The following is a 144,179-nucleotide window of genomic DNA, read 5'->3' as shown; positions in this document are numbered from 1 at the left end:
AAATGTTCAACACTAATACTATAGCCTATCACATATAGAGCTAGTGTTATACTCTAGCCATCGGATTAAAATGCTTTTTATTGAACAATACGGAATATACGGGTACTTCTGATGGGCTGTACATAATTGTAACATCCATGGCCATGGGGAAAGCACTTTATATTTGAAATCTGAACGATTATGTAGATGTACGGACCAAAAAGGGAGAAAGTGCAAACACTATTTTGAAAAAAGTCCAAGGCTAGTGCTACCCATAATAAAGATCTCACCAAGAACACAGTTTACTCAAAATGTGTCAACCTCACATTCCGGAGGCAGACATCTCACCTATATCTAATGGGTAAAGCAGTGGAAAAGTGACACCCTTGCTGATGCGACACCCATTGCTGATTCAGGCCATCTGAAGATGATTAATGGCATATGATGTCACACAGATGGGGTTCCTCGTTTCTAATAGTGGTCAGGTGTTCTTTACAGTACATTTTGCACATGCAGAATGATGCCATCAACGTAATCCTTATGTCTAGGAATTTCTCCCTTTGTCATTCTGAAAAGGTTATTACCGTACTTTTTTAAGGTAAAGTGAACAATTACGATTGTGTGTCTCAAGTGCAAATTGTTTACTGCCTGGATCACTCGATCACATTTCAAAATTAGTACAAGATTTCAGCATATGTTGTGTTGTGTTGTGTTGTGTCATGTTAAGCCTCAGTTACTTAGTTGCGTGTCAGTGTTACACGTCGAAAATAGATGATCTATAAATATCAAGCTCTGAGCTTGCAGATCTGCTATTTTCGGTGAACGACACCGACGCGCAACTAACTATAAATGAGCCTTTATGTGTTGTGTTGTGTTGTGTCATGTGTGATTTTGAAAAAGTTTCTCATGATGTTCTTTAATCAGCAGAGGAGCTGTTAGCTAAGCCGAGATGTTTAAGTTTCGCAGAGCTAAGGATGAGGAGCCCACTGCTCCAGGGCAGGGTAAGTTAGGAATATTCAAACGCTATTACAAACAAGTATGAATAACATTTTTTATATGTTATCAGCTGGTCAGAAAAGTCTGGAAATTATATTATTTCTTTCATACATAACAGTGAAAATCAGAAAAAAGTCAAGGATTCCTGGTGTTATGATTACCCAATATGTGGAAGAAGTACCTGAAGGAATGACCACCCCAGATTTCACCCGTAAACCCATCGCCCTGACTATTCAAGAAGGTAAGGTTCTGACACCTCAGCAGTGAACACATGACAATTAAGAACACGTGAATATTGAATTGTGTTATTAAATAAGTGTTGTTTTTGTATTTGATTTTCGTTAGGAAAACTGGCTGTTTTCAAAGCAATAGTCACTGGAAATCCAACACCAACTGTGACTTGGGTGAGAAATGACGGAACTCTTGATGATCCAGAGAGGTACATACATTCAAGTGATCCGAAATCTGGTGAATACGAGCTCCAGGTGAGACCATTACATATGCATAAATGAAAAACAGAATTTTCAAAAAATCGGTACGGCAATACATAGAGCAGAATGATCATTAATCGTTTGTTGGCCCTCTAAAATAATATTATCTATTAATTAACATAGATGCCAGATGTATCCGGGGATCAAGCAGACACCTACAAGTGCTTCGCCAGAAACGAGTATGGAAAAGCTGTTGTCACTGCCGCTCTCAATGTCATTGAAGGTATTCTGCTTTAATCCACTGCATAATAATGGTTTTAGAACAGCTGATTACCATGCACTACTAGGCCATACTTCATAATGAGCATGTTTTGTCTCATTTTAGTTGGCTTCAAAAAGAGCAAGGCCATGCAGCAAGGAAGAGCAGGTATGGCATTTTTATTTCGCTGACAAAACTATTTGAATCACTCACTGAAAATACATTTCTGACAACATCTGTTTCATGTAAACAGATAAAAAGGGGAACCCCGAGGACTTCCTGAAGGCTTTAAAAAATAAGTAAGATACTTTTTTGTATGTCTTGATACACAATATTATTAATTTAATAAAAGCATCCATTAACATACCAAAGTTAAAGTTACTCATGAATGAAGTATTATTATTGTATTTTTTTTAAGGGTTGACATGGACCAGAAAGATGAAGTGGAAAAGAAAGTAATTGATGAAACGTTTTGGGAAATCCTGTTGAGTTCAGACAAAAAAGATTATGAGCGAATCTGTGCCGAGTATGGGGTAAAAGATTTCCGTAGGATACTGAAAAAGCTAAGTGAAAAGAAACAAGAAAAAGAGGAAGAAAAAGTCAAGGTATGCATCAACCTAACCGTGTGTAACATCACAATGCTCTAAAAACTATTTGAGAAATGTTACGATTTATGCTGAGTTCAAATGTCTGATCAATTTCAGGTTGTGGAAAGATTAAGCAACCTAAAGCCCATTGAATTGAAAGCAGCACAGATTGAACTTGAAAACGCCGTGAAAGACCCTACCTGCAAAGTCTTCATGTACAAGGTGGGGATGGAAAATGAAAAAAAAAAACTAAAACTAAACACTAACACAATAAATGTATTGCACACTAACACACACACACACACACACACACACACACACACACACACACACACACACACACACACACACACACACACACACACACACACACACACACACACACACACACACACACTTGCATGCATCATATATTTATATGAAAACTTTTTAATTTATGAACAGAACGGCGTGATGGTTCCTCTTGATTTGGATGATCAAGAGGTGAAGCATGGCCTGAAGCAAGTAATCGATACTAGTAAATTGTACCAAATTGAGGTGGATGGAGTTAAGATCTTCTCAACCGAATTTAAAGGTAAGATAATGTACCAATTAATGTGTTTTCTTTGTTGCTTTGGTGGATTAAACTGTCAAATGTTAGTGCTTTATTCAAGACCACCTAAAATGAGACCACGTCAAGGCCAAGACAGAGAAGATTTTTAATCCCAATCAATCCCATTACCAAATGATTCAGATTTTCAAAATAATGTTTTCTTTATTTTTTTTAATGATTTTTTAAGTAAATTACAAATACATTATTATATAATAATATTATTATAATATTATTATATTATAACAGAAGGCAATCCTTTTATCTGTAACACTGCAATGATATTTTCTCTGACTTTGGAAAAGCTCAGAATTGGGTATAATAAGAACACTTGACTACTGCTACTGATCACAAAATGAGGACTAGTAGTACTAGTAGTAAGATATAATATCAATGTTTTCAAAAGAATGTGTAAATAAATTATACCACCAGTATGTAGGAAAAAAAAAAAAAGCAGTACATTTACACAAAGAATACTCAAATAACTAACTATTCAAGTAATTAAGTAATTTATTCAATAATAAGTCTACGAATGAACCAAAACTAAAATACACTGATATTTGCAATAAGTCTCTTAAAGATGCTGTAGCCAGACCAAGTAAAATTGCAGGCGAGACCTAGATGAGATCCGAGAGACCATGCAAATGTGGTCTTGAGACTCAATCACATGCAGTGATTAACAGAGATGTGATTCTCTTCATGCAGTTCCCAATATAGAGTTCCTGGTCAAGATTCAAGAGGTGACGGCGTCGGAGAGAGAGGATGCTGTCTTCCAATGCGTACTCTCCCACCCCATGTCAAAGATTAAATGGACAGGAAAGAGCACTCCACTGGAGCAAGGGGAGAAATATGACATCAGTTGCACAGATGACATGCTGATACATACCTTGGTAATCCAGGACTGCGCTCAGTTGGACAAAGGAATCTACACAGCTGTGGCAGGACTAAATTCCTGCAGTAACTGGCTTATAGTAGAAGGTATGTTGATAAAGAAATCAGAACTACATACTAGGACAGCAAGCATGCAAATATGTAAATGTAAATATATTGTTGCTGTCGGGCAGAAACCTTGTATCGCCATATTTCAACTTTTTACATATTTTCACAAATTGATGCCCTACTTACGCAAACAAGTTTTGCACAAAAGTAGTGACATTTGCAGAACCACATGCTCGCGAAGCGTCGTGATGCGACACGTTGTGTGCTTGTAGATCGGATTTTTTTTCCCTTTTTTAAATAGTAATTTAAAAGAAATTAACGGTTTCCAAGGTTTCCACCCAACAACGACTATATACACATTGTACTGTAAGTTGCTCATTTTAACCACTTTCAACGTGCCCAATAATGGGCATGTCGCTATGGGCAAATAATTTCAAAAATATTAATGTTTTATTCCAAAGTGTTCCAAATACAAAAGTAAAGTAAAAACATTGCTTATCTATAAGCTCACAAGGTACCTGTAAATGAGCAAGTTTGTCATACGACAAAGTATATAGGCCTAATTTATCACTTTTACATTAATATACTGTAGCAATTCCATGAAATAAAATGTTTTGTCACTGTATGCTAATAAAGTTGTGGGATTACTGCCTGTCTTTCTGAGTATAGCTGATAATGATCCAAACATGCGCGGGAAGAAGAAAGAACGCAAAACAACCCGGGCCGGTGGCGGTAACGAAGACCTGCTCAAGATTGCGCAGGAGCAGAATGCTAAGATTCAAGTGGAGAGAGATGCAATGGCTGCAAAGGCCAAGGCAGACGCCGAGGCCAAGGCCCTCGCCGACGCGGAGGCCAGAGCGAAGGCTGAGGCGGACGCCGCTGCAGCCAGAGCGGCGGCTGCCGAAGCAGCAGCGGCTGCTGCAGCAGCTAAAGCTGCAGCCAAAGGAGAAGCAGCCCCAGAGGCCCCAGCAGCAAAGAAAAAAACGAAAAAAGCAAAAGCGAAGCCTAAGGTGGCGAAACCTACGACAGAAGGGGAAGAAGGGGTAGAGGCGCCACCTGAGGTGCCAGAAGGTGAAGGTGAAGCTGAAGAGGAGAATGAAGCAGAGGAAGAGAATGCTGAGGAATCTGACGAAGAGGTTCCAGCTGAAGAGAGGAAAAAGAGAGTGAGAACAGGTCCACTGGTTCCAGATACAGTCATTGGTGAGATATGACGAAGCACATAGAATTCTGTTGCTGCCCAACATTGTGGTGCGGCAATGCAGGTCAGATATTCCTATTCACTAACTAACAACAATGCTCCTTAACCTTCAGACCCAGGTGTCCACATCAGCAGTGGCCTATCTGACATCAGCGCTGTCATTGGTAAGGATGCAGAACTTGAATGCAGGCTGAGCAGTGAGGACTGTGAAGGAATCTGGTCCAAAGATGGGGAAGACGTAAGAAATGGGCCACACAATTGATATAAGTGTTACCTGAATCAAGTTAATGATCTGCAAACATCAATTATGACATTTAAATAAATGTGAGTATTTGGGGTGTGTGTGTGTGTGTGTGTGTGTGTGTGTGTGTGTGTGTGTGTGTGTGTGTGTGTGTGTGTGTGTGTGTGTGTGTGTGTGTGTGTGTGTGTGTGTGTGTGTGTGTGCTTTTGTGTGCGTGTGTGTGTGAGCGCGCGCGCGCTTTTGTGTGTGTGTGTGTGTGTGTGTGTGTGTGTGTGTGTGTGTGTGTGTGTGTGTGTGTGTGTGTGTGTGTGTGTGTGTGTGTGTGTGTGTGTGTGTGTGTGTGTGCATATCTCAGATAACGGCAACAGATGACATCTGTATTATCAAAGAGGGGGCCTTTCACAAACTGCTCATCAAAAACCTCAAAGAAGCAGATTCTGGAAAGTACAGATTTGAAGCTGATGGGCGTAAAACAGAGGCCATGCTGAATGTTGAAGGTACTGCAGTCAAGGCTGAGCTGGGGTCACTATATCAAATCGTTAGATGGTAACCGGAACCTCGACCCAATTCATTCATTAAAATAAACATGCTCTGAAAATGCATGCGGACCACCCATCTGACCACTTAACACGGTAGCCTATCAGCTGCCGTGTTAAGTGGTCAGATGGGTGGGCCACTTTTAATATAATAATAATAATAATAATAAACTTTATTTGTATAGCACCTTTCATGACATGAAATGCAGCTCAAAGTGCTTTACAGAGCAAGAATACAATTACAGTTAGAACAAATTTAACAATAAAGCAAACAAAAATAAAATAAAATAAAATAAAAGCAAAGGCATAAAACAACATTAAAATAGGCAATACAGTGAGGAATTAAAAATCAACCAAAGAATCAGCTAAAAGCAAGAGTGAAGAAATAGGTCTTGAGCTGTGCTTTAAAGCTATCGACAGAGGCTGCCTGTCTTAAGTGTAATGGGAGTTTATTCCACACTGTCGGTCCGTAAAAGCAGAATGCTGCTTCACCGTATTTTTTATATGTCATTGTAGGCACCTCGAGCAGGTCAGCACTTGAAGACCTGAGGGCCCGGTTTGGAACATATCTCTCTAGGCAGTCAGAGAGGTAGGAAGGTGCCAGACCATTTAGAGCTTTATAAACTATAAAAATAATTTTAAAATCACTCCTAAAAACAACCGGGAGCCAGTGTAGTGAAGCTAGAACTGGAGTGATATGTTCTCTCATCCTAGTTTTTGTTAAAATTCTGGCTGCCGCATTTTTAACAAGTTGTAATCTGTCAGTTGTTTTCTTTGGCAGGCCAGAGTAGAGTGCGTTGCAGTAATCAAGCCGAGAGAAAACAAAAGCGTGGATCAACGTTTTTGCATCGTCTAACGACAGATAGTCTCTAATTCGCGCAATATTTCTAAGATGAAATATGAAGCACTTTCAAGATTTTCAAGTGGGCCCTGATCCAGAAAAGGTTGGGAACGACTGATTGAGGTGAAATTATGCGTTTCTCTTCCAGATCCACCCAGAATCAACCCTGATGACCTGGCAGAATTTTCAAAGCCTGTCATTATCAAACTTAACCAAAGTGCCACCTTCAAGCTGGACTTTGTGGGCCGGGAGCCACTGAAGATCCAGTGGTATAATGAGGGCGAGGAGCAGCTGGAAGACACCCATGTTAAGATTGAGAAGTCAGCTACACACAGCCGACTTCTGCTCACCAAGTGTCCACGCAAAGCCTCAGGAGAAATCAAAATAAAGATTAAAAATGAATGTGGGACTGTCGAGGCCATCACTCAGCTAGTTGTATTGGGTAAGTGAAATTGCTCGTGCAAAACATGGCCTGGGTTATGTGTTTTACACCAAAGCTGCAATATAGTCCCGACTGTTAACTTTACTCTGAAAATGTAGAAACTGACCATTACGGGTACATTTTGACACTTTCAGAGATAAATAATGTGTACTCTTGTATCTACGTCGTGTACTCTTGTATCTACGTCGTATACTAAAATGCTGGTTGCTTTCTGTTTGATAACAGACAAACCAACACAACCACAAGGCCCTGTAGAGATCATGGAAGCCTCTTCAAACTGTGTCGAGTTCACATGGAGGCCTCCCAGAGATGCTGGCGGTTTAGTGATCACCGACTACATTCTGGAGCGCCAGCAGATTGGCCGAAACAGCAAGAAGAAGCTGGGAAAGATCGGTCCAGAGGCTCATTACAAGGACACTGATGTGGATCATGGCAGAAAGTACTGCTACCATATCAGAGCTGAAACTGAGCAAGGCATCAGTGAAATGATGGAGACCGATGACCTACAAGCTGGCACAAAAGGTGAGCCCCCCTCTCAAGCACTTGAGGAAGATTTCATTATAACCAATTTTTTAAAATTACATTTCATAATTATGCTCGTCTCAAAATATATGAAAATTGTTTCTAATGGTTTATACAGAATCAACTAAGCAATGAGTCTGGTGCAGAACTGCAAAGCATGGGCATTAAAAAGGATTTTGTCTTTTTTTTTTTCATCTTTTAGCATACCCTGGGGCTCCGTCACCACCAAAAGTTGTTGATGCATTCAAAGACTGCATCAACCTTGCTTGGTCTGCTCCCTCCAACACTGGCGGAACCGACATCCTGGGATACAACTTAGAGAAACGCAAGAACGGCAGCAATGTGTGGGGCTTAGTACACCCACCCGATGAGCCCATTAAAGGTGTGACTATTCATTTGCAGCAAACTAAATATATGAAGAATATATACGTGTGTGTGTGTGTGTGTGTGTGTGTGTGTGTGTGTGTGTGTGTGTGTGTGTGTGTGTTTATAATGTAATGTATGTTTGTATATCTATATCTATATATCTATATATCTATAAATCTATATATCTATATATATATCTACGCATATACACTCACACTCATATAACAACCACACAGCGGTTGTCATAACAATATCCTTTTGTAATGCCAACAGCGAGGAAATGTGGTGTGAAGGATGTCGTTGAAGGGCTAGAGTATGAGTTCCGCGTTGCAGCTATCAACATCTCTGGTGCTGGAGAGTTCAGCACACCCTCAGAATTTGTATTTGCAAGAGATCCGAAAAGTAAGTTCCAAGTCAAACACCATTACTGTAGATTAGGGCTTGGCAAAATAGACAAAATCTAATATTTTGTCCAAATACCTCGATAGCTATATTGTGATGATAATATTTTATTGTGATGATACGCGTTGTGAGCTTGCAGATCGGCTATTTTCTTCTTCTATCTCCAGAGATTTTCTAAAAGATTTGTGTAAAATAGGACTAAAGTGATTAAAACCAGGAAAAGACAACACTTATGCCAATTGAAAAACACAACATTACAGTATCCAAAATCCCGGACAATATCAACTCTCATGTCATGATATCGATAAAATATTGATACAGTATATTGCCCAGCCCTGCTGTACATTGAAGATTTCCTCTTACTGGATATTAAGGTCAATGCAGAATTAGTGTTATATTATATTTTGACACTTTGTTTAACCCCCTAGAGCCTCCTGGTAAAGTTATCGACCTGAAGGTGACAGACTCCACCTACACCGCCTTGTCACTGGGATGGACTAAACCCACTGAAGAAGAAGGGGTCCAGGATGAAGCCAAGGGCTACTTTGTGGAGCTAAGACCAGCAGAGGACCCCGAGTGGAGCAGTTGCAACTCTTCTCCCATCATCGTGACCTCTTATACCATTATGGGCCTGAAGTCTATGGCCATGTACTGGGTACGCGTGATTGCCACCAATGAGGGTGGAAATAGTGAACCGCAAGAACTGGACAACTATATTATTGCAATGCCTCCTCCAGGTGAGTCAAGACAAATACAACGGTAAATGTAATGTATGTTTTTACCTATGACCTAATTTTCATCGTTATTGTTTGCTAAAATATTCTCCAACTTGTTACAGTGAGACCCAACTTCACTGACCGGAAAATGAAGAGCTTCATGGTTGTGAGAGCTGGGAACTCAGTACGAGTCAACATCAACTTTGAGGTTGAGCGTAACAATCCTTCATAAAGTTATATATCTAATATATGTATGTAATGCCTATTCATGTTACAGTATTCATGTCCAATCTAAAAAGCCAAAATTCACACCTCTCTGAATCCCAGCATAGGCAATGTGTGCAGATATGCGCATCTAATGCAAATTTGTGAATCTACTACACTGTATCTAATGATGCAAATAATACTTTATATAGGCTATGTACGTATATTTATTCATGAGGTCATTAGCGGCACACATGCTAGTTAGTCATGGACAAAAAGCAAACCCATATCTGACTCCTATATACTATCTTTGATGGCAGGCCTCTCCAGTACCAAGAATTACATGGCTGAAGGAGGGCATGCCTGTGTCAAAGCATGTGACAGTCAGCAATTCGGACGTAGCATCACAGCTCCTCATCCCGTCAGCGGAGCGCTCAGACACGGGGATCTACACAATCATCGTTAAAAACATTGTTGGCCAGGAGACCTTCAGCACTGAGATAAGAGTCACAGGTAAAGCAGTCCGACTCACCGGATCTTTACCACTGGGTTGAAAATCCAGCAAACCAACAGCACAGACACAACGCAAACCTATGTCTTCCACTCTCTGTACGTCTCATTTCGAACCACCCACAATAATAACAGCCATAGGCGATTTTTGCCTCTGCCAGCAGGGGGGGGGCAAAGGAAACATATGAACATGTTTTTATATATGCAACATATATGTTTATCATATATGTGACATATTCAAAATTGGCCACCTGCATATATGTCTCTACATATATGTACATACAGTATATATCCATATATGTGGCATATATGGGTGAAAAAAAAAAAAAAAAAAGACTAATATATGTGGACATATATAAGCTATATATGAGACATATTTCCTATACATCCACATATATGTACATATATGAACCTGAATATGGCATATATGCAGCATATATTCTGCAAATACTTGCCATATATTGTCAAAAAATAAAACGAATAAAAAACGAATAAAAACAAAACAAAAAATATATATATTTTTTTTTTTTCCTATCGGCCGGCCACCAGGGGGGGGGGGGGGGGGAATTGCCCCTCTTGCCCCCCCTATAGAATCGCCACTGATAACAGCATACCAGCTAAAAGGTCAGCTAAAGCTAGCAAGCTACAGTACAGACATCATGTAAAAAGAAATGTGTGCACAGGAAATTTGGCACTGATTAGCTCATGACACAGACACTCCTACAGAGCTATCCTGTAAAAAAAATATATGTGGGAAGGGTGATCAGTGTAAAATATGAAGATTTTCATTGTACAATGCAGGAGTAAAACTTTATCAAAGTAAACCTTGTACGGTGCAAGAGTCAGCATGTGGATTCTCCTGTTCTCAGTATGAACCTCCATAATTGAAATGTGCTGAAATTAAATATGCCTAAGAATGGAAGTCTCTTACCTGGGGATGGGGATGTGGGTGGGAGAGGGTGAGCAAGCTGATTGTATCTGTACATGGGTGTATTGTGTATTTGTATTGTATGTAATGTTTTACGTATGTGCATAGGACCCCCTCTAAAATGAGATGCTGCATCTCAAGGGGCTATCCTCTCAATAAATTCTGACCAAAAATCTGACCTGTCCATAGATGATCCCAAGCCGCCGGGCCCAGTGGAGCTGGAGGAGAACGTCCCAGGAACAGTGACGGTCTCTTGGACGCCCTCTCCAGACGAGAAGCGGGATGACAGGCTGAACTACACCGTCTCCAGGCGCGACTCCGTCAAACGCACTTGGCAAAATATGGCAGAGTGCCTCTTCAACAACAAGTTCACTGCCGTCAATATCATGCCGGGGAGAGAGTATTACTTCCGTGTGTATGCCAAAAATGACATGGGGGTTTCCGATCCATCAGAGTCAGCTGTTTGGGAAGTGGAACAGAAGAAAGGCATGTTCAAATAGTGTTTTATGTGTGCGTGCGTGCGTGCGTGCATGAGAGAGAGTGTATTTTGTGTTTTGCTGATAGATGTACAAAAACAAGAATAGATGTGAATCATCATCTATCCATCAAATGTTCTTTAACTTTATCTCCTTTTTTTCAATCCCCACAGAAAAATTCTCCCTAACCCTACCCTCCACCAAGGACTGCAACTTTGAGGCACCTCCATCATTCTCCGTCCCACTGAAAATGCACAGCAGTCCCGAGACCTACGAGTGCTACATGAGTTGTGCCGTGACAGGAAACCCCAGGCCCTATGTCACCTGGTACCGAAATAACATCAGTCTCAATACCAACACCAACTACTACATCACAAACACCTGTGGAGTGTGCTCCATGTCGATACTGAGAGTTGGGTCCAAAGACAACGGGGAATACTCTGTCACTGCAGAAAGCGCTCTGGGTAGAGTGGAGTGCTCAACTAAACTCACTGTGAAAGGTAAACATTAGTGTTTTATTATAAATGGTGAATTGTGTTGTGTGCAGTGGTGGACATTAACTTAGTACATTTACTTGAATACTGTACTTAAAAAGGTAGGGTAAGTGAACATTTCTGGTAAAAACAGAAGGTGTTTTGTTAACAGGTTAAAGCAGTTCACGTGCCAATTTCAGATAATCAGGAGAGAGTATCCATTTATCAGCTTAAATGTGATAGTGTTCCAGTTCCAATTGTGTCTGTTCATTTCTTTGTGTCATTACTTCCAATTTCACGTATTTATCCTGTATCCTGTATGAGTTCCCTATCCTGATTGGATTAAATTGGTATCCCGACCAGAAAATGCATTTCCTGTTTACTAAAGAGTTGGAGAGACAGGGAGACCCCTGTTACTGAACAAACACTCTATACTGGAGCAATGATTACTATCAGAATATAGAGCTATTTAACACTTATTTTAATGAAAAAAATATCACTTACCCTATCTTTAAGTAAATTGTTGGAGTATCTGTACTTTACTTGAGTATTTGTATTTTTGGATAGTTCACTCCACTACATTACAAGACAAAAAGCGTACTTTTGACACTGCAATAATATTTCTAGGAAGGGTAAAAGTACATTATGAATTAACCACAAAGAAATACCTATTTCAAATATAGTGAATAGTTGATCTACAACGCAACGCATTGCAGTGGGATGTGTTGTGATCTTGTAGATCTGCTATTTTCACATTTGTTAAAAAAAAATATTATAATTTTGTATACATTTTAATTTACAGTAGCAATGCATTGATATCAAAAAGAAAAAATGGATACTATAATAGCATCTTTAAAAGTATCTTAATTTTACTGCTTTGGCTACTTCCTAAAATATTTTCCATCTCTCCATTTCTCTTTCTCTTTCAGACTAAGGTGTTGCAATGGTACCCCTAAAGGACATAAAATGGAATGGAATAAATTGAATGTACATGATTTGCCTAGTTGAAAGATGTAGTGTTGTTTCTGCTTATTTTGTCATAATAGTACATGTTTTTATGAGAATTTACAGATGTATTTAGCGCACGCACGCATGGCTCTGGCATATTACAATGTCCCTAATAATGAACTCCATATTGCATAGGATATTTCTATTGGATTACTGGAAAGTAAGGGCCATTTGGGATTCAAGCTCAGTAATAATAACTTTCCCAGACATGCACAAGTTATTGAATTAGTTATTGAGGTATTTATTGAACTTTTGTTTGGGGAGTGATTAGTTATTCTGAATGGATTTGGAAGTTCACTAAAAATTGGAACAGAATGTTCTTAATATATTATGCTTATTTTTGCTTGTATGTCACTGTGTGTTTTATTAATCTCCAAATCGCATCAATGTAAATAAATTCGGTATACCAAGAACATACTATTAAATTGGACATTATCTTGACCAATTGTACTCTGTGTATGACCATAAAGTTGATGAATACAACAGAAGTATAACCACAATCATCACGCCTATTTGTGCTAGATAAACTAGGAATAAATAGCATTAGCCCAGTAACAATGTCCCAACATCAGTAGCTCAAGTAATTGATGATTACAGTTTGAAGATATACATAAAAATCGTAGGTATACAGTATGGAGGGCTGGGCATGCAATTTGGGATAATTTAAAGATGCAATCCATGCATTTGCCTATGTGTTGTTCTGTTTTATTTTATTTTTATTTTCGTTTCTGTTAGGTGTCCGGTCTTTTTTGTCGTTTTGTTTGTGCTTCTGTGTAAAATGTAAAATGTCTAATAATTTTGTTTAAAAGCAATAAACATACTGTAAAAAAAGAAAAAGAAAAGAAAAGATGCAATCCATGTGTTTTGTCATAACCAGGATTTGAACCTGGGTCTCCCGTATGTGAAACCAAACATCTACCACTCAGCCAAGAGGCATTGCCCACTTGGCCAGGGGATATTGGCCAGTTATTGCGCATATATGAGCTTCAGTCAGTACTACATGTCATGATGTCAACCAGTAGTTGTCCTACCCAACACCAGGGTCTAAGCCCAGTCCACACCTACCCAACTATAGTTGCAACTTGCAACCAGTTGCACGAAATTGCAGCGGTCTGGACTGACCAGTTGCAGACCGGTGCCATTTGGAAATAATGGTTGCAAGTAGTTGCAGCTAGTTGCGTTGTGAATCATTGGTGTGGACTGGGCTTACATAATTTCTTTATTAGAGTATGGAGACCACCTCCAACCACTGCAGATGTGCTAGTTATTCTGTATTAACATACTCTGTCTACCATATAGATTGGTTAAATGACATTTTATTCATTAAAATAACTTTCGGATTGCAGCTTTTAATATCTAATATGAATACACCAATATGAAAAATGTGATGGCTGTACAGAAAACATTCTTATTCTTGAGTGTGTGTGTGTGTGTGTGTGTGTGTGTGTGTGTGTGTGTGTGTGTGTGTGTGTGTGTGTGTGTGTGTGTGTCCACGCATGCGTAAAACATGGAGCTACAGTACACTCTTGAATTCTAGAATGAAAAAATAACATTGAGACAAAAAAAAGTTTCATTCATAGATACTGAGCATACCTTTTTGGCAATATGAGAATGCTTGTCATGCCAATAAAGCATATTTGAATTGAATTGAATACTGTGATAAGCCTTGGAAGTGGTCATCACACAGCTCCAGGGCAGTTTCAAGCACCCGATACACCCTGGATAGGCTCCAGTATGTCCAAAATTCAGCTGCCAGAGTTCTCACCCCCAAGCCTTGGTATGGCAGCATACCACCCCCACCTGTGAACAACTACACTGGCTTCCTGTTAAGTTCTGCATCTATTACAAACTTCTCCTTCAAACAGGCGACCCTTGGGGGACAGAGCCTTCAGTGTGGCAGCCCCCACCCTGTGGAACTCTCTCCCAAGTTTGAAGTCGGTATGACCAACCGACTTCAAACTCGGTGCACGTGTCGAGTTGGTGGGTTAGGTGCTTGTCCAGAGCCACAGATCCGACCGCTATCCCCATACGCATAACAAATATATAGGCAAAAAAGGGCCTCCGACAGACGGGTACAACAGGTACTCTGATCACGGGTACAAGCAGGGCCGGATCTACCATATGGTCACTTTGGGCACGTGCCCAGGGGCACCTGAGCATGAAAGGGCCCTCCGTGTTTAAAGGGGAACTTCGCCGATTTCGCTCCTCATTGCGTCAAATGACGTTTTCCGCGGGTTCTCACCTATGTCCGCACTACATGGTGTCTCAGTGAGACCAACCCCACACACACCCCAAGGGGTGTCTCCCAAAGAGTGGGATCAGCCTTCTTTCTCCCTGCTCAGTTGTACAATGGCGTCGGTAAACACTCCGTGAGAGGAATACTAACACAACAGATATTTATTTGAACCATAAAACACAGAAGAGCAGCTCCACCGCAGAGGAATTCAACAGGCTGTATGCTGAAATCATGCTGGACACAGCTTGGATTAATGACTTTATAGAGTAAGTAATGATTGCTGTAAACGTTATGCCAACTTGACATAATAATCCAACGTGTAATTGTACTTGATTGCTTTAATGTTGGAGATTAATAAAGTTAGGGTAGTACTAGCATTGTTGTTTACATTGTCGTTCCATAGCTAGCCAAATGCAAAGCTAAACCACTTGTGTGACAAGCCAAATCTATGCTTTGTCTCTTGTCAGATTTCAAATATAAAGTGCTTATGCCATGGCCACGGATGTTACAATTTGAATCGGCTGGGTGCAAGTACCCGTATCTTCCGTATTGTTTAAATAAAAGCATTTTAATCCGATCGGTGGCCATTTTCTCATAAACCTCCCAACCGATCGCATAAGGGTCGCATAATAAATGGCCACTGATCGGATTAAAATGCTTTTTTATTAAACAATACGGAAGATACTGTTACTTAGACCCACCCGATTCAAATTGTAACATCCGTGGTCATGGGATAAGCACTTTTTATTTGAAATCCGAACGTTTATGTAGATGTACGGATTGTACATGTAGAAAGTGCAAACACCAGGTTGAAGTTCCCCCATGACAGTCATGTTTCAGGGCTACGTCACTGGGTCCCGAAAATAGCAGATCTACAAGCTCACAACGCGTCAGACTCGACACTTTGTGAGCTTGTAGGTCTGCTATTTGCGGCTTGCATGCAATATTAGTATAGATTAGGCTTCATGTGGGATGATATCTATTTAATCTACAAGTGTAATCTAATGTGTTCTTTTCAACAGGACAGAATGTTGTTTCGCCTGCCTGCGGAAATGGAGTAACGTTCGGCTGATGAAGACCCCTGGGACTCGCCTTATGAGATACAACCATATTCTTTTTCTAAATAAAACGATTACATTTACACCCTGCTTGCTCTACTCATTGATCACGGTACATTCTACATTGTATAAGCATTCATAATGACAAAATGTGAACCCCAATTCTATAAGGGTTGTTTATGTTGATACTGTTTCATGATATAGGAGATGGTCTTTCATTTGGCAGAATGGTACATAATTACATGACTGTAAGCATTACAGATATAATAGTGAAAAAGTCTTGTTCATTCTGTTAGTAGCCTATTTACTTCTTTACTTCTACATGTAATCATTATTTTTCTGGGGACCCCAGCACATTGGATTCAACTTTACTGGTCTTCGATACAATAGGCTATAGTAAAACCTAATATTACCCATATACACCAATTGAAAGCATGAAACGGTCTCAGTTGAAAAACAAAAACAAAAAACGATTAGGCTGTGTATGACAAGAGTATTTGAACATTAGCATGTCATTCTAAAGTAATGCCCATGTTTTCTATAAGTTTAGTCCAAAGAATATAACTGGAAATGACAGTGAAACATATGCTCTCAGAAATAAGGAGTCACACATGACATGAGTATGAAACGTTTTGTTTTATTATTATATTGTTGACTATGCTGCATATTCTCCATGGATGTCCCGACTCCCAAGTAGAAGATGGACGTCACGTCACCAGCACCGGACTGTCTACATGGTGGGATGGAATGTAGAAAAAAAATTGATGCGCGCGCGCGCGCGCACACACAGACACACACGTTTAGTGTTACTATGCTAATTTATACATGATATATTTAGTTTACTATAAGATACAATCAAATCAATACAGAACACAATACAACAGCAGCCAAGACTAGTTTCACCTTGCTGGCGCAACAAAGACACGGTGATGATGGGACTGACATCCTGGTATAGCAAACTTGCAATGGGTAGGCTACTGGTCCAACTGTACTGGTTCAACAGAGGCAGATTTCACGTGGTCCAAGAAAGAACATGGCTTCGATGTCGTGTTTTGTGATCCAAAGGTAGACAAAAAAGTCGGAAAAGTTGGAACGAAACATTCATCATTCAGTGTTGCCAGATCTTGTGAGAGAAATAAGCAACCAGGTATATGAAAACAAGCCCAAAAGAAAATACCTGTGCCAAGAGCACTTTAAACCTAGACATGGGCTATTTGAAAATTGCCGATCTACAAGCTCACAACGCGTAACGATATGACGCAGTGTCAGCTTGTAGATCTGCTATTTTCCCAAAAATCTTGAGGGGAAAAAAGTGCAAAATGTGGAATATTTTTTAAACATTTTAACAACACATTTTTGGTAGGGTCTCCCTGGCAAATATGTTGCCGCGCAGTGCACAGATGAGGGTCCGTGGAAAAGTACATGAACATGTTTGAGAACCACTGGTTTAAACAACAATCAAAACATTTGGAAACAAGCCCAAATATCAACTACATTTTAGAAACCAGCCGCTTATAATAAGCAGACATGGCAACACTGGCCAATGTGCCGTATGTGTTTGTTGATGTTGTTGTAGTGAGAACTGGGAGGGGAAAGTTACAATGTAGACCACGCCCCCACGCAGCCTCCTCCCCTCAAGGAAGGGCAGTGCCCCAAAGCATTGTGGTCATTGTAGTAATGCAGCCAAACCCCAGTCATCCAGTCAAAGTCAAGACTTCTATATTTTTCTGGCCATAGGGTGCAAATTTGAAATTTTGCTACTGTTATCTACTATATTATAATAGATCATTAATATATATATGATAAACATTGAGTGACTGCAAGTTCTTCCAGGGGTGTAATGCTCCTTTAAAAAAATAAACATTTAAAAAAAGCTCCGCGAAAATATCACCCATTCTCTTGATCATGATATGATTATCCAATCGGAAATAAAGTCATCATGAAATGGCTTTATTGCTAACGTTTTTGCTAAGTTTAGCTCAGAAACAAGGGTGTGTTTTGATGTAACCAATCACAGTGTCAACCGATGGTCTCGTTCACACACTGCACTGATCAGAGCGCAGCTGAGGGACAGAGAGGGGAGCAAATAATGCTGCGGCACTTTTATATACGGCATTGCTTGTTTCTCACCTCCAATGGAGCTTCAGTGCCCAGGGGTGTTAATCCAGCCCTTGGTACAAGGGGTATTGTATAACCGGGTGTGGCATGCATTCCCAATTTGCATCGTTCCAGACTTGCAACGTTCCCGAGTAGATCAGTGCCCACTGCCCAATGGTCTAGTATATAAAAGTCTATTTCTTGAGTCCATAGGGCTGTTTATAGTCTGCCGATTTAGTGTTGTTGCAACCGGTGATGATCAAGTTTGATCAACATTTAGCTTTGGTCAGCTATTTTCATTCTGGTGCCATTGTGATGGTCAATGTGACCACCACTGAGCGCTCATTGTCTCCGAAAGGCCAAAAGACATGGCCGAGACTATGTTTTGCTGTCCGTCCGTCCGTCCGTCCGTCCGTCCGTCCGTCCGTCCGTCCGTCCGTCCGTGAACAGCTAATCTTCGGCACTGTTGGCACACAAACTCCTTGGATGCCAATTCAGAACCTCTGCCCCAAAGTTTTCACATGGGCCTGTTATAGCGCCACCAGGAGGCCGCTTTTTGACAGTACTCGTACAGATTGTATCCAAACATCACGCAAATCGATACACAGTATCTCTATAGTCATTAAACGAAACTGGTCTTTCAGATTTTTGTCTCCGCCAGGCCGAAAGGCATGGCGAGAGAGTATGTTTTCCACCCCGTCCGTCCGTCCGTCCTTGTGTCCGTGTGTCCGTCCGTCTGTGACCAGCTAATCTCTGGCACCGTTGTCTTGATCGCAGCGAAACTGTGCACACACACTCCCTGGATGCCAATTCAGAACCTTTGCCCCAAATTTTTCTCATGGGCCTTTTATAGCGCCACCAGGAGGCCGATTTGTGCAAAACAATTTTTTTCACAGTACTCCTACAGATTTTGTCCAAAAGTCACGCAAATCGGTACACAGTATCTCTATAGCCATTAAACGAAACAGGTCTTTCAAATTTCTCATATTCCATCCTGATTGGCTAAAAATGTCTCCCAAAGTTTGCAGGAGTGCTCCGTTTTGAACAAAATGCCTCAAATCATGAACACAGCATGCAATTTCCGTGAAATTTTGCACGCACAAAGAACTACCATTTGAATTTTGTCAAATCAGCCTCATGGTGGCGCTATAACAGGCCGATTCGTGTTTTTACCTATAACTGCACCGATCTGTGTAAAACTTTGTATGCACACTCCCTAGAGGTCAAGGAAAAACCTTTGCCCTGCATTTTTCACATCTGCCTTTTATAGCGCCACCAGGAGGCCGACTTATGTAAAACACATTATTTTATACTTCTCCTTCCAATTTTATCCAAATTTCACGCAAATCGGTACACATGATCTCTATAGTCATGTGATCACGACGGATGTGTTTGATTTTTCATATTCCATATATACTGTCCAATTGCGCTCAAACTTTGCACGCACATTCACACTATGTTGAGGAACAAATACCACCCTTTTAACATTGGCCTGTTATAGCGACACCAACAGGTCTAATTTAACAAAACAAATGTTTTTAACAAAATGCCTCAAATCATGAATGCAGTCAGTGTCCGATTGTCGTGCAAGGCCTAAGAAGAAATGGCACCCTTTTCACGTTGGCTTATTATAGCGCCACCAGGAGGCCACAATAGCCTACCTGACCTGGCGGAGACCTGTGCTCCGAGGAGCACTTTTTCTAGTTTATATTCCATCCTGATTGGCCAAGAATTGCAGGAGTGCTCCGTTTTGAACTAAATACCTCAAATCATGAACACAGCATGCAATTTACGCGAAATTATGCACTCACAGTCTCACTAGGCAGAGGAAGAAATGCCATAAGATTTTTTTTTAATCAGCCTCATGGTGGCGCTATAACAGGCCGATTCGTGTTTTTACCCCAACTCCACCTATCTGTGTAAAACTTTGTATGTGCACTCCCTAGAGGCCAAGGAAAAACCTGTGCCCTGCATTTTTCACATCTGCCTTTTATAGCGCCACCAGGAGGCCGACTTATGTAAAACTTTTTTGGATTTGACTCCTTCAGATTGTATCCAAATTTCACGCAAATCGGTACACATGATCTCTATAGTCATGTGATCAAGACGAAGCTGTTTCATGTTTCATATTCCATCCTGATTGGCTAAGATTGATATCTAAAGTTTGCAGGAGTGGCCCGTTTTGAACTAAATGCCGCAAATCATGAACACAGCGTCTGATTGTGGTGAAACTTTGCACGCACATTCGCACTACGTTGAGGAACAAATGCCACCCTTTCAACATTGCCCTATTATAGCGCCATCAGGGGGCCGTTTTTTTAAATATATTTTTTGTATTACTCCTACAAACGTTGTCCAAACATCACGCAAATCTGTATATATTATCTCTATAGTCAAGTGATCAAGACGGATCCATCAGATCTGTCCGATTTTTCACATTGCAGCCTGATTGGTGCATTCCGAACATTGCTGGCCCACACTAACTTACCTGACCTGGCGGAGACATGTGCTCCGAGGAGCACTTTTTCTAGTTTACTTTGAACTTCAACATCATTGTTGCTCTTCTTCTTCTTCTTTTGTTTATCATCATCATCAGATGTCCAACTCAGTGTCGTGCAGCCATGCCCTCGTCTCTGATTGCACTTGGAAGAGGCCCTCCTCCGAAGGTGGTCAATACTATATAAAGGCGACAGGTGGTGATTATGTTGTCGGCAGTCTGCTCAAGCTCCCCACACTCACATATGCTGCATTGTCTGCCAGGCCCCACTTCTTCATAGGTGATTTGAAGCACCCGACCCCAGTACGTAGGTGGTTCAGCAGGGCAGGGGAGTAAAGTAACTAAGTACATTTACAAGTACTGTACTTGAGTACAATTTTTAGGTACTTTTACTTCTACTCCACTACATCGCAAAGGCAAATATTGTACTTTTCACTCCACTACAATTATTTGAAAACTTTAGTCACTTTGTAGATTTTATTTATTACAAAACATACATTAACCACTTCAGCCCTATATACATATACATCTACAAGCTCACAATGCGTCGTGAAGCGACGCATTGTGAGCTTGTAGATCTGCTATTTTTATACATTTGAAAACTTGTGAAATGGGACATTCTGCATAATGAGTACTTTTACTTTTGGTACTTTAAGTACATTTTGATACCAATACTTTTGTACTTTTACTCAAGTACATTTTTATTACCAGACTTGTACTTGTAACAGGGTATTTCTACGTAGCAGTATTGATACTTTTACTCAAGTAAAAACTGTGAGTACTTTTTCCACCACTGCAGCGGGGTCCATTGCCAGCATGGCAGATCTTCTTCAACGCCCTAACCCGGGTCCCGGATATAATTGTGGACGTGTGCGGGTCCAGCACAAATCACTCCTGCTTCCATGAAGTCGCCAGCCATGTGTTTGTAGACAGGTCCTCAGGGATAGAACGAAGCATCTCTCGTGCCACCTCATTGTAGAGGTGGCGTGGCGAGACCTCCTCGGGTCTGCTTGGAGGCACTGCTTTAGTTATAGTGTCATGCAGGACATGTTTCTGTGCTTTCCTTCCTAGGGGTGAGGGTAGCAGCCTCTCGTCGGAGGCCAGCGGGGGCAATTTCCGCTAGGACTGGCAGGTAGGACACGGGGGTGGGCTTCAGGCAGCTGGCTCTGTTGTCATGGCAACACTAGAACACCGTTATCTACTGCTATCAAACTAGCTTTCGTCTCTGTAACTACATACAGTAATTGTCTTTTTACTATTTGATAATTGTGTATAGTATATCATTAGCTTTGTTGTTATGATTTGCACTGTTATCTGGAGGCTGGTCTTATTATTTATGTTAATTATTTGTAATGGCGTAATTTATTTTACTCATTGCTTATTTGGAGGGGAAGGCATATTTTGTATTTATAATTTTCACGTTTGTCTTGATTTTGATTTCTTAACAACTCTACTTTATCCCCCGGGGGCACGGTGGTGGTGCAGTCGGTAGCGCTGTCACCTCACAGCTAGAAGGTCCTGGGTTCGATTCCCGCCGGGGACGCTGTGGGCGTGTTCCCTCCTCCGCTTCATCAGTGCCCATACCCTAGGTGAGGTTGGTGAAAGGGCCTCTCTGTGTGGAGTTTGCATGTTCTCCCCATGTCTGCTAGGGTAGGTACCCTCACAAAAACATGCAGTAATCCTGGAAAATACAAAGTTTCCTTGAGGTAGGGGGGCACCAAACAATATTTTGCATAGGGTCTCCCAAAAAGCTAGAAGCCCTGCCCAGCTATAAGCACAGATCATGGTCCTATGTTTAGTCTCTGTATGTACTGTCCCATTTGGTTCCACCCTCATCAGAAATGACTGTTGTCCATGCCCAGACCATACCGTAGTCATAAACTCTGCTTTTGCTTTGCCAACTGTCACAACACTTCACATTTCTCTTTTACAGCCAGCAAGTGGTTGTGTTCTTTCAGGAGGATATTGTGAGTTAATATGGAAAGCCACAAATTATAAGAATTTGTGTGCGTGACAGGGTGGAACCGTGTGAACATTTGTTCGTCTGTAAAGATCCCGTAAATACTAACATTACTAGTAGCCACATATGTGATTATTGCCACATGCCTTTAAATAGGCCATTAACTTAACTTGTTGGGACATTTACAAGCATACATATACTTTCTCTGCCACGTGCCTGTCTTGTAACCCCTGGTAATAGTGCAAAAAATAAATAAATACAAATTATATTGCTGCTGCCTTGTTTAGAATGTGCCAACAAATAGAGGTGCAATAATCACCACTGTATCACTGTTCCTGTAAGATATGTGGGTTGTGCATAATGTCCAATGTCAAGTCACACTGCATTGTTTGGCATGAAAGAAATTCAACGCTCATGCCTTTGCTGACCCTTGTAATAAATTCCTTTAAGAACATCAAGCCTCTCATATCAGCTTCCCATACCTGAGTACAGTCATAGTTCCTGTCAAGCTTCATCTTTTATTACATAGCCTGAAATATCTCCAGCACACAATCAGCCGTGCTAAAACTGAGCATAGCTAAGAGTACAATAATGTTTCTCATGGTTTTACATTTCACTGGACCAACACCTAGAGCGGGAGCTTTGAACAACTGTAAAATGTCCTAGTTTCAGAAGTAGCCTACAACAGTGAACATATTTAGAAATGTATATTACCGTACAAGATTCTGGCTAATTTGACATGCAAATATCAATATTAGTCCCAATTTCCTAAATTAATTATCATGTTATGTGAACATGTTGCACATTCTATAAAGATTTGATTCAATCAGTTAACCCATTAAGACCTGAAGCCGATTTTAAACAGTTTTCTGAAAACGTATGTTGCTACAATATATCAGTGGTGCTAAAAGGACCCCCACAATTATATGTATTTGGCCGCCGACCCCATCTAAAATGACAGATGCTTTCTCGGTTTTATGGGTTAAGTCACAGAAGATTGATAACCTTGGAGGCAAAGGGTATTTGTGACAAAATAGAATCTATACAGAAGCAAATGAGGTATTCACTTTCACAAATTAGATTTCAAGTGGGATTTGAGAGGAAGTGACTTGGTACAGTAGACATATTGATGAAAGCGCCATGAATCACAGTGGTACAGTATAGTGAGGAGGAAGATTTTGTGAAGATCTGTTGCTTTCTGCCTTGGCTTTTGTAGGTTGTTTGTATAATGACACATTTGCTACAAAGCTATTATACAAACTACAGACGAAAAATAAAAGAAACAGCATATATTTCTGATGATCCAGGCAACAAGGTATTGTTCTGCTACTGTATACTACTGATTGATGGCACTCCCACTATTTGGAATACAATACCTGGAGCTGAATTGTGTAAAAATGTACAGAGAGAATGGCTCATAATGCATGTTTTGATGTTTTGATGTGTAATGAGGTAACCGAGTGATTAACATCCACAGTGTGGCAACTGTCATCAGTGGTCCACTGCAACTGTCAATATGTCACTTTTATAAGACTAGAATTACTACTGATGTAAACCATCAACCTATTTGTGGACCACAATTAAACAATTATGTTGGCCCTGTGTTGAGCTAAAAACCTTTTGACGAGCAGTTAAAAAATCGTTCCTTGTTTTCCATTGGTGTCAAATTCCCTAGAAATGTGGTCCTGAAACTGCAGCCTCCGGCACTGCATGACAGCATACCTAGTCACATGGGACATTATAAATACCAGAATGCTGTACATTGCCATGTGGTGGTTTAAGCACAAATGAAACGCCAATGAGTTTGCAACCTTGACCTTCAGAATGTGGTAATGCGTGCCAATTTGCACATCACAGTTCAACTCATCAGTTGTCAACAGGAACTTGGACCATCAAGTCTCAGTGCAGATGATGATCCAAGGACATATTCTTGCACAAAGGTTATTAAAATCCTATTTCATGCAAAAATTGCATCATGCCCAGTCTGAATACACCTTAACGTGGTATGTACTGGTGTTCTGCCGTTACAGTGTATGAATGGTTGAATGTTGGTGAAATGTGTGCATTTGAGTGGTTCAAAACACTAGAAAGAGCACTCTAGATGCAGTCCATTTATCGCTCAACCTTGGGCTGACTATTTCTAAAACTTTCAAATGATATACGTGTACAGTACATCATACAGTATTTGTTAATTCAGTAAACTAATTCTAATTACAATCCAACATTGGTCACAGATTGGGTGTCTGTCTGTGAGACATACCCCTAATGTCATACCCCCAATAAACCATATTACTTATTTTTAGCCGATGGCTCGATAGGAGGCATTAGTGCATCCAAACTGGAGTGTTTTTGTTGTTCTGTTTATATAAGATACACAAACATACTTTGTTCTGTTTATATAAGATACACAAACATACTTTTCCGTCAACACGGAATACTACAAGGTGACTAATTCTTCATACTGAGTGGGTGGTATTTAGCACGGTCAGAAGTGGTTGCCTTTCCCATTCCAAACATACCAACAAAATCAAGAGAGACAAAGTTTGTGCTATGGATTTATAACCATTGAAAAGTATTGCTTAATATTAATTTACTGGGTGTGTATATGTTCAGTATTAAAATACGGTATTTACCAGTTTTACTTTTCCCGTAAATTAATTATAATGGATAGAAAATAATGTGATATTATCCTGCATGAAATAGAGTCCAGAGGGAAGCACACACATCCCAACAAAAACTTTTCAGGTGCTGAACAACAATACGTACACTGGAGGAAAGGAAGGGAAGTTCGCACACTGTAGCTCTCAGTAGAACATTTATTACGTTTAAACAACATTTCGACCACTGTGGGTCTTCATCAGATATCCTGCATGGCCATCAGTGGATAAAGGTCCAGGGCATGATCACATCCGAGATACTACTTCAAGAGGATTTGTATATCAAAGACTGCATTACTGTATGTCTGAACTCAAGCAAATGACAAAGACATCAAAAAGCATGCTCTGACTTTGGTTGAGAGCTGTTGGCATAATATGCAAGTCATCCATCTGGGAAGCTTTATCATACCTTGACCCTCTCTCCTCCCCTCGCTGGGGGCTGGTGTTTGAGCCATAGACAAATGGCAATTTGCTCGCCTGCCAGGCACCATGTCTGCGAACGAGCAAGCTTGTTGGAGAATTAGTGGCATTCCTGGCAGGATTTATTAGCTCGTAGTGCAAGGACGCAGCACTCGAATATCAGAAGTGGGCAGCAGGACCACTAGAGAGGATTTGAGTGCTGAGGTAAGTGGATGGTTCATGTCATCTGTAGCACCAGACTTACTTGAAGGTGTTAACTACGGTATGTAGAGTTGGCTCTATTTCCTAAATTACATTCAGTGATATGTTCTATTCTAAAGTAAACACTGCATTAATGCAATTAATTATGGAATGTGTTATTCTATAAAATATTGAGTTGTCTTGTTTTTGAAAGCTTGGTGAGGTGACACCTTACCTTATCTGTAATTATTCAAAATGTTTCACTTCAAACTTAGTCAAATTATTCTTAGGTTTGCAGGCCTACAGCTAATTTCAAATTTATCCTTGTGTAATCTATTCAAATTGAGGTGTTATAAGGCTGGCAGAGGCACGGCTCAAATTCCTGCCATAATTAATGTTAATCCCTCAAAATATAACTGATGTACCAGGATATTCAATGGAAACAGGGACTCAAGGGTTTTTCTCACTTCATATCAAAAACTAGGAATAGTTAAATGTAGATGAGGCCAACACAATGTACTGACTTGTTTATATGTCCGATGCAGGATGCATATATCCTACTGTACAGCAGTATACACATAATGACAAATACAGTACTGGTCAGGTAAAAAGTGTTAAGATGTAAAGTACATTGTAGCTATTGGTAATTGTTTTCAAATGATACTTTATATAAGTTCCTTTTGATGCTATTTTCTTATAGCCCTGTTCAAGATGTTAAATATTTACCAAAACACTGTCCACCCTGATCCTCCTTCCTATAAAGAGGAACACACTGTAAAACATGGGATGTTGTTAAAGCCTAATCCTAATCCTAAAAGTGAGCTCAAAGATTATCCAAATTTAGCAGGCCTGTCGCTCTCACGGATACAGTAGCACTATACCCTCAGTTCCTCGGATTTTTGAACTGTTTGCCCTCAGTGTCTTTTAATCATCTTTATGATGGGCTCAGTCACTGAGAACCAAACTGCCCCGTGCTAGATTTCAGCACTGGTAACATAAGCTGGTGGCAGCAATACATGAGCGTGCAGGGCGAGCCAAATGGTCCCATAAAAACCAGGCCTCACCTTAACGATTACTGTTCACAGAATGCCTCGTCCGTAGCCAAGTGTCTTCTTTTAATATGCCTCCAACCAAAATAGGTGCCGCTCCAAAAGCATGTTAAGAGGCCATACAGCTATGCACACAGTGGAGGTGACGTGACAGTAGCCTACTTTACTTGCCTGGAAGGGGATTTGTTGATCATGTCTTTTGTCCATATTTTATTTATTTCATGGATAATAGATTTTAAATTTGTAACTCGAGCTCAAAACCAATTTACACACACACACACACACACACACACACAGACATATATATATATATATACATATATATAGATCTATATATATAGTTGATGACGTAATTGAGCTGATTTTATACATAGTTGATGACGTATTTGAGCTGATTTTAGTAGGTCTTGCTCATCAGGCCAACTGGCATGACACCTAAGATGGTGATCACATTTTTATGTGGCATTTGACCTATCACGACTATCCAGCATTCTCACTTACCGTACCAGCAGCAGCCCTTATTGGACACCCTACAACATTACACATCTAAACTACAGTATGTGACGTTGGGTTCGTGAATTTACTGCAGATGTCCATCATATTAAAACAAAATAATTTCTTATTTGTTAATTTTTTTGAAAGCCAGACACATTTTTATCCAGATATGTTTTCCACTTGCTGGTGACTAAAACCAAATAGCTTTCTTTCTTTTAAAACCCCTAAAATTGTGATGTCTGGCACATGTATCCATCAGTGGCTCCATCCGTAAGTAACAGAACAAGCCAAGCGCAGACACACACGTTTCCCAGTACAACTCGCTATAATTAGGGCAGTCCCCTTGGAGATTGGCACTCTTCTGAGGGCACCATCTTAGTTTCTAACTGCTATTCTTGCATAAGATAAATAAACATGATGGCACCAGCTTCAACACTGGAATTCTTCTCATCATGCTTGATAGCCGATAGCGTAATGTTGAAATTACGGACATGTTTTCTCATACCTTTTACCAACTAAGATTTAGTGGAGACCTCAGTACAGAGAAAACACAAACACGGCATGTCAACGAGAAATTCCTTTAGAAGACATATTGCCGGCAATCTAGAGACTGAAACTCAATGATGGAACAGACTGTCAGAGCAAACGTACGGCCCCAAGGAAAAAGCATGGGGATCGAGTTTCAGAAAGCCATCAGGTGCCACCTACCGTGACCGATAATGTCGTCACCTTTTTGTCATCTTCATTACTTAACCTGTGACTCATTTACAAAATGACGTCTATCCATCACTTTAACTAGAAAACGGGTAGTATGTGAATCTAGATTTATAGTGATTGCCTATTATATGCTTTATAAACAAATGCAAAAGCTTATGTAAATTAATTGAATTCCCATGCAGCGCTGAATATATTACAATTAAAAGTCTATTTTTGTTAAATGACATCAATCATTCTTACTTTAGCAAGACAGATAGGTAATGAAAAACGTTTTTGTGACATATGAATAAAGATCTCTGCTAATATTAAAACAGTATGAAACGTGTTTGAAATAAACACAGCATGCCTCCAGCAATATATTTTTTTAAATGTAATAACATACTGTTTAAACTGTAAACACATTATTTTTCTGTTTGTTTATTTTTGGTATTTTATGCTTTATTTCAGATAGTGTATGTAGACTGTAGAGACAGGAAGAGAGAGAGAGAGGAGAGACATGTGAGACAAGACAGGGGTCTGATTCAAGCCCAGGCCCTCGTGCTCACTAATAGCATGCTCTGTCACTGTGCACTAGTCACCCTGCACGCAAAGTTCTAGGTAGTCACTTGACACACTGTACATTCACAGATTAGTGTTTCATTTCAATACTTCACGTGGACCTTAAAAAAGAAAAAAGTTTTAAGGTACACCACGGTCAATGACAGGTCATGCGTTTAAAAAATGTATTTAAAAAAAAAAACTATGCCATTCACATGTTAGACTAAATTGATTAAAAGTCATACTGTGTAATATTAATTCTGTTTTGGCGACCCTCCTTGTAGCTCAGTTGTCATTACACAGTGTTTGACAATATGGAACTACCACTGAAAAACTAATGCTGCAGGGTCCTAGCGCCCGAGGATATTTTGGAATGCAACGTTGTCAGAAATAGTCTTTCTTAACGCTAAAATACATACATACTGTAAATGTATGGCACATTCCCGGTGCTGGGGCAGACACATACAGTACAATAAAAAATAATGTCTAATAGTGTTTAGAGAAGTTGTCAACCACATTATGTGGAAGGTTACTGTGAAAAATATACCAGTGAAAGATTATATAAAAAATAATTAAATTAAAAGCAAAAGAAGACTTAATCAGCAGTGAGCATAAAACCAGTACTAAAGTGAAACCCTTGTGCTTTTTTCCCCATGTATTACAGACAAACAAATTGCTGAGTGCATTCAGTAATCAACGAACGCAAGATGATTAAAAGATCAAAGGACACAGACGGGATGGCCACTGGCCAAGGTAAGTGAGATTCTCCTTCCACTACTGGCACTCCGAGAGTGGTGAAGAGCAGTATCATGCCAAAATCGTGATGGGTTTTCTGCTGCATTGATTAACATGCTATTGTCTGCATTGGGTTAGATCAGTTCCCATTCCACTAGTTTAAAATCAATCGCTGTACAATTCGCTTAGCCTTATATTGCCCTGATTTCATGTAATTTCATTACATTTTGAATATAATAGTTGTTTGTCTTACTCCACACTCATACACATCATACAACCATAAAGTAAAAGTGAAACTTAACAATAGTACTCATGTCCACTAGTGAAGTGATACTTACTTTACATTATGTTTATTTTACACTACACACTGTTCTAGGTGAAACACTAAATACTATATTTTACACACTGTTTGTCTCAAAATCATAATGGAAATCCATTGAAGAAATAGGGATGAGGGAAGAGTTGGGCTAAAAGGGGGTTGGACATCTACAGAGAAAACATTGGGCTGTAGCAACATAGGGCTGAGGAACAATAGGGTTAAAATAGAACCAGGAGGGGATTGTGCTTGTGCTGACTCACAGTAGTCAAGGAGAGTAAAAAGACGAAGTGCACAATGTAGATTAAATGCATTAATCCACATACATACAACTGTGTGGAACAAACACTTATTTGGAAGGTACTCAAAAAGCATCCAAAAGCATTCACCTCAACAGGGACCTGGGACATTAGTCTAATGCTTTACCAACAACTATCAGTGTTGTCTTTTAGGACCGTTTTCTTAATGCATTATATTCAATCCTTATTATATTTTTTATCTTAATATGCCTTTGGCACATCCAACGTAAGTTCTAGACCAGATGCGTTGAGTGGGAATAAGATTGTCGGATGACGAACATAATAGGTTTTTGCTTTTTTTTCAAACACTGGCATAATTTAGTGATGTTTCTATTGCATTTTGCAAGTTGAAGTTTAGCCTCTGTCAAAATGTGAATTCCATGCGTTCTTATTCAGGCTAAGTCTTCCAATGGGGATTCTGTTCATTAGTTATCCTACAAAAGAGCTGGATGGTAAATGTTAGTCACTAAATCTTGAGCCTCTGAGATTTAGCAGCATTGCCTGCAACTGTTTAATTGAGCTCAAACATGGTTATTACATTGTTTGCAACCCGCTGACATGACATGCCCTATATGTGCTCCTCAAAATGTGCTTTATCAGGTCCTGATGCAGAAATTTCTGACGGTAATGAAGGTAGGCTTACAGCAGGCAACCATAACTAGAAAACCCCCCAACTGGGTTTGTTCCTGCTCCTTCAAGGCATGAAGAACTGATATCAGTTCAACTGAATCAGTTGACTCATCAACTGATTGTTGATGAGTTGATGTACATAAGAGCGTACAGTTTTGGGTGTGTGATATGCAGGAATATTCCTACATATACTGTATGTACAGTGTTGGCATGAATATACACATACAAGGAAAACCTTTATGGGAATAACTATGTTGTTAAATGATGGCATTGAAAGGTTTGTATTTTCTAATATATCATGAACATGATATAAATAATACCCATATGTATCCATGGGTTTTATGTACAGGTCTGAAATACAATGAATAACATTAAAGGGACTACACCATGAATTTTAACTTTTTCTTATTTTTTGTGTGTTTTTGGTCTCCCCTACCTCTCTTCTATCCCCCAAAATACCCCAGTTTGAACACTCAGGCTTTCACAGCAAATCTGGGGTTTTCTGTAAATTGGTCTAACATTTTTTTTTTCTTATTTTTTTTTTTTACTTTTTCCACACAGAACCAGGAGATAACATGCATACAAACTGGCTCGATAGCGCCCCATGACAAACAGGACAATGTGGTATTGCAGGTGAAAGTGCTTTATAAGCCCGAGAGAAGTTAGTTGGAATGAGTATATCTGAGGCTTGATTTAGGCTCAAACCTTTTGAAAAACGTTTCAGGGACATAAACAATATGATATTAAATATTATTATTATTCTTTAAATTCATGGTGTAGGCCCTTTAAACATTCTAATATACCTTGTATTAGAATGTGTTTCAGCATGGTTGATGTGGGTGAAAGTTCCATGACAAATCAACAGAATATATTGAAGTGTGGGATGCTGTCAATTTTCTTCATATTTTTTTAACCGTCAAAGAGTAACATTTTAACTTCTTCTTTTCACAGTGGAGATCAAAAAGAAATCTAGAGTCCCTGGGGTTATGATCGTACAGTCTGTTGAGACGATACCGGAGGGAAAGAACCATCCTGACTTCACCCGCAAGCCAATTGCTCTGACCATCCAAGAGGGTACGCCTGAGGAAAATGAATCACTGTATAAATTAATGATTTTAAATGCTCTCATATGACAAGGTTTTCATACTGTGCATTATCCAAGATCCAGAGTCATAATGGGCAACTGGGGTTCAAATGGGGGAAAAGCGAAAGGGAACTCGGGCCTGTCATTAAATCTCTGGGCTCCAGCAATTTAAACCAAGCAGAATTATGTATAAGCCAATTGACTCAATTTTAAATTGAGAACAGGGATTAGGTGACTAAAACCCCATCCTGTTAATCTCATGGGGATTCCTCTGCAAATATGGTGTGCAAGAGTAAATGCAATTTCAAAAAGTTATATGGTAGGTATAAAGCTATCCTCAGCCAGTTAGACTACAATGTATACATATATGATTTTCAATGTGGTGAAGGCCAGCCTCAAGTAACTTCCCATCTGGGACGCGATTCATGCCAAGTGAAGTGACTCAGTTTTATTTGTTATTTTATACAGGCAAATTTGCATTCTTTAAAGCCATTGTTAATGGTGATCCAACACCCTCTGTAACATGGACCAGAAATAATGGAGATGTGTCTGACACAACAAGATACGTGGCCAAATATGACGACGTAAATAATGAGCATCTATTTGAGGTAAGTGATAAAGTACGGCATGTCACACATCAGTAAGATGCTATGGTTTCCCAACAGAGGTCCAAAAATGGGAGACGGAAGAACGCTTTAGAGGGAGAAAGAAAGCGAGACTAAGAGAAGAAACAGATAAGCAAATAAATCAAGTTTGTCAATGACAGCCATTTGATTGGGCCAGTATTGCTCAGTTCTCTAGCTATCCCGCTGGACCACTCCTATCCTGTGCATTCGTTCTGCCCCTTTCTCTCCGTCTGAACTATATGCTAAATGTAGATTTGGACAGCTCACTCAAGAGATCCGAGCTTTGTGAAAGGGGTCAGAACCTGCCCGTTCCCATTATCTACAACATAAATTCACTACTCAAGCATGAAAGTACAATAAAAAAGCATAGTTTAGTAAGGCCATCTACCAAGCAAGCAATGAACAGTGATTTTTCCTGTTATATTCTGGTCTGCTCTATCATTTGCAGTCCCGTAAGTTCTACAGAGTAAGGGGCTGATCACACCAGACACTGGTTAAGCCTCTGTGGGCATCTGTTTGTAATTGTTATCCATTTGAATGGAGCATTTTGTTTGCTGCTTTTGTGTTGCTTGTTATTATGCACTCCATGCGGTAGGGTGCCTCCAGTTGAGAAAAAATCTACTCGAAGCATAAGATGCTTTTTGTTGAATTGAGAGGCCGCCCTTCTGTCCCGAACAGAGAAGAAGAACAACAATGGCATTGAACATGGTGAAAAAGTTGGCTGTGGACGTTGCTTCGTACACTGTATGATTTTGTTGCTTTCAAAAAGTAGCTAAGAAAACGGCAGTGAACCGGTGAACAGGCAAAGAGATTACCCTAGAGACAATCCTATGGGCGTGACAGGTGTGTATCTGGTTGAAGGCACTGCCCACGGTGCTCTGCCAAAAAGCGCTGAAATGCAAAATGCGGCGCTGGGAAAGGAACATTACAGCATGTCTTCACCATAAAAATGCATGCCAGAAAGGCACTGGCCGTTCAAAAATTCTTCTGTGGACATGGCCCCATATTGTTTACATAATTACGTTGTCACACTATGAGAAAGACTGACAAGATAACTTCATACTGCTCAATTTATATATCTGTAATGTCCGCATTCACTTGTTTAATTTGCCCTTTGAGTGTTTTCTCCTTTTTTTCTCCAGATGCAAAATGTTAAACCAGATCAAGCAGACACCTACAAATGCATTGCCACAAATGAATATGGGAGAGCAACTGTAACAGTTGTGCTGAATGTAATTCAAGGTAGAGCTGTTTCCTTGCTAGATGTCCGCAATCCACACACTGTTGTATGCTCCCATTGTAAATGTATCCAATTAGCAACAAGTTGATGTTTTGAGCGTCTTATCTATTTCTCAGACAAATGTTTACTTGCTAGGCCAATAACAATGTTATGTTATTGTGATTGACTGAAATTTCTTAGTGTAAATGCACCATAATGAAACATTCCAAAAGTGGATCCAATTTAAATTATTTTAAATCATATGCAATTCATGTGAAATCAGAAATGCTACAATTCTACACCCAGCTTGCCTGGGTTACAATTATTCTAATAATCATCACTTAGAACTCTCTCTTGTATATCATTGTGTAATCATAGTGTAGGTTACACTGTAAAACACGTCCTCTTTTTTCTCCTTTTAGTTGGTTTCAAAAAGGAAGTAAACAAGGAACCGCAAGAAGACTTTAAGAGGGTACTGAATAGGAAAAGGTGCTGCTATAATGTATTTATATTTTACTTTTAGACATTAATTTGATCAATTTTATGCTATTGTGCAAGGATATGCAATTGATGACATGTTATTCTGACTTACAGTAAGGTCCGGCCCAAATTTGAGAAAAAAGACAAAGACGACTTAGACCCAAAGTTCTGGGAGATCTTGCTCAGTGCCGACAAGAAGGACTATGAGAGGATCTGCCAGGAGTATGGAATCACTGACTTCCGCGGGATGCTCAAGAAACTTAATGAGATGAAGAGGGAAAGGGAAGAAGAGCAAGCAGAGGTTTGTCATTTATACAGTAAGAGAAAAACATAGCATTCTGGATATTCAATGTTGACAAATTTATATTTCAGTAATCGTAAAAGTCCTTACACACCGTTGTTTTCATGTGATTAATTCATTTCAAAACTGGTGTTTATGTCATGAGTAGTACATCCATCCACACACGGAAACTGGTTATTTTGTTTATTTTATGCAGTATTTTACCATGAATAAAATAATCAACCAGTATGAATCAACTATATTTATAGTTTGATGCGATCATACAAAATATTCGTCAACATACTTTTGTATCATGTATTTGTAATGCCCACAGTGTGTAAAGAGCTTAATAGTAATCATGTATCTTTAAAAAAAAGGAAAAAACTGGACTATTTAAAACAGTACTTTCCTCCCTTTTATTGAATATCTTTCAGTTTGTCAAAAGCATTTCTAACCTGAAACCTATCGATGTCAACGCAGACGGCTCAGCATCCTTTGAAGTTGACTTGGAGCTCATTAACCCAAACAGTACCATATTTGTGTACAAGGTAAATCTGTCAATTATGAATGCTTTTGGAACATGCAACTCATTTAACTTTTAAATAAAAAGTCTTGCTGTTGGAATAATAATCTCTCAATGCAGTCTAAAGATGATTTTGCCTGTGACAACATGAATTTTACACCCCCTCCCTGTCTTCCTTTCATTTGAATGGTGCATTGCCTTGCAACTTTATTTTCCAAGAGAATTTTAATTTTCCGCTTTCAAAGTAAATGGCATTGCGTGTAACTCCCCCACAGGATGGTGCGATGGTAGCATGCAGCAGAGAGGAGGCAGAAAAAGCGAAGCACATCCTCAATCAAGTAGGCAATAAGTACGTTTTCAGCATGAAGGACCTCCTACCAGATGATGCAGGGTTGTACCAGCTGGATGTTGACGATGTCAATGTATTTTCAACAGATTTCAAAAGTAGGTTCTGCACTTCACTCAGGCTGTGTGAATCGCCTTAAAGCCTGAGTTGTACTTAGTTAGTTGCACAGGTGTCATGCACTGGAAATAGCCAAACTACAAGCTCATGATGCTTCACAGCATGACACGTTGTGAGCTTTTAGATCTGCTCTTTTCGGTGTGTGGCGCATGTGCCCAACCAAGTAAAAATCAGGCTTAACATTGTCATTTTGTTGGCCTAATATGAAGTCTGTTGCTTTTAACACACTTTGATATTGATAGTTCAAATTCTGAGTCTAAATAACCAAGTCTGATTAAAAATATTATTTTCAGTTCCTGTGGTGGATTTCTTGGTCAAACTTCAGGAAGTGACGGCAACGGAGAGAGAAGATGCGGTCTTCGAATGTGTTCTTTCAAATCCCTTCTCCAAGATTAAGTGGTTTGGCAAGAATTTACCACTGGAACAAGACGACAAATATGATATTGAGGTTTCAGAAGACAAGCTCATTCACAGGCTGGTGATCAAAGACTGCATGATAGTGGACAAAGGCATTTTTTCAGCCTGTGCAGGCATAAAATCTTGCAATGCATGGCTCATTGTTGAAGGTAAGTTACACAACATTCAGCAGAAACTGTATAGTGTTTGATCATGACATAACATAATTGATAATGGCACATAATGGGGTAAGAACAACTGATAATAGGATGATAACGATGACAGAAATGTTCTTATTGTATTACGATATGGCTTAGTTAAGGCAAATGTATACTTTATCACATGACCCGTGGCATTCACTTGACAAAAGCGGTGTATTTTCAAATGAAAAAGGTGTTAAAAAGTGTTCTCAGATGAAAATACGACAAAGGAGTTGTGGGTATCAACTAAGCTGTGGTGTGTTCCTCAATACATGAACATCTTTCTGCATTATCCAGCTGACAAAAGTGCACAAAAGGGCAAAAAGACAGCAAGAAAAACGACACGGGCAGGCGGATCTGGAGCGGACGTGCAAAAGATTGCTCAAGAGCAACAGGCAAAACTAGAGAAGGGGAGAGAGGAGAGGAAAGAGCAGATTCAAGCTGCGAAAGAAGCTGCTGCAGAAGCTCCTGCACCAACTCCTGGAGATCCTGCTCCTGCCACCCCACCTCCTCCACCTACTGCTACTCCAACTCCAACTGCTGCTACTGAAGCTCCAGCTACAGAAGCTCCAGCTGAGGCACCAAAAGATGGTAAGTAAGAACACCAGACTCATTAAGTAACGTGTTATATGCCCAAACACGTGTGGAGCATAATGCTATACTTTGCAATAATAATAATAAATTAAGGATTTAATTAATTCAATGTATTCAATTAAATGATTATTGCTCTCAGGATTTCTTTGTGTCAAAGACCAGACTATATACGGTCCAACATACCGGCCAAGACTTTATCGCAAATAAAGCTGCCAGCAAGTTTTACCATTCTCTATGGTTCCAATCTAGTCGGTATGATAAAAATCCTTGTTTATGGCAGCTTCATTGATTAATTTTGATGATTGATAGGTAAAAGTGGAGCATCAGCAGTGAGTATAAAGGGTTCGGATCCACAGGTTGTGGATGTGGTTAGCAGTGGTAAGAAACTTCCACCAATGTTTTAACCACTGCATGGATATAATTCTGAATATGAAAGCCATTTGAGATACAATGGCTTCGGAAGTCAGTGTGTTAGTCGTAACTCTGTTCACGCAGCAGAATTATAGGCCTTAAAATGTTATGTTGTTTATTAACTTGTACAGTAAATAATAATAATAGTAAAGTATAAATGATTCATTTGCTATTATAGTTATATGTATTTGTCACATAATATTTCTGGGGAAGGGAGGAGGTCCCTAATTTTCAATCTAGTTGGTATGATAAAAATCCTTGTTTATGGCAGCTCCATTGATTAATTTTGATGATTGATAGGTAAAAGTGGAGCATCAGCAGTGAGTATAAAGGGTTCGGATCCACAGGTTGTGGATGTGGTTAGCAGTGGTAAGAAACTTCCACCAATGTTTTAACCACTGCATGGATATAATTCTGAATATGAAAGCCATTTGAGATACAATGGCTTCGGAAGTCAGTGTGTTAGTCGTAACTCTGTTCACGCAGCAGAATTATAGGCCTTAAAATGTTATGTTGTTTATTAACTTGTACAGTAAATAATAATAATAGTAAAGTATAAATGATTCATTTGCTATTATAGTTATATGTATTTGTCACATAATATTTCTGGGGAAGGGAGGAGGTCCCTAATTTTCAATCTAGTTGGTATGATAAAAATCCTTGTTTATGGCAGCTCCATTGATTAATTTTGATGATTGATAGGTAAAAGTGGAGCATCAGCAGTGAGTATAAAGGGTTCGGATCCACAGGTTGTGGATGTGGTTAGCAGTGGTAAGAAACTTCCACCAATGTTTTAACCACTGCATGGATATAATTCTGAATATGAAAGCCATTTGAGATACAATGGCTTCGGAAGTCAGTGTGTTAGTCGTAACTCTGTTCACGCAGCAGAATTATAGGCCTTAAAATGTTAATATGTTAAGAACATATTAACAACATTAATATGTTGCTGTTAACCCATTTAGACCTGAGGTCGATTCTAAAAAACGTCTTCTAAATCCTGACTTAAGTTTTCTGAAAAAAATCTAATATTAATTTAAAAAATCCTAAAAATGCATGTTGCTATATACTGTACATAGCAACGACAACCCCAAAAGGGGTTCCTGGAATTAACGGTAAAGTAACGAATAGGGGTTCCACGCCTAAATGGGTTAAACTGCTTACTCCGTACTGCTTAAACATAATGCTTTTCTGTAATAAGGCACAGAAAAGCATTGATGAAACTTTTCACAACTTCTTATAACTGCTTACTGTAGGTAGTTATAAGTATATAGGATAGGCTACTTAGAAGCGATATACATAGCCACTAACTGCTAACTGATCACTGACAGGTAATTGTGATAGGCCTAAACAAGCAAAAGCAGATGGACTTTCAGGATGTGGTAAGACGGATCACAATAATTTCTAACATGCTTGAGGGGATCCTCATACATAGACCTTTGGCATAAGGGGATACATTTTAATGCTGTTCCTGGTGTCACAGGGCTTGTCCAATCGGGTACAGAGGCAGAACATGGTAAGCCATGGAATGGGATGAATGTAATAATAACATGAATTATTATGGAATAATCCAGGAAACAATTAATACAGCAGTCTAATAATTTGTTCATGAAATATCAATGGCTAGGCACGAGACTGTAACTTTTTTAACAAGACTTCAATTTAAACCCTTTCACCAAAATCCTTATAGAAACTGACGCCCTTTACTTCTGTGATTGAGAAGGAGGGGGCGAAATAAAATGATTAATTAAATAATTAATTCCCAGAGTGAAGGTGAGTTCTAATTTCAAATTAACTATCTAATGTCAATACTGTACACTGAAGAACCACAATCCCCAAGTATGTATGCTGACATTTGGAATGGCTTTCTGTGTTACTAATCAGGATGAGAATTTCAGGCCCAATTCGAGCTCAACATAGTGCTAGAATGCATAGTGAAACGCATAAGCAATACATAACAAATTACTATAAATCATTAATATTGTTGAACTATCAATATTGTTGTCTACTAAGTCTACTAAGGCAGTGGTTCTCAACCTTTTCAGGCCGTGACCCCCCAAAATAATCATATTTGAACTGGGGACCCCCCACCCTGACAGGCTCTTGGCTGAGAACCACTGTGGCTGAGAACCACTGTGCTAAGGAGCAGCCCCTAGCCTATAGCGGCTGTGCTTCTCCTTACACCTACCTGGAAATGTTGGCCGAAAGGTGGCGCTAGAAGTAAGGCCATGGGTCACAACAATCAGTATAGGGTTCATCCTGCAAGATGCCTTAAATTATGAGATATCTTGTGTGCAAGTGAAATAGCTAATGGCGGTAGCCCATTAGGTCCACACATTCAACAGAGGTTGAATTCCACCGCAATCTAGCCAATAGTTTTCAAGACATCTTGTTTTGAGAGTAAAATGTGTGCAAGTGAAAAAAACTTGCCTACTGGTTGTGCTAGAGGAAAAACCACTGGTTTGCCAAAATCAATAGGTATCATTGGATCATGAAGGTGCAAATTTCAAGGCATTCCAGGCCAGATATCTTACTTGTAAATTATAAGAATAACCATCTTATAATTCTATAATTCTATAATTCTAACTTATTTGAGCCTTAAAGTGATGCTCATGAAAATCAAAAACAGAGTGTAATTGTTTATTTCTTTCCTGTCACATAGAGCCTGTAATTACAAGTGGACTATCTGATGTCTATGCCGTTCGTGGTCAGCCTGCTGAACTTGTCGTTACGATGAATAGTGATGCTAAGGGGACCTGGTTCAAGGATGGGGAAGAGGTATGGTTTAATTCATCTCCATACTATCTTTTTGCATTTAATGTATCTACAGTGCCTAAAGTTCTTCTGATATCCCTAACTTACAATATGCAAAGTCTAAATAAGCCTAAATAGATTATTCGATCACCAAACTTAAAACACTAGAAAACTGTCGACCTCTGGATCCACATGGAAATGGCATAACTCAAATGTGGATCTCAGACTTCATGTGACCAGCCTGTAACATCAGTCAGTCAGTTTTATGACGTATCTATGACATATGACTCAAAATCTGGACAAGGTTTCAGCTCAATTACAGCCCCATTAACTTCCATTAGAAAAAGTAAGCTGAATATTTCAAAAAGTATTAAAAACAATTGTCAAAGAAAATTGATTAGGGTACCTCTGTGGCCTACTGGCATACAATATTTAGTTTTACAATAGCAGTTTGTGAGCTTAGCTCTGGACAGACAGACATACTTAGAGACAGACAAACTGGCGCGCGCGCACACACACACACACACACACACACACACACACACACACACACACACACACACACACACACACACACAGCTAGCCTCTAAAGTCATGCCCTAAAAAGTTAAAGAATAACAATAGTAAGACCTGCAATAGTGAAAGAACTTGCTTACAGGTGTGTAATAAGTATTTCAATGCTCCTAGTGAAGGTCCTGCATAACAGAGAATCACCAGGTAAAGCGAAGGCACAACTAGGTATTTGTTACATTTGGTTCATTTAGACTATGGGTTATCTCTTGAATTTGTACTTCCATGTACTGTTATGTACTGCCATGTACTGTTCACATGTCTTACTAAATAAAGTACATCAATCAATCAAAAAACTCTTTGTCTTACCAGTTAACTTCCAAACGTGGTGCCAGCATTACCCAGGATGGAACTTCACACAAGCTGACAATCAAAAGCTGTGATGATGATCACTCAGGACTGCATCGTTTTGTGTCAGGAGAACAAAGTACTGAAGGAAAGGTCATTGTTGGAGGTATGACATTAAATTAACAACATTAACTAGAAAAGTGTTCTCCGGCCTCACAGGTCTCTGCCAGGCCAGGTTGCCTACCCAGGGCCCGCAAACTTTGGTCATAGTCACTTGGAATGGGATCTGCGTTTTGGTCAAAATCTGTAGGAGTAGTAGCAAAATGTATGTTTTGAAGAAAACGCATTATGGCACAACATTTTATCTGGCACAAATAGGACCTTGGGTCATGATCCAAGGAATCCAGGGGGGGGGATGCTGATGGTAAAACCTAGGAGTTATAGGCAAAAGCGTGAGGTGGGCTGTTGTAGTGCCACCATGAGGAGATTTGAAAAAAATTGGTGAGATTTGGAGAAAATCTGTAGGAGTAGTAGCAAAAACTGTGTTTCGCAAAGAAAACGCAACATGGCGGAAAACTTACACTAAATAGGAGGAAATAGGAGTGGCTTATTTGGGGAGTTCCGTAATGATCCAAGGAATCCAAGGGAAACATAATTTTTATTGTATGACCTACGGCCTACGGCCAAAACTTTAATCGGCCTGTTATAGTGCCACCATGAGGCCGGCATTTCTTCCTTGGCCTAGTCGGAATGTGCGTGCAAAGTTTCACGGCAATCCGATGCTGCGTTAATGATTTGAGACATTTTGTTCAAAACGGGCCACTCCTGCACACTTTAGAAGCCAATTTTAGCCAATCAGGATGGAATATGAAAAATCTGACAGATCAGTCTTGATCACATGACTATAGAGGTAATGTGTACCGATTTGCGTGATGTTTGGACAAAATCTTTATCAATAAATGTGTTTAGCAAAAATCTGGCTCCTGGTGGCGCAATAACAGGGCAATATGATACATTTAGTAGAGGTTTTTACTTGGACTCCAAGTAGTGTGCGTGCACAGTTTCATGCCAATCAGTCCAACGGTGCCAGAAATTAGCTGCTCATAGCCCTAGAATGTCTGTGATCTTACATACGTTTCATGTATTCCAAATACACAGCCATAGATCGGTCCTATCCACGCCCAGTTAGCAGACTGATCTCCACGGCATAAAAGTGCTCCGCGTAGCATGTGCACTCACCCAATAATTAATTCCTAAGACTCTAGTCCTCTAGTTTCATATCCATTTGAAAGTTCTGGCAGAAAACGTGTGTTTAGTAAAACATCTCCACTTTTCCACGAGATTCACACGGACAACAATCTCTGTCAGCCACAGGGTCGGACCTGAAATGACTGCTGGACTGAACATATGAAAACTCCCTTTGGGGACAGTCAATGTTTGGGAAGCACAATCGTATGGGGCACACAATTGACAGGTGCGTTGCGATTGGTGTCGGGTAATTAATCACACCACCTGCCAATTGTGTGCCCATACATGTGTGCTTCCCAAAGGAAGTTTTGATATGTTCAGTCACTGCATTCATTACGGGCCCCTCGCCCGGAGAGAATGTCGTCTGTGTAAAGCTCGAGCAAAAGTGCAGATATTTTACTAAACACACATTTTCTGCCAGAACTTTGAAATGGATATGAAACTAGAGGAAAATATCTGACTCCAAGTCTTAGGAATTCATTATTGGGTGACACACGCTGCGCAGAGCACTTTTATGCCACAGAGATCAGTCTGCTAACCGGGCGCGGATAGGACAGATCTATGGCTGTGTATTTGGAATAGATGAAATGTATGTAAGATCACAGACATTCTAGGGGTAGGCTGCTCACAGACGGACGGACGGACGGACACACACATGGGTGAAAACAGTCTCGGCCACAACTTTGGCCTGGCGGAGACAACAATAATAGGCTGTTTTGTGCATTTCTCTTTCATCTATCCAATATCCCAGCAGAAAAATCACATAAGAATTGTTCGCAAATGCATTCATCTGATCAAGCACTTTTTTTGGTTCACAGACGTACCTGAATTTGACCCCGATGATCTTCACAAGTTCTCGAAGCCGGTGATAGTTAGAGTGGGACAGACTGCCACTTTCAAGATGCCATTTCCTACTCAGGAGTCCTTGGACGTCAACTGGTTTAAGGATGGCTCTCAGTTGAAGGATGGAGGAGGAGTCAAGATGATAAAGGAATCCAACCACAGCCGGCTGCTGTTTAGAGACTGTCTGCGTACGGACTCAGGGGAGGTCAAGATCCAACTCAAAAACCCATTTGGGACCGTGGAAGCCACCTCTCAGCTTATTGTCATTGGTATGAATATATAGGCAGATTAAAAACAAGATTTGTGGTGATAAAAGTGCAAGAGCAATTATTGCGTTTTATCCACTTAAACCCTATACTATACTTCACTGAACGGGGTCACCCAGGGATCAATACTTGGTCCCCCTTCTATTTTCCCCTCTACACAAAAAAGAAATAGCCCATCTACAAGCTCCCAACATGGTGCAGCATGACGTACTGTGAGCTGTTATTTTTGCTGAATGTTCACCAATTATGACCAGAATATGGATGCTAGGGTTCATGTGGTTAATATTAGATGTACTGTAATCATTCCTTAAAAAAGAATAAACAAACAAATGCCTTTTAATGCCATGTTTCCCCAAACAGACAGGCCAGGTCCACCAGACGGTCCAGTGGAGCTGCTTGAAACTTCGTCTTCCATGATTGAGATTAAGTGGAACCCCCCTAAAGACGACGGAGGCTCCGCTGTCACCAACTATATCATAGAACGACAACAAACAACCCAAAGTCAGTGGACGAAGCTTGGAGATGTCACAGCTGACGAAACCAACTACAGAGACAGAAATGTGACCCATGGCAAAATGTACAACTACCGGATCTATGCTGAGAACCCAGAGGGTCTCAGTGACTCCCTAGAAACAGAAGAAGCATTTATGGCTGGTGTGCTGGGTAAGGCAAGAATTCTGATCATGCATTCCTCAGTGGGTCTAATGCTAATTTGTTCAATGATGTTTGTAATGAATGAAAACTGCCTCAGGATAGGTTTCTGGTGGGCGTCAAATCATTTATCACCTACAGTAAATGATTTAGCCAGCGTAGAGGGACACATGTTCACATCTGGCTGCAATACCGTTGTAAAATGCTGTTCCATCCCCTATACAGAAGACCCACAGTTTACAACACTATCCACACATTTGCTCCAACCCCACCAGGAACTTTCTGGAAAATCCTGAATGACTAAATCAGTGCTATAGTCGTATATATGGGTAAAACATAGACAATAATCTTAACTTCACAATAACTTACAGTATACTGTAGTCACTGAATTTCACACAAACACCTATCTTGTTCATTTCATTTCTCATAATTCCTTAGTACTGTCTGGCCCACCCGGAGCCCCGAACGTGGTCAGTGCCTCGAAGACCTGCGTCAACTTAACCTGGACACGTCCAGAGGACGACAGAGGAGAACCAATCATCGGTTACCAGTTGGAGAAGCGCAAGAAAGACACAACCCAGTGGATTGCCCTTAACCCCCTGAATGAGCCTATTGAAGGTCTGTCGGAGGGGATATGACATATTTTTATTTGATTACAGGAGGATGGGGGTGGTGGCAGAAAACAAATTTCCTCTGTATTTGGTGAAATGGGATGTCAAAACGCATCAGTGTTATGAATTAAAAAAATGTCCTTGTCATACATGTTATCTTCAGTTGAAAGCTATGCAGCTAAAGAAGTCACAGAGGGAGCAGAGTATGAATTCAGAGTTGCGGCCATCAATAAGTCTGGTGCTGGAGATCTAAGCCCTCCTTCCAAGATGGTGTGTGTAAAGAATCCTAACAGTAAGTAATCAACAGGCCTGAGAGTGTCCTTACAGTTTATGGTTAGAATTCATGATGATTCATGTTCTCTAACAGATTTGTGTGTGTGTGTGTGTGTGTGTGTGTGTGTGTGTGTGTGTGTGTGTGTGTGTGTGTGTGTGTGTGTGTGTGTGTGTGTGTGTGTGTGTGTGTCCAGTGAGACCTCGTTTTAAAGATCCAGAGGATTTCATGGTTGTCAGAGCAGGGACTACTGTGCGCGTCAAAATAAACTATGAGGTATGTATAGATGCGTTCTCCCAGTTCTCCCTCAATCCCACATTTTTAAATGACCCAATATTTTATCCATACATCACCATGATAGTAAGTTGAGCAGTTGTTGCTATTCTTAAGATCATTTTCTAAAGCATTTGTAAACATTCTTTGAAGTTCTAACAGATTATAGATTACATTTACTATTGCCATATACAGTATGTCATGGTCTATTCACAGTTTTGACCATATTGTATTATACATAAACATAGAGGATTACATTAATGCCTTTATTTTTAGATTCATGTCAATGTTGACTAAACATGAATGAATTGAACATGAATTTAGTTCATAAATCAATCTTTTCTCCAGAGACTATTTTTGGATAGACTTTTCAAATCAATACACACTTTAAAAATGCATTAAAACTCAATGATACGGTATTTGACAAAAACTAACACACATTGGATTACCTATTTCAAGCAAGTTTCAAGTCTTTGACTTCCATACTGTACTGAAAAGAATCATATCCAATGGCTTCCTCAAAAAACTAACAAATATTATTCTTGGAAAATGGTCAGCACAGCAGTAATGTCAAGTATAGTGCAAGTCATGGCCAATGCCCTAAACCGACCCCAGCCATGGTCCTTTCAACTGTTTGAGGAGACCGATGCGACATTTCAAGTTAGTTGTAAAAGTAAACTGCATATTGCAGTCGTCTCCGCAAAAAGAATATCGATCATGAATTAGGCCTACAGCTGACAAACTGCAGTCTGTCAGTCTGTGAATTTATTTTGCATTAAAGTAAAAATGTTCAAGAAATGCCAACATCAGTAATGAAATTGATGTGATGGGAGCCTCATGTTTTATTTAATTGTATTATATTGCCATCTTCAGGCGGAGCCTCCACCAGAGATCACTTGGTTAAAGGACGACGAGCCTGTATCCCCCTGGATAAATGTTATCAACACAGAGGGAATGTCACAGCTTGCGATCCCCTCATCAAAGCGCTCCGACTCAGGCATATTCACTATAAAAGCCAAAAACTCATCGGGCGAAGCCTCATTTGACATTGAGGTCAGAGTCACAGGTAAGAAAAAGACACAAACAGTCAATCAACTCAAATCTTAATAAAGGCCTACACTAAATAAAACTAATTTGGGGTCAATAGTCAATTTATGGATTTTCCCCTCAATAATAACTAAAATTTCCACTTGTCACTAGACGAACCCAAGAGCCCAGGTCCAGTAGCGCTAGAGCAAACTGTCCAGGGCAAAGTAGTGATATCCTGGGCCCCGTCTCCAGATCAAGAGTTGGATGATCGCCTGTACTATGTGGTGGCTGAACACAACTCAACCACAAGGAAGTGGAATAACATAGGAGACCGCCTCTATACCAACACATTCACAGCCATCAACATTGAAGATGGGAGAGAGTACCATTTCCGCGTCTTTGCCAAGAACGACATGGGCCTTTCAGATCCGTCCAATTCACCAACATGGGGTGCGAACAGCAACCGAGGTGAGTCATTTACCTGGGTCAAATAAGTGTGAAGAATCAAACCAAACCGTTACTCTAGTTTTTGGTGTTGCATAACTAAATAACTTTGCACCTATTCAATTAAAGGTAGGGTTAATATATTTTTTTATAAAACAAAACGTTCTCTTTTGTTAAAAGGTTAAAGCATTATGATAGTACTCATTGTTATAGAGTATGTTCAGTAACAGGGGTCTCCCTGTCTCTCCGCCTCTGTAATAAACAGACAATACATTTTCAGGGGGGTTGCAAATTTCAACCAATCAGGAGAGAGTACCCATTTATCGGCCTACATGTTATACTGTTCCAGTTCTAATTTTATCTGCTCATTTATTTGTGTCACCACTTCCAATTTCACTTGTTTGATCTGTATCCTGTACAAGTTCAGAATATAGCGCCATTTAACACCTCTTCTGCCTCATCTTTGATTTTTCCCTTATATAGTTCCACTGTCATTTCTTGGAGGTGGCAGCACAACGGCAGTCACCTTCGAGAGATCCCCTTCCATCCTAGTCCCATTGAAAGTTCACACACCACCAAAAGGCTACCAGCTGTACATGACATGTGCCGTCCGAGGGACCCCCCTCCCCAATGTGAAGTGGTACTTGAATGATGTCTGCATTAACTCGGACAAAAACTACTACATCACCAATGCATATGGCATTTGCTCCATCTCCATAATCAGAGTCAGACAGGAGGACAGTGGCGAATACAAAGTCGTCGCAGTCAACTCCCTTGGCCACGCAGAGTGCTCCACTAAACTTAAAGTCACAGGTAAGGTTTTAATCAAAACCTGGCGATCAATTGTGTCTTTTTTCTTTCCTTTTTAATTAAACATATAATGCTAACGTCATCTTTCTTTTGACTTCCCTACAGATTGAAAACAGCATGAAGAATTGCTTCAGGCCCACAATATCTCTCTCTCCTGTTGGGTTTATTTAGGAGACAGATGAATGTTTTAATTTAACGCATTAGTGACATAGAATGTTTGTAATTAATACAGTACTATATCAAACCATCCAAATAGCCACAATGATCTCACATCTTTGCTAAATTGTTCTATAAAAATGTACTATATTTTCTTCATGATGAGAAAAATCATGCCTGAGGAAGGTCATCAGCAGTGGTGGAAAGTAACTAAGTAAATGTACTCAAGTACTGTTCTTAAGTAAAATGTTTAGGTATTTTTTTGGGCGGTGAAACCGCCCCTATAAGTGAGGTTTGGAAATTTGTACAATTATCTTGGGCAGTGAAACCGCCCCTATAAGTGAGGTTTGGAAATTTGTACAATTATCCTGCGCTGTGATTGGCCAATCACAATCTATTCAGGACTGTGATTGGCCAGTGTCACATGACACATGTGCATAGCCCTATATAAGAAACCATAACTTTAAAAAAAACATAAATTTGTTTTTTTAAAGTTATGGTTTCGTCCATCATAAAGAGTGTTTCAATAAATGTATTTATCTGTTGTACATGATTGGTTGACTCCATTCAGTATTGTGATTAGCTAGCAAGACACCGCCCACTTCACACAGGGTGTGATTTTTACTTTACTGGAGTATTTCCCATTTTCAATACTTTTATTTCTACTCCACTACATCTCAGAGGAAAATATTGTACTTTTACTACAATTATCTGAGAACCTTAGTTACCAGTTACTTTGTAGATTTCGATTATTTAAAAAAAACATACATTGATCACTTCAGATATATACTTTGGCTATTTGAAAATAGTCGATCTACAAGCTCGCGACGCGTTGTGAGCTTGTAGATTGGCTATTTTCAAAGGATTTTATACATATAACTTGTGAAATGGAACATTGTGCATTAATGAGTACTTATACTTTTAGTACTCGAGTATATTTTGATGATTTTGTTCTTTTACTCAAGCAAATCAAAGTATTTCTACATTGTGGTATTGCTACTTTTACTTAAGTACACAATGTGAGTATTTTTCCACCACTGGTCCTCAGTGACCGAAACGTTGCTTCTCTCTCAATAAATGTGATCCTGTACCGTGCAGTTTGGCAGTGTGCCGGTGTATTCTTTTATTATTAATACTATCTTATCTTCACAAATGTTATTAAAAGCACATTTATAAAACCATCCATACTTTTGGTCTATTGCCTTTTTTCAGCTGCTTTTGATAGTTTCACTCTGCATTAATATTCTTACAAAGATCATTACTGACAACAGAAGAATGAACTCAGTGGCCACGGGCCATATCCAACACCAGAACTGGCATTTGAAATATTTATACCATTATTGTTCATGCAAATCAGCAATATTTCAAACTGCAGTATGAATAGCACTTGACAACTGTATATGGTTCCAGCAACTCAGGAATCCAAGAGCTTGCAGCATCAGGCACACACATTCGACACCTGAGTCGTGTAAGTGTACATTTTAATTGCACAGCCAAGAATATCCACTTAAGCCCACCGATAAATTGGCTGTGACGATCACACACTGCAAATATAGAATTAGTTCTCATTACATCTGACCATGAAAGGAGGATCTGACAGTGTTAGATTTGCCAAGACAACATTTTCAACTTTTTGAAGGAACCGGTTATATTTGAAGGATATAACAAAATGCTCAAAGTGGTGCAATCATACAACATTTGTCCTGGAAATAAAATCTAGTGAGCCGCGCGTCTTACTTGTGTTGTCCACACTATGATCAAAATAAAATAGAGTTTTCTGTTGAATATTAAGTACGATAAGCAGTACTACCTCCTGATGAGCCCACCTGCAATATTTCCATGATCGGCACAGATTGCCAAATGATGTTATCAGCAAAAAGTGAGAAATCACAGTATTGTTTTTAAAAGACTATTTTGTGCCAGTGTTTCTGTACAGTATGTGTTGAGTTTTTTGTAGAAGAACACTTACCCGGTTTCCTCTGTCAGGTCAGAGGGTGCTGTTTTTGTTTGTCCTCCTATCGTGTCTTTTTCGGTTTTCTTATTGTTGGGTCACAACCTTATCGTTTATGAGGCCAGCGCTATTCAAACCGTCTGGGTATGTTACGCCTGACTAACCTCCGTCAGTGTGAAACTAAACCCCTCGAGAAGCAGAAAGCGCCACTATCCAGACAACCCCCTTTTTATAATGCCAAGAGTATTGAACCAGTGGCGACTCACTGAACGCATCATTTGCTCTCTTTGGAGAACCGTCTTGTCAGAATTTCCATGAACACCATATAAGCTTAAATGGGGCAGCCATATTGTACATCACATGCCAAAAAGAGATTACTAACCGCGGATTATTTTACCAAATAAAACGTCTCATGTTGATACAGTATTTACAGACCAATACATAAAATAGTGGAGTCATCGTATTACAGGAGGCCCAGTGAATCATGAAAAGCATGGACAATGTGGATCCATAAATCACCAGGACTATTTTTTGTGGCTTCTGATATAGTATGAATAGAAGAACAATATTGATATCACTATGTGATTATATTGGTTCATTATGTTTGTCAGTGATTGCCAAAACCCCTTCACTGGATGCAGGCCATATGGAGGTGTATTGGATGGCATACAGTATGTATTGCCAATGCCAACTGTGTGAAGTGATCTGTTTCATGGGATTAGGGTAAGATGAACCACCCTTTACCATCGCCACAAATACGCGTTTTTACCAAGCGGATTCTCCCCATGTAAGGGATTCAGCGGTTCTTATGTTTTATTAGCTAACAAAAAGGGGTGTCACCTTGGATGGGTCAGATAGTGTTAAGAGCAAAGGCTAAAGTGGAAGAGCTTAACACAGAGGACATACAACTAATAGGTGAGTAGTTTTCTTTTTTTTTCATGTCAATACATATTTCAGTGCAGCTGCTGAAAGCTTTTTTTTTTACTTGATGGAGAATATCTGGTGACATATTAAACACCGTGAAATTGGTCAGGTTGTAAAATATTGTACATGCTCTGCAAGTAAACGCTAAAGGTTTACAGACATAATGAAACGGTTCCAGTGTTTAAAGACAATGTGTGAGTGTTGGACAAAACGAGATCGGCATATGTGTCATTTTGGAACAATTTGACTAAAGATATATTTATTTTGAACGCTCAACGGTCATGAAAAATAATGGCAAACTAACACATTTGATTTGTGTGGATACATGACCTAAGCCTAATTTATACAGAAAATGACTCGATTTTCAAACAACGCCACGCTTTGCATTTTCTGCTTGAAAGTGAACGACACACTAAGTATTAATTAGCCTTTAGGATGTGTGACTGGTCAGAACATATTCTATTTTTAATTAGTTTTGCACAGAGAATTGCAACTTTCATCGATAGCTCCAGGGCATATGTGCATTTATTAACAAAACAATTACATGATGAAAACGTATGGCCACTGGAAACACAAATCGAAAATAGCCATCTAACAATATAATTTAAGGTCTTATACATAATTGTAAGCATCCAAGTTTTTATTTAAGTTTTGTAAACTACAGTATACTGCTTATTTTTTACTTGAATGTGGTTATGCTCAGACATTTATAAAGGAAATTCCACAATTCCGCGAACAAGTCATAAAAAACAAACCACGTCAGTTATCCCACCCTAACAGGTGCAAAAAACATCTTTGCTCCTGGTCAATCTGCCTCTTTGCATCCAAGCCAACTCTCTGTCTCCCATTCTCTCACCTTGTCTCACCCATTCTCTCACCTTGTCTCACCCTGTTTCCCTCTCACACTGTATGCACTAATAAATCACATCAGCTGATTATGTACAGCCTTTCATACGATCATTCAGTCATGTTAAACCCATTAAGACCGGAATGCATCAGTGTCATTTTTAGATTTATTTGGCTATAAAAAAAATTGCAGATATACAAGCTCATAGCGCGGCACCGAGTGCCGCGCTATGAGCTTGTAGATCTGCTATTTTTGGAAAAATCGTGAAAATTTGTGCAAATCTTTGAATGTATATACGGTATATATTTTTAAAGCGAACATTTGTAACTCAAATCTTTGCTTCTGGGGGGTCCCTGGAACAAAATATTTTGAGATGGGGGGGGGGGGGTCCTTCATATCATTTTGGGGGTCCTTGACATGAAAAGGTTTGAGAACCACTGATTATAGCAACGTACGTTTTTTTTTTAAACTGTTAGGATTTAGAAGACATTTGTAGAATCCCCCAGATGTTAAGATTTGAGTTACAAATGTTCGCTTAAAAAACATATATATCAAAGATTTGCACAAATCAACAAGATTTTTCAAAACATAGCAGATCTACAAGCTACGAGCTTGAATATCTGCTATTTTTGAAAAGCCAAAGAGATCTAAAAAGACAGTTGCGTTCCTGGCTTTAATGGGTTAAAAGATCAATTCATTGCTGCTGCTATGATGGCAAGTCAATGTTGTATAAGAACTACCACACAATACTAATCCTAGTTTTACAATTATGAAACTGTCCTGTTTCTTCTTTGGGTGCAAGAAGTCATTGCTATGTGACTGTTGCCATAGAGATGATCATCATCATATGTGACCTGCCAAACCTACACAGTGTTGATAAATGGTCTAAACGGCTAAATAAGATGGTTTTTAAAAAGAGAAAAAAAAATAAACTAGATTGTAATAGTTATGAATGTTTAATTTTCGCTCAGATGTTGGTGGATGCTTAATGAGACACTCAACTTTGACATTAAATCATAATATGCATTTTTACTATTTCAAGGCAAATGTCCTGACTTTTCTATGGCTTTGGTTCTCTGACAACATTCTTCACCACTTGAACACTAGTGTTCCTATTCTGTGGCGATCATTCGGCAACAATAGCAGATCTACAAGCTCACACGTTGCATTGCGTCATGAGCTCGTAGATCGGCTGTTTTTTGCTGAAGAAATGTGGTGTAGTGGGAGGTACTAGTTGACCTATAGGTCTCATAGTCTTAGCACACAAACGTCACAGAAAAGCAGAAACACAAGTGTGCAGAGGCTGTTTTCCTTTGTTTGTATTTATAAAAATGATATACAGTAACCTCTGGGTTACAGAGAGCCTGCATGGATGATTTCCTGCGCTTCTGTATTTTTGACCTTCAGAATCTCAATCAATGGTATCCTTCTGCTGAGACAACTCAGATTCCTGTAGAAGATGAATATTGTATGAGTTTAAATAAACTCACTTGCAGTGGTGGAAAGTAACTAAGTACATTTACTTAAGTACTGTACTTAAGTAGAATTTTGAGGTATTTGTACTGTACTTGAGTATTTCTAATTTCCAATACTTTTACTTCTACGCCACTACATCTCAGAGGCAAATATTGTACTTTTACTCCACTACAATTATTTGAAAACTTTAGTTACTAGTTACTTTTCAGATAGAAATTATGATTATTAGGAAACATACATTAACCACTTTAGCCCTATATTATACCTAGGCTATTTGAAAATAGCCGATCTACAAGCTCACAACGCGACGCGTTGTGGGGTTGTAGATCTGCTATTTTCTAATATTTTAGTACTTTTACTTTTGGTACTTTAAGTACATTTTGATGCCAATACTTTTGTACTTTTACTCAAGTAAATTTTTAATTCTGGACTTTTACTTGTAACAGAGTATTTCTATATTGCAGTATTGGTACTTTTACTCAAGTAAAGAATTTTAGTACTTTTTCCACCACTGCTCACTTGTGATTGAAGGTTGCTTTTACTATCACGGCTATTATATCCTTTTTTCCCCATGTTTGATACTGTAACAGCACGGCATTGAATAAGTATTCAATCATGTTTCCTTAACCACTTAAACCCTATACCTCGTTGACCGGGGTCCCCCAGGGGCCTATACTTGGTCCCCTCCTTTTTTCCCTCTACACCAAATCTCTTCGATGAAAACCGCAGATCTACAAGCTCACAACGTGCTGTGGGCTTGTAGATCTGCCATTTTCGCAGAATGTTTGCCTATTTTCGGGATGCCAGACGGTGGTTAAACTGATGGCACAGCCAGCTGACTCCATGGGTAGTTAAGGTGGAATTTCACATTCCACATTTATGGTCTGTCAGCATGCCTTTAAGTGTCCTTAAAGCCAAGCCAAGGCACAGACCCACAGATGGAAATAGCTTGATATCAGACTCGTCATGTGATCAGGCCATCAGATAATGAGGTCTTTGTGAAGATCAGACAAAACTGGAGACAAAAACAAACTGCAATATTTTATCTATTTTGAATAGATGTACATGTTTTGTTTTTTGTTTTTGTTTTCTTCCCAGGTAGGAAATAAACATCTCCTGTTTTCCTACATGTACTGTGAAACCTACTATACTGTATGACATTATCTGAAGGACAGCCTATACAGTATACTGTGGCATGAGCTGAAATTGACTGAAAGTTACACATCATAAACTTGCTTTGTCATACTTCATGTACCGGTAGATTACCATGTAAGATGTCAGTGAACACAGACAGACAGACAGACACACACACACAATTATTATTATTATATTTATATACAAAAGGTCTGCCTGAGGCATTTTCTTAGAGCACAAAGGTACTAAACAACATGTAATAATACTCAGAGTCCTCACTTCAAGCAGCATTACAATATTCCAGCACTAAACTGCAAAGCTATCTGAATCATTTTTACTCTCTGTGACACCTTACACTTTCCGTTTCAGTCACCAGGCATTAAAGAACACTGATTTGAACAACAATAAAAGACGCTGCAATGAATCCATCTGGAACCACGGGCCCAGATGGGCAAGGTAAGCATCAACCCTTGAACATTTATCTTTTGCTGTAACCCTAAAATGTAAATTAGAATTGAAAGACATACCAAAGAAAGACCTTAACACTTCTTTGTTTAGACTAAAGTACTTCACCTGGTTGAAGCACATCTTTGTTTGCTTTGTTTGTGTGTGTGTTTGTTTCTGAAGAATGAGTGCACATTTATTTTAGTACCTTTGAGAAAGCAACCTTTTCTCTCCACACAATCTACTGTGTTAATCATCTATTCTCGTTCAAGTAGGCTTGGGGTGATGCTTTCTGCAAGCAATATCAGCTTTCAACCACCAACACACCCTTCCTTCAATAGTTGTCCCGTGCTTTGCCAATGTTCTAGTTAGGGATGTGAACGACTCAGTATTTTGCGTGACGACGTGTCGTTGGCATTTATCGATGTGCCGACTTTATTTATTGTGTTTATGAACACAGAACACTTGATAATCCGTAGGCTACAGCAGCCTATGACTAACGAGGCCTACGTTTGACATATTAGGAAGAATTATGTCAGACTCAGCTCTCCTTCCTGATGCCAAATAATAATATAACAACACAACACGTTCAACAATTGTAGCTAATAGCTATATGGCCTGGATATAAACATTTATAATATCTAAGGAACGTTCCGGTTACCTCAGCGAATACAAGAATGCTCGCCCCAAAACACGGTCGCCCCGGATCAAATTCGGTGACCTGGGAACGGTCGCCACTAGGTACTCCTGAACGTAAACCCAGTCAAAAAATGGGGCGATCGTTCCGGTTACCTCAGCATACGTTCTTTCTCGTCGCGCTGTCATTGTTTGGTGACAGGACACGGTGTATTCTGGAAAAGCCATCAGCTCACGGAAGCCTTTCCCCTTGATAACGCTAATAGGTATCTTCGGCTATCATCTTGGCTGTCAAATCAGTGATCTTTTCTGCCCGCCGGTCATCACAATGAGGTTTCACGGTGAAGTTTGCCATTCTGCTTTGCTTGGGTGAAGGCTATGGGTGTCTCGCTTTAATCTGATTTGACATCACTGATGTTGATGATACGCATACTTCGTGCTGCATAATTTGCACTGCACTGTTTTATCGAAACAGGGACAAAATCGCCCCACGCCGCACTCCAATGTGAAGCTGCCATTTTCAAGCGGGCTTTCAAGCATGCACAGGCAGAAAGTAAACAAAACTAGCCAGCGTGCAAAATCGCACTTTGTGCAATCACACAAAAGTGTGATTGCACAATCACTCACACAAAAGTGTGATTGCACAGTCAATCACACTTCAATATGAACATAATCATTGGACTTTGAAAGTCCCACTTCTTTGTTTAGACTAAAGCACTGGTTGAGGCACACAATGTTTCGCTTTTTGTTTGTTAGTTTCTGAAGAATCTGAGTACACATTCATCTTAGTACCTTTGAGAAAGCAACCTTTTCTCTTCACACAGTCTACTACTGTGTGAATCATCTATTCTCATTCAAGTAGGCTTGGGAGGTCTAGACAGTTCTCAGGGGCTTGGGAGGATGCTTTCTGCAAGCAATATCAGCTTTCAACCACCAACATAGATACCCTCCCTTCAAATTAGCAGTATGCTGAAGTGAGCAGCTGACTGACGTCTTAATTTCCTTAACCACTTAACCCCATACGTTGTTGAGCGAGTCCCTCAGGGATCTATACTAGTGTATTTTCTGTTTTCGCTCTACATTTAACCCTGTAAGACCCGGATATATTTCTACTTGCAAAAAAAAAAAAAAAACCTTTCAGATGGTCTTATAGGAGTACTTAGGAGAGGAAAATATAATGTTTTTTTATTTTTTATGTTTTGGTAAGTTTTTATGCAAATGTTTCCATATGGAAACGTTGGGTCCATCAGGTAGCAAAATTTCCTATAGGCCATTTTTAAGGATAACATGGCAAATGTATAATTACTTCACTAAAACAACTTAAGGATTCATTTATATGGTTTATTATTTGGCCTCAGATCAATTATTAATAATATTTGGCCTCAGAACAGTATACATTATGAATAATAACACCAATAAGCCATATTTTTTAAATCAATTTTATTAAAAGAACAACAAAATAAAAATCTGTACAATATATGTAGTAAAGAAACCTAATAACCTAAACCATTGTCAGTGATCACACAATACTGTCTGGCCAACTCACTGATTTCACATCACATCAGCTACAGCCGTGTTTCGTGTGTCTGCTTCCCAGTACATCCGGCATCCATTCATTGGAGAAAGGCCCATTCTCAGATACATCCCCAACATTTGCTCAATTTCTTTTGGACTTGTGTTGACTGATGTTCCTTTTGTTTGAAGGCTGTAAATGTTTGTGTTCGTTGTGAGAGAGTCAATCATGTCTTTGGACACAAACTGGCGGAAGTACTGCAGTGGTGTTTGGAGAGAACTCATATCTTCAGAGGTCAGAGGTGGGCCAGAAAAGTCTGTATTAGGGCTGATGAAGTCCTTTTTCAGCCACTGATATCTTGAATCACGGCGCTGAGCGGGTTTGGTCAGTTGGGGCGGCTGAATGTCTGCTGGGCGGTCAGTGGGTTCACTGGGTGGTTCACTGGGTGGTTGGTTTTCTTTGGACCCCATGCCACAGTCCTCTTCATCTGACTCTTCATCAGTCTCATTGATGTCTATGTCAACATCACTCTCTCCGTTCATCACGATATCCAGAACATCCCTTGCTGAGAAGCGAGGCCCTTTCTGTTGTTGTGGCATTCTGAAATGAAATAAAGACCATTAGTACATTTAGTAGTGCTTACAAACAACATTTCACAAGTCATACAATACTGTCTGGCAAACCTATTGTGTGATGATGATTGCCGCTAAGTGGGCATCATTCCATTGCCCCTAAGTACCCACCACACCTTGAATGAATAATGAACAACCCCCACAACCCCCAACAAGTACCAAAGTGGTCCCACTGTCCTTGTAGTATCGAAAGCAAATTAAACATACTGAGAAATAACAAGGGAATATATTGGTTAAACTATGGTTGAATATGTATTGTTTAGGGGGAGAGAGAAAGTTTGGGTGGACATTTTCTGAGGCTTACTGCTCAAAGCAAACAATTCAGTTTTTGTGAACAAAGGAACCAGCTTGTATGGTTCTGACTGTTAAAACAGTCATATATATATGTTTATATATATATATATATATATATATATATATATATATATATATATATATATATAGTAATGCAAAGTGGGGGAAATACACATATAACTGTTTAAATCTATTGTGAAAACTATATATAAGGCTGAACAGTAGCAGGTGAACATTAGGCCTGCCCTTGTATTTTTTGCAACCAAGAGGGCCCAACGATTCCAAAAAGACACAAGTATGAATCATGCTTTAATTTCTAATTTGGGACATATATTTCACAATAATAACATATGTACATGTTCTAGACATTGTAATGTTCAACAAAAAAAATATTACAGGCATATTACTTACGTTTTTGTGAGGAATATCTTCCAGAGAAAAAAGAGATCTGTTCCAACAGAGATTTTTCAAGTTGTGATGATTCCTGGCTCTGTGGGGGGTATTTATATGCAAATATCCTGGCCAATGGCATTGTAAGACTAAACAATAGGACCCAATGAGCATTTAGAGGTGAAAAAATAACAGAAAAAAAAAAGATTTAAACATCTTTCTTTATAAAATATAATTGTTTCCAAAAGGGATCACTGGGTCTTAGAGGGTTAAAGGTAGGGTAAGTGATATTTTTGGGTTAAAACAAAAAGTATTTTGTTAAAAGGTTAAAGCACTATATTCTGATAGTAATCATTGCTATAGAGTGTTTGTTCAGTAACAGGAGTCTCCCCGTCTCTCCAGCTCTTTAATAAACAGAAAATACATTTTCTGGTAGGTGTCAAAATCTCAGCCAATCAGGAGAAAGTACCAATTTTTAAGCTTCATTTTTATAGTGTTCCAGTTCCAATTTTGCCTGCTCATTTCTTAGTGTCATCACTTCCAATTTCACTTGTTTAATCTATATCCTGATTGAGTTCTCTATCCTGATTGGATAAAATTGGAAAAGAAACTGAAACTGAAACGAAAATGCATTTTCTGTTTAATAAAGAGCTGGAGAGACAAGGAGACTCCTTTTACTGAACAAACACTCTATAGCAATGAGTACTATCAGAATATAGAGCTATTTAACACTTATTTTAACCAAAGAAAATCACTTACCCTACCTTTAATATCTTCACAGAACAAGTACAGTACAAGCTTAAAACACGTCAACCCAGAATACGGATGCTGGGGTTTAAGTGGTTAATTTCGCATAAATAAAGTACCTACCGGGCTTGGATTAATTACTTTTGTGAATCAATTTCAATACATTCAATGTTATGACAACACTGCTGGCAGATGATCAAACATGAAAACCCTTTGAGAATTGATACATGATAAATATTCACCACAGCCCATATAAAACATGCCTGGGAGCAATAACGCAGGACATAATTGATCTTTACTTTTCAAAGACAAAGATTGATGTACACATACTTGGGCTTATAGTCTATTCATCCCCTGGTTATGAAGATGAAGTTTCTCAAAAAATAATTATTAAATAACATAAATAATTACTTACTGTATGTCAAACCCTACAGTACCTGGGCAACCCCAAAGGATCATTCATGAAACCTTAAAAATCCATTAGGGCATATTCAGTTCCCCAGGAACTGCTAAACAAATCCACAACTTATTTCCTAATTTTCCATAATAGTCTGTAGAGTATGGGTAGTTTTTTTTCAGTTTATTTTAATAGTTTGTTATGGTAAGGCTCTGCAGGAGTTTAGCCATCTATAAGAGGGTTGGGCTGTCTGTCTGTCTGTCTGTCTGTCTGTCTGTGTCCGGAGCTAATCTCGCTAACCGATAATCACTGCATTTCCCGAGAGGGAGGATACATAAGTATCGTTTTAAAACAAAAATAGTGATGAAATGTAAGGGTATGCCGTCTTCACTAATCTCTAGAGTGACCGCATCCCAGAATGAACTGCATTTTATTTACATGCTCATATCAGTCCTGACTTTTAGGAGAATGATAGATAAGCACTTGTTTTGACCATTATTGACCTAAATCTCATTAGACAGTTTTTGAGCTCTTAAGTGGGCGTCCCCACAATGATTCACTTGTTCTTGCGTTGGGTTACAGAATATACTGTATATGTTTGCTTCTAATTAAATCAATGAACAATATAATATTATTACTACAATATTTCAGCAGAACATTTTACCCAGAGAGAAGTAAGCCTAACTGAAAATATTGAAGAAAAAGAATTAACCCGCAACAACGTTTCGAGCCAAGGCACTTCATCGGGTCAAAAAAGGTTTTGACCCAATGAAGAGCCTTGGCTCGAAACGTTGCCAATCAATTACATTGGAGCAGATGAGTGTGCAGGTTTATTCTTTTTCTTCATGTTACTTTCCAACCCAGCACCTCGAGCAAGTGATGTGTGTATTCTATTCGTTTTTGTCTTACTGAAAATATTGACATGGACAAAGTTAAGCCTGCCGATGAAATTAAATGAAACAGAAGGGAAGAGGCGCAATACTCTCTCAACTATATAAACCTTCTTTAAAAATATTTTTTTTATATGAAATATAGAAAGATGATGGAGGCTTGGTGCAGTATGCCGTTATAAAAAACAGCAAATTTATGCTAAACACATACTGTTTTGCTACTGTTTTTACATGTATCTGTGTTATTTTCCTATAACAAAAATAGTCAAGCTTTTTTTTTAAGTAGACCAATATGCTTTTAGTAACTTGCCCCTATTGGCTGTAAGGGCAAGCTCAGTGTCATGAAAACTGTTTACTCTTCAAGATTACAATATGGAAACGGCTCATGTACAGTATTATGAGAAAAAAAAAATGGAATAAATAAACAAATTGGCTTAGGTTGATAACATGCATCGATGTGACGTACTAACAGAAACCTGGCAGACAGGACTTGGGGAACGCTTTCAGCAAGCGAGACAAAACACTTGCAGAGGGTATATGATAACAGTACATGCTTTGTCTTGGGGGAGCAGAAATGGATAACTAGAATGCAATTATTCTTTTTGCACCGTACAGGTGTGAACAGTTTGCATACACATTTGTACATGGATATGCTGCACATCCGTGTCACATTTGTGCATCATCACAATAGAGTGAAACAGCTTTGTTTCGCTGCACAATGTCAGGGGCCATGACATTGACAAAAGCATGAAATAAAAGCAGAATATGGTGACTGGCACTGACTGCTATGCATTTCATACCGTAAAGCTGGCCCTAAAGTTTTGGCCGCCCCAAGCAAATAACTGTCTAAGGTGGCACCCCTGTGTAAACAATGTAAAAAGAGATGTACACATTCAAACAGAGCCTACCAGGACTGGAGCAGTGTTTCCACAGTACATCAGCAGATGGTGTCATTGTGCCCCCTGCCTCAGCTGTTCCACTGTGAATAGAGGATGGAATTAAATAGATTGCAATTTGTTTGACTTTTAAGTTACAGTCTAAAATAGCAAATTATGGAATTGCAAATTCCATATCCTACTACACACCATGCAGCCAAGTACTTTTTAGTATTCAGTAGTCTGTTTAGGATATTCTATACGCCCTCTTCCCTATTAGTTTCTTTGTTTGTTTGTTTTTCCTGCCCCAGAGGCAAACACGTTGTCACCTTGTAACATTACCCATCTGCAGAATAAACAGTCTAGTCCACTCTGTGGTGGTGGACTGGTGATATGAAGGAGTCGGGAAAGACAGTCTGTCACAGACTTAGCCATGGATCACAAATAATATATGATGACAGTCATCAGGGGCCAGGGCTACCACAGACTCAACACACAGTCACTCAGCGTTGAGGGCTGCGGTTTTCGGTGTCAATAGCAATAGCCTTATGCAGACAGACAGTGCGATAAAAGCCTACAAACAGTCATTTGGCCTTCGTGGTTCGCACAAGGTAAATCGTATACTTACTGAATGGTTTCATCTGGTTTCACAATCGTCCGCGGGGCCCCAAACAGCCGTTTATTGATTGGGCAAACAATTCCGTTGATATCAAGGGCTAGGAAAGACACTGCGTGTTGTCATTTCCTAACTCTTGCAATCTCCACCGATTTAACTATTGTTATGATTGTGATGAAAAGCTGTCACGTGCCACAAGTTGTGCTCACCTAAACTCACTTCATTATAGAAGGGACACAACGACCTCTTGTGGAGGTTTTGCTGAAATACAACCTAAACATGGGAGGAAGAAACTCAAAATATGATTTTGTTTCGTTCGTAATTAATAGGATATGTGCACAGCAGCCATATTGGAAAGAAATTGGGCCTCTTCCTTACTTCCTGACCATTATGGTCGAACAGAATCAGGGTACTGATATTGTGCATGCGGGCTGTGGCTCATTGTAAACACTGTGCTACATCAGTGAGGTTAGTCTGATGATTATCAGACTGAAGCAGGCAGTTTACTCACTGAGTGGGCGGGGTCTATGGTCTGGAGCCAGGCTACCAGGGTCAGTCTAAGTCCAGTGGTTCCCAAACTTTTTAGCTCAAGACTCAAAAGAGAAATTAGACGGTTTGCCCGGTACCCAAACTAGTGAAAATAGCAGATCTACAAGCTCACAACGCGTCGCTTTGCACTGTAGATATGCTGTTTCCACTACTTCTTAAACGTTTTTTTTTATTTTATTTATGAAATACTTTTGAAATATTAATTTAATTGATGAAAAGTTTGTAAAACTTTAAAACTTTTTTAAATTATATTGAAATATATTTTTTTTAAGACACAAAAATGAGGATATTTACTCGCAACCCATAAGAATGGGTCCGCGACCCAAAGATGGGTCCCGACCCACTGTTTGGGAAACAGTGGTCGAGCCCAGGGGTTCTCAACCTGTGGGTCGGGACCCCCAGGGCCTCGCGTTACGAGCTTGTAGATCTGCTATTTTCACAATAGTTATCTGTAATGCCTCAACTCCTACAATTCCAAGTGCTTGTCAGGGTGGGAGGTCCCCAGTTCAAATATGATTATTTTGGGGGTCGCGGCCTGAAAAGGTTGAGAAGGTTGTGCCACAGACAGTGAATTATTTTACTTTCCAGTTCCACCGGGATAGGATTTCACTCCCTGAACAGGTTCAGAGCCTGAACCAGCATGACTGCATGACAGTGGTGTAAAGTAACAAAATTGTACTTAAGTAGGCTACAGTACTTGAGTACATGTAAAGTACATGTACTCAAGTACTGTACTTAAGTACAATTTTGAGGTATTTTTTACTTTACTGGAGTGTTTCCAATTATCTGTACTTTTACTTCTACTCTGCTGATCTCTGCAATCTCAGATGCAAATATTGTACTTTTACTCCACTACAATTATTTGAAAACAGTTACTTTGTAGATTTTGATTTTGATTTTGATTACAAAACATACATTGCCCACCTCAGCCCTATATACATTTCGGCCATTTGAAAATAGCCGATCTACAAGCTCACAATGCGCCACGATGCATTGTGAGCTTGTAGATCTGCTATTTTCAAAAGATTTCTGGCAGATTTTTGGGCTGGTTCAATGATACACCTTCTTTCTCAAAAGACTCACTGTGCGTTTATTCTCTCTCTCTCCCACCCCCCCCCCCCCCCCCCCCATTATCTTATAACAGTGTGCATCCAAAAGAGATCCAGAGTTCCAGGTGTCATGATCACGCAGCATGTTGAGCAAGTGCCCCTTGGAAAGACAACCCCAGATGTCACCTATAAACCCCTACCACTGAAACTTCAGGAGGGTAAAATATGAACTCCATTATGTGACACCTTCTTTGGTCATTTACATTTGTGAAAGTAAGGCTAAAATACTGTGATTTTGTTGTTATATTGTATTTATATATATATATATATATATTTTTTTTTCTTTCAGGTAAAAAGGCCCTTTTCAAAGTAATGGTTACTGGGGAGCCGGCACCAACGGTCACATGGGAACGCACTAAAGGCAAATGTGACGATGCAGAGATATATAAGACTAGATACAATGAGAGAAATAAGGAACACATTCTTGAGGTGAGATAACAGCAGTGAACATTTTACATTTATGAGCTATTGGCGTAGTCTAATAGCTGAAAGGCATACAATGTTGACAGACCAGTACTTTTCATAGTGTAGCATAAGTGTACCCACAGCCGCAATAACCCCACTTCGAATAAGCAGCATGTTCTGCATGTAAATGTGTGAAAAGATCAATATTCTGCACTCTGGATACAATCTACAATATGACAATATTGCTTTACAGATATTCAATGTGCATCCAGACCATTCTGACACTTACAAATGTTTTGCGACCAATCCATTTGGAATGGCTACTTGTTCTGCTATACTGACTGTTTTAGCAGGTGAGAGACCAATTTAATATGACATAGATTAGTAATGCATGTAATCCCATGACTGCAGTATTTTACAGTTGAACTAGATACTTATGAAAAACATTTCATTCTCAGGTGGAACGGAGAAAAAAAGCAAAGGTAAAGTATGAGTTTTACTCTTTTCTGTCTTTGGATTTGGATGATGCTATTTTGCAGACTTGCAGTAAGTCAATATATGGGTTCAGTGTCTTGCTCAAGGACACTGATAGACACAGTACCATTGATGGTCACAGAGGCTATGACTACGAACACCATGCTACACTGTAATCTAAACATACGTATTATAAACATTTACTTTAGGAGAGTAAGGGTTGTCCTGAATGTCCTCGCTCAAATTGTGTTGTGAATATATATATAGGGGTGGGACGATATGGGTACCTCACGATACGATATATATCACGATATTAGGCCCACGATAACAATATATATCACGATATTCGACGATGTTCGATATATTGCGATATCACGATATTCGATATATATTGCAAGAAATTTCACCAACGATATATCAAGATATCTGAAAATATCGATATATTGCGATATCACAATATATTGCATGAAAATTCACCAACGATATATCACGATAGTCCTTGTATTCAATTCATAAACACATAAAATAGCACCAAACAGTTCAAAATCATCATTACACAAATACAGAGTAGGAAAAACAACGTATCACAAACAAAACAAAACAAAAAAAATATATATTAATATCGATATTTTTCGGCAGCATATCGATTATTTATCGCGGGAGAAAGTATCGTGATATATCGATATATCGATATATCGTCCCACCCCTAAATATATATATACTATTTTCTAATCCTTTATTATTTTCTATACCCATTTTAATATTATATTGTGATATTGTGACAAAGATGATATTATGATCATGTCATTTTTCATCATTCAAAGTAACCTAAACCAGATTGTTATTATCTTATTCATTCATATGTACAATTGTCCATGTTCATTAATATTGATTACATTGTCTTGCAGGTGACGATGGAAATCAAGATTTCAGAAAAATGCTCAAAAAAACGTAAAAAAAGAAAAGGCTTATAATAGTTCAATTTAAATATGTCTCGCAAGACAGTTTAAGCTAAAAGAGCTTACTTTGTACAGTATTAACCATTTTTTCTTGTGTCTCTGCCCAGTACTGTTGCAAAAAAGAAAAAACCACTCCCACCAAAGGAAGGAGAGGAGCTTGACCCCAAGCTCTTGGAACTGCTGTTAGTTGCCCCAAAGAAGGATTATGAAAGAATCTGTTATGACTTTGGCATTACTGACTTCCGCTGGCTGTTGAAGAGACTGAACCAGTTGAAAAAGGAACGAGAGGATGAACAGGCAAAGGTTGGTTATTAATGACTGTAAAAGCATGATGATGAGATGCTGTCTCTCCACTGACGCCTATTTTATGATGTCTTGTAATTTGTGTCTCAAATAGAGGTATCATGATGCGTATACTATTATGTAACAGCTTAACACAATAAAGTTATGTTAATTGTGAGCATGTCAAAGATTCCATGGCAATATTCACAGTCAAACAAAACACTGCGCGTTTTGTGGTATAACGTGTTTTGAATGTTGCTATATGAATATTTAGATATTTAATGTTTTATACACAAATAAAGAGGATTCAGTGATGAATCAGGTTGATAATAAAGTTGAAGACAGACATAAAGTTGGATCAGTGGTCTAATTGTAGTAGTAATATTTACACACAAGCAAGCACTAAATCCTTGCAGTGTAATCTGTATCATTTATCTCCTATCACTGACTCGTTAAGGTTGTGGAGAAAATTGAAAAAGTGAAACCAATAGAGGTGAAACCAAGTGGCAAAGCGGAATTTGAGCTGAACATGAAGCTAATCGATCCCAACAGTGTAATTACTTTATATAAGGTAAGGTGAACTTGCATTCATAATTTCTACATAATCTTTAATCCATCCCAGCCCAATTTTACTTAAAAAGTTGGCCTACTTTTTCCCAACTAAAGGATGGCGATTCGGTTGCATATGGTGAGGGTGATGACGAAGCGAAGCACACTCTTACAAAAACTGGGAATAAGTATGTTTTCAGTATCAAAGATCCTCAGAAAGACGATGTTGGGTTTTATCAGGTCGATGTGGATGACACCAATGTTTTCGCCACCGATCTTCAAAGTAAGGCATATCTAACCTTCTCCTTTTGTGTTATTAAAAAGCAATCATTGTCTTGCAAATGAAGCAGCAACAAAAAAAAGTTGTTGAAAAATGGAACATGCGATTTGACTGTTTTTACCCCACACACTACTCCCCATGTCTTGCACTCTCTTAGTCCCATCGGTTGAGTTTGCTGCCAAACTTAAGGATGTCAAGGCTGTTGAATATGAAGACGCTGTCTTCCAGTGTGTCCTGTCAACACCCCTCAACAGGATTACTTGGTCTACAGAGCACTCGTCGCTTGAACCTGGAGACAAATACGAAATTACAGTTTCAGAGGACAAACTCATTCACACATTGAAAGTGAAAGACCTTGCAATGGAAGATAAGGGTACCTTTTATGCCATCGCGGGACTTGCCAAGAGCAGCGCTTCTCTCGCAGTGGAAGGTGGGACTGCTTTAAGACCTTATTCCTGTGCTGAAATTGAAACATTAAAGATGGAGCCTGTTTTAAAGGTGCTGTAAGTGTTTTTGTTAAAACATTTTTAACAACTTTACATTTTATGTAAAGTTCTATATTCTGATTGTAAGCATTGCTACAGAGTGTTTGTTTAGTAACCAACAGGAAATAAGTGTTCAGGTGGGACATCAATTTCATCCAATCAGGAGAGAGAACCCATTTATCAGCTTTAATTTGATAGTATTCCAGTACCAATTTGGTCTGGTAATTTCTTTATTTCATTACTTACATTTTATCTTATTTATCCTGTATCATTTATGAGTTCTCTCTCCTGATTGGACGAAATTGGTATCCCGACCTGAAAATGTATTATTTATGTAATCTGTTTTTTTAAAGAGCTGGAGAGAAGGGGGACCCCTGTTACTGAACAAACACTTAATAGCAGTTATTACTACGGGAGTATTGAGCTATAAACACTTATAATAACTATATATATATGTTACAGTACGATTGGAGAACCAGGACGATTGAAGAAAGCGCGCTTGTTTTTACCACTCAACCAGCAATTCTGTAGAAAAAGCACTAGAGTGAGCCACAAGCCAGGCTTTCCAAATAAAGTGCACACACATATATGGCCGCAACCACACACACACGCACACACGCACGCACGCACACACACACACACACACACACACACACACACACACACACACACACACACACACACACACACACACACACACACACACACACACACACACACACACACACACACACACACACAGTGATCCATGAAAAGAACTATTCTGTCCCTATCGGTTCACAACTCGGACGGCGCTGATTCGACTCAGCAGAGCATCGGCCGGTCAGCGCGGGCACTCGCGCCTCCTCGGCCTCAAGCTCTGCTGAGTCGGCGCGCCTCCGTCATGGACAATAACTATTATCACGTGACACGTGCGTGTGAACCATAGAGGTATAGGTGTGAACGCGTGTTCAGCGTTCCCCTAGCGTAGCTTCCTGGTTGCTACGTGGGGGGGTCGGGGGAACAACAACAGTCCGCGTCGCATCAAAGCCCCGCCTCGCCCCGAAGCCCCGTGCCTAAAAACGAGCGCTCTGTCTTCAATCGTCCTGGTTCTCCAATCGTACTGTGACATATATATCACTTACAACACCTTTAATGCATTTAATAACTATGTTTGTAACAACGTAAGAGTGCACGTCCTATGTGAATACTTTGCGGTATTCTAATCACCATGGTAATGTCTGGCATAACAACATAGTATTTAAAGGTTTCAACGTCACTGTATTTCTTTCTCTCTCTTTCTCTTTGCTGTGTGACTGCTGCGACTCAGCGGACCCAAATGGCGGTAAAGGTCGCAAGGAACCTGCAACAGGGGCAGAGGATGCTGACCTGGCTAAACAGCAGGGGGGGGATGGAGGAGATGGGAAAGATGGTTCCGGTGACGGTTCCGGTGATGGTGCTGGTGATGGTTCTGGTGACGGTTCTGGTGACGGTTCTGGTGGCGGCTCTGGTGACGGCTCTGGTGATGGGACAGGTGGAGATGGTGGAGAAGGAGATGGCAAGAATGGGATGGATGGGGCAGAGGGAGACGGTGATGGAAGTGATAAGAAAAAGAAGCGAGTCCGAAGTGCTCCCTTGGTTGCTGAAGCTGTCATTGGTAAGAACAGTGTTTCTCAAACATTTTCATGTCAAGGACGCCCAAGTTGATATGTTGATATGCCACAGACCCCCCTCTGAAAAGATTTTGTGCCAAGGAACCCTTTTTTGAAAATAGCAGATCTAGAAGCTCACAACGCATCGCACCATGATGCGTTGTGCGCTTGTCAATTGGCTTTTTACCCACTTGCTGAAAGCTGGCGGGTCTACAGACAGGCTGGGCCACTTGACGCCTATGCGACACCTATTTGTCATTGGCTGTCCTGGCTGTCCTTCACTACTTTAAGCCAATGGGGACACTTTCCCGTTTAAGCCAATGCCTCTCCTCCTTTGCAGCACCCGCCTCCCCTCGCCCCTCCCAGCACTTCCCCTCCCGAAGGCAATCCACGCTCCTTACACCATTGCATCTTACTTAGCCTCAGGCTACAGAGCTGGGGAGAGAGAGAGAGAGAGAGAGAGAGAGAGAGAGAGAGAGAGAGAGAGAGAGAGAGAGAGAGAGAGAGAGAGAGAGAGAGAGAGAGAGAGAGATATTAGCACTTCAAGCTATAGCGGATATACAAGGGGGCCTGGGGACCCCCGCAAAGCAATCACTGGTGGTCCGAGGACCCCCACTGGGAGCCTGAGACTTCCCCATACTATGAACGGCTATGTTGCGCGAGACCGAGACAGGACGCTAATGATTGACATTAAAACCAAAGAAATGATGTTGCTCACATGTTGCAAACACAGCAGCTATTGGTGAGGGCGGCTCCAGCTAAACAACATAGGCCGCTCGATGTTCGTTTGTATGGAAGAATTTCACTGTAGATGTGGACAAAAACAACAGTGGAGTGACGAGGCTAGTCGACGATTTTAGCATTGTTAGCTTGACGTCAAGCGTCATGGTTGAACTTACACCTGGTGTTTGCATTTCTCCATTTACAACTCGTACATCTACATAAACGTTCAGATTTCAAATATAAAGTGCTTATCTCATGGCTACGGGTGTTATAATTATACACGGGCCCTCATAAGTACCCGTATCTTCCGTATCGTTGAATAAACAGCATTTTGATCCGATTGGTGGCCATTGTCTCCGTTTTTCTCAACTACGCGGCTGTAGCGGTTGGGGGGTGTATGCACTCTGATACATTATAACTCTATGACAAAATGGCCGCCGATCGGAATAAAATGCTTTTTAATTAACAATACGGAAGATACGGGTACTTAGACCCACCCGAAATGACGTGTAACATCCGTGGCCATGGGGTAAGCACTTTATATTGCAAATCTGAACGTTTATGTAGATGTACAGGCTGTAAATGAACAAAGTGCAAACGCCATGTTGCAGTTCACCAAAGACGTCACGACGACATGTAGCCGTTTATTTGCAGTGGTGGAAAGTACCTAAGTACATTTACTCAAGTACTGTACTTAAGCTCACATTCGACGCGTTGTGAGCTTGTAGATCTGCTATTTTCAAATATTTAGTACTTTTGGTACTTCAAGTACATTTTGATGCCAATACTTTTGTACTTTTACTCAAGTACATTTTTAATTCTGGACTTTTACTTGTAACAGAGTATTTTTATATTGCAGTATTGGTACTTTTACTTAAGTAGAGAATTTGAGTACTTTTCCCACCACTGCTTATTTGGCCTTGCTTTCAAGACTCTTTTTGAAAATAGCTGATGTATTTCACCTCAAGTGGCGAAACTGGTCGTTTCTTTTGGGCTTGTTTTCATAGACCTCGTAGCTTGTTTCTCTCACAGCACAACACCAGCACTGGATTTTATCAATACATTTACTTACATCGGCAATTTGAAAATTGCCGATCTACAAGCATGCATTGTGAGCTTGTAGATCTGCTATTTTCAAATAAATATTTTATTAAATCTATTATGATGATGATTACTTATTATGCTCAAATTTATTTTTTATAATTAACCAGTTGAGGTACTTCTACTTAACTGGAGTATTTCCAATTATCAGTACTTTTACTTCTACTCAACTACATCTCACAGGCAAATATTGTACTTTTACTCCACTACAATTATTTGAAAACTTTAGTTACTTTATAGATATACACATACAACACTAGCACTGGATTGTATCAATACATTTACTTACATCGGCAATTAGAAAATTACCGATCTACAAGCATGCATTGTGAGCTTGTAGATCTGCTATTTTCAAATAAATATTGTATTAAATCTATTATGATGATGATTACTTATTATGCCTTTTTTTTACAACACAGATCCTCTATGGGGGTCCCTGGCACTAAATAAAGTGGACAGCTGACTGAAAGGTGTCAATGGGGGAGTGATTAGAGGAGTGGCTAGGCTGAATAAATTACCCATTGTTCACGCCCATTACCTGGAGCTGAGAGGTGCTCCGAAGTGACAATTCTTTAGAAGGGATTATCTCAGTTTGCACTATTATAGATAACCAGATTCAAATGATCACATCTTCTTCAAATATGTTCCAATTTTGAAAAATGCCAACTTGCGGCATAAAGCATTGTACCCAGTCACATATAACCCCCCATGCAAGATCTGTGTGAATTTGGAAAATATTCATACATTTTCAAAACATTTTTTTCCCAGATTTTTCTAGCCGATCTACGAGCTCACAACGAGCTTGTAGATCGGCTATTTTCAAATATTCAATGTATTTCTATATAGGTTTAAACTTTAAAGTGCTTGGGTGGCCTATATATAGTCGTTTCTTTTGAGATTGTTTTCATAGACCTGGTTGCTTATTTCTCTCGCCAAATCTGGCAACATCGTTCAGAACAGAGGCATAATCCTCGGACGTTCATAATGCCACGGAGTTAAAAAGTATTCCAGTCTTGATGATGACGAACCTTTATGTACATGTAGACCTACTCTATAGGCCTAAAGTAAGTGACAAAGGAATTATATCCCCTCATACCTGCAACCTACAAAGATATAATGGCCTGGCTGCAACAGAGAAGGCGTGCACGTGTTCTAAATGTTTTAACAACACCCGGTTGCATTGGCTGGGACATTCTGCACAATGAGCCTGCCGCAAGCGGGTATATTATGACTTTGTCATTTCTTGTTTGAATAGCCTTTGTATAGAATAGTGTTAAAGTGGTGAAACTGATTTTAATGCTACTTTACTGGGGACCCCCTGGAACCCCCTCAAGGACCACTGGTGATACCCGACACCACTTTGACAACCATTGGGTAACACCCGACCCATGTACGCCTTATGGGGAAAAGACTGCACAATGTCCACTTTGTGAGCTGCTTCATGCATTTTGACAAAGTGATCAGCAGCAGAGGCTTTCAGAAGTAAAACTCTGAATGTTATAAAGTAATAAAAAGATGGCAATAACAAAAACATTGATAATTCAATTATTTAAACTGTACATTTGTTAGATTATTTAAAGTTATGAATGATCAAAAGTAATACAGAAAACAACAATTTCCAATGAAAATGTGATTTGAAATGGCATTTTGAGTTGACAGGGACACCTCTTGCAGTACCCCATGTAGACCACTAGAGAGAAACATATACTAATCATTGGTAAAGTAATGGCAAACATGACTCTAGAGGACAATTCCAAGCATTACTATGCTTGGTTTTCTTATGCCAAGCATAATAAGAGAATTATGTAACATAATTTCTGTCCCTTTTCCACATTTGGTCGCCCTTTAAGCCTAAGTTAATTTGTGTTGTAATTCTTGACACATTACTTTTGTCAAATATCTGAAATGTAATGCTTAGTACATACTGTAACTTATACTGTGTATAGTTTAGAGAGCATACCAGTGGAGTTATCTTAGTTGAAAGGGTCTCTGCCATATTGTTTTACAGATGAGAGTGCTCGCTTTCTAAGTGGACTGTCAGATACTGCAGCTAATGTTGGTGAACAGGCAGAGCTGAGCTGCAAACTGAGCAATGAAACCAGTGTGGGATGTTGGTATAAAGATGACGATTTGGTAAGCCAAATCCCTATAGGACATTAGCAATCTTGTTAACACCTTCAAGTATAATAGATAAAATAATAACTCCTACAAATGTAGAACTTAATGCTCAACATGTTTTTTTCTGACCAGCTAAACAGTGGAGATGGGGTAGAGATCATCAAAGATGGAGCTTGCCACAAGTTGATTATTGAGAGCTGTACGAAGGATCATGCAGGTGTCTATCGTTTTGAGGCAGATGGACGTAAATCTGAAGGAACACTTAACATCGAAGGTAAGGATTATCGTTGGTGTGGGTGGAAATTAGACTAAACTGTTTAGTGCTGTTGTTTTTAATTGTTATTTGGTTTGAAAGATTGCAGTCTCTCTATTTCTCTATATGACAATAATATGTAATACGTATCTTTATATATATCTTCTTCTTTTTTTCCCTCTTTTTTTCTCTTTTTTTTCACACATTGAAGACCCACCAAGCATTGACAAGGACGCCCTAGCCAAATTCTCAGAATCAGTTATTATTAAGGCTGGTGAAAATGCCGAATGGAAGCTGCCTTTCTCCGGTGGTTCACCGGTGACCGTGCAGTGGTACAAGGATGATGATGAGCTTCTGTCTGGCCTCAAAGTAAGGATCGACGCATCCGACGCAGAGAGTCAGCTGCGTCTTTTGAAGTGCCAAAGAAAAGACGGTGGCGAAGTCAAAATCAAAATTAAGAATGAATATGGCACGATAGAGGCGATTTCTAAGCTTATTGTCCTCGGTGAGCTGAACAAAAACAAATATTGTCTGTTGATTATGATCAAGCATTTTACAATGTAGGCTTATTTAAAGTCATGTTGTTTCTCCAGATGTTCCTTTTTCAAAAGAGATATTGAATCAGTTATGTCTCAACAGACAAACCCACCCCACCACAAGCACCAGTGGAAATTATTGAAAGTGCCGCATCGTCTGTTGAGTTCAAATGGAAGCCGCCAAAGGATACTGGTGGCTGTGTGGTGACCAATTATCTCCTAGAACGCCAACAAGTTGGCCGCAATAGACTGACTGATCTGGGGCAGATCCCTGGTAACAACCCTGGCTACAAAGACACAGACGTGGACCCAGGACGGAGATATTGCTATAGAATCAGAGCCAAGAATGCAGAAGGGGTTAGTGATTACCTTGAGACAGAAGATATCGCAGCTGGTGTATTAAGTAAGTATTCATACACATCAGTAAGAATACCATCACTCCTCTGGATGCATAATGGTTTTAAATTCAACTATTGGGACTGGGGAGAAAGGCGCAATTCTCTACCAGGAAGTATGCCCCAGTAATAATAACCTCCTAGACCTAGAGTAATGAAAGTAATAATAAAGTTAATACAGCATGTGATTACCAGTTGTACATTGTCTTTATTCTCTTCCCAACTCTGTTTCTACACATTCATTGTATACAATACCTGTCGCCATCTTTCTCTCAGATTTCTGTTATTCAAATGTCTCTGTAATCCACAAAGTGCGACCCCTTAACCCTGTAAGACCCGGATATATTTCTACTTGCAAAAAAAATAATAAAACCTTTCAGATGGTCTTGTAGGAGTACTTAGGAGAGGAAAATATAATGTTTTTTTATTTTTTATGTTTTGGTAAGTTTTTATGCAAATGTTTCCATATGGAAACGTTGGGTCCATCAGGTAGCAAAATTGTTGTTGTGTCAATTGTGTTTGTATCACTAGTCAGTGAAATGTGTCAGGTTTTCACTGACCCACAGTCACATTGCGAATCCTTCGTGAGAGGAAGTTCTGCAATGTCATTGACACACACTATATACAGTCAATTGTACATAACATTTTACAGTAATGGCCTGCAGGATGAGATGTACAAATCGATATCTGAAAGGTGGCAGACCATGCCAGCGTAGTCTCAGGAAATAGAAAGTAATAAAAGAGAGCAATTGCTCTCTCAGCCCATAACCATCTGGGCTGACATATATTTCACTTGAAATAAGTAGGGATGTCACTGTTAAATCACCCAAAATATTTTATTTTCAATTCCAGCATGCTTGTTCGGCAACTCTATGTCTGTGATTCCAAGACGGCACTGTATTAGGCTATTAGTTTTGGTGCATCCGTTGGCGAAGGTCGGCACTCTGTCAAACGGGCTTGACAGCTCAGACTGAGTTGAATGTGTGCCGACATGGAGACTCTCGTAATTTTGAGAGGTTTCGGGGTATGGTGTCACATTTATAAATGTATATTTTGGTGTTAATATAACATCGGCTTCTACCAGCAAAGTTGTATGTCTGCAATTGGCGAGTGGTGGTACATCCCATAAGATGGAGGGTCAGGAGCATTGTAATTGGACAGTTAATATACTGTAGATCCCATAATCGGGACGAACAGAGAGTTTGCTTGTTCCGGACCATAGCTTCATGACACCATAGCCTGAAGGATTGCTATGCGGTTATAATTCGTTTTTGTTTTGTCAGCATGCACAATGAATTTGACACTGATCGACCTAGTAGTATACAAGACACAGACAGACAGCCACAGAGACTAGACAGCCAGACTGATACACAGGGGCGAATGCATGATCTCCTGGCGGACATACTTGATGTAAATGGTGCAGCAGAGGGGTAGTAAGGCAGCTGTCTTGTGATCAAAAGGCTGCTGGTTAGGAATCTGCACACTAACTAATAAATGTTTATAAACCATAATAGATAATAACAGTAGACTAAGAAAATGCTGCAATGTTGTTACAGAGTTCCCTGGATCTCCAGCAGCCCCTAAAGTGGCCAGTGCTTTCAAAGACTGCATCAATCTGACATGGTCTCCTCCTTGTGACACTGGTGGAAGCAAAATAGTGGGATACAACCTGGAAAAGCACAAGAGCGGCAGCAACTATTGGAGCGTTGTGAACCTAAATGAGCCAATCAAAGGTGCTTTTCACATGAGTGCAATATATATAAGTTCTAGGAATGAGAGACATTAATTTGTGGAATGTGTGTACTGTGTACAATAATCAAGCAACAAACTGCACAAAAACTGCACAGTTCACTACAATTTTCATAGCTTTACCCTCTCTGGTAATCTTCAGTGGAAGATTGAGTTGAAATGCTTCATGGGTAAAGCTTACTGGGAAAGCATTTACGAGAATTATACTTAGTTTTCAGAGGATATGGAGATTTATGCCTGCCATGTGTATGAAACAAGATATCCTTTTCATTTCTTATGATGTTCTATTTCCTTTTCTCTTAGATACCAAATTTGCGGTAAAAGATGTTTTCGAGGGTGCAGCATATGAGTTCAGGGTGTCTGCTGTCAACCTGTCTGGCGCTGGTGATCCTAGCCTTCCATGTGACACGGTTTTTGCAAGAGATCCTATGAGTAAGTCAATGAATACAAGATTCTTTCATCTTGATGCGTCTGCATTTACTCTTTGACTGTAAATAAAATAAGGTGTCAAAGCACATCATGTGGTCTCCAGCAAATGTATTTTGTATTCTAACACCATCATTTACAAAGAATGTAGTATGTGATGCATGTATTTTATAAGCCAATAACACATTCTTTCACTTTCTTTCCAGAACCTCCAGGTAAAGTCACAGACCTCAAGTTAACATCCTCTGATTACACTACATTTTTCCTGGCTTGGACTAAACCTACGGTGATGAAAGGTGAAGTGGATGAAGCCCTAGGGTATTTTGTGGAGATCAGACCCATTGAGAACATTGAATGGACTCGCTGTAATGCCAACCCAATTAGTCGAACATCCTTTACCGTGATTGGCTTGAAGGCAATGGCTGCATACTGGGTGAGAGTGATTGCTACCAATTATGGAGGTGATGGATTGCCTTGCAGCTTTGACAATTATCTCATTGCTATGCCTCCCCCTGGTAAGAAATATTTTAATTTTAAAAACACATTATTGGTGATTTCTCAACTTAAGTGAAATAACTTTTTTTTTACACTATGGTGCAGGATGGTATATTATTTATACTCTTAGTATTCAGTAGATACAGTTTTAGTTAAGTTGTGAAGCAATTGTTAAACTATTATAATGAGGCTGTCTGTTTATGTATTGTCACTTAAACTACATAACAATGCCATGAAACTGCATATATTAGATTTGTAAACTCATATCTGACCTATGTGGTGGTCTGGCCATGAAGGTCAATTATTCTTTTAACACATTGCTGTACATAACTTCTGAACTATACATCTTAGAAGGATGAGACTGGTTGTATTTGAAACTTTGTCTCAAGATTTTCTAGATGCTGTAAGATAATGATGCATTTACATAAAGGTTGGCTCAATTAATGAACTGAGAGTGTGCAGTAATATCAAGTAATGAAAAAATTATAATTTATTTTATCTTCTCTCGAAGTGAGGCCAAAGTTTAAAGATGACAAAATGAAGACCTTTATGGTTGTGAAAGCAGGGAATACCGTTCGTGTCAACATCCTCTTTGAGGTAATGGCACACAGTATTTCTTGGTAGTGGATTCACTGCAGAATGCATGTGTGTATTCTTAAATATGACACTATCCAGATTGTATTACTCAATTCTTGCCTTCTGTCTGCAGGCTTCTCCCTTTCCAGATATCACCTGGCTGAAGGACGGCCTTCCTGTCCTCAAACATGTATCAATTAGCAACTCTGATAACGGCTCGCAGCTCTTGATCCCAACATCTGAGCGCTCTGATACTGGCATCTATACCATCACCGTGAAGAACATTGTGGGACAAGAGTCCTTCAATGTTGAGATCAGAGTTACAGGTTAATGTTGATCGGTTGACAATGCAGTTCTACTGTCAGTGATTATTTCATTTCTTCATATGGATGGTTTTTGTCCAATTTATTGCATTTAATCTAGTCAGCTGATGATAACACAGAAATCAGCAGTGTTGAGACTAACGTGTTACAAAGTAACAAATTAATTCATTAACGCCATTACAGTTACATTTAATTGGGCTCATTACTCGTTTCTTAGAAAATAGCCGTCAACTTCAGAGAATGAAAGGTTTGTTATGATCTGACTTCTACCCTCATACTAGCCACATCTGTGATCTCCCCCTCCGCTCGCTGCAGCTGCTGGACTTGGTTCCATTACCACGTTGTTGTTCAGATCTGGTTGAGGGGACGATCGGCTCCTCAAATCTTACATTTTTGTGTATCGTATCAAAAACTTTAAGGTAGTCCCAGTATTCTACAGATGTGTGTAGTTCTGACCGACCGTCTGGAAAGAATTGCATGGGTTGATGCATAGTAACTAGTAACTGTAATTAGTTATTCATTTAAAGAAACTTGCCCTCATAGTGTCATAAGTGATTGTCTCTGTTAACAAATTAGTTGTAGCCCATATGATGTTACTTAACTGGTTGAAGGTACAGTAGAAGAAAGTAAAAACATCCGCATCTTGGTGTCTCTGTGTCCTACCCTTATTTCAGATGATCCCAAACCTCCAGGCCCAGTGGATCTGGATGAGAATGTCCCAGGAACAGTGACTCTGTCCTGGACTCCTTCTCCCGATGAAAAAAAGGATGACAGACTGCATTATACGGTAGCTAAGAAGGACTCGTTCAAGGCCACCTGGAGGACAGTGGCAGACAACCTCTTCAACTATAAGTACACAGTCGTCAACATCATACCTGGACGAGAGTATATGTTCAGAGTGTTTGCTAAAAATGACATGGGTCTCTCTATGCCTTCTGCCTCCCCAAAATGGGAAATCAAAAAGGAAAAAGGTATGTGCATTTTGTTCCTTTAAAGTGAAACAATTGGCCAATTCTGTTTTTTATGACCTATAAAATGCACTGTTAAAATACAGTGTTAATTTAACAATGAGCTTTTATTAACATTCAAGATTTTACTGTGTGGCTGTGGGTCTCAGCAGAGCCTTCAGGATTTAGGAGATGTGTTGGTTTATTTTATAAACGCACACACCTCTGTCCATACATATTTGATGACATAAGCACAGAACTATTAATGAACATAATCTATACTGTATAAAACATCAATTTAAAGATGAGTGGAAACAGTTTTCCTCATTGTGTGTGTACAATAATTAATTCACAAGAGTGAATATATTTGTGTAAATTGCATAAACTTTACTGTTTCTATGATCTCCTTTCCTTTGCCACTCAGTGAAGTTCAAACTGGACATGCCAGAGTCAAAGGGCCTTGACTTCCAGTCACCTCCGTCATTTGTCATCCCCCTGAAGCGGCGTCTGGCCCCACAGGGCTACGAGTGCGGCATGAGCTGCGCTGTCGGGGGGGATCCCGCCCCGCGCGTGACGTGGTACCGTAACAACATCAGCCTGAACACCAACACCAACTATCACATCACCAACGTATGCGGGGTATGCTCCATGCTCATACTGAGAGTTGGAGCCAAGGACACCGGGGAATACAAAATCGCCATAAACAACTCACTTGGGACAGCTGAGTGCTCAATGATGCTGGATGTCAAAGGTACACACAAGTTGAAAACATTAGTGTGTAGGCCAATGGTTCTCAAACTTTTTTTTTATTTCAAGGACCCCCGTAACTCTGAGCGTGTACAAGCTGACACTCTCTCTTCATTTGTAAACTCCCAGAGATACAGACCTGTAAGGGTACATTTGGAACCCCCGGGCTCAAGGAACCCCGAGGGTCCCTGGACCCCACTTTGAGAACCACTGGTGTAGGCAATGCAAGTGTTAATGTTTCTGTGATCACATTTTCACATGTTTTTTTTTTTTACAGAGTGAAGAGAAATTGCAACCTGAATGAAGGATGCTGCACCTTGGAATGACAGATGCCTTGGCGTGATTGAAAGAAATGTTGATGGAATTTTCTTAGACCTTTAATTTTGTGCACTGTGTACTACTGTACACAGAATAACACTGATGATACTTCATTTAGTATGGGCTGCCCTATACTGAATGATTCTGTGTCGTTATTTGAGCTTTAAGATGTGGTAGAATAACATGTAAAATTTGTTTTCATTCATAGTACTTCACTTGAATGAATTTGTCATGGATAAAAAAAACTAATTGGGGGGGCGGGCACTGGGCACTATTTGGGTGGATGCTGGGCACTTCTTGGGTATATTTGGCGGAGAGTCTACTTGTGGATAAGTGAGCACTATCTTGTGTTGGTGAAAATTGTAATTCTGAGGAAAAATACATATTTTGACCTGGATTTGCACCATTTCGATTGATATGATACTGTGTACTTTAGGGAGAAGATTTGCTTCATTTGTTTGGAAAACTAACTTTACCCCCCCACCATTTTCTCTGTCTCTGTCTCTGTCTCTGTCTCTGTCTCTGTCTCTGTCTCTCTCTCTCTCTCTCTCTCTCTCTCTCTCTCTCTCTCTCTCTCTCTCTCTCTCTCTCTCTCTCTCTCTCTCTCTCTCTCTCAGCCCAAATGTGTGAATGTACCTCTGCTGTTTGCATTTCTGTCTAATAAAGTATTTAATCAATCAATCAATCTCTCTCTCTCAAACACTTGTGTTTTTCAGATGAATAAAAAGTGTCACTTTATTGCTATATAGAGCTATTTAACACTTATTTTTACAAAACAAACACACTCTTACTATAAAAAGAGCTCTATACCAATGTTCAACCTTGTCTTAATATAATTGATCCTCACTAATGCACATTATAATATGGTACCATTTCTGTCTACTCGCTCTGCATCTCAGAGGTGGGCTAGAAACCTATCTACCAGTGACATCATCGGTAGGCAGGTTTGGACATTTCAAACAAGATTTCAAACATTTATTTTTATGTTTTATTGATGAAAGAGCAATGGCTTCTATTTCAGTGTGCTAGGCAATGTAGGTTTCTGAACTTTCCATAGCCCACCGCAGCTGAGACAAAAGTAGACAGAGTAGACAGAAAATTGTACCGTATTATAATGAACATTAGTGAGGACCAGTTATATGAAGACTAGGTTGAAAATTGGTAAAGTTCTCCTTTAACTATGGGTCATATTGCTCAGAAACCATTGGTTCCCATGCATGTCTACTTTAGGCTATAGCCTACCCAGTACATGGAATAGCTATGAACTGGGCACCAAACCAAAGTGGGCTCAGGTAAGCTGGGCACTTGAAAAGACTGGGCACTAAGAGGAAGTGAGCACTGAGAAAGGGGCATGAAGTCTTCAAGAAGGTTTTTATTTTTCACTACTTGTAGGAGCACTAGAGTGATGACAAATAAAAGACCATGAAGACTTCACCTGCCCATTTCTTGGCTACTGCCCACTTTGCTTTTCACATGAGCACAATACATTTGCAAAAGTGCACACTAAATACCCAATTTCTCAGCCAAGCCTAATTGTTGTGTCCCTATTCCCTATAGTCAATTCAAACTATTAACAATAGCCTAGTCACTATACTTCACAAGAGCTTGTTTTGATGGCACTGTTGTAATGAATACAATGTTTTGTTTTGAATAAAATGTCTTGATTTGTGCATAATGGTTGTCTCTCATCTCATTGTGTCCCACGTTGTGTTCTGAATGCAGTGGTGGAAAAAGTATTCACATTTTTTACTTAAGTAAAAGTATCAATACTGCAATGTAGAAATACTCTGTTGGTTACAAATGAAAGTCTGGAATTAAAAATGTAGTAGTACAAAATTATTGGTATCAAAATATACATAAAGTACAAAAGTAAAAGTACTCATTATGCAGAATGTCCTGGACATGCCAGAGTTTCAAATGTATAAAATGTATAAAAATCATTTGAAAATAGCCGATCTACAAGCTCACAATGCGTGGCATTGAGCTTGTAGATCGGCTATTTTCAAATGGCCAAAATGTATATAGGGCTGAAGTTGTTAATGTATGTTTTGTAATAATAATCAAAATCTACAAAGTAGCTAGTAACTAAAGTTTTCAAATAATTGTAGTGGAGTAAAAGTACAATATTTGTCTCTATGTAGTGACAGGCTAGAAGTAAAAGTACTGAACATTGGAAATACTCAAGCAAAGTAAAAAAAAAATACATAAAATAAAATTGTACTTAAGTACTTAGTTACTTTACACCTCACATAATATACATAATATGATGATAGCCTAATAAAGCCTATATTCTTTTATAAGGGCTTTCCCTGACAGTTACATAACATCGCGCCACGCCCCCTTCCCAACACTTCCCTTGTGCACATAGTGGTCCAATGAATGACAAGAGATCAGCGTTGCCATGTCCGCTTATTATAAGCGACTTCGGGCTTCTTTTTCTGTAAAGTTGCTTGTAAATAATTGGTAGTTGCGGGTTGCATTTCGTTGGGCTTGTTTATAAAGAGTAGTTGCTTATTTAGGCGTGCTTCCAAATGTATTTTTATTTTTTATCTAAACCAGTGGTTCTCAAACATTTTCCCAAATTAATATTTGTTTGTCCCTAAAACCCTGGCTGCTTACTTCTCTCGCAACACCTGGCGACACTGGGCATGAGTACCTACCACTGTCAGCCAGACACTCATTTACAACTTGTGCTCTAAAAGCATTTGTCCCTCTCCCTTAAATAATAATAATTATTATATATAAAAGAAAACTAACTTTAAAATGGCCAAGCGCAAATCAAAGCCCGGCAGCAAGCAGGAGGACGGCTCATATCTGATAGAATCGTCCTCGCAGCAGTCGGGTGGAAGCAGCTACGTCCTGCCGGGTCTATTGTTCCTGATCATGGCTCTGGGTGGATCCTCTCTGGGGGTCCTCTGCATGCAGCAGCAGTCCACCCTGGACCAGCTCTCTGAGTCCTTCAGCGCCATGCAGACCAGGATCACAGGCTTCCAGCACGCCATGGGCATGAAAGACTCACAGGTCATCTTGATTGATTGAATACTTTATTTAGCAGTTTGCAAAAAAAAAAAAGAACAGAAAGTACAGTTCAAAATAAAGGGATGCTAAAAAGGATTCAACCCAAGAAAGCATTATGGCTTGTTTCCATTGGGGTCCTAAGTGATGGAAGAAGTACTCACATGTTTTACTTAAGTGCAGTACTTGAGTAAATGTACTTGGTTACTTTACACCACTGGTAGCCTATACTCTCAAAACTCAACATGAATCAGTAGGTTTGTTTTCTTTCCTTGCACTTTAAAAAGTCAAAGTAAACCAACAGCACGTTTTTAAAACACTACAGCAGTGATTTTCAAGCAGGTGTTAGGCATGCTGCATGGGACATGTGTGTCTTCTATCTTTAGTGCACCATGTGTACATTCCTGATCACGTTTCTCCTCTCTGTGCACGTTGACAGTGACAGCTAGTATGACATCCTTCCTCACTACTACCACCAGTTAGGCCTGGCTAAGGCTAATTAGTGTGTTTCAGCATTGTTAATTAGCCTACCTATTATTATAATCCTATACATTATATTATACAGAATGTTGATACTCCATGCAATGCGTGCGTGTACTACTATTCTTTTGAGGACCAAATATCCCCCCCCCCCCCCCCCCCCCCCAGTATAGTAGAATTTGAGAAATAGACATAGTGAGGACCATCCTCACAAGAAAAAAAGTGGTTGTTTGATGGTTATCAAAATGTCAGATTTAGGCTTGGATTTATACTTAGTTGTGCCCAAAATAGCTGATCTACAAGCTCGCAACTCGTTCGCATTGTGAGCTTGTAGATTAGACATTTTGGGTGCATGAGACAGGTCAGGCAGGTCAGGCTTGAGGGTTAGGGTTAAAAATGGCATTTATAAAATTACCATCCTAAAATGTTGATGTCATCACAAATATAGTAATACAAACGTGTGTGTGTGTGTGTGTGTGTGTGTGTGTGTGTGTGTGTGTGTGTGTGTGTGTGTCACTCGGTAGATGCATTCAGAAGAGGTAGAGGAGAGGATCATGGCTCTGGAAGAAGCTCAGAAAGACGCTCAGCAAAAGGTGGAGGTTGCCCTGGAAACGTCTGAGAGTCTGAAGAACAGCGACCTGCACTCTCAGATTTGGGCTCTTCACTCGGAGATGGACGCCCAGCTGGCCGAGATGCAGCAGGTCGCAGCATCCACGGCAACGCTCCACGCCATGCTCAAGAACAAGAGTGCGGAGTTTGACACCGTGAAAGAGAGCGTGGGGAACATTTTGAGCTCCAGCGCTGTGCTGGCTGCAAGTTTGGCTGGGCTAAACAGTGCTGTGGGTACCACAAATTCCAGACTGAACGAACAGGTCACCGTAATGGACACAATTAATGCACAAATGGAGGGACATGTGTCTGAGCTGAGCGACATGAAAGTGGCCCTGGATCTTCACAAAGTCGCACTCTATGCAAGCAACCAAGATGTGGTTATGATAAAGTAAGTGTTGTGAGGGTGAATTTATTCTTAGTTCCGCACCGGTGATGTCACGTCACATACCGAAAATAGCAGATCTACAAGCTCACAATGTGTGGCGCTGTTACACATTGTGAGCTTGTAGATCAGCCATTTTGGTTTGCGACACAGGTGCACAGCTAAGTGGGTTAGGTTTAGAATTATATCAAGCATTTAAATGTATCATCCTACCGACTTGGCCAAGAGGAAATATTCTTAATTGTATGTTAATTGATTGTGTGTGCATTTCAGGCAGCTGGTTGAGGCAGAGCAAGCCATGAGGGCCCTGATGCTGGAGAAGAAACTCAGCTCAGTGGAGAAGACCCTGGATGAACAGTTAATCACATCACAGTCCCTCCACACTAACATCAAGGCTCAGCTGAAGAACGTCCATAGCCAGGTATGATACGCTGGCTTTTTGAGAGGCAATATTTATGAATAACTCTTGTCATGTAGATTTGTTAGAGAATGGCACACAGCATCACATGCTGTGACAGCATCACATGCTGTGGGAAAACAAGCGAAGTGGCGTGAGGAACAATCACATTTGTCATAACTTCCAAGTAGTACATAAAGCCAAACAAATGTGCAGAGACAACTAGGCATAGATCTGTGAACAATATATATTCTATTGTTTGCAGGTCCTATCTGTTCCTGTGTACACCAATTACGCCTACTCATGGAAAACCATGTGGCCTTAACTAAACAGTACAGTACATGGCTAATGCCTCTCAAACTGACAATCCTGTCACAGTAATACTGTTGCCTGCATGTGCTCTGTGTTTCAGCTGCTGAATGGAGGTCAACCCAGTTCTCAGGCAACTGTTGTTGAGTCTGCTGTTGAGGCTCCTCCAGCTGTTGAGGAGCTGGAGGTGGTCACACCTCCCGCAGAGGAGCTGAAGGAAGAAGAGGAGGTGGAGGAGGAGGAAGAAAAAGAAGAGGAGGAGGAGAAAGAAGAGGTGGAGGTTGCCACAGAGGCGCTGGTAGGGTCCGAAAATGTCGAGGAAGTGACAGAGAGCCCAGACGACGAGGAGCAGGTGGTGGAGGAGGAGGCTGAGCAGGAGGAGGAGGAGTCAGTAGAACAGGAAGTTGAGGATTCTGATTTACCTGAGAAAACAGCAGAAGAGGAGGAGGTCACAGATGAAAGTGCAGAGGGGCAGGAGGTGGAGGAGTCTTGGGAAGAGGATGATTCAGACGGTTTTGTGGAGTTGGGTATTGCAGAATAGGAGCTAGGCGAATTACATCGTGTCAAATAAAAGGGAATAGTTTTATCTTCATAAGGGCAAGCGCACGGCAAGAATACAGAAGGTTTCATTGCCATAAAGTGGAGCAAGTACAGCCATACTGTCGATACTGTATGCTCAAAAGGGCTAGTCGTTGCACTCCCGTCATTCTATCCCTAGAAATTATGTTTCATGGGACTTCCTGTCATTGTCCACTATTCTATTATTTTATTGACAATATGATGTGCATTATTGATTAATGACTTGCACATCTCAGTCATGACTATTCTTAATATTATTTTAGATTCAGTGGAATAGAAGATGGATGGTATCAATCACAATTCAATGTGTCATAAGTTGCCCTTCAAAGAGTAATACTAAATGAACAACATTTGGCTGGCCCTCGTTGTGTTGTTATAACTGGTCCTACTGTAATTCTTTTAAGTAATTTTATAATTAAGTTATTGCCCCTTTGAAATATTAGTCATATTAAATTGCCAATGTAATAACATTAAGATTCCATTTAGTATCAGATATATTTGGTCATCACATGATGTCCTACAAGTATATAACGTGTAGAAAGGGGACTGACAGAAAGATTGAATAAAGTTTATTAGTGCCTCTATAGGGAAAGTTTGTATAAAGTCGAATGTGACTCATTATTTGAGTGGTAGGCCTATACAGTATGTTTATTGTGGTAAACTGTTTTTTTTGTCCTTTCTTTTTTTATTTATTTTTATTTGATCATTAATATCAAACATGAATTGGCTAAGTGGTGACAGTTTTACAAACTGTAAACTAAACTTAACTTCTGTCTCAAAGCTCTATACCCATACATACAGAGTTGCCATGTGGCTTTGAATCATTGACTGACTGATGTGTTCACTACTATGTTCTCTGTTACACTGACTGTTACACAATGCACTGTTTTTATGATGAATAAAATTGTGCTTATTTTGTATTTCTTAATTTTATTTTTTGCAGTCATTTACAAATCACTGCAAATGACAAGCATCGATCAAATATGAAAGGCCAAAAGGGAAAAGGTTAGGAAATGTGTTGACCAATGTAATTGAACACTGTTGTAACCGTATCACCTCTCACTGTAATGATATTTATGGAGCTGCCTTAGCCTATGGGTCTGACAACTGCAAAGCAACTGTACATTCTGTACATGTGAGTGGGGTTGTGTGGTACATGCTGTACTGTTCTCTTGGTCATGAGCTTCATTTAGAAGTGCTACAACTTCCTCTGCCACCAGATGGCATCAACACTTAATGTTCAAAGCTATATTGAAATAAGAGCCATACTATACATTATCATGTAGAAATGTTGCTTACTAGTCTTCTAACAACATACAATGTGGGGTAATTTTTTTAATTCTAAACTTTATATGGCGCTTTTTGAAAACTGGGTTACAAAGAGCTTTATATTAGCACGATAAAATAGCCTCCCCCCTTTTTTTATTTAGAGTAGCCAATTATTTTTTACCCCCTTTTTCTCCCCAATTTAATCGTTATGCCAATTAATTCCTCAGCCTAAAAATATAGCCTTAAGGGATAAACAACAACAGTCAATTAAAATTCTAATGGTAAAATAACAAATAAAATCAAACAAATTGAGACAAATGTTTAAGGAAATAACATCTAAGAAAAGGCCTCGATATATATATTTTAAAAAAAATCTGAAGTAATTGAAAAGACTACACTGACTGCTATAGCCTTCAATCATCAGGCAGGGACATTTAAGTATTATACCTATTTAATATGAAATATACTGTATGTTAGGTGTTCTAGGTGTGACACATGGTGTACCGCTAGAATGGACATGCAAGTAATCCTTTTAAGGATGAGAAACAACCGCGAGCCTCAGTTAAAATGTGGGCTTCCTGATATCTTGACCCTGTGCCATCACGTGCAGCCTTGTAGACACTGTCATATCCTGTTGAGGTGCAGCTGGGAATTCTAGGCCAGTGATTCTAAAACGTTTTAACTTCCAGGATCCCCAGTTTGGTATGCACTAGTCCACAGACCCCCATAACAATGGATTTGTACGCGCTCGGCGTGACAGACCTTTAAAGGTCTGTTTGCTTCCTAAACTATCAATAATTTAGAAGGACACCCCCTGGAATTTCCAGCTGTTGAGGTGCACCTGGAACTTCTAGGCCAGTTGATTCTCAAACTGTTAAATTTAAAGGACCCCCAGTTTGATATGCATTAGCCCACAGAGCCCATTCAACTCTGGATTTGTACACTCAGGGTTACAGATCTTTAAAGTTCCATTTTAGCTGGGGAGCCCTGGAACCTCCTCAGGGACCCCACTTTGTAGGAACCATTGCTTTGTCCACCTGATGTTTATACCATAGCACAGGAAGAACACATCCACATTTGTGATCTTGATGAGTACCCTTGAAAGCATCCCCCAAAGCCCCCCCCCCCCCTCCCATGCCAGAAGCGCCTGTGAGATTTATTCGACAGATTTAATGGACTGTATGTATTGTTTTCCTCTGGGAGTTAATTATCTCTCTGTTGTATGAACGCTGCTGACTCAAAAGTTATAGTCAGTTCTGGGGGTTACATTAGGTCAAACTCTTTAGCAGTGCTGGCGATTAGCTCATGTGTTTACTCTCCAAAGATTAATCATCTGCAGTAGTACGGTTAATCTTTTACCAATACATTTTTGGTCAAAAACAAAAACAAACAAACAGGTATCTATGCATCAGAGTCATCAGTGCTCTGGGTTGTGTCACGGTTTCCCCAACTGCAGCCAAATTTCCCCGAGATCCTGCTGTCCCACAGATGTAAGCTGTCTGCATATTCTGCTTACTCTGTATGTACATACGTACACAAGAGAGGTATGTTCTACTTGTGCTGAAAAGAGACCTCTGCTGGCTGTTCAAAGAAGAAAGAAAGAAAGAAAGTGAAGCTGACATGTTCTATTGAGTTAAGTTAAATAGTCATGTTCAAATAAACCAATAATAATAATAATAACAACAACAACTGCAACAATAAAATAAAGAACAAAATCATATACAGTACATCTACCAAGGGCATTTTCAATTTGATTATGCTTTGAAGAGATAAGCAAATTGTGAATAAATCATCTTCTATTGTCGCAGATAGCAATCATAATTGTCTTTCTCTGAAATAATGGTTATTGGGAAGGCAGGGGGAAGGGTTGGGGACGGCTGTGGAGAAAGAGAGAGTGAGACTGATAGAGCTGCAGTGCTTTGATGCAGTGTTTCCATTGAATAACTGCGGTCCATGTAGGTCTCTGGTGAACAACAACAGTGCTGTCAAATCCTTGTGTCCACATGCACTCCACGGCCCGCCCACTCCCTCCTCCCTACCACTCCCTTCACCACTCACACACATTCTCATCACACTATGAACTATCTCACCATCAAATGAAGACCACACTCTGGTCCTTTGCTCTTCAATCAAGAACTCTTTACTACAGAGTGGTATAAGAAGTCTCTTTTTTTGTCTTTTTCTTAGTTTTACAAAACTATCCTTCAAAGTTTGGGTTATCTGTCAAATGTTTGTAAAAACAAAGTAACTTGTACCTTAGCCTACTGTAACTGTGACATTTTGGACATATTCCACAAGTCCATGCAGTGGCCGGCTGCTTGCAGCGATGTCATCTCTACTCTCTCGCAACAAGGATCAGTCAAATACCAGGAAGTCCCTCTCTGACTCCTCCACAGTTTCACCCTCTGCTGCAACCACCAGAAGCCCAAGGGTAAGAGAGCTAATTATGTTTAATCTTTTTCCTTCTATTCATGTGTATAGTTACAGGAAATACCAGGGCTGACATAAGCAAACACTGACTCTGAAGTTCAGTGGCTGTCAAACAAAGTGCTCTGCTTCTGAGCTACAGGTGTGTTTGTGTGTTGTAACTTACAGTAGGCTTGGCCATGCCAGATAACAATAACCCACATTGGCAATGCATGATCTTGTAGATAGATTGTAGGCGTATTACATTTAAAGCACTGATTGAAGCAATGAAATGTTCCCATAGTCTCTCTGCTTACACAAACTAGGCTTCCTTTGGTAAACATGCTCTACATCTTTAAGCCAGTTGACTTACAAAGTTATAGGGGTAGCATCTTGTGAAGTCTAATGAACTTTTAGTTTTCGATTTCTGGTACATCAGTTATTTAAAAAATATTGTTAGTCGTGCCCACATTAAACTATTTTTTTTCATTTATTCATCCTCATTTATTCATCCTCAATTCAGAATGTTTACAGATAAGGTTTCTATAACACCATCTCATCTACAGTACTTGATATGAATACCACACCATTTGCATGCTGATTTAAACGAGGTGTGCCTCGATCTGGTTGCTGTATCTATAAGCAAGGAACTTCACAGGCAACATGTCTCTCAATGTCAACAGATTAAAATTAAATCTTTAAAAATATACTCCTGTTTTTCAATATCACAATGTGACAAAACGCACGTTGCCATCCATGCATGAGCCAGGGGAATTATATCAACACAGGATAATGAAGTTGGAAAGAGCTGCTATATCTGTTTATTTAAAAGACTGAGAGAGAGAGAGAGAGAGAGAGAGAGAGAGAGAGAGAGAGAGAGAGAGAGAGAGAGAGAGAGAGACAGGCAGGCAGACAAACAGAGATGGAGAGAAAGGACACCGTGGTAGAAAGGCAGAATAACATACAAGAGAGATGAAGTGAAGGAGGGATGTACTGGAGATCTTAGGACTGGCTTTGTGGGAACTCAGTCACAGTATTTATGGATGTTTATTCCTCTGATAGTCCTGAGGGAGAAGCTCACATTTTCCACTTGGAAGAGCTGGTCAGGAGGCAGGAAGTTCCCCCATGAGTTCTAGCAATAAGGCATGGGTATAGCTTTAGTGATGGAGAGACTGCATGGACCTGGGTCTAGAAGTCACCACAGCCCACTTTTCCACCCACCTCTCTGTATATAATGTGTCACGTCCCTTGAGCCAAACCAGAGCTTTGTTGAGTCCACAAGCGTTATTAATGATCGTTTACCAAGCGGGTTCCATGTGTCCAGTGAGAATGTTGAAGCTGTTGGCACAGACTCTGGTGAAGATCCCATGGTCTTGTAAATGTCTAACGGGAGACATTGCAGTGTGTTTACTCATGGTATCTTCAACTTGAGGCACTGTCTGTTCCACTTTGTACAGTTCTGCTTGCCACAGTGTTCAGCATGATTTATAACTGTTAGCTTTACGTACTGGACATCAAGTCTGGTATAGGGCCTTACTTGGTATTGCCTTGCTTACTTTATGTGATTGTTTCTGGGAAAGGTTCCAGCAGGTGGCTGGGTCTGAAAGAATAAAATAAAATGGCTGCACGTTGTGTCTGAAACGTTGCCTGTCAATGTGAGTAGAAAAAGCTCCACATTTATCGCCCATATGTATTAGATGTTGCATCTCCTAATTCAAAGCTGTTTGACTGATTTATATTTGCAAGATTTATGATTGATGTGGTGAAAATGGACGGGGAAGGAAATACACTAAATACAGCCATCCAAATCTATTGTAAATCCTCTTTAACCACTTAAATCTTATACTTCGTTGACAGGGGTCCCCCAGAGATCTTTCTTTGGCCCACTCCTTTTCCCCCTCTGTACCAAAGCTCTACAGTGAAAATAGTCAATCTACAAGAACACACCGCATCACATTGCGGCGCGTTGTGAGCTTGTAGATTGGCTGTTTTAGCTGTCTATTATGACATGCCGAGAATAGGGATGCTACAGGGTTCAAGTGGTTAACCGTGATGGCGTTAACCTGATCTTTGAACTTGATTCATCTTGAATAACACAATTTTTTATTCCATGACGTAGAAAGATAAATATTTGGCGGTTCGGGGGCCAGGTCCTAATTGCCTGACAAAGTGGTTGTCCGTCATGCTTCCCTAGCCACATGGAAAGCCGGCCGGGTTTGAAAGAGGAATCAGCTGTCCAGCAGCGTGTGAGAGTGTAGGTCAGGAACAGACAAGACTGGCCTAGATAACAAGGTCACAGAGGATGAATAGCAGCAATAAGAATTGTGTCCATACTGCAGCAACTGTCTCTTAGCATGTCAGTAAATCCTCCCTCAAATTATCAAATCTATGTTTTCCTTAAAACACGTATGTACAGTAACTTCTCGTAAAGATCATAAAACTTGTTTTAACACAATAATATACAGTAATAATAACATACTGTATCATATAATTCCTAAGACAAGCTGACTTGACTTGCATTGGTCCCACAAGTAAAATGATCCCAGGCATTTGGAAGTTTCTTTTCATTCCCCCCAGTTGTTCACAAACATTAGATGTTGGGATCTCGTGCCAGATTAAATCATTCTTTTAGATGAATATTTTAGTCCTGGGGGACTCTTGAGAGATACAGTAGATAGGCATTATTGCTACTAACAATAAGCAAGCTGCACCCCTGCAGCCTTCACAGTCAAATTAGCATTGTTGCATTGTTGGGTTTTACAGATGTTTTATTAGAGGGTCAAATAGTGTTATTGTTTGGCTATTGTTGACCCTGAGAACTGATTCCCCCATAATAATCTCCCCCTCTGCTCCCTGCCTCTCACTCCAAAGTCTTTCAGCGTGCTCATAACCCTTCCAACTTTAGCAGGCAATAACCGTCAAACTCCCCAGCTGCTGCCAGAGCTATTACCTTTTTTGGATGTGTTTGGTTATCTCTGCTTCTCAGTTTATTCAGGGGACTATTTCCTCTGTCCGTCTTGAAGCTGTCATGATACTCAGTGCTGATATCAACATTCTTTTTTTCTGAAGACTATTTAAAGACAGGAGGGCCCATGGAAATGAAAACACTGACAATGGCTGCTTTTGTTGCTTTTCCACAATTATTCCACTTTGCATTAAAAAAGTATGATTATTATAACATTTTGTGCAAACGTTCCGGTTTATTTTCATGTCTTTTTAGAAGACAGAAAATATTTCTATTAGTAATAGACAGACTGTCAGTTCATTGGACAGATTCACAGATTCATACGTATGCAGCTTTAATTAGCCTACTGTATAGGCCAGGGGTCTTCAACAGGGGGCCCGGGATCCCTAGGGGGTCCTCAGAGATACTGCAGGGGGGCCACCAAATCTTTGTGTGTTAGGAACTTTTTATTTTTATTTTTAGATGAACCACTTTAACCCTAGCATCCCTATTCTGGGGGGAACATTAGCCGAAAATAGCCGATCAACCTCAACCTCACAACGCGAGCTTGCAGATTGGCTATTTTCGGCGAACAGTCCAAGTACAGAGCCAACGGTCTAGGTTGCATGTCTGAAATACACATTTAACATGAATCCAATATGTAGTGGGGGTCCCTGCTTCATCTCTCTCTCAGCTAAGGGGTCCTTGGCCCTAAAAAACATTGAAGACCCCTGGTATAGGCTATGAATCTTAACTTCATAATGGGAGATCGTAGTGGGAGATCTGATTTTGCACAGCACATGACCATTAGAACACAATTACAACATCCACGCACCCCTGCATGGTCCTACAGATGACACAAGTGTTTCTAATAAGTCATAGAACATGACCGAGCCATCTGTCAAACAATGGATGGAGACAAGCAATATGATTTGCTTTAAGTTCTTGATGTCATCACCCACTCTGCAGTAAACATCCATTGAAATAGAACACCGGGTCAGGATTGTCTTGACCTGCTCATGCCATGTCAGGCTTTATGCTTGCAGCTTTGGTAAACTATACAAGAAAATCGTAATATATTGATATAGACAACCCAATCCTATGGGACATTGAAGATCTGGGAATAGTTAACATCATGGGAAATAACTTTTAGCCACCAAAAAAAACATTACAAATACAAAGTAAACAGTATCAATGTTTAATTTGATGTTGACACAAACATATCTATGCTCTGCTTTGATGTTGAATGCTATTCCTTTTACGTGTTTTTACTTTAATACGTTTATTTATTTAAAACACAGATGTTTTGCCAATGTCATGTTAACCTTGGTCATTTGCAGTGGTTCTCAAAGTGGGGTCTTTGAGGTGGTTAGAAAAATGTGTTAATAGGCTATAGCATCAACATCAGTTTAACCACTTTAACCCTATATACATCAGCTATTTGAAAATAACTGATCTACAAGCTCAAAACGCGTCACAATGCGACGCATTCTGAGCTTTCGGACAGATCGGTGAACCAATGGGATCTCACAGAATTTTTCTCCAGAGATTTTGAACCCGCCCCTCTATGCCAGATATCAGACAAGCTAGGGCAGCCTACTGGTCTATTGACTCTCCAATGGTCTCTGATAGGTCCATTGCTCACCAGCAATGATTTCTCAAGTCACGCCCTCTTCCTGTTTCCCACCAGCTGAAACTCATTGAATGTGGTGTTATTTCTGTTTGCATTACCTTTACTTACAGCAAGATGAAGGTTTGGAAACGGGTAGGTATCAGCCATGATCGTAACCCATTCACAAATGTCTTCTAAATCCCAACAGGTTTCTGTATGTTGCTATATTGGTGCTCAAACATTTTCACATCAAGGACCCCCAAAATTACATGTTTGTGGCCGACCCCCATCTCAAAATATTTAGTTCCAGGGGACCCCGAGAAGCAAAAAGCTTTGCACAAATTCTCACGATTTTTCAAAAAAAATAGCAGATCTACAAGCTCATAGCGCTATGAGCTTGTATATCTGCTATTTTTTAATAGCCAAAGTATAAAATAATGGTTATACAGTAGCTAAAATCTAAAATGACACGTATGCATTCCCGGATTGAACGGGGTTACAGGCATTTTATCATCTGTTATTATACCAGAACTCTGAATACCCTGGTCTCTTCTTCTCTGCAGCATGTAAACCTTGACCTTACATTTGTGTTGCTCTATTTCAGCACGAGAGAGTGTCCAGGTAAGTTGCCTCCAACTCAGTTCAGCTGATTAAAACCCAGCACTCATAAAGCATGTCATTGTTATCTACAAGCAATTAGCAGTGGTGGAAAGTAACTAAGTACATTTACTCAAGTACTGTAAGTACAATGTTGAGTTGTTTTTTTTTACTTTACTGGAGTATTTCCAATTTTCATTACTTTCACTTCTACTCCAATACATCTCAGAGGCAAACATTGTACTTTTATTCCACTACAATTATTTGAAAACTTTAGTTACTAGTTACTTTGTAGATTTTGATTATTATTACAAAACATGCATTAACCACTTCAGCCCTTTATACATTTCGGACATTTGAAAAAAAAAAAGAAGCTCTACAAGCTCACAATGCGTCGCAATGCGACGCATTGTGAGCTTGTAGATCTGCTATTTTCAAAAGATTGTATACATTTGAAAATTTGTGAAATGGGACATAATACATAATGAGTACTTTCTACTTTTGGTACTTCAAGCACATTTTGATACCAATACTTTTGTACTTTTACTCAAGTAAATTTTTAATTCCGGACTTTTACATTGTAGTATTTCTACATTGCAGTATTGCTACTTTTACTTAAGTTAAAAAATGTAGTAATATTTCCACCACTGGCAATTAGAAATAATCTGCAAATCTTAATTATAATACATATGTTCTGTTACACAACCCCAAACATAAATGTTTATTTTCAACTTTTAAAAAAAAGTGTCAACCATTTCAGTTGAAAAAAAGAGGATTTTTTTCTCAAGCAGCACTTATTGTATAAGTGTGTCTGTGAAACCAGTGTATGGAAATGAAGCTGTAATAGAATGTTGAACAGACTCCCCCTCTTTTCAGACTGAGCTCCTCCGGATCTTCTGGATCTTCTGAGCCTTCCAAAGAGAGAACACCAAGCACTGAGGCTTACTTTGCCCAGAGGGAGAATCGACTCGCAGCACGGAAGAAGGCTGAGGAGGAAGCAGCAGGCAATGACTACAAGAAGGTAGTTTTAACTGTCCTTTTCACTCAATTGACCCAGGGAGATCCATATCACAATTAAAAACACAACACAATAAAATGACAGAAAGGAAAAGAAAAAGAAAATGCAAATAGCCCACATTGTTTCTGACACAAACATGTGCTCCAATGGTTCCACAGTCCATTGGCGCACATGTTTGTATGTCAGAAACTGAACAATGTGGGCTGTATTTTAAAATATATCAAAAACTAACTCCCTATCCATCCACACCAAGGAAGACTGATATTTATTTTAGAGCTTTCATTATCTATGTAATGCTGCATAAAAAATATCTTGATTTGCACAAACATTAAAGGAATTTAGCCGCAAGCAACTCTTAGATTCTATTTTTAATATCTGGAATCTAGAATCTAAGAGTTGCTTGCGGCTTAAAGGAATTATGGTTTTAAACCATAGTTGGTATAAGTTGAGCATTTGCTTGCTGAATTTCAATCACTCTTTACAGTCAGGATCCTTTTTAGAATGATGAATTCCAGGTAATGGTACCTGTTTTTAACTAATGTACTGTATGACATTTACTAAATGTTTTGTAGATGTATGCAGAGGCACTGACAACAAACGAAAAGCTCAAATCCAGGCTGGAATTAAGTAAACAGGAACAGGTTTTGGTTCAGTCCCAGCTGGAGAAAGTAAACCTGCAGGTACAGTATGGGTATCACATTAAACCTTAATGAGATTTATTATTCTCATATTCCTGGCAGAGTGCTTTAAGTATTATGAATTATATTCGGAGTTGCTATTAATTTATTGTAATGTTTGTTTTCTGTCAGTAATTTAGTGTCTTAATCCCATGTGGGCTGGAAATAAATCAATCGAAAAGTTATGAGAACTATAACTTCCATGTACACATTTAAATCTTTTCTGTAGTGTATTAAAGGGGAAGGATAACAATGTGAAGGAAGTGTGACAGGAAAGATAAATAAAAGGGACGTTGGGGCATGAAACGGTTGAATACACAGTAAAAGACTATAAAAAAGTGTTGATTTAACTCAGGGGTCCATTTTTACATTCTGAGCTAACACATTCTGAATTAACACTGAGATTTTATATTGTACATTTATCAAGGTCTGCCTCTGGTGGTCCTCTGTATCAGTGTGGGTGTGAGATTTAATATCAGAGATATACACACTCGTAAAATTAGGGTTTCAAGGCAATATGCAATAATGGCAATGTCATTCTTTTTATTGCAGAGGAAAGGAAAACTGACTGATAGTAGCTCCAACATGCTTGAGACGGAAAAAAAGGTAAATTATGATGCCTGTGTCTTTTATATTGCTTTGCTTCTTTGTCAGAAGAATCTTATTTACAAGCAACAATGATGCACACATGTAGACAATACATGTACTGTAATATATAGTAGAGCCCAACCGATACCAGATTTTTGGGTCCAACCTCGACTTTAGATGTTTTGACCGATATTTTGTCAAAAAATGCAAAATCTTTTATTTGATTCAACCCAAAAAATATAACTTTTTGATGCATGGAAAACGTTTTCTTAAATATATTAGGCTATATATTAAACTTCAATATATGAAAAGAACTATTTTACTTTAATTAAACAAAGAACAAGCAAACAATATAAAAAAACATTTTATTTAACCACTTTAATTGTGTGTTAACCTCTATTAACATTTTTCAAACATAGCAGATCTACAAGCTCACAACGTGAGTTCTGCTATTTTTGAAAACGTATTAAAGGTGAAAAATCGGGACACATCGGCTACATAATTGCAGATTCCAATTACATCAAAATGTCAAATAATTGCCTATATATCGGACAAACCGATATTGGTCTGGCTCTACTATATGGACATGCACTATACATCTTAATAACTTAGTTTGAATCATTTCCTTTCTTTACATTTTCATAGGAAAGACAGGTTTTAGAGAAGAAGATAGCAGATATGGAAGAGGAAGTGAAGGTAATTAATTCAAATGTATTACTGATTAATTTTGAAGTTAGATTTTGGCCAAAAATGGTGGCCTATGTCTCTGTCATATTGCAGTCTCCTGTACTTTTGATTGTTTGTAGTGTCATCTTTGTAGACCACTTTGAACTAGTCTCTCAAGCCAGACTATCTCTCCCACAATCTTCGAATGCTACAGAGAGTCTGCCATTCCGCCCTGTAAAAGAACTGAAGCTGTAATCTGCTCTTCAGACCGGAGGGGTACTTAACCAAACACGACGCAGTGTTCACAAAAATGTATTTTAAAATATCTTTACATTTTGCTAAGCAGCTAGCTAGCTGGGGTCCGGTCATTATTCCGACGTCCCAATAGTCTGACAAACGTTAGGGTTAGGTTTAGGGATAGGGTTAGTTATAATGGGGTCAGTCGGACAACAGGACGTCGGAATAATGGGCCGTCAGAATAATGACATGACAGGATTTGACTCTTTTGGTTTCCCGTAGGCGTTTCGTGTGTAAAGGCGAAACAGAAGTGGGGGGAGGCAGACATCCGTTTTCTTTTCTACTCTACTCATTTTCAGAGTTTCCGAAGTACAGACTGATGTGGAAGTATTTGTACGTTGTGAGAGCCACAAAACATCAAGCAAAGGAAACTCATTATAAAATGACATGGGCTCATGCCCATGCTCATTTATGGTCCATCATACGATGGTGTCTTGCACCAAAAATAGCTGATCTACTATTGGCTACTTGTGGTGTATATAAGTAGGCCATATACGGTAAATCAGACTTAAGCTTCTATGATGTGAACAGGCCACCGGCACAAACGTTTACACTGTGCACATGACTTGACATGAAATGTGCCAGTGGAACATAGTGCCATAGTGCACATGACTTGACATGAAATGTGCCAGTGGAACTTAGTGCCATAGTGTTAGTCATGACTGGGTTGTGCTGTTCATAGTGGTCGTCTCAGCTGACATCATTTGTCACCATTATGCTCCATTGGCTGTGGAATGTTTGAGCTCTTTGACATTCAAGTGAGTAAGCTATTGGTATTCATCTACAGCCATACTTCTACAAATGTCTGCTGTGTTCCGCCCAAGAGGATACAAACAACAACCTCTTGTTATCTATGGATGAGAGGGCATGGAACACTGCTCTGAAAATAGATAATAGGTCACTATAGGCTGTGTGTGTGTGTGTGTGTGTGTGTGTGTGTGTGTGTGTGTGTGTGTGTGTGTGTGTGTGTGTGTGTGTGTGTGTGTGTGTGTGTGTGTGTGTGTGTGTGTGTGTGTGTGTGTGTGTGTGTGTGTGTGTGTGTGTGTGTGTGTGTGTGTGTGTGTGTGTGTGTGTGTGTGGGTGGGTGGGTGCGTGCGTGATTAAGGTTCCCCATTAGTCTACACCATACTGGAGACTATTCTTCCTGGGGTCCAGGAAAAAAACATAAAATGCAGTACAGCATGATCAATGTTAGTGAACAAAAACACAAACTTAGAGAAAAACCTTTACGTGTTTGGCAGTCAGGAATTCTATGAGAGGATGGAAAATTCATTTACTTGGTTTCATAGGCCACTAATTGTGTTATATTATTGGCATCCCTTTGGACGTCATTGTAAAAAAAAACGTCATCATCGATAATATTGCAGTGTTTTTTTTTTTAGCTCAGGTCCATAACGCTATGGAGAGCTATTTGTGCTTCCATTGGCTATCAGCTCTTCTGTTACACACACTAAGCTGGTGATGCTTCAGTAATCATGTAGCCCAGCACCCCTCCCCCCTGTTCTACATTAATACCAGATTAATACATGACATGACATAAAGGATACAGACATGTGGATATGAATTATGGGCATGACCATTCAGCGTTACAAGGGAATGCCCCCCCCCCAACAATTGTCACACAATTACCTCAATAATATGAGCACAAAAGGGGGCATGCCCATATATGGACATATACTGATGACATCAGGGATCTCATATGGGCATAAAAGGGACAAGGACTGACAGATACAGAGATCTCCATATATGGGCATGTACTGATGACATTAGAGATCTCCATATATGGGTATCATCGTAATAGTGAAACTAGGGCGGTCCTTCATATTGGCACAGTATCTGGATGATACAGAATTCAAACCCACATGCTGAATTTAGTAGGCATAGATCTCTGATCATCTGGCTACACATACAGTACTACTTGCATATGCTGTAGGCACAGATCTTACTTCACTGCAACATCATGTGTTCCACTGTGGCTCATGGCTTGGGTATCATGTCATTATTTCTACTGTCTGTACTATCTAATAAAGCCTTAAGGTAAGGTTTCAAACAGGCCCCTAAATTGTTTGTTCTCTCTTCTGTCCCCAGACAAAAACAGATATGAAGATGGAGAACCAAAGACTGAAGGATGAGAATGGAGCTTTAATTCGGGTCATCAGTAAGCTGTCCAAGTGAGATGGGTGACAGGACGGAGAAATGAGGGAAAAAGGGAATGATGCTTTAAGCCAGTGGTTCTCAAAGTGTGGTTCAGGGAACCTCAGGGTTCCTTGAGGGGGTACCAAATGGACCCTTACAGTTCTAAGAGAGTGTACGAATGGAACCAAATGGACCCGGACCCTTGCGGGTCCATTTGGTTCCAACTCTTATAGATATTTGGGTCCTGGAAATTTCAAAAAGATTATGAACCACTGCTTTAAGCCATACTGTTATTATTTTCTCCCAAACTGAGCAAGAGCATACACATAGAGATTTGTTTCTGCAGTTTCACCTGGATTCGCCAACGGCAGCAGTTCTCTCTCAGAGCTAGAATCAAGCAAGCGTGTTCTACTGATACTAAAGATGATGATGGCAATAAATAACATGACAAGAAAACATCACAAGAATAATCTGCTTTGCTGTTGACTGCAAGCCGACTATGGTGTTTCACAAGGATCTAGACACAGGCGCTGAGCAAAATTAGCTACATAATCTATATTGTTTCAAATGTTCAAATCCTACAGTCCAAAACCTACTGATATCGTGAAGCTGAATTAATTAAAAACAACAATTTGAGAAGGCAAAAGCTTATTGAGTGTGGACACTTTAATGTCTTAGTTTCACAAGCTATTTTGTGATTTTGATATTGGGATGAATATCTTATTGAGAATATTTATTTTTTAGAATGCAGCCTGCTAGGAATATGCAAGTAAACATGACTGAGCAGAATATAGTGAAGGTTACCATGGAAACTTAACTTCCAGAGACCCTGAATAGTAGTGATAAACTGAGTGCTTCCTTTCAAAAAGATTCAGATAAAATCATACTAGGTCAGTGGTTCCCAAACAATGGGTTGGGACCCATTTTTGGGTCGCGTCCCATATTTGTATGGGTCACGAGTAAATAACCCCCTTTTTTTTACATTACTATATGTATTTATTTTTTCAAAACATTTTAAAAAAATCCAAAACAATCACATTTTTGACAGACATCTTTACAAAATATTCTAAACAAATTCAGAAGAATTAAAAAAACAACAACAATGTAAACAATTCCATATTTTAAAGAAATAGTGAAAATAGATCTACAAGCTGCTATTTTCACTATTAAATAGTGCTTAAGTGGTTAATTCATAATGCATTTTTGTAAGTTTGGGTCCTGGGGAGAAAAGGTTTGGGAACCCCTGCTGTAGGTTATAATAAACAGGATAAAAGCTTGAGTACTAATATCCCAAATTGTACTGGGATAGACTTTATGGTTTTGAAACTGTCCATTTCTCTATGTCACAGCACTGAGCTGATTGCACAGTTGAGTAATGGAAATGTTATGACGTCTAACCTTTTACTGTATTGATCTATATTATATACGTATACATGTATTCTTGACCTACAGGCCAAGAAATACATGCAGAGAAAATATTGGCCATCTTTTTCTCCACATACTGTAACCGTTACTACAGTACTGTCATTTGGAGGTAAAAACCTAAAGTGACTATTAAAGTCAGTCAGTTAATTTATTCATCAATAGAGAAGTGTCTAAAATCAGTATATAAATAGAACACGCACACACGCACACACACACACACACACACACACACACACACACACACACACACACACACACACACACACACACACACACACACACACACACACATACATGCACACACAGCACCGTTAGAGGACCTTGATTTATAGAGCTCTGGGAGAGAGTTGCTTGTAATGAGGTGTACAGTAAGATAGAAAATAGATTTTTTTCCCCTTCATGATAGACACAACTGACTAATTGTGTGTGCGCGTACGTGTGTGTGTGTGTGTGTGTATGTGCAATGCTTGTGTGTGTTATATTTATACAGTATCTGTCTGAGCACCACATACACTAATTAGTCTTCTGGTTACTCTGTTGTAGCTTGTAGATCTGCTATTTCCGGTGCACGACACCATCGTACGACCGAGCATAGATTTGGCATTATATATTTGACTATTGATTAGTGAAAAAGGTTGCCAGCCAGACTAAACTTTTTATACAATTGTTTGTATTCTGTAAAATGTCTCCTTTAATTTGTAAAAACAAAAAAACACAGCATACAATTGCATCACAGCGATAGAAACCTCAGTATTGTTTGTTGGATTATCATTTCACTGATATATTGCTTGTGAGTGTGTATGTGTCACAGACATTCTATTGTCAAGTTATGTATTACAGTATAAGTATCAAGCCAGAGAAAATTGCATGTCATCTTAATGACGTTAATGTTGTATACAGTGCCACCACATGACAATAAGTGGTAAGGCATGTAATGCATTCAACATTGCTTTGGTTTATACTGTACTGTAAAGTATCTTTGAGTGTTTAGAATTTGTATATTTAATTTTGATTAAATGTATTGTTTTATTTCCAGTTTAGGTATTTCACTCATGCACTATTTTAAGATTGATTTGCATGTTGAATTTCCCTTGTGGATTGGTCACTATGACTATAACCACTAGATTGTTGCGTGACTCTGAAGACCAGCCATTTACATAACACAAAAGACAAATCTACTTAAAAGGCCTTTATTTTCTATGGTTACTTGATAACATACAGATATGTCTTGAAGACATTCCATATTTTGGCTACATAGAGTGTTATATGATTACAAGTGATTGAGTCTGTTTTTTTTTTTGTTTCTTTGCTGGAAAACATATTCTTTGTAAGGAAATAAAACATGCAATTCACAAAAAAGGCACAACTATTGACACACACCTCTACAACAAGACACAAACAAGTTCAGTTCATTTTCTTTTGTCCATGTTGCTGGATAAGTGAAGGAATAAGGAGTTGGGGTGGGGTGGGGTGGGGGGGTGGCTCTTTGGAAGTTCTGTATGATGGCCATGTTCACTTCAGTGGTCTATGACAAAAGCCTAATTTATACTTTGTCGTATGACTGTTGTGACGCATCACATTTTAAGTTGAGAATCATTTTTTGTCTGCGAGTGACACAACCATACAACAAAGTATGAATTAGCCTTAAAGAGGAACCATTATTGAAGCAGTAAGTTGAGCAGTATTGCATTGTGAATGTTTTTTCTGCACTGTTTGGTTCTACCCCATTGCTCAAGACAGAAAGGAAGACCGGGATTTTGTTGCCTGCATTGCAGTAAGGTGACAAATGACCCGTTCAGTGTCACATTGTCTAGTTCACAAAGGAAACAGTAATAATAATATAAACACAGGTTCTGTTGGTCCTATTGCAAATACATGTAAAGTGAACAGAATGTCATGGCAGCTCATATTGTCAGAAAAATATGTGCAATATATAGAATGACCTTGAAAAAAAGCCAAATAAAAGCTGCCTCATAGAAAAGAAAACTGTAATATACATTTGAAACCATACCTGATCTAAATTAATAATACAAATTATGCACAGGCTATTAGTATGTTTTTTACTGAGTCTGCATGTTAGAGAGGTTACTAATATATGATATAACATAGACTGATATAGCCTTTGAAGCATTATTGACCTTCATATATGTTGCAAATGAACTCTTATCGAAAGTGAAAGATTAATTACAAAAATGTAACAAGAAGATTTCCTTTCTTCTAACTGACAGTGAACTGAATTACATCAAGTTAAAATTCAGTCTAATTAAAGGGTTAGAATAACTAAAGAAGAATGTCTCCATTTTCACATTTTTTTTTTGGATCTTAAAGGAACAAATCCTACTGTGAAAAGTAGACCTGGCGTTTGTAAACAAAATATGTTGATTTTGCTTACATTTAATATCTTCACTATGTAATAAATACATCTGAAATCTATAAGTGGGTTGGCCGGATGGCAATAATATAAGAGGGTACACATAAAGTATCAAGGGCTACAAGTCCATGCTTGGAGAAATCAAAATGTACTGTAAATAACTTGAAACCCATTTGGCAGGAGTTAATGAAGGAAACACTTACGGTATAGATATAAAACCAAGGAGCTAATAAACTCTCCTTTTTTAAATATACAGTATATATATATATTTGTACTGGTTTTCAACGACCAACACATTTGACAAGTACAAGCAGAAATTACTGGCAATTGCATGACTTGTAGCCCAGACATACTGTATACTGACAGACCTCAATAGACACATACAAAGGTTGACAAACATGTTCAAACAAGCATGCAAACTAAGTGGAATTTCACACAAGATAAAAAGCAACCCTGACATAATTCCAGGCTTGAAAACAGCCTATGAAATCAAAAGATTATTTAGACATACATACATTCAGTCTCATACTACTCATTCAGTGAAAAATACATAAACATTGCAAGTCAGTGCATATTTGTTTTCCTCCATTTTATTATCAAAGTGACAGAGAACACAAACACACATACACAATTTAATTATGGTTCCTCTTTAAAACATGCTGCTATTTACAGTCTTGTAGTTACATGCGCTATTAACAAATCTGCCTGATGTACATGGTTGAAAGAAGGAAGAGAGAACGTGAGACAGAGAGAGAGGCAAAGGTGCCAATCAGCATCCTACTGATCAGCTTCCATGTGCAAAACCATTTTCAACTCCAGTAACAACACCACAGCCTCTGCACATCAAATTAATACAATGTTTCTGGGTTGAAAGACTGCCATATTGCAGTACTTTGGGATCAGGTACAGACAGCTGTACATATGGCTAATGAGTCAATGGTAAGCGATCCAAACAACATGAAATACAGCAAAGCATGATACATGCTTGTATTTTTTTTGATATTTTTGTCTTAGTTTTTTGCAGCTCCATTTGTTTCAAGCAAATGGCATTGGAAATATACAGTGTGTCTGTATATATGCCTATTGCCTACTGTACATTATGTGTGGTGGTCAACAAGATTTCATAGTATCTGTTGAGTCCAGATTATACAAACCCACATGTTGCATTGATTTAACACACCCTTAGAAAGTGCAAGAACTACATCTTAACATTTCAAATTATATGCAGTTCTCTATAAAAATCATCCCTTTCACAGAAATCCCCACATAGTTGTTTCACCAGCAAATATCAGCTGATTAAAGTTGTAAAGTGTATAACGAGAAAGAGAAGATATAACCAACTGATTGACCAATTGATATAAAAAATAAAAGTGACTGTCAGATGGCACTATCTATAAATGTATACAGCAAAACACAACAAAATTAAAGTTGCAATTATTAAAAAAAAACATTGGTAAGCCTTCCATCATCCTTACTTGTCTATTGATAAGTAAGGTTTTACATCCAAGTGGTCAAGCAAAGCTCAAGATAGATGTCACATTCATAATGTCCCTGTTAGGGTGAGGTTTACCCAGTTAAAATCTTTCCCTCTAAAGGCTAGTTCAGACCAAAGACTCACTATGAGACACAACTATTTTAAGCCTGATTTATACTATACTGTTGTACGATGATGTCGGTCGGCAAAAATGGCTGGTCAACAAGTTCTCAATGGGTTGCATCTGCGACACGTTGTGAGCTTGTAGATCATATATTTTTGACACGTGACACCGTAGTACGATGGAGCATAAATTAGCATTATAACATTGCGTAGAGAAATTGCAGTGCTCTGAATTACCCATAAAATAACTGAACTCTGTGCCTACTGTATTTCCCAAAGTGTCAAATTGGGAAAAGCACCCTTATACACCCAGTCTCAACGTGGGTCTATCTGAAGACACTTGGAGCAAATATAGACATGCCATCATGGCATCATGGACTGAGAAACTGATGACAAATAAGAACAATAAATAAAACAAACAAAACTGACAGAACAATGTTTTCCCTGCCATATACTATTATACGCATCTCCTTCTCAAATGGGAATATACTGCAACAGAGTTGGTCAAATGAAGGCAATCTCCTGTGGACATCTTTAAAAACACACTCCAAACTGGATTGCTGCATTAACTTCAATCTCAATTAAACCTTTTTTACATTAATTTATTTAACACAGATTTTATGCAAGAAATAGCCCAATACTACAGCAGTTCCTACTGAAAGTTATAGCACACTTATTAGCAAGTTATAATATTGGGCATGGTGTATGGAGAGCAGTGGGACAATAAGTAAAGCATGCATAATGCTCTAAAAACTAAACAAAGCTTGATTTCCTGCATCGCTTCCACTTAGCCTGTCATCACATGTCAGCCACCTGAGAATCTGTTTCTAAAGGCAAGTTCAACTGAAACAAACACTCAAAAGTCTGCCTTCCACAAAGCAGTCACCCAGTCATTCAGTCCTGCTTACACTATTGTGTGAAATGTGGCGGTGCTTTAAAAAGTACTATTCATGTTTCTCTCTTTTTTTTCCCTTTTTTTTTTTTTCCTTAACCATGAATAAGCAGATATTCTATGATCTCTCTTTTTTTGCTGATCAGAGATCTGAGAGGTCATGACCCATAGCCATGTGTAAAGAGATGGGGTTTCATGCAGTGTAAAGGTTGGGGTTCTGAGTTAGTTAGTCGGTTAGTTAGTTGGCTTTGGTGAAGTTAGTTACTTCTTTGCATTCAGTTTTGCCAGCTCGCCATCGATATCTTCCTCGGGCTGTAATGGATGCCACTGGGCGATGGGGCGGCGCGGGTTGGACATCATATCAGACCAGTGCTTCAGACCCAAGCCTGACGCCTTGTTGCCCACAAAGATCTTCCCAATGGCGTCATTTTTTCCGATCTTGTCGTAGTCAAACACCGTCACCGCCACCAAGATTTTCTGAGAGACGCACAAAATAGAAATTCAAACATTCTTCCCTTTTCAAAGCATTGGCGCAACTGATTTTCAAGGCCATGTGTTGAGAAGGTAATAGAAAAGCTCTGGAATAAAGAAGCAACATCACATGACCCTTTTGACTGTATACACACAGTCAAATCCTCAATGGTAGTTTAACTCTATCGTCGTTGTCGGGTGGAAAGCTTGTATGTCCAGTCCACAACCGTTACTTCTCAGGAAATATTTATAAAACCCACAGACTTTCACTTTCAAATGTTATATTAAATGTCCCGCGAGGCGACGCACTGTGAGCTTGTAGATCGGCAATTTTTGCTACTTTTGTGCGACACTGTTGTACGACAACGTAGGGCATTAATCTATGAAAAAACATAAATTGAAACTATGGAGATATACTAAGGTTTCTGCCCGACAGCAACGATATGCCATGTCAAACACTGTAATGTACTATACCTGCATTTGGTCAAGGGGGATTTCAAAGCTGAAGGATTCATTGTAGTATGGATTCAGTGTGTTCTTCTTCACCGTGGTCTTTTTCTTCTTCAGACGCTTACCTCCCTGCAGAAGCTGGATCTTCACGTAAGGATCTGCAGTCAAAGACAATTATCGTTCAGTTAAATTTAATCCATTTAACAATGAGACATAGCTACTTTGGTAATGAGCTTATACACACAATCAAAATAGAAACAAATTGAAGCATTGGAGAGAATTGAAAGAAAGAAAGAAAGAAACAAACAAACAAACAAACAAACAAATATATTTGTTTGATCTAAAATCAGGGATTTGAAATACATGTAATTATGATATTTCTGTACCAGACAATCCACAGGCGTCCATTTTCTTTAGGTTCTTGGCCTCCAGAATGCAGACAGTGAGTTTACCAGCAGTTGGCACATATCGAAGGGAGATGCAGATATCTCCAAGCTTCTCTGGCTAAAATATTGAGCAGTTGGATGCAGGTAGACAGGGACAAACAAGTGAAAAATGACCTTTAGAGAATAGCAGTACTAATGGTTCATCCAACAAACTGCTTTGAAATATCAATAATCATGTTTGACCATATCAAACTGACAGGTAAATGACAGTATTTGATATACTACTTCAGTGTCAGGTCAAAAAACAAACAACTTTTTAAATATGTCAACAAATTGACCACTTAAAGGTTTAATGACATTCACTTTTACACCACATTCAAAGTCTTTGTCATGGTCCTTCAAAAGTGTACAAAAGGTTTTAAGTGAAAATTCCATTCCAGTGATCCATGGCAGGTGTTTTTCTCTCACATTTCTAAAGCCTTTTCAACTGCAATGAAAAAAGAAATCTTTGCCTGCGGGTGTCGCTGGTGAGGGATTTTGCCTGTCAATCATCGCCTCTGCTCCGCCCCCCCCAAAGGAAAGGATAGGGGGGGGAGGGGCGAGGAGGAGAGTGGGCGGGATTAATCGACTGTGACCTCACTGTCGAAGGGCCAAGCTCAGATTACTTTTCAGCCTAATTATTCAGAAAACCCCAGACCACAGAAAATCCACTGAATGTTCTAAGTTCAGGTTTTTTGGGTGTAATTGAGGTCATAAAACCCCAAATAAAACATTGAAAATAAAAAAAGTGAAAATGAATGTCATGATACCTTTAAAGTCTTAAACCATATACTTAGTTGCCCAGTTCCCATGGGCTCTACTAGGTACCCTCCTGCTTTCGCTCTACACTAGATATCTTCGCTGAAAAGATCTATTCTACAAGCTCACAAGGTGTCACATTGCGATACGTTGTGAGCTTGTAGCTCTTTTTTTTGGGGGGGGGGTATGTTAACAGCACCTCTTCTTGGTCTGCACTCTCCAGATCCTTCCATTCTTCTATGGGTTGTCCAAGGTCAATGGAGTTCATTGCGATCTTCACCTCTCCAATAATGTCATGTTTGGAGAATCGGTCATAGTCAAAAACAGACATCACCAATATCTTCCCACCCAGTTCCTCATAGGGGACCTATGAGGATGTGATAAACAGACACATTATGGTAACGTTTTAACAGAATCTTGGCGGATATGTTATTCATTGATATTCACAGGAAATAAATTGGATTTATCCACAATAAATTCAGTATTTTAAATATTCACAATCCACAATTTTGGCTTAATTACATAATTGGATTTGAACATATTTCCTGAAAGAGAAACATGCCTTTACAGTAAAATAGGAAAATAACACATTTATACAGTTGTTTCATATCAATAGTTAAAAAAGCATTCTGCATTACAAGATTACTTAATATGTCCTTCCATGATCCCATAGAGAAGAAAATGCTCCATCTAGACATGTGCCCTTGGTATAAAAAAAGAATTTTCACTAGAAACACAAAAGAGACAGGAAGTACAAAATAACTGAAATAAACCTGGTAAAAAATAAGTAATGATGGCACTCTCTCTAGGATTGCTTGGGAGAGAACAGCAAACAGGACTCATTCTGCTGGTACCAGTTTTCAGATAAACACTGCCTCCATTCTGACCCAAAGCTGCATCTCGAGTCTCAGAGGAGCTCATTAGAGAGAGAGAGGATGGGCTGGGTACTGGGTACACAGCAGCCAGAGAAAAAAGACAGGGTGTGGTTCCATCATGTCCACACGCCAAGAGAGAAAGGCATGCAGTGGGTTTTCACAAAATCGGAGATGCTAAATATTTACTTACCCACTTATTTATTAGCCCGGGGTACCCTGCAGGGCTCTATAATAGGTACGCTCCTTTTTTCCCTAAAAAAGCTACTATTAGCTACAATTTTCACTGAATGTTTGCTCCATGAATTGGGACGCCAGGGTTCATGTGGTTAATATGACATCACTGTTGTTTGGAGTCTTTCTTCATGACATGCAGTAGTGTGGACTTTTTTTACTCTGGTACAGTACAATAAACTCTTGTCATTTTTCTCCAAAGGTCAGGTATACACATCAAAGAGAGACCTACCTTGAATACAAATGTCTCATTGAAAACGGGGTTCAGCGTTTTCTTGTGGACTTTGGTGTCATACTTCTTCTTCTTGTCAGGGAGGATGTAGACCTTAACGTAAGGATCAGACGCTCCGCCTGCATCCATGGAGATTAGGTCTGCCGCTTGGAGGATGCCGACTGTGAGCTATAGTATAGGATAAATGGGGAGCAGAGGTCAGTGGAGACAGACATTTATCAGAGACCAACCCAACATTTCTGGGTTCATTCACCTGTGTCAATCTCACTGCTGCCCATGAAAACCCACACATTGGTTAGGCTATACCGCTATACAATATCATCTGCCAACCTGAGCCACCCATGCAATCACTTTTTATTTGACAAGTGGGATACCACAATCTGAAAACACACCTCTTCAGACTCTACCTCACCCCCTAGCACTCTTCATTCCTTGTATCACTTCTTGTCACCTATTTTTGGATAGATGCTTTATACTATGCACTATGTTGTTTTTTTCACTTAACGTTATTTAGAGAGACATGTTTGCTTGACCACAAATGCTAAGAATGTTATTTAGATAGCAGCATGTTGTTTATAGCATGATGTTTAGACAGATTCTAGGTTTGATGTCTACGTGCTATTCTTGTTCATTTGTATAATTTGTAAGTGATTTACCCTGTAATTTTAGGGTTCAGGCCAAATAGTGACACTTTCATAGTCACTGGATGAGAGTGTCTTCTAAATGCTTAATTATGTTCTAAATAGCCTGCACATTGTTTGACTGGAGCCAACGTTTTCTCCCCCCCCCCCATCATATTTTGCAGGATAATATGCACCTAAATGCGAGAGCACGAGGCAATTCTGCAATTCTATTAAGTACAGTTTTAACAAGATTATTTTTATTTTTGGAGCAAGCCACATTATGTTGATTCATAACAAACGATCCTCTTGAATGATTCAGCACATCGCAGCCTCAAAAATCCATGCCATCACCACAACACTGCAGCGATACGGCAAAAGAGGGTTACTGTAATGATGATAGTTACTGAATATAGTAGAGATAAATTACCACTCCCTGTATGATTGCTTTTTTTTTTACTGATTTAGCGATTATAGACCATCCAGCTTCATTAGCCTTAGTCTCAATAAAGTGATGAGCCCTTGCTCTCCATTTTTGTTGGCACCTGGAGTCTTGCATAAAGATTAGGCTAAACTGTTTCACCTGATTATTTGATTACAGAATTTTGAACAATATGAAAAGCAAAAAATGCTGATAAAGAAAAAGCAGTAATAAGAAGTAATGATTCACAGACCTTTGTGTTCTCAAAGTCATACTCTATTGAATACTGCAGCTTTCCCAGTTTCTCTTCCTCTTTCTCCTCTTCCTCTTTCTCCTCCTCTGTCAGTCCAGTCTCTCCTTCATCGTCATCATCATCCTGGTGTTTCTGTGGTGTTAAGATGACACAAAATAGAGAGTGTCAAAGGCACGGGGATCAGGTGTCAGAAGACGGGAGTGCCCCATAACAGCATGCCACAGACACGGGGCCTCCAGGAGTTTATGTAGAGCGGCACCTGGGGCACCTGATGGCATACTGTATCATTCAGTCATGGATTGACCAGTTATAACTTTGCAAACGTCTATGGGTGATTCATTCAAAATAATTTTGTTAGTACACCTCCCATCTTCACTGTGTGTTCTTTTTTTCTTCTTTTTTTTTTTGTTCATTCGGCAGCTCCTTCAACATGCTTGTGCCGTTCAGTGAGTCAGCCAGAGACAGTGGAGGCATTGCATGCTAGTTCCACCAAGAGGGAGAAGAAATGTGAACCTTTTTCAATGAAATCTGATAACACCTTGTTTTTGTTTTGTTTTATCATTTTGTTTTTGAGTGTTTTTTTGTTCATAGGTGAAGATTGTTAGATTCTTTGATTTCACATAATGAACAGAGGCATGTAAATTCACTGAGTACCCTTAAGGAACTAGCTAACAACAGCCAATTCCAATGCCTACAGAATGATAGGAAAATAAGGCTTCTCGGGGCAAAGACAGGGCTTTCAGATACTGACCTGACCATGTATTTTATTTATTTTTTATTTATTTGCGACTGGAGTTCAATTTGTGTTTTAATTCATCAGACATATTTTTTGCAATAAGATAATGTCCAGAACTATTTACTGCAAAAAAGGGGTCTGCATAGCTTGATGTGCAATTAGATACATTTTGCAATCATAAAATGCCACTCTCTACTCAGCTCACCATTATTACAGTAAATGGTTCATGATTAAAGGGCACAGCAAGCTTTTTAATATTTAAAAAAAAAAATTATTGCAGTCGCAATTTCCAAGGTAATTCGGACTTTGTAGTGTTTGTGCAATCCTGTCATTACTTTTCAAGCCAGTCAGGTTTTGCTCACTGCTCCTGCTTTATCTAAGGCCATCCTTGGGTATAACGGTTATTCTGGTGCAATCAAAATTACATTTCTTTTTTATTTTTATTTTCATGCAGTTTCATCATTAGCGTTCCACTGTCTCCCAAACAACCAACCATGCCCTTTTTTTTTTTTTACCACATGCATAGATTAATCGTGTTAAACGTGTCTTGCATATCATGTCTTGATCCAATACTTTCAATATTGGTGTGAGTTACATATACAGATACATTGTCTCAGGAACAATGTGTTAGATGGTTAGACTCTCCTCTCTGGGGTTTATGGAGCACATCATAGCTTTCCAATTGTTACATTCTCAAGCTGTCATAACCAAAATAAAAAATAATAATAAAAAAGATTGGGGGAAAAAGGTAAAGGAAGCTACGACTTTCATTCCATGAAACCCTTCTCCGCCCAGTGGCAAGAGAGCTAGCTTCAGTGTGAGCTATCCACCTACCGTAGATTATAGGGTCCACCACAGTCAAGAAACACGAGGCACACACAAGACGGACACAAAAGCGGAAAAAGGAGGAGAGCAGAGAGAGGGAGAGGTTCAACTCACAAGACACGAGGACCAAACACGCTACAAAAAGAAAGGCAGTCAGCATCACCACCAGTAACACCACTTATACCACCACCACCACCACCACAAATAGGATGAGAAATGACACACTCGTTTTCTGTGCTGAGGAATTACCCTGTCACGTTTCCAGCCGGGGACAGTTATTCACATTGCGGACACAATTAATTGGTTGTTTTAATTAACTGTCATTGGTGTGGAGGAAAATCTCCATGGGCATGCTAATGTATTAAATATGGAGTTAATCATTCGTTTTTCTAAGATTTATCCCCTGGATTTTTGTCTGTCTTCATTTCTTAAGAGTCTGTGGGTCTTGCACTTACAGTATATCTGTTGCCCTTGAGGTTGCAGTATATCTAACACATCATCACACCAGGGACAACACTGGTCATTTTCCACATGCCCATTACCCATTATACCTTGCCACCGTTTAACAGTGTGTGTCATTTTTCACCGCCTACCACAATGGAGTACGTCACACACTTTAAATGACCACCAGAACAACATCAAGTAAATGAAGGGGAAGAGAGCTCTCCTTTGTGTCCTTCAAAGTCTGGCCTATAGAAAGAGCTGCTGGTGAAAGACCAAAGGATGTTAGCTAAACACATCTAAAAAAGAAGAACTCAGTAAATTATATCATTCAGAGGCACATTGATATATTGCTCTAATACACAAACAAAAAAGTTAGGAGTTATAGCATAATAAAACAATGGAAAAAAAGTCATCTGGGTAAAGTTGGAAATCACAGCGTAACCCCAAAACATGACTGTTACCCTGAGATCCACCCTTTGGTGCTGCGGGTGAGCGTGTATGAAGCACAAGGCGTCATACCTCGCCCTGCATGTTCTTCATGTTGAAGCCGTCCTTTCCCTTCTTTCCTTTCTTGTTCTTCTTCTTCTTGCAGCAGCATTTCTTGATTATGCAGAAGCAGCAGGTGAGGATGAGCAAGGCTGCCACCACAGCGATGGCAATAAGAGCCCATGGAGGCACTAGAATGAAAAAACCACACAGGGAGAACTGAAGTCAAACAACCTATGCTGTCATTTCTCGAGGCAATGCTACATCAAACGTACAGTGTGATCGATGTCAGAAGAATTTAGCCTCTGTGTGTGTAAAACGGTTGGGAGGCAGGATTATTGTTGCAACTCACGTGGAATTTTATCAATTTCATTCAAGAACTTTGCTTTGATCTCTTCAAACATGTCATTCTTGCTGATCTCCGTCTGGTTGCCAGAGGGGCCAGGTGCCAGGTCGGCCACCGCAGTGGAGACAACTGCAGGGGCGGGGGCCATTGTCACGGTGGTGGCCCCAGTGGGCTCTGCAGCCACCATGGCCTCTGGCTTCTTCTTGAACAAGTTAAACTTCATTGTGAAAGACTAGGCACTCAGTCCCTGAGACAAAAAGGGACAGTGGGGGACATCAGGGGAAACCGTTTTAGAATCAGAAACATTTATCAAGTTCATTGCCTTTTAATTCATTTCTGCTTTTTTTTATTTAATATGGATTTAACCAGGTTAGTCTCAATGAGATTAAAAATCTATTTTGCAAGAGAGAACTGGCCGAAAACATCGGTGCAAATGTAGACACACATAAATACAGTTAGTACAGATTAGGCCTCTAACATTATTAAAAATTAAAAAAAGCCATCAAGTTACACATTGAAGCCATGGAAAGAGATTTCTAACAATGTCACAACACTTAAGGATCAAAACATACACATTACAGACCTGCATTTAATTTTCCTCAATAACTTCACCCACGCTTTAAAAGAGTGTAATGAGATAAGCTCCTGCAATTTCCTAGTTCTTTGAACGGTCAGCAGTACACTGTTTTGAAAATGTAGCCGATAAGTGGCATTGTACTGCAGGGTACAAAGCGCATGTACTGTATATGAGGAGCGGTCTCAGTTTGGCCTTATAAATGACGAAGTACAGTACAGTACCAGTGACTCATCCTGTGCAAAGTTAAGGAGGGCCAGCCTACTCCCCTATACAATGATATGTTTTCTAAATTTATTTTTTTAATCCCACTATTTTGTAACCCTTTTTCACCCGGTGCCAATTATCTAAGTGATCCTGGGCGCTACACTCCCCCCGCCAGCCTTGGGAGCCCATAGCCGAGCTCATGCCTCCTTCAATGCACGAGAGCCAACTGACCTTCTTGTCACCTGACAGGGGGGTGTTTCCCCAGTTGGACGTAGCACGTGGAAGGAACACGTTATTCCAACCAGTTCCTTTCCCCTCCATCAGGCGCCCCGGCTGTCATGGGGGAGGCGGTATAGCGACCAGGATTACTACACGTTTTAGTGAGGGTATTAACTACCCTAGGAGACATTAGGAGAACATGCAAACTCCACACAGAGTAGGCCCTTTCGCCAACCCCACCTAGGGTATGGGCGCTGATGACGCGGAGGAGAAGACACGCCCCCAGCGCCCACAGCATCCCCGGCGGGAATCGAACCCAGGACCTTCTAGCTGTGAGGCGACAGCGCTACCGACTGCGCCACATGATATGATTGCGATTCACAATCCTCACCAGAGCATACATACTGTACTGTAGTCGTGATACAGGAGTGTGCATGTACAGACTATTGCCATGATCTAGCAGAAGGAAGTATAGCGTTGAATGTTAACTTCCTAGCGTCTTTCTTGCTTCAAAAGAAAAATACCTGAAGCAGAGTTTTTTTCTATGTGAGACTTAAATGTGAGATCTATCTATAAAAAAAACTAAGAACTTAGGTTAAACTTCCAATTTCCTTGTCCTGTGTGAGAATTAAGTGTGAGAATGTCTGTGGTTCCTTCTTGGACTTACTAAAAACTTTCAGGAGTTTGGAGTCAATCAAAAGTATTTTTTAATGTTGCTGCACATCAATAAATAACGGTGTCATCTGGCTAGCTAAACTGGCATTTTCCCCGACAATGTTAATATACAGTAGACTCTAAACAGAGCCGAGCCCCATGGCACCACCTTCTGGACAGTTAATACAGCAGATGACTTCCCCTTGAACTGGCCCATTTCTACCGAACGGGCCCATTTAGACCTGAGGCTGATTCTAAAAACTGTTTTCTGAAAATGTATGTTGCGATATATATATATATATATATATATATATATATATATATATATATATATATATATATATATATATATATATATATATATATATATAGCTAAAATCCAAAATGACACAGATGCTTTCCCGGATTGGATAGGTTATTAAACTAATCAACTGCCCACACTGATAAACCTACATTGACTAACATTTTAAGCGTCAAAAGCATTTGAAAGATCAGTAAAAGGGGGACACAGAGTTGTTACCTATTCATGGCATCAATTAGATCATTATCACTTTCATTGCGGCAGACAATTAGTAGAACAAACATTGTTGTCACATAAAAACATTATCTGATTACACACCAGGGTCTCCAGGACTCCAGGATCATTTTGAAATAAGCCTGTAAATATTCTGAAATGAGGGGTTTCCTCCTTTTAACAGGGGCAGAACATAGGCCGACTTCCATTCACTGAGGATGTCATTTAGGAAATTAAACGATTCATACAGGACCTCCAACCAGTACAGTACAAAGGCACAATGAAAACTTAAATAGCAGCCAGGCAAACGTTACAGTATGTGTATTGTGTGAAGTGTATGAGTGTCTGAATGATGTGAATGCGATGCACACCATGTTTTCTCACTATCAAAAGTATGTTGAAGATGACTTTGAGACAAGATTGTTTTTCTGTCTCTGTCCCACATCACCTAAGGGTTCAAGTCATTAACTCAAACATGCTAGAGTTAAAAAATAATAGAGAGGGCACCAGATATCCCCTCCCGTCCACTTGCACTGAGTTGCTCACCCAGAGCATGGGCCGAAATCACCCCTTCTTCCGGGTTGTGAAATGTGATGGGCGAGGCCTATTTGGGCGACTTCTGCGACGCGTTTCGGTCACCGAGGTGCGCAGCCCCATGCGCAAGCTTGTGTGCAAGCTCGTGAGTCGAGCCCATTATTGGTCGAAACCGTTTTCGCTCGTTCATGTACAGTGGCCCCAACTGCAGTACCTATGAATGGCCAGCATGTCCAATGCGCTTCAATGCAACCACTGGGTTCTGGGGGCTTGGCTAGAACAGACAGGTGCAAGGATTACGTTTTCACCCCTGTCAATCTGTCCATTTGTGTGAGTAGCTAATGGTGGGCAATTGTTTTGAATTGGCCTCATGGTGGCTCTGTAACAGGCTGGGTCATGTTTTGTCCGATAACTCCATAGGTCATACAATACTTTTTTACCCTGGATGGATTCCTTGGATGATGATACAACTCCCCATATAGCCCCCGCTGATTTCGCCTGCTAGAACTTTTTTGCCATTTTACATTTTCTTCAAAACATGCTTTTTGCTACTACTCCTACAGTTTTTTGACCAAAACTCACACAAATCAGTACACATTATTGCTGGAGTCATGTGATGGAGATGTATTAGTCTGATTCTTCCTTATAATTCCATTCCAGTTGCATACATTTCTGTCAGTGAAACCCACTTAATCCCTCTCTGAAACCAACAAGAGAACGAGTACGCAAATCATTGAGAATTTGCTTGTAATCTCAGTAGAAAGTCTTGAATATGAAAACCTTCCATCAGAACTGAGAGCAACCCAACTGTTAAGATTACAATGTATATCCCTTTGAGGGATAAGCACAAGCCAAGACTACACTTCTGCTAGAAGGCTCAATGTTTTCTGTGGGCTGAATCCTAATAGTGGCATCACAGCATACATGTTTGTCCAGCCAAATGAGAGCTACACAGCAAAATCCAGAGTGTTAATTGAACCATGAGTGTGTACAAATTCACCCGATTATGTGCAAACAAAATCAACACATTTTTTTGTCCCCCAATGTTCCAAAATCTAGTCTACTGTACATTATCTTTGAATGTACAATACTGCAAGTTTTTTAAGATTTCGATGGGCAGGTACCTGCTATATTTGCTTGGATTGGATTGCAGTTAACAATCAACATCATCAGTATAAAAAGAAGAAAAGATAGGTGGAAAAGACGAACATTCTACGGGAACATTCTACCAGAAAATATGACAAATTTGGAGGTTGTCATATTTTATATCAATGCCCAAACCTACTGAATATCATAACAAAACAAAAGTCTAATAGATATGGAGACTGCCAGTCCGTCTGACCACAAACCAAAGTATGATGGAATAACTCTGCAGGATGGATGCCCATGTCTTCCATGCCTTCCATTCTCTCGAAATCCAATACACCGCAAACAGCTGACAAAATCAATTTGACTCTCGGGCCTGCAAGTGAGCATCACATTATCCCGTCCATTATTTGCATCACAATGAGTGACAACAGCATATTATTAGCCTTTACAGCTGATGGAGGTGGTTGATGTTGATGCTGTAGTCTAAAGCAAAGCGTGTAAAATTATACACACCATTCACTAACATGCAGCAGAGAAATTTGACAGCCATCAAAGGCATTCTCTGCGCATTAAATCACTCAGAAATCTCAATGCAACATAAGGGGAATACATTTATATACAACAGTCATTTACAAGATCATAGTGTGTGTGTGTGTGTGTGTGTGTGTGTGTGTGTGTGTGTGTGTGTGTGTGTGTGTGTGTGTGTGTGTGTGTGTGTGTGTGTGTGTGTGTGTGTGTGTGTGTGTGTGAAAACAGCAGAACCAAGTAACAGGTCACTGATGTAGCAACTGCCATCTTTTTCAATGCATGTGTTTTGAGTAGAGGTGGCAGTAATCAGGTGAACTAGGTAGTATTTTCAAAACAGATCTTAAACAAGCTTTCTGCTGTTGCCAATCTTCAGGCATTACACGAGCCGTTTTGTCCACTGTTTAAATAATATAGTCCAGTTATTGCAATGAAAATAAGTTATAGGGACACGTAAAACATTTGACCACGGCTTTCACGGATAGCGCCTTTCTATCTCCAACTCACCCACCCACTCAGTATAGCTAAGAATAATTGACTAAATGTTCCCCCATGGCCACTCTCTCTCTGTTGCCTTCATCGCATTGCTTCTTTCTTCATAAGAAGCAAGAAAACTAAAGACAAAACGTCAGTGACGTGCTCATGTTTGCAGAAGTGGCTGCATCGATCCATTTCTCTTACAATTAATGACAGACCAGGCAGTGAGTGGAATGGATTTCCCAGGACCAACAGAGGTACATTACTGTACAACCAATCTCTCTTTTTCCTTGTTTTGATATTACCCTAAAATAAATCATTTTAAATTAACCACATGAACAATAGCGTCCCAATTCTGGGCATGTTACAATAACTGAACATTGTGCAAACATAGCAGATCTACGGAGCGGACCTGGTATAGACCCCTGGGCGGTATATATATGGTTTAAGTGGTTCACATGCATGCAGGTGATGGAAAGAAAGTGACAAGGAGGTGTCAGGACAAGACAAATATAGTCAGTATGTGTGTATGTGCGTGCGTGAGTGAGTGCGTGCATGTGTGCATTTCTCCATAGCTCACAAGTGCTGTAAGCTTTGAGGATTTTCATCTCCTGCTAAAACCCCAGACAGAGAGAGAGAAACAATCTGTCTCAGTATAGCCAACCAACACATCATGTCTTGTCACCATCGAAACGAGCAAGGAAGACAAGTGAGTGCTGGCTTTTGCAGCCGACTAACACAAACATCTGGTGTGTTTGCTGTGCCATGCCTGACACATACTGTATGTTGTGAAATTTGTGAATTTTTAAGGCCATGTTATGATTCGATATATCTATATAGAGCACATACATGGTTAGCATGTGCTATATGCTACTATATACTGTATGTCTTGTTCTGGAAACACAATGATGATGGAACCTCATTCTCAGTGGCTCATAGGCCAAACATTTTCCCAACATGTTTATAAAATCAAAATGTCCAAATAGTCTCAAATCCTAGTCTAGTCTGTGTTACAAGCAGAACACTCTCTGTAACAGTATGTTGCACGCAGATACCTGCATGCAGCAGGCCAAGCAATCCATTGTTGCTAAGCAATTCTCGTAGTGTCAGCTTGCTGTCCAGAGTCACTCTCCACCTGCCTTCAACCAGAATGGCCAACCAATCAAATAACCAATTGGTCCAGGTCTGGACTCACATCACTGACTGAGGTTGGCATGGACACAAGGTGACAGCCAGCTCTCTAGCTGTGTTCCAGAATAGGATGAAAGTTTGAGCTGTAACATGGCTCCCCTCCTGCGGCCCCACATACCCAAAGAAATAATATGATTGATAAACCATTTTTTTTTAAAAAATCTACTTTCCTGAAGAACACAGGCACATTATCCTCAGCAGTTCACCACTGAGGAAACATACCGAAATTCTAATAAAACCAGATTTCTGATGGAGAAGAACAGCAATATAAATTCCTAACCCTCAGTTACATTCCTTACTTCCACCTTCCCTCCCATTGATCCACTTTCACAATGACCCAACAGCAAAACTTCTATAACTTAGATAGGATGGTTGAGAAAGGATGGTTCCTTTCTCATTTAAATGAGAGCCGATTTAGAAGATGAGAGATAAAGCGACCACATCTACTGTACGTGCCTCCCCGTGTTTGGCGGTTTGCCCCCCTGCTCCACTGGCACTCAGCCCTTATCAGCCTTTAGATTTCAGCGGTTCAGCACTGGCCAGCACCAATCAGGCACAAATACTGTATATTCATGCTCCACAACGTCCAAGCCATGCTGACATACAGTACACGGATCTTCAAAGCATCTCCAGACACAGAGGGCTAAGAATAGTTCACTTGCTACTCAGATTAAAGATCAAAAGAGATAAGAATCATTATTAAAGTTAATCTGAGATAGACCATCTATCCTCTAATGCATTTCTTAATTTTGTATTATTAAATCCAAATTAGGCATTAAGATAGACAAAAAGAATCTTACCCTTCAAATGTAATTTCCCCCCTTGCAGGCTAGCCCATCCAATATGAAGAACTGGTAGGGGCTATGGAGCTTCAGTGCTGTGCTAACATACTCTGATCTCTACCATAAGCAGAGACTGCAGTCTCCTCTCACTGCTCTCCACTGCAGCACTAGTCCCCCCCCCCCTCCTGTCTCTCCTGCACACTATCTCCCGCCCCCTCTCCCCCCCCCCCCAACACACGCACAGGGACACGGACACACACACTCGCACGCGCACACACACACACACACACACACACACACACACACACACACACACACACACACACACACACACACACAAACACCTCCCTCTCTGTCTCTCCACTCAAAATGCACATGCAAACAGTCATTCTCTCTCTACATATCCTCTCTCTCTCTCTCTCTCTCTCTCTCTCTCTCTGGCTCTCTCTCTCTCCAACCTCATTTATGATGCTGCTCACACAGCCAAATGCAGCAGCATGCCACTCTTTAGGTCTGGCAATCAGAGGGCCTACCGTTAAAAGATCGATACTCAAGCATTGCTTTGGGTGCTTGGTGCGAGGCTGAGTAAAGCTCCTGCGTGAGCAGAAGGAGGCGGTAAACAGTGATGCATGATGCAGGGGCGGCTGCAGGTGCTTACTGAGATGCAAGACAGGGAGGCGAACTGCAAAACTCTTTTAAGCCGAGCTGACTTTACAAAGTCAACTCCAAGTCATACACCACTGCGCTTATGCAGTGAACGTGTTCTCACCCCAATTCGTAGGATGAATTTACATGATGTCGTGCAAGCCAGCATCCTATCCAATGCCAGTGTCACTATACTATCATGACAATTATTGATTTGGGGAACATGCCGGTATCTCACTTATCCAACCGGACAGACACAGTGGACTGCAGACAGGATCTACAACTCTTAAAATGTAAACAAATGCAGTCAACAAGTGGATGGCAAAGGCCATTATCATGTTATGAAGCTGATATTACCTACTGTAGGCCTACCTCAGCATGTGATTTACACCGAGATGACGAGCTTTGCCCCCTCGAGTTAGAAGAACCTCACTCACATAATTATGGTAAGTACTTCTCTCATTCATCTCTCAACCAGATAATCACCAAAATATTGGTTGTTACATGACAGTTGAAAATACTATTCCTTCAGATGGAGGAAGGTGTGGCAGAGAGGATCAGATTTGAGGGCCTTGCAATTATATGATCTAAACGCTGCATATTGCTAAGTCATATTCAAAAGCCATATTGATGTTGAAAGTAAAACATTTAATTAAAAAATCTGCTCAAAGTAAAAAGTCTTTCAAATTGTTACCGTACTCTACTAATAACCACTTACTCTGCCCTACTGTGACACAGCATGCAAACACCTTTCCCTGCCTTTCTCACCTCAGTCTCCTTGGGGGAATACCTCCATGTGTTCCTGTTGAGCCAGCAGCTGTTTTAGAAAGCCACAGTGCTATAGCTGCTGTCACTTGGCTTTGGAGTGCAATGACTGCCTTCAACCAAAGGGGGACGTAAATCTACCTGAGTTGCTGCATCATTTTGTAAGTATCTATTCTATCCAGGGCAGAGACAGGCTTGCAGAATTCATGCCAGTTTGGAAGTGGCATATCTTTGTTGCCCTCTACTGACTTCTCCTAGTACAAGTTTAAACCTTGTCTAGCTATATCAAAGTTAGGGAACCCAATTTCTGTGTCAAAATACTAAAACATTCTGTCCCAGTGGCTTCCTTCCTTCATGAAAATATGTCTCCTTTTCCTTTTTATCCCTGCTTGCGATGGGCCTTCAATGATGGTAATGTCGGTAGTAGGTCGTCCATCTGTCAGTGCAACACTTCACAAACAACCTGGCTGGATTGCTGTGTACCTTCATGCTCCGTGAAGGATGAGTCTCCATTGATCAATCACTGGGCCTTTGATACAGAAACTGAAATGAATGGTGTGCATTTATATGTATGGAAAAGGGTCTGCATTTCTAAAGCACCTTTATACAAAGTGCTTTACAATGGAAAAAGAGACTTTGTGACAAAGCCAGGATGAGCCAGGAAATGTTATACTGTGTCCTAAGCAGAGGTGGACAGTAACTGAGTAAATTTACTTGAGTACTGTACTTAAGTACATATTCTGAGGATCTGTACTTTACTTGAGTATTAGATTTCTCTGATACTTATTACTCTTACTCGAGTACATTTCCAAGACAAATATTTTACTTTTACTCGAGTAAATTTCTAGGAAGGCTGAAAAGTACTGAGTACTTTTAGGTTGGCTGGTTGTTGTTTTTCCCCCCTAAAATGCAATTGGCCACACGTTGTATTCGTCAAAGAAGGAACCCTATCCAATGTTCCCTGTAGCGTGCGCGTGTGTGTGTTGAGGGGTTCTGTCCGGTGCCATCACCATCGTCTTGACATTCCATCTCAAACTATTTTCCACTTTGGGAAGACAAGAGAATCTTTTCTCTCTCGTGGTGGGGAAGCCGAGAATTTGAGGATGCAGTCTGGGGCAACGGGGGAGGGGGGGGGCATGGGGGGGTAAATTGGGAGAGACGAGCGGATCGACCCGAGATGCAGAAAAACAGGAAGCGTGGTGGGGTTCAGAATGAATGTGAGAGCTGTGTGTGAGGAGAATAAGGAAGACAAAGGATGACATTCCTGACAGGGCATTTATGATGAGAGCATGGATTGAAGAAGATAGTAGCTGTGTTTGTTCTGTTCTGTAGCTGTCGTTGTGTCTGTTATAGACCGAAGGCATCCAGCTCCACCATGACCACATGAACCCCATCGTCCACATTCTGTTGAAAAGCATTCTTCAGTGGTGAAATGAGTAGATCCACCAGCTCTAGCTATAGCTTGTATACAGTAGATCGTCTATTTTCGCTGAAGAGATTTGGGTTAGAGGAATTATTTAGCGGACCCAATATAGAGCCCTGGGGGACCCCGGTAAACAAAGTATACAGGGATTAAGTTGTTATTAGTGGAGGTCAGGGTTTACTGTGTGTCAGCACGGACATTGAAAACATACTGTACCAGTCAGTGTTGAGATTTTGACAAATTTTGATTTAGTTTTAGTCGTCTTTTGAATAAAATTCTGTTTTGTATTAGTCATATTTTAGTCATCTGAAATGTTTTACATTTAGTCTATTTTTAGTCGACTAAATATCATAAGATTTTAGTCGACTAAAATCTACAGTTGATTTACTCGACTAAAATGTACTTTTGGCGGACCGTGATGGCATCGAAATGAGTTTCACTTAGCTGCATGCCGAAAATAGCCAATCTTATAATCTATAATAATCTATAATAGCTCCCAACAGTCAGTCCTGTGTGTGTGTGTGTGTGTGTGTGTGTGTGTGTGTGTGTGTGTGTGTGTGTGTGTGTGACACACACGCATTGCAAGCATTTGTTTTGCACCAAAACCACTCCTTGGGCTAAAAACGGCCATAGCCATCCTTTTCCAGGTATACTTTTTGTGTAAAAAGCCCATTGAGATTGGGCTGTTTTTAGCCCAAGGAGTGGTTTTGGTGCAAAACAAATGCTTGCAATGGATTCAGAATCATAAAAACACCCTAGTTTGACCCCTCACATGCTACTTAAAACAGAATTAAATTTTGTTTTTTTTCCCCGCGTAAGGTTATGGTGGGTACCCCAACTTTCAGCAGCTGTCAAAAATTCCCCTAGGGAAACTACATTTCAGTCTTTGTGAGATGTGTTACTAGACACTTTTACAAACACATTGGTGAAGATCTTTTTTGGTAAGGAATTTATTCCAAGATTGGAATTTTTTCTGCTAATATCCCCTGACTATGAATGGGGAAACGTTTTTATTTTATTGGGACTCATAAAATCACAAATTGTCCCTGGGCTTGGACCCATTCAAATGACCACTCCTGGGTCCTGGCAGCCACTAACTACATTGAAAACCTAACATCACTGCTACTGCTTAGATCAGTGGTTCTCAACCTGTGGGTTGGGTCCCGGGTCCCCAGATGACAGTGAAGTGACAATTTAAGGACCTTTAAGACCTTTTTAATACCTAAAGAAAGAAAAGAAAAGAAATGAAAAAAGACCATTCTGCATCAACAGTAATCAACAAACTATACTATAAAAAATTGTCAAACATTGGCCAAATTGTCAAATAATATAAGACAGAGGCAAACATTTTGAAAATAGCTGATCTACAAGCTCACAACGCCTGCGCCTTGCGAGGAGTTGTGAGCTTGTAGATCGGGTATTTTCACAGTATTTATCTGTGGTACTGAGTCAAACTAAATGGAATGCCTCAACTCCTACATTCCAAGTGCTTATCAGGGTGGGGGTCCCCAGTTCAAATATGATTATTTTGGGGGGTCACGGCCTGAAAAGGTTGAGAACCACTGGCTTAGATGAGGAGTTATTTTGTTGCATTGGAATTGTTGAGGTTTTAGACATATTTTAGTCTGTTCAAGACAGTATATTTAAATTTAATATTTTGTGGTTATTTGGTTATTTTGTGCTGCACCACTAGGCTATAAAGATATACATTTTGTTTACTCGTTTCGAACCAATGCTGCACTAATTTGACTTTTGATTTAAAAAAAAAGCCATATAAAAAATTACAGCAATTTATTGATGTGAAAAATAAGAAATGTACTTTTACTTTTACTTGTACTTAAAGAGGTGGTGCCATGGTTTTGCACTTTTTCTGTTTTTCATGTGTCTATGAGGTTGATAGAACTTCATTAAGCCCCCTGGTGGTGTTTTTATGATGTTTTTTGTCTTATTATTTTGAGTTTCTACCTGGAGGCTGAAACCTTGATGGTCAAACGTGCCAATAGAGAAACAGCGCTTTAGTGACATAGTAAAAACATACCCTCCCCCTCATTATCATAACACAACAGGTGTGGGCATGAGGAGGAGGAGGGACTAGGACAGGTGGGTGGTGCTAAGGTGGTGGAGGAGGTGCTAAGGTGAGAACCAGGTATACTTAATGAACTGGAGGCGTGTCGACATAAAAACATAATTTTAACAATTTCCTCCTAGTATAACCATAATACCTGATGATTATGTTTTAGGGGGGGGGGGAATCACTGAAAATCACGGCACCCCGTCTTTAAGTATTTCTAAAAGCATGTACTCTTGAATACTTAAGTATATTTAAAAGCAAGTACTTTTTTACTCTTACTTGAGTAACATTTTGACTGAGCTACTTTTACTTGTAGCGGAGTAAATTTAGTACTCTTACTCAAGTACTGGGGTAGAGTACTCCGTCCACCTCTGGTCCTAAGCAACAGCTGCCCCTGAGAGAATTTACCCTATCTTTCACCTTTTCCTTTACCATACACTACTGGCAAAAACTTCTAAAACTAAGCATGTTTTAAAATTGCCTTTTTTATGGTGTGGTCTAAAGAGCCAAGCCGTCTACAAAACCTTTCTATCTCTCAGCGACACCAGGAAGACACCAGTCTTCCGCCTGACCTGGCAGAGAAATGCCCTCAATTTAGTGTAATTTTCCTGTGTTGACATCTAGAAGAGGGTCTATCTGTATGTCTGTCTGTCTGTGTCTGTGTTTGTGTGTCTGGGGTTAATAATATAGCTGTTTAAGTTTTAAAAGGAGAACATCTGCAATGCACCGTCCAGTCATAATCTTGAATTTAGATTCAGAACAGGGTAGCAGCCCTGTAGTGTCTCCATAATGAATCATCTGCGTGTGGAGGCACATTGAGCTATGAATCACCCAGGTGAATGAAATCATGATTCATGATTTTATTGCTGCTGTGCATATCTGTAGCTCCCTTTTCCAGAAGGTGGCAATTTGCCCTGTGTTCGGGGGAGGGAAGCCGGTTGGGGAGAGTGATATTTGTCACTGTACATACTCCTACTAGTAGGGGGTACTAAGCACAAAAAATGGCCAAATCGTTACGCGGCGGATAAAAGCATGAAATTTGATACAGATGTCCCTTGGGTCATCCTAAAACATCCTAGAAGGGGTGCCCAAAAAAATCTCAAACAGGAAGTGAGTTATGGACAAAATTCAAAATGGCCACCGAAACTGTTGACCGTTGACTCAAAAGACACCAAAAGAATCTCCAAAAAGCATAACATTTGGCACATATGTCCCTTGGGTCATCCTAAGACATCCTAGAAGGGGTGCCCAAAGGAATCTGAAACAGGAAGTGAGTTATGGACTAAATTGAAAATGGCCGCCTAGTGTTGTCGATTGACTCAAAAGACAACTAAAGAATCTCATAAAAGCATACAATTTGGCACACATGTCCTTTTGGTCATCCTAAGACATCCTAGAAGGGGTGCCCAAAAAAATCTTAAGCAGGAACTGAGTTATTGACAAAATTGAAAATGGCCGCCTACAGTGTTATCCATTGACTCAAAAGACAACTAAAGAATCTCATAAAAGCATACAATTTGGCATATATGTCCCTTGGGTCATCCCAAGACATCCCAGAAGGGGTGCCCAGAAAAATCTTAAACAGGAAGTGAGTCATTGACAAAATTGAAAATGACCGTCTACAGTGTTGTCGATTGACTCAAAAGACAACTAAAGAATCTCATAAAAGCATACAATTTGGCATACATGTCCCTTGGGTCATCCTAAGACATCCTAGAAGGGGTGCCTGAAATTATCTGAAACAGGAAGTGAGTTATTGACTAAATTGAAAATGGCCGTGTACAGTGTTGACAGACGATGCAAAAGACACTCATAAAAAATAATCTCATATAAAAGCATGAAATTTGGTACAAATGTCCCTTGGGTGATTTGAATGCATCCTAAGGGGTGCCAAAAAAAGTTTTAATAGTCTCTCAATGGAAAACACTCCTCCCACACGGGCTGCACTGCTACAATATTCAAATCGAGCAGCCAATCTGGCATTTGGTCCAGAAGCCTGAAAGCTATCAGAATCAGAATCAGAATCAGAATCAGTTTTATTGTCACATCACAGGTTTACAAGGTAAAGAAGTGGGTGAAATTCGTTTTTGTACATCGTTCCCATCGCAACGTTAATTTCCATAGAAAGAAGAGGGGGGGGGGGGAGAAGAGGGGAGAAGAAGAGGGGTGGGGGGCAAGTGGGAAGGAGATCAAAACAAGAGAGCAACAGAAGGCCAGACAAGTTATCTACATATTTACAAATTTTGCAATCTCTACCATCTCCTGACAAATATGGATGGATTAAAGTCGCTGATTCGTGGACACCTTTATGGACACTCTTGCCAGAGGCTGCTTAAGTTTGTAGAGAACTCAAGTGTGGCTAAAAAGCTGAGCCCTTCTGTTCGAGAAAGTGTAGATGCCGGGATGCTGGGTTACCTTGCAGAGCATTATGCCAATGTGCTGGTAATTGCGAAATGGCACACATGAATACATGTACTAGTTACTAAACACTAATCACAAAAAACAGTAATGATCAAGAAGAAAATACATGAGAAGATAGAGTGTAAAACAAGCAAGGAGATGTAGAGTGCAAAATAAATAAGATGCAGAGAGTAAAATAAGAATATGCAGAGTAAGATAAGATGCAGAGTAAAATAAATAAGAATATGCAGAGAGTTAGATAAATAAAGAAGATTCAAAGAGTACAATAAAAAAATTATGCAGAAAGTAAAATGAATAAGTGATGTAGAAATGAAAACAGAAGGTAGACTACAAAATACGGCAGGTTATGCACTGCATAACCTGTCGTATTGAGTCTGCATAATATGCAGACTGCCATGGTCAACTGTTTAAACAGCCATTTAGAATTTCTTCAACATGGTCCCTTCCTAAAAAGTTTAATAAACAAGCAATAAATAACCTCTTCTAGGATATATTAAGAAGCACTCAATGTACGTACCAAATTATACACTTTAATGACGTCCCTTTATGTTTTCTTTTGTGTCAACTGCTTTAGGCGGTCACTTCCTGTTTAAAACCTTTTTGGGCACCCCTTGTAGGATGCGTTCAGATCACCCAAGGGACATTTGTACCACATTTCATGCTTTTATGAGATTCTTTAGGTATCTTGCATCATCTTTCAACACTGTAGGCGGCCATTTTCAATTTAGTCAATAACTCACTTCCTGTTTCAGATTATTTTGGGCACCCCTTCTAGGATGTGTTAGGATGACCCAAGGGACATATGTGCCAAATTGTATGCTTTTTGGAGATTCTATAGGCTTTTTGAGTCAATCGCCAGCACTGTAGGCGGCCATTTTCAATTTAGTCAATAACTCACTTCCTTTTGAAGACTTTTTTGGGCACCCCTTCTAGGATGTCTTAGGATGACCCAAGGGACATGTGTGACACATTTTATACTTTTTGGAGATTCTTTAGTTGTCTTTTGAGTCAATCGACAACACTAGGCGGCCATTTTCAATTTGGTCAATAACTCACTTCCTGTTTCAGATTTTTTTGGGCACCCCTTCTAGGATGTCTTAGGATGACCCAAGGGACATGTGTGCCACATTTTATGCTTTTTGGAGATTATTTTGGTGTCTTTTGAGTCAACGGTCAACAGTTTAGGTGGCCATTTTGGATTTTGTCTATAACTCACTTCCTGTTTAAGATTTTTTTGGGCACCCCTTCTAGGATGTTTTAGGATGACCCAAGGGACATCTGTATCAAATTTCATGCTTTTATCCGCCGCGTAACGATTTTTCACTTAGTACCCCCTACTATACGGGCTGGGGCGGCACCTCTCAGTGTTGAGTGAGAGGAGTAGGATGGAGGTGCTACGTCCTCCCGGTGGTGGGGGCTCCTTACTGGCAGGTGAGCCAGTAGGAATGTGTGTGGGGAGGAATCAACGACTAAATTGTGGAGAAAAAGGGGTAAAAAACACACCAAAAAAAGAAAAGAAGTGGGCTTGAACTGAGCTCTACCCCCCTCTAGGCCCCCGATGCTACCAATGTGCGACAAGCGACTCAGCTGGCTTTGGTCGGTGAGTGGCACCTCACTACAATCACTGGCCGTACACACCGCACACACTACAACAGATTTTTGGCCACAGAAGCTAATCAACACTTGTCAACACCGACGTCAGGCCGGTGTGTGGGGTCGGATAATGCATCATTTGCATGTGTCCCTCTCTGTCTATGTGGTTGCTAGCTTTATAGGTACATACTGTCGTGGACTGGACATGTATCACATAACATGGAGGGACACCGGGTCAGAGAGAGATTATTAATTCACAAAACAACATAGTTCCTTGGCCTGCTGGGCCAGCAGTCCAACTATGTTAGCTTTCTGCCAGCAGTGCTGGAAGAGTGCACAAGAAATATGATGCTGATCGTTAGTTTAAGATTAATTGCAGACAGACAGACAGACAGAAAGACAGACAGACACACACAGGGGTGAATGCAAGATCCTCCGCCCTATGGCAGACATTGGCCTTTAATGTGTATGGCTAGTTTCATTTTCAACAAGTGGTCCGACGCTCTCAATATAAACTGATAGCCATATTGGAAAGAAATTGGGCCTCTTCGTTACTTCCTTGGGTCCAAGGACCCTCATGGTTCTTTCAGGGGGTCCCAAACGGCCGCTTACGTGTGTGTAACTCTGAGAGTGCACAAATGGCATCTACACTCTCAGAGTTATGGGGGTCCTAAACATTTAAAAGTTTGAGAACCACTGTGCAACACTGGGCTCTGTTACACTAAATGGAACAGAGCCTTCATTAGTATCATTGGTAACACCTGTGAAGTAAGGAAGAGGCCCAGTTTCTTTCCAATATGGCTGCTGTACATAGAGCTTATTGCAAGTTTATAGGGGATTTCTCATGCTACACTATACAGAAGAATGGCAGAAGCACTCTGTCAGGGTAATGAACAGTGCCATATACCAATGCAGAGCATGACAAATTTTATTGACTGTCTCTGAAGTAAAACAGAGGATTCCACATGCACGGTGACGGTACAGATTAGTGATGGAGGGCGCAAGGACTTCGACTCTAGTGGATTCGCATTAAAGCATCAATGCATCGTGTGGACAACCTTTGGATACTGTCAAGAATGTGCCGTCAGGCAAACATAATCCATGTCATGCCTCAAGTAGGTACCTGTATTGTACTGTATTGTTTTATGCATGTTTGACAGGTGTTTGGTTACAAGCATACAAAACAGAAATGCACATTCAACACTTCACACACACAGAACTACAGATTTACAAATGACATTTCATAATAAATACACACCTAGTATAAAGTATTTTGACAAATTCTAAAGATATACTAAGTATACTGTGTCCCTTGTGTGCCCATAAATGTCTGTATATGTCTGTCTGCCTGTGTCCTTTTTATGTCCACATATCATATGGAGATCTCTATATCTGTCTGTCCTCATCCCTATTATGGCCATATATCGAGATCTCGGGGGGATTGGTGGTTCTGGAAAGTCCTTGTGCAGTGGTTAACATCTCAGCAGAATGTCTGAAGAGTGCAAACTAACTGTGCAAAGTAGACTGACCAAGTAATCAAATGCCAGGTGTGGGGAATTCAACAGGTGTGCGGAATTTGCCAAATCAAGCTTAGGCTGGGGTTGGCATGGCAATCAATTGGCTCATTTGGGCCATGGCCAGGGCCTTTTCTAGCGGTTCTGGACAACCACCTATCCGAGCGACTCGACGCCGGGCACTGCACTCCCTCGGGTCGTCTATGCCCGTCGGGCACCGGCCTACTTGGGAACGATGCAAGTTGGGAACAATGAAAATAGGGAATGCATGCCTCACCCTGTTATGCAATATCCGTTATACCCGTTGTCATAGTACCCTCTGTCTGTCTGTGTCCCTTTTGTGCCCATATATGGAGATCTCTGTACCTGTCTGTCTGCCTGTATCCCATTTATTGTAAAATGCCAAATTTAGTAAATAATTCTGTGTTTTTGGATAGCTTTTACAAATAGTTTAGAGACAATTTTCTCTCCCTTTGTGTGGCTCGGGAGCTATTTGTGTGAGTGAACCTTGAAACAGCGTGAAGGTTGTGCCAATATTATGTCATTGGAAGAAGAAATTAATGCATGTGTTTGTCTATCAACAAACGCACATTCAACACTTCATACAAATAATAATCATTAACTTTATTTGTATAGCACTTTTCAAAAACAAGTTTACAAAGTGCTTCACAACGAAACCACAACAAAGAGTGTGGGGAAAGAAAAACCAAACAAAACAAAACACAGACAGTTCAATTAAAGCAAGCACAACTAACAAGCAAAAAACAACAAAAGAGAGGCAATACAATAGAGTCCTCAAATGAACTCAGGGTCCAATTGTCCAGATGCTCTAGTCTAGTTAAATGCCATTCTATAGAAGTGAGTCTTTAGAAGAGTTTTAAAAGCGGCCAGTGAGGTAGCCTGTCTAACTTCCAGAGGAAGTTTATTCCACAAATCTGGAGCCCTTACGGCAAATGCTCTGTCCCCTTCTGTTACAAGCCTAGACATGGGGACCTCGAGTAACAGCTGGTCTGCCAATCTAAGGTTGCAGGGAGGGATGTAAGGGGCCAGAAGGTCAGAAATATAGACAGGTGCAAGGCAGTTCCGTGATTTAAAAGCAAACAATAATATTTTAAAATCACTTCTTAATGCCACAGGTAGCCAGAACAGGGGTGATATAGTCATATTTTCTGGTTCTAGAAAGAACCCTAGCTGCAGTATTTTGGACCAGTTGGAGGCGGTTGGTTACTTTTTGTGGGAGTCCGGAAAATAGGGAATTACAATAGTCCAGGTGATTAGTGACGAAAGCATGAATAACAGTTTGTGTATCAGAAAATGATATGAATGACCTAATTTTAGAGGTGCTCCTTAGTTGGAAGATGGCAGATTTAGTGATGTTGGAGAAAATAATGTTTACAGGGTAAAAACCAGGGTAAAAAATTACCCCAAGGTTTCTGGCCTCCTTGGAGCACTGCAAACCCTGGGCTTCTAGCAGCAGGGATACACTGTCTCGTGATGTGATTACATCGCAGGTCAGGTCAGGTGGATATGTATAGTGAGGTATATGCTCAAAATAGCACAGCAGAACTTCATTTGACATTCGGTTCGTTTTTTCTATTGTAGCCTAGTTTTTATTTTGTTTTATTGTGCTCAATTTGGGGGTTATAACTTATGACAGGGGTAGGTGTAGGGTAGTAGGCCTCTCTTTGTATCTGTAAATGAGGCTCACTCAACACAGCCGCTCTGCATTGTTTTCATCTCGCCCCTGGGGACCGCAGCCGTGCTTGTACAATGAGATAATGACAAAACACCAGTGATATCGAAGTCGAAAAGATAATGAACGCATGCAGGGGAGAGCTGGTGCTAATGTGTGGCAGTGCAGAGCTGTACACTCTGCAACTATTGATTATCTATATAGCGATTAATCTATCAATTACTTTTTCGATTAATCAAATAAGAGAGAAGCGTTATTTTTTTTTAAATATATTTTTGCATTTTGTTGCAACAAATTGATTAACCACTTAAGCGTTATTTTATACTCCATCGCACAACGGTGTAGTGCAACAATAGTGAAAATAGCCACAGCGTGTTGCAATGCAATGCTTAGGATGACATGTCCAATATAGGAATCGATTAAATCAATATTAGTCCGATTAACTGTTGCACCCCTACTAAGCTGGCCAGGATGATTGGCCAACGTGTGTCCCCTCCTGTGAGGCAGGAAGTAGAGGACTGCACCCTCTCAGCTCATGCAGGGATTGCTGCAATGCAGGGGTTTCCCCATATAAATATGAAGCTAGAAGACGGACTGTGTCTGACAATCAGCAGCTCACACTCTCCCGTCTTTCACTCCCTTTTCTTTATTCTCCTCTTTACTTCCTTCCATTCCTCTCCCCACACAGATACACACAGACATAAAGACACATACACGCATACAAATGCTTGTGTTTGGCTGGGTGGTTATGGTCTCCATGCAGCCATTGCAAAGCAAGTCACTTGATATACTGTAAATGTAGCTGTCTCTAACAAATCCCTTTGCTGGGATGATGACATTATGGTGTCATTCTATGAAGGATGGGAGAGGTGTATGAGGTCTATAAAGTCAACACGGACATACAAGTAACGCCATATAACCCCTTAAATACAATGCTGAACAGAGAGACTTTTAACCACTTAAACCCTTTATACTTTGTTGACCGGAGATCCCACAGGGGTCTATACCAGGCCCTCTCCTTTTGTCCCTGTAGACCAAATCTCTCTGCTGAAATAAGCGATCTACAAGCTCACAAGGCCAGCATTGTGAGCTTGTGAGTTATTTTCATTGAATGTTTGCCCTAGAATAGGGATGCTAGGATTCATAGCCACGTAAACCCTACGGTATATACGTTGTTGACCAGGGTCTATACTTGATCCCCTAATTTTTCCTTCTACACCAAATCTCTTCAGAGAAAATAGCCTATCTACTGTACAAGTCCCTGTTCCTCAAACTGTGCTTGGTCCCCTCCTCTCTCGAAAACAGGCCATCTGCAAGCTCACAATGTTGTGAGCTTGTAGATCAGCTATTTGTGCCTAATGTTCGCCCCAGATTAGGGAAGCTAGGGTTCATGTGGTTATAAGACAAGCTGTCTGACTAGCTTACTTTCAAATGAAATACATTTGATGATGATTTAATTGCTGAACATTGGGCTATTGTTTAATATGTGTAGATATGTAGGTGCTGTGCGAGAGTTTCAGGCCTTTTACCAGTGGCACTGGAGGCAGCGAGCTGTGCTGAGGTGTGAAAGGAACATTTGATAGATGTTTTAATTAAATCTGGGGATGCATTTAGGAGAAACCCCCTCAAGCTGTTTAAAAGTGGCTGGTAGTTTCTGCACCATGACATCACTCCTTTATACACTGCTGCCTCCATTCAATAATTGGTGGTTGAAAAACAGTGTGCGTGAGTGAGTGTGTACGTGCGTGCATGCCTGCTGTGTGCGTGTGTGTATGTTTGTTTTTGTTCCTAAAGATCAAAATGAAGCTGAACTAAAGGAAATTTTATGACATCCCAGTCATCATGTTTTGAAAATGCTACACTAGTCTGGTTTAGAATTGATCCCTCTAAAAACGTTCCCCTACTTTTTAGATCTCTTTGATTGGCTAGACAACCACAGCGCTGACCTCTCTTTAGCGCAAGTGCTGACCTGTTGTCAAGTTGAGACAATTGCATTAGTGCATTAGTGCCAACCACATTAGTGCCAAGCACAATGACACTTAGGTAGAAATTGATTCCAAAATACCGACCGACTCGACACCAGGCACGGCCCTTCCTCGGGTCATCGGTGACGTGTTGAGTTTGAAATCGGACGGTCAAACGGTTCTCGAGATAGGTGAACTACAGGCACTACAGACGGAATGCACCATACTAGACAGAGCTGCCTCTACACCTGTACTTCACAGACACCAGGATACTGACACCAGGATGAGGATACTGACCATGATACTGACACCAGGATACTACTGACACCAGGATAATGACCAGGATACTAACACCAGGATACCGAAGAGGATACTGACACCATGATACTGACAATCGGACAAAGGTCGCAATAATTGAAAATATTCTTTATGAACGCTTGTCCACCCAGCTTTTATAGACTTCAATGCATTCCATCAAAGTTCCAGCTCCATTGATTCTACCTGTATAAGATGTGATCTGGAGCCAGCCACTGTTGGACATATGTTTTGGGGATGCACATCCATGACTCCGTTTTGGAATAGTATTTGTAATGCCTTTTCATCCATTTGTCATATAACAATTGAGCCCAGCCCAATAACTGCTATATTTGAAGTTGCCAACGATGATGCACCAATTACCTCTCCTCTGGCCAACTTCATAGCATTCTCTTCACTTATAGCCCGGAGGCTTATTCTCTGCAACTGGAAATCCGAAAACCTCCAACGTTCACGAATTGGGTCAAAGATGTGCTATCCTTTATACCATTAGAAAAGCTCAGGTATAACAGTTACAAGTCTCGCCAAAAATGTATAAAGGCCTGGTCCCCTTTTATTGAATTTACCCTTTCTCTATCTTTTTCTACAACTACTGGAAGTGATACTGTATTTTAACTGAAATAAGTGTTTTTCCTACATATCTCTTTTTGGGCGGTGTAGCCGCCCCTATAAGTGGGGTTGGGACACCTCATTATTATTAGTTTCCTGCACTGTGATTGGCCCATTAGTACACCCCTAGCTGTACTGTGATTGGCTGACTCTATTGGCTGACTCTATTCAGCACTGTGATGCGAGACACATGATGACATTAATAACCTATACATAGGATTATACACTTCTACACAATCTTTTTTTTTTGGAAGTGAGCTTCCATCACTATGATGACCACTGTGATGACCACACCGCCCACTTCACACTGGGCGTGATTTTTGGGCGGTGATAAATAGACTATGCACTTAAAAAAAAAACATTTATGTTTTTTTTTTAAGTTAGGGGTGTACAATGGTTGGTCCACAATATTACTTTTCTTTAAGTGAACTTCCATTACTGTGATGACCACTGTGACCACACCGCCCACTTCACACTGGGTGTGATTATTTTTTTTCTTTGGGCTTTTCAAAAATAGCAGATCTACAAGCTCATAGCCGTGCTACAAGCTTGTAGATCTGCTGTTTCTGAAAAATCGTGAACATTTGTTCAAATCTTTGAAAATATATATATATATATGTTTGTAACTCAAATCTTTGCTTCTGGGAATTCTACAAATGTCTTCTAAATTTTATTTGCACATGTCTGAACATTATTTGAGTTGTTTAAATGTCGCAATTTTGAATTGACTCGATAATTTGTGCAGGACGTCATGGCTATCTGCCTGTAATGCTGTCTGACCTGTCTGGCCAATTCAGATTGAGTAACGTCATTGGCTATTCAACACAATGACGTCATCACGCGACGACATCACAACATCCTCTATAAATGAGTTACGCTGGTTAACGATGGCGCACAAAGTAAGAGACGAATCGAGAATCACCAATTGACAAGTAGAAATTGGAGATCTTTTTTTACTGTCAACTCTTTTAATATTCTATATAATAGAATCTTTAATATTCACTATAAAAGTTAATCAATCTCTTACGATGGTGCAGGACCTGCAGGTGTGTGAAATGTTTCGTTGGACGACATTTCTGAAAGGAGAACACAGGTATCTCCGTGTGTCTGTGGTGGTCGGACACAAGGTGTACTGCTTTTCGTCACCGCCGCTCAGTAACCTGAACGACGGCGATTGGATCGACGTGCACGTCTTCAACACTGTACCTTTGCGCTGGAAGAAGTCGCCTCCGGTGACACCTGGAACAGGAGAACGTCCCTTTGCGGCTCCATCCATGTGCGAGGGCTACACAGCTGTGCTGATAGAAATGACGGTCTACATCTGGGGGGGACTGAGCAGTACTACAGTACTACTACAGTACTACAACGTGCTCTATGCGTTCGACGTGGACACACACGGATGGGTTAAACCCGAGGTGTCTGGCTCTGTTCCAGAGGCGAAGTGCTACCACTCGGCCTGTGCCATGGGGAAGGTCATGTTTATCCATGGGGGATGGACCCAGCTGACTGGATACACTAATGACATCTACAAGTTGGACACCTCCACGATGGTCTGGTCTTTGGTTAACACCGGAGGCTCTCCATCGTCTGTTTCGGCATGTCACTCTGCCACCATCATCGGTGCAAAGATGTTTGTGTTTGGCGGCTGCGGGTACCAGAGGCAGCACTACAACGACGTCAGGGTGTTTGACACAGAGACCAGCTGCTGGCTGAGCACACCCTCTGCACAGCTTCTCCCAGAAGGACGCCAGTGTCATTCAGCCTTTGCCTACAACGGAGAGCTGTACGTATTTGGTGGCTTCAACTCGAACCAGATCTCAAATGATCTGTGGAAGATCTGGAGGTTCAATCCAGAGACCTTCTCCTGGAAGGAGATTGAGCCCAATGGGAAAGGTGACAGGTGTCAGATGTTCTGGACGTGCTGTTGCCTGGTGGAGGATCGTATCATCGTATTCATAGAAGGGAACCCCGATGAGGTGTATGTCTTAGACCTGTGTCCCAGTCTTAAGACGTTATGCAAGCTAAAAGTTATTCAGGGTGGTCTGGAACGGTCTGAACTCCCGCGTGACATCAGGTGGGAACTGTCGGCCATGACTTCTAAGTACGTAGGCCCTCTCGTATAGCATGATGTGCTGTCAGAATTAATGGGATGAAAAATCTATAATTTTAATGATTAAATTATGAATTTTAGAAACATTTTAACAACGGTGTGTTTCAACACACCATGTAACACACACCACGGTAACCCGGTTTGAGTCCTTCCCATATAAGGTGCTCTAGAGCAGCTAGAGCAAAGCACCATATGGGTAGGCATATGTCATCAACACGTCATGAATTGTCACCTCTGCAGTTGTATGGCGTCTGGTAAATACGCAACACACAACTTTTTCAACGTAATGACCTAAAAACTGCTGAAATAGACCAGAGTGTTGACTCTTCACCGAGCAGCTAGCTACAGCACATCATCATATACGGTAGGGCCTACGTACTTAGAGGTCATGGCCGACAGTTCCCACCTGATGTCATGCGGGAGTTCAGACCGTTCCAGACCGCCCTGAAAAACTTTTAGCTTGCATAACGTCTTAAGACTGGGACACAAGTCTAAGACATACACCTTGTCCGTCATCAGACTAACTATTGATAATCACTCTTTTGATAATCAAGACTAGAAGACTAGATTTTGATATTTAGTCGACTAAGACTAGACAAAGACTAACCAATTTCAGATGACTAAAATAGGACTAAAACTAACTGGTGTGTTTTTCAGACTAAATCGGTGTGTACTGTCAAAATTAACACTGGGATGAAAAATCTAAAATTTTAATGATTAAATTATGAATTTTAGAAACTGGTTTGAGTTGAAGCCACCAAATACGTACAGCTCTCTCCGTGAATGACACTGGCGTCCTTCTGGGAGAAGCTGTGCAGAGGGTGTGCTCAGCCAGCAGCTGGTCTCTGTGTCAAACACCCTGACGTCGTTGTAGTGCTGCCTCTGGTACCCACAGCCCCCAAACACAAACATCATTGCACCGATGATGGTGGCAGAGTGACATGCCGAAACAGACGATGGAGAGCCTCCGGTGTTAACCAAAGACCAGACCATCGCGCAGGTGTCCAACTTGTAGATGTCATTAGTGTATCCAGTCAGCTGGGTCCATCCTCCATGGATAAACATGACCTTCCCCATGGCACAGGCCGAGTGGTAGCACTTCGCCTCTGGAACAGAGCCAGACACCTCGGGTTTAACCCACCAGTGTTAATTTTGACAGCACACACCGATTTAGTCTGAAAAACACACCAGTTAGTTTTAGTCCTATTTTAGTCATCTGAAATTGTTTAGTCTTTGTCTAGTCTCAGTCGACTAAATATCAAAATCTAGTCTTCTAGTCTTAGAGTGATTATCAATCGTTAGTCTGATGACGGACGGTGAAAGTGAAAGTGACTGTTCTACCTCCCACAAAATAAGGATAACTGAAACTGTATTGTCTGGTTACAAAACTAAAACTAATTCATATCAAAGAGAAAATGTCCTTAGTTTGAGTCATTGTTCTTGAAAAATTGCAAGAATAGCCGATCTACAAGCTTTGACCGGCAATTGTTTTTCTGAGCTTTAGTATAGTAAATAGTATAAAAAAATAAATAATAAAAAACTAAGCCTTTTAAAACAAAAAGAGACTAAAACTAGCAAACCCACATCAAAAACAAATTAAAACTAAACTGAAATTGAAAACATGAAGGAAAAACTAAATAAACTCAAAAATATATATATTTTTGAGTTTATTTAGTTTTTCCTTCATGTTTTCAATTATAATGAGCATTATGTGAGGACCAATTATATGAAGATAAGGTTGGAAATGGGTGATATCAATGCTTCAATGTAGAAACACTCAGTTACAAGTAAAAGTCCTGTATTCAAAATGTACTTGAGTAAAAGTACAGTACATACGTATTGTAAAAGTATTCATTATGCAGAATATCCCCTTTCACAAGTTTTCACATGTCTAAAAATGTATAGAAAATCTTTTGAAAATAGCAGATCTACAAGCTCACAATGCGTTGAGGTGCGACGCGCTGTGGGCTTGTAGATTGGCAATTTTCAAATACGTAGCCGAAGTATATATAGGGCTAAATTGGTATGTTATGTAAAGGGCCTACTCTGTGTGGAGTTTGCATGTTCTCCCCATGTCTCCTAGGGTAGTACCCTCATACCCTCACAAAAACATTTAGTAATCCTGGTTGCTATACCGCCTCCCCCATGACAGCCGGGGCACCTGATGGAGGGGAAGGGAAGTGTTTGCTCCTTCCATGCTCTACGTCCTACCGGGGAAACTCCCCCCTGTCAGGTGATAAGAAGGTCAGTTGGCTCTCATGCATTGAAGGAGGCATGAACTCGGCCCTAGGCTGGTGGGGGGAGTGTAGTGCCCAGGATCAATTGGCACAGGGTGAAAAAAATATCACACCCTGTGTGAAGTGGGCGGTGTCTTGCTAGCTAATCACAATACTGAATGGAGTCAACCAATCATGTACCAAAGATAAATACATTTATTGAAACACTCTTTATGATGGCCGAAACCATAACTTGAAAAAAACCAATGTATGGTTTTTTTCAAGTTATGGTTTCTTATATAGGGCTATGCACATGTGTCATGTGACACTGGCCAATCACAGTCCTGAATAGATTGTGATTGGCCAATCACGGTGCAGGATAATTGTACAAATTTCCAAACCTCACTTATAGGGGCGGTTTCACAGCGCAGGATATTTGTACATTTTTCCAAACCTCACTTATAGGGGCGGTTTCACCGCCCAAAAAAAAGGGTTACAAAATTGTGAAAAAAAAAATATTTTATGTAATAATAATCAAAACCAACAAAGATTCCAATTCAAAAATAGCAAACCAAAAATCTGGATTCCAAATAAAAAAATTGCAAAATTAGCAGATCTACAAGCTTAAAACGCGTCGTAGTGCGACGCGTTTTGAGCTTGTAGATCTGCTGTTTTTGGCAAAGAAATTTAAAGAGTGAAAAAAAGACTGTATCAAGTACGTTCTTTACCAATTCTAGAGGGTTTAAGTGGTACCGGATATGCAGCTCGGCAACGGTGAATTGATCCCAGTGTATGACGGAGGACAATTTCACCATAAATTTAAATCTCTGCCATACAATTATTGTGAGCGTTTTTTTTTTATCACGATAAACGATAATAACGATTATCGTCCCATCCCTACTTGACAACCTTGCAGGCTTATGCAAAGGTTAAAATGTAATTTAGATAGCATGTTATGTAGACAGATGCCAGGTTCATTTGTTGACTGGACCGGGCATCCTATAGTGTGAATAGTATCAATGTACAAATTATAGATTTTTTTATATTATACTGTTTAGACTGATGATAGGTTATTGGTTTACCTATGATCCTATAGATTACTATTTCTATGCATTTGACATATGACCTTGTGTTTTCCTTGCTTACTGTAAATCGCTCTGGATTAAGAGCGTCTGCTAAATGCCTAAATTGTAAATCGATATTTCAGATTTCATGTGTCTCGCTAGCCAATCACAATGCTGAATAGAGTCAGCCAATTTCGTCCCCCTTTCGTCCATACATGGGCATAAAAGGAAAAGGAATTTATTCTGGGTCTGGCAGAACCAGGTCTCCTGGTCTTGTTTTCACCAAATGGCCAATTCAGATTGAGTAACGTCATTGGCTATTCAACACGATGACGTCATCACGTGACGACATCACAACTTCGTCATCACAACATCCTCTATAAATAAATTGCACTGACTTTTTTTTTATTTCTTTGGGCTTTTCAAAAATAGCATATCTAAAGCTCATAGCGCGGCGCCGAGTGCCGCGTTACGAGCTTGTAGATCTCCTATTTTTGAAAAATCATGAACATTTGTTCAAACTTCAAATCTTTGAACATATGTATATTTTTTTAAAGCAAACATTTGTAACTCAAATCTTTGCTTCTGAGGGATTCTACAAATGTCTTCTAAATCCTAACAGTTTTTTGAAAAATTATTTACTTATGTTGCTATAATAGTGTGTGTGTGTGTGTGTGTGTGTGTGTGTGTGTGTGTGTGTGTGTGTGTGTGTGTGTGTGTGTGTGTGTGTGTGTGTGTGTGTGTGTGTGTGTGTGTGTGTGTGTGTGTGTGTGTGTGTGTGTGTGTGTGTGTGCGCGCGCGCGCGCGTGTTATGCCCAACTATGGACGATTGACATGATAGAACTGAATTCCAAATTATATAGGGGCGGCCATAGCTGAGTGGTTAGTGAGCCCGCCTAGGGAGCCAGAGGCCCTGGTTGCCCCAGGTATGATTCCAGGCCACGCCAGCATATGTGTCGATGAAATGAAATTTGTCCCTGAGCAAGACTCTTAACCCCTAATTGCTCACAGGCCCTCATTGGAAACAAGCCCGCAAGGACTTTCATGAACGTCCTGTTAAAAGGAATTATCCGTATATCGTTTTTTCACCAAATGGCCAATTCAGATTTGAGTAACGTCATTGGCTATTCAACACGATGACGTCATCATGTGATGACATCACAACTACATCATCACAAAATCCTCTATAAATGAATTGCACCGACGTTTTTTGGGCGGTGAAACCGCCCCTATATGTGAGGTTTGGAAATTGCACCCCCCCAACCCTGCGCTGTGATTGGCCACCAGTGTACCCCCCTAACCCTGCACCGTGATTGGCCAATCACAGTCTATTCAGGACTGTGATTGGCTAGTGAAACATGACACATGTGCATAGCCCTATAAATAGGACTATGCACTTAAAAAAAACACATTTATGTTTTTTTTAAAGTTAGGGGTGTACAATGGTTGGTCCACAATATTACTTTACTTTAAGTGAACTTCCATCACTGTGATGACCACTGTGACCACACCGCCCACTTCACACTGGGTGTGATTTTTTTCTGTTTACTGTGGTTTCTAGAACAGATGGACACTTCTGATCTGACTGTAATTCATCATGTTTACAGAGATTCTTGGATGCGTGGTAACCTATATTTATCAAATCAATTGTACTATTGTCTGGTTAACGTCTGGTTTGAATACACTAAACCCTCTTAATTTTACTAAGGTTCATTTTACCGTTCTTATTTCTTTGTTCTGTCTTTGTTTTTGTTCACCTTTTCCCCCCATGTATAATTATTGTTTTATTGTCACCGCCAGGCCGTAAGGCATGGCGAGAGAGTATGTTTTCCACCCCGTCCGTCCGTCCGTGTGTCCGTGTGTGTGTCCGTCCGTCCGTCCGTCCGTCTGTGACCAGCTAATCTGTGCCACCGTTGGCTTGATCACAGCGCCACTGTGCACACACACTCCCTGAATGCCAATTCAGAACCTCTGCCCTACATTTTTCACATGGGCCTGTTATAGCGCCACCAGGAGGCCGCTTTTTGCAAAACACATTTTTTGAGAGTACTCCTACAGATTTTGTCCAAACGTCACGCAAATCGGTACACAGTATCTCTATAGTCATTAAACAAAATGTGTATTTCAGATTTTTCATATTCCATCCTGATTGGCTAAAAATGGCTTCCAAAGTTTGCAGGAGTGCTCCGTTTTGAACAAAATGCCTCAAATTATGAACACATTATGCAATTTCCGTGACATTTTGCACGCACATTCTCACTAGGCAGAGGAAGAAATGCCACTTGAATTTTCAAATCAGCCTCATGGTGGCGCTATTACAGGCCGATTCGTGTTTTTATCTAGAACTGCACCGATCTGTGTACAACTTTGTATGCACACTCCCTAGAGGCCAGGGAAAAACCTTTGCCCTGCATTTTTCACATCTGCCTTTTGTAGCGCCACCAGGAGGCCAACTTATATAAAACACATTTTTGGATATTACTCCTTCAGATTTTATCCAAATTTCACGCAAATCGGTACACATGCTCTCTATAGTCATGTGATCAAGACGGATCTGTTAGATTTTTCATATTCCATCCTCATTGGCTAAGATTGACAGTTTGCAGGAGTGGCCCGTTTTGAACAAAATGTTGCAAATCATGAACGCAGCGTCCGATTGCGGTGAAACTTTGCACACACATTCGCACTACGTTGAGGAACAAATGCCACCCTTTTAACATTGGCCTGTTATAGCGCCACCAGGAGGTCTAATATAGCAAAAAAAAAAATTTGAACAAAATGCCTCAAATCATAAATGCAGTGGCCGATTGCCGTGCAAGGCCTAAGAAGAAATGGCACCCTTTTCACATTGGCCTATTGTAGCGCAACCAGGAGACCACAATAACCTACCTGACCTGGCGGAGACCTGTGCTCCGAGGAGCACTTTTACTAGTTGTTATTGTTGTTGTGAGGGAACTGGGGAGGGTGGGGTATATGTGGGGTTGTATGTCTTTATACTTGCAAATCCTATAAATAAAGTAAAAAAAAGCTCCTCCAGGTTTCCTCCCTATGTGTTCTATGTGATTTCTCCTTGCCTTCTTCAGTATTTCAGTATACTCCTTAGTTACACACATATCACTTGTAGTGACACGTACACGTTATTGTTTTTGCACAGAATAAGAGGAGAGAATACGTGTATTTTTTATACATAAACCAAAGTAAAGCTAACTTGTTGTATAGCACACATGTTACTACTCATGGGTAAGTTGTTTCAGTGCTGTCGGGGCAAGTCATCACGGGTTACAATTTGCACCAGTTACTGGTATAGATAGACTACTGTACCTGTAAATTCAAAATGATAAAATAGGTGAGGTGCTTGAGGCCCCACCTCAAACCCTGCCCTGCTAGGTCCCAGCACAAACCCAGCCACACCCAGATTCCACCACAAACCCTGCCACACCAGGTTCCCTCACAAACCCAGCCATCATACCAGGCCCCAGCTCAAACTCATTCTCACCAAGCCCCAGCTCAAAATCATTCTCACCAGGCCACAGCTCAAACTCATTCTCCGCAGGCCAGCTCATACTCATTCTCACCAGGCCACAGCTCAAACTCATTCTCACCAGGCCCCAGCTGGCCAGCTCAAACTCATTCTCACCAGGCCACAGCTCAAACGCAGCCATGTCAAAACCCAGATACATTATGTTTTTAATTAGAAAAGAAGTCTGTGTGTGTGTGTCCGTGCGTGTATCCGTCCGTCCGTGTGTCTGTGAGCAGCTAATCTCCGGCAACGTTGGACCAATCGGCGTGAAACTACATACATACACTCCCTGGAGGCCAGAGCAGAACCTCTGCCCCAAGCCACCATGGTGCTTCCTATGGTGCTTCCCTGTCTTATATGGTGCTTCCTATGGTGCTTCCCTGTCTTCTATGGTGCTTCCTATGGTTCTTCCCTGTCTTCTATGGTGAGGTGCTTGGTTCTGGTCCATGGTCCTGCTGGTATACTACTATGCTGATTGGTCTAGTTCTAGTAGCTTACAAGATTAGCTGGTGTCTGAAAGACACACACATAACCGATCTCAATATCTCTGCCTGCCTGGCAGAGATAATAATCAAAATAATATTTTTTGGAATAGGGCAAGGTTTTAACATTAGTTGGGTATAGTCCTAAAATATGCCTCCATCCGTTAGCTTGTCTGAGAGTGTAATTATATAAAGAGTTCTGAAACTCATTATTATGATCAACTAATTTGGAAATAGTAAGATGAGTTGTTTGTCCATGAATCTGCCCCTAAAACCTGTTTTCACTTAATGGAAACAACAGAAGATCATGAAGGAAAATTACTCTGAATGTGATTTCAAATCTTGCAGGTACAATTCCAGACAATCAGGACAATTAAGCTATTTGAATGCCCCAGTGATGGGTGTCTGTGTGCCATTTGCATAATATTTTCTTGTATCTAAACACTCTACAAATGACAAAAAAATCATACTCACAGGGGTAAACCCATTAATAAACATAACTGACAGTCCAATGTCCTCTTTCTAAATGACTATTTTCCCATGTGATTTCGCCCAAATTATATTAGCTGGAAGGCATGGCATGCAATTTGCTATTGCAATTATGAAGCCCACAAATATTACCCTCACAGAGAAAATGAGAAATAAAAACGTGACAATCACATGAAACACATGGATCAGATAAGCTTGAAATCTAGATTGTCAGACTTAGTTGTCTTGCCTTCTTTTCAACTCAATCATGCAAACAGCATAAAAGCACTGAAACTGAAAGTGAAATCTGTGAGGTACCAGTATGTGTTTCGGCATTAAGACTTTGTAAATTCCTCTTAGACTCACTGCTGAAACACAATACCGGATTTCATAAGCTCTTGTCTACAGGATATTATTGTCCATTTATGTTTCCTTCATGTAGGCATACAACTGTGTCTATGTTTTCTAAATCTATTCTACAGTAT

General features: G+C 40.0%; 6 protein-coding genes across 7 annotated transcripts; 5 read left to right on the top strand and 1 right to left on the bottom strand.

The window, feature by feature from the left end:
* Positions 1 to 928: 928 nt before the first annotated feature.
* Positions 929 to 12,569, top strand: LOC308081859 (immunoglobulin-like and fibronectin type III domain-containing protein 1; the record flags this gene model as incomplete). The annotated part of the gene is made up of 23 exons (XM_080423478.1): positions 929 to 980; positions 1,094 to 1,216; positions 1,321 to 1,460; positions 1,590 to 1,689; positions 1,792 to 1,833; positions 1,919 to 1,964; positions 2,084 to 2,270; positions 2,370 to 2,474; positions 2,697 to 2,826; positions 3,547 to 3,819; positions 4,450 to 4,980; positions 5,092 to 5,216; positions 5,575 to 5,716; positions 6,745 to 7,038; positions 7,264 to 7,560; positions 7,763 to 7,942; positions 8,200 to 8,328; positions 8,757 to 9,065; positions 9,167 to 9,252; positions 9,569 to 9,761; positions 10,876 to 11,172; positions 11,336 to 11,662; positions 12,565 to 12,569. The coding sequence occupies 23 exons, from the start codon at positions 929 to 931 to the stop codon at positions 12,567 to 12,569; spliced, it is 4,113 nt and encodes a 1,370-aa protein (XP_080279604.1).
* A 16,660-nt stretch (positions 12,570 to 29,229) lies between these two features.
* On the top strand, positions 29,230 to 46,970 carry LOC308081858 (immunoglobulin-like and fibronectin type III domain-containing protein 1; the record flags this gene model as incomplete). Its single annotated transcript, XM_080423477.1, has 21 exons — positions 29,230 to 29,299; positions 31,478 to 31,600; positions 32,079 to 32,218; positions 33,379 to 33,478; positions 33,878 to 33,944; positions 34,050 to 34,236; positions 34,650 to 34,763; positions 35,014 to 35,182; positions 35,495 to 35,767; positions 36,095 to 36,388; positions 39,465 to 39,580; positions 40,439 to 40,580; positions 42,481 to 42,774; positions 43,132 to 43,434; positions 43,861 to 44,040; positions 44,197 to 44,325; positions 44,501 to 44,580; positions 45,451 to 45,643; positions 45,778 to 46,074; positions 46,534 to 46,863; positions 46,966 to 46,970. The coding sequence occupies exons 1-21, from the start codon at positions 29,254 to 29,256 to the stop codon at positions 46,968 to 46,970; spliced, it is 3,582 nt and encodes a 1,193-aa protein (XP_080279603.1). The 5' UTR covers positions 29,230 to 29,253.
* A 6,797-nt stretch (positions 46,971 to 53,767) lies between these two features.
* On the top strand, positions 53,768 to 78,176 carry LOC308081857 (immunoglobulin-like and fibronectin type III domain-containing protein 1; the record flags this gene model as incomplete). The annotated part of the gene is made up of 20 exons (XM_080423476.1): positions 53,768 to 53,804; positions 62,476 to 62,598; positions 62,730 to 62,869; positions 64,402 to 64,581; positions 65,018 to 65,131; positions 65,227 to 65,392; positions 65,547 to 65,819; positions 67,184 to 67,510; positions 71,338 to 71,462; positions 71,580 to 71,721; positions 71,912 to 72,205; positions 72,340 to 72,639; positions 74,188 to 74,364; positions 74,684 to 74,812; positions 75,013 to 75,321; positions 75,813 to 75,898; positions 76,011 to 76,203; positions 76,875 to 77,171; positions 77,572 to 77,898; positions 78,172 to 78,176. 20 exons carry the CDS (start codon positions 53,768 to 53,770, stop codon positions 78,174 to 78,176), a joined length of 3,744 nt encoding a protein of 1,247 aa, XP_080279602.1.
* A 2,716-nt stretch (positions 78,177 to 80,892) lies between these two features.
* Positions 80,893 to 84,914, top strand: LOC308082720 (uncharacterized protein). Its single transcript, XM_080424691.1, has 4 exons — positions 80,893 to 81,233; positions 82,232 to 82,707; positions 82,975 to 83,122; positions 83,511 to 84,914. The coding sequence occupies exons 1-4, from the start codon at positions 80,976 to 80,978 to the stop codon at positions 83,946 to 83,948; spliced, it is 1,320 nt and encodes a 439-aa protein (XP_080280817.1). The 5' UTR covers positions 80,893 to 80,975; the 3' UTR covers positions 83,949 to 84,914.
* Positions 84,915 to 87,308: 2,394 nt separating this feature from the next.
* Positions 87,309 to 100,371, top strand: LOC308082727 (protein phosphatase 1 regulatory subunit 12B-like). Of its 2 annotated transcripts, XM_080424702.1 has the most exons (8): positions 87,309 to 87,408; positions 87,554 to 87,686; positions 92,822 to 92,838; positions 93,691 to 93,835; positions 94,405 to 94,512; positions 95,062 to 95,115; positions 95,743 to 95,793; positions 98,149 to 100,371. In XM_080424702.1, exons 2-8 carry the CDS (start codon positions 87,582 to 87,584, stop codon positions 98,233 to 98,235), a joined length of 567 nt encoding a protein of 188 aa, XP_080280828.1. In that variant the 5' UTR covers positions 87,309 to 87,408; positions 87,554 to 87,581; the 3' UTR covers positions 98,236 to 100,371. The 2 variants fall into 2 exon arrangements, with proteins under 2 accessions (XP_080280828.1, XP_080280827.1); XM_080424701.1 differs by having other exon boundaries at positions 87,315 to 87,686.
* Positions 100,372 to 104,302: 3,931 nt separating this feature from the next.
* Positions 104,303 to 112,275, bottom strand: LOC308082722 (synaptotagmin-2-like). Its single transcript, XM_080424693.1, has 8 exons — positions 112,062 to 112,275; positions 111,743 to 111,900; positions 109,219 to 109,341; positions 107,925 to 108,092; positions 106,786 to 106,953; positions 105,789 to 105,906; positions 105,427 to 105,560; positions 104,303 to 104,958 (listed from the first exon to the last, which is right to left on the bottom strand). Exons 1-8 carry the CDS (start codon positions 112,240 to 112,242, stop codon positions 104,743 to 104,745), a joined length of 1,266 nt encoding a protein of 421 aa, XP_080280819.1. The 5' UTR covers positions 112,243 to 112,275; the 3' UTR covers positions 104,303 to 104,742.
* Between the last annotated feature and the right edge of the window lie 31,904 nt (positions 112,276 to 144,179).

The sequence above is a fragment of the Gymnoscopelus braueri genome (genome assembly GCF_963280865.1).
Source record: "Gymnoscopelus braueri genome assembly, chromosome: 3".
NCBI lineage: Eukaryota > Metazoa > Chordata > Actinopteri > Myctophiformes > Myctophidae > Gymnoscopelus > Gymnoscopelus braueri.
Note: the sequence above shows the minus strand (reverse complement) of the source record. Positions and strands in the feature narration are given on the sequence as shown.

Coding starts and splice junctions, on each gene's coding strand:
- LOC308082720 (XM_080424691.1), top strand. CDS start 80,976: ATGGCCAAGCGCAAATCAAAGCCCGGCAGCAAGCAGGAGGACGGCTCA. Junction 82,708..82,974: donor CAAGATGTGGTTATGATAAA/GTAAGTGTTGTG, acceptor TGTGCATTTCAG/GCAGCTGGTTGAGGCAGAGC. Junction 83,123..83,510: donor TGAAGAACGTCCATAGCCAG/GTATGATACGCT, acceptor TCTGTGTTTCAG/CTGCTGAATGGAGGTCAACC.
- LOC308082727 (XM_080424702.1), top strand. CDS start 87,582: ATGTCATCTCTACTCTCTCGCAACAAGGATCAGTCAAATACCAGGAAG. Junction 93,836..94,404: donor CAGGCAATGACTACAAGAAG/GTAGTTTTAACT, acceptor AATGTTTTGTAG/ATGTATGCAGAGGCACTGAC. Junction 94,513..95,061: donor TGGAGAAAGTAAACCTGCAG/GTACAGTATGGG, acceptor TTTTTATTGCAG/AGGAAAGGAAAACTGACTGA.
- LOC308082722 (XM_080424693.1), bottom strand. CDS start 112,242: ATGGTGGCTGCAGAGCCCACTGGGGCCACCACCGTGACAATGGCCCCC. Junction 108,093..109,218: donor ATGACTTTGAGAACACAAAG/GTCTGTGAATCA, acceptor CCTATACTATAG/CTCACAGTCGGCATCCTCCA. Junction 105,561..105,788: donor GGACGCCTGTGGATTGTCTG/GTACAGAAATAT, acceptor CTTTGACTGCAG/ATCCTTACGTGAAGATCCAG.